This window comes from Dipodomys merriami, unplaced genomic scaffold (assembly GCF_024711535.1).
Source record: "Dipodomys merriami isolate MVZ:Mamm:240054 unplaced genomic scaffold, mDipMer1.0.p SCAF_15, whole genome shotgun sequence".
NCBI lineage: Eukaryota > Metazoa > Chordata > Mammalia > Rodentia > Heteromyidae > Dipodomys > Dipodomys merriami.
Genome location: NW_027202826.1, coordinates 22,877,292 through 23,019,409, shown reverse-complemented (window position 1 = coordinate 23,019,409; position 142,118 = coordinate 22,877,292). Strand labels below are relative to the sequence as shown.

The window sequence follows — 142,118 nt, the reverse complement described above, 5'->3', positions numbered from 1 at the left end:
TCTCAAGAAAATGATGTTGTGGGCTTTGTATATAGACGAAATAAGAAAAGCTTAAGTGCATTGTTCCGTGAAGTGCATTGTTCCTTGTAGTCCCAGTGAATTTGTGGTTTGAATTCATGGTTACTATTGTGCTTCAGGTAAAGTATTGTGAAATAAGTAATTTTATTAAACTGCTTAAATACCTCCAAATAAATAGAATAATGTAATTACAAATGAACTGCATGCTTTTTCATGCTCCTTGCTCAGTTGCCAACATATGAGGAAGCAAAATATTCATCTTAATTTGTATGTTTCAAAAAAAATAGTGATTTCTCACAGAAAGATATGGTTTCATTTTTTTTTTTTTTGGTCGGTCATGGGGCTTGAACTCTGGGCCTGGGCGCTGTCCCTCAGCTCTTCAGCTCAAGGCGAGCGCTCTACCACTTGAGCTACAGTGCCACTTCCGGTTTTCTGGTGTTTTATTGGAGATAGGAGTCTCACGGTCTCATGGTCTCTCCTGCCCGGGCTGGCTCGCGATCCTCAGATCTCAGCCTCCTGAGTAGCTAGGATTACAGGCGTGAGCCACCAGCGTCTGGCTTCATTTTAAGTTTCAACTATACTTTTTTCTCCTTACAGTGTATCAAGCTGGGCTTGATCAAGTTAGCATGCATGAAGCCCTGGGTTCGATTCCTCAGCACCACATGAGCAGAAAAAGCCATAAATGGCACTGTGTCTCAAATGGAAGATTACTAGCCTTGAGCAAAAGAAGCTCAGGGACAGTGCCCATGCACTGAGTTCAAGCCCCAGGACTGACCAAAAAAAAAAAAAAAAAATTAGTGCTGAGTGCTCTAAGGAATAGAAAGGGCTGGTAGGGCTGGTAGGGCTGGGTGCAGTCATTCGCATCTGTAACCCCAGCTCTGAGGCAGGAAGATGGAACATTCAGGAGCAGCCTAGGCTGTATAGTGAGATACCATCTCAAAATAAGGGGCTAAGGCTGGCAGTAAAGGTGTTTCTTGTCATTTTTTTTTCCAAGTCAAGGGTTATAGACATTTTTTTGGATTTGATTAAGATAGGAAAGCATATCTATAGTACTTATCTCCTCTTAAAATAACTCCTGCTCTGAACAAAGCTAAGGTTATTTGTTTGCTGAGCAAATTCTTATTGCATGTCTACTCTGTGCCTGCGGCTGTTTATCTAAGGGCCACCATGTGCATCTTCTAAAAGGTGCTATTTCCTTTTCAAATTTTGCACAGATTTGTTTGTTTGTTTGTTGGTTGGTTGGTTGTGGGGCTTGAACTCTGGGCTTGGGTGCTGTCCCTCAGCTCTTCAGTTCAAGGCTAGCACTTTACCACTTGAGCCACAGCGCCACTTCTGGATTTTTCTGGTTTTTTTTTTTTTTGGTTTTTTTTTTTTGGGTCCGGTTGTGGGGCCTGAACTCTGGGCCTGGGCGCTGTCCCTCAGCTCTTCAGCTCAAGGCTAGCGCTCTCCCACTTGAGCCACAGTGCCACTTCTGGCTTTTTGCTTATGTGGTGCTGAGGAATCGAACCCAGGGCCTCATGCATGCAAGGCAAGCACTCTGCCACTGGGCCACCTTCCCAGCCCCGATTTTTCTGTTTTATGTGGTACTGAGGAATCGAACCCAGGGCCTTATGCATGCAAGGCATGCACTCTACCACTGAGCCATCTTCCTATCCCCGCACGGAGATCTTTATTGCAGTATTATTTATTATTGTCCTGGCGCCCACCATATTGTCTGGCATGTAATCATTAAGTGAGTGAATACATGAGTGAACAAATAAGCAAGACTTAAAGAATGAAAAAGTAGTGAAAAACCTCCATGCCATGAAACACATAAGGAGAAAAAACGTACATAGGTCATGCTTATATGACAGATATTATTGCCTTCCCTCAAATCCACCACCAATTCTATACAGTTATCCCCAAAGGTCTGAAGAATCCCACAGGTACCAGAATCTGTTGATGCTTACGGTCCTTGCATAAAATGGCACTGTATTTGTGTATGACTTACCACATGTCCATCTTCTTTATGTCATCCCTTAAGGGATTACACATAATGCATAATAAATGCTATGAAAATAATTACAAGTTAGAGACTAGTGACAAGAAGTTGGTTCTACATGTTCAATGCAGATGAAATCCTTTATTACAGTATTTTCAATCTGTGGTTGGCTAAATCCATAGAGAACTGAATAATACTGAAGGCTGACCACCTTGTCTCTTGGCAAGGTGTTGCAGGATAAAGCATGAGGTGAAGATTTGTGTTTCAGCACTGTTACCCAGTGAGTGAGCCTGTGTTACTTTGGTAATTAAAAAGGGCAATGAAAGCCATATTAAGACCCAGGGACATCAGGAAACTTACTGTCTATTTGAAAAAATAACAACCAAAACAAGTAGAAGCTATTCACCCTCTCAGTTGATGTTTTGAATATTAATCCCGTTCCAAGTCCATCCAAAGAGCAAACATCTACTATTTTTTTGACTACCTACTCTACAGCAGGAAGTATGCTAATTGCTTTACTATAGTCTCATTCAATTTTTTTCAGCAATCTTCTGAGGCAAGCACTCATAATATCTTCTACTAACTGTGAGGAAATTAATAATAATTGTTTACTCAATATCACATTCAAGTAAGCAGCATCGTCAGGATACAAAACTAGGAACTTGGGGCTCCAAAGTTCATATTTCTAGGTATCATTTTTTAAGCACTATTATAATTCTTCTGATCAATACTATTCTTTTTTTTATTTAAAAACATGTTAAGCTGGGTGCAGTGGCTCGTGCCTGTAATCCTAGCTACTCAGGAAGCTGAGATCTGAGGATTGAGGTTTGAAGCTAGCCTGCGCAAGAAAGTCTTTTATTTCCAATAAGCCATCAAAAAGCCAGAAGTAGAACTGTGGCTCAAGTAGTAGAGTGTTAGCCTTGTGCAAAACACACACACACACTCACACACACACATACACCAGAAAAAATGTTACATTATCAAAAAGATCTATGATAAATCAACCAGAGTACAAAACATATCATCAGCATATAGCCATATATAACTACATATAAATCTTATGTTGATTTTTTAAAACTTGGCACTATATCATATGTTTGTATTCAGAATTCTATTAATGGCTCCACGATAGGTGTGTTTGCATGTGCATGCATCTTGAATCTGGTCTCTCTGAATCCGATAGTTCTTCATTTGGGAAACTTAAGTACATTATTTATTGAAGTGAAGTAAGAAAGGTCGAGGCTCTGCTGAGGGGCCAGGATTAGGCTTTCTTGCTTATCAATAAAGAGTGTCAGTGTGTTACTAGGATAATTCTTTCCTTTTTTTCTTTTTTCTCTTTCTCTGTCTTTTTTTCCTCTCTCTCTCTTTTTCTCCCTCCCTCCCTTCCTTCCTTCCTTTCTGCCTTCCTTCCTTTCTTTTTCTTTCTTTTTGTCGGTCATGGGGCCTGAACTCTGGCCTGGGCGCTGTCCCTCAGCTCTTCAACTCAAGGCTAGTGCTGTACCACTTGAGCCACAGTGCCACTTCTGGCTTTTTCCATTAATGTGGTACTGAGGAATCGAACCCAGGGTTTCATGCTTGCTAGGCAAGTACTCTACCTCTAAGTCACATTCCCAGCTCCCCCCTTTAAAAAAATTTATTGTAGGGGCTGGGAAGGTGGCTCAGTGGTAGAGTGCTTGCCTTGCACGCATGAGGCCCTGGGTTCGATTCCTCAGCACCACATAAGCAGAAAAAGCTGGAAGTGGTGCTGTGGCTCAAGTGGTAGAGCACTAGCCTTGAGCTGAAGAGCTGAGGGACAGTGCCCAGGCCCAGAGTTCAGGCACCATGACTGGCAAAAAAAAAAAATAAATAAAATAAAAAAAAAATTTATTGTAAAGGTGAGTACTGAGGGGTTTCAAATTCATAACTCAAGTATTGAGTACATTTCCTTTTTTTTTTTTTTTTTGCCAGTCCTGTGGCTTGAACTCAGGGCCTGGGTACTGTCCCTGAGCTTCTTTTGCTCAAGGCTAGCATTCTACCAAATGAGCCACAGCACCACTTCCGGCTTTTTCTATTTATGTAGTACTGAGGAATCAAACCCAGGGCTTCATGCATGCTAGGCAAGTGTTTTTACCACTAAGCCACATTGCCAGCCCAGTACATTTCCTTTTGAACAGTGTCACCTGAGGGTTTCTTTCTGGAAAACAAAAAGGAAAGAAAATCGATGGAAGGGTGATGAGAAGGAATCGGCACAGATGGAGATGAGGAGGGAGATAATTGGGAGGATCACTAGCAGTTGAGGTTTATGAGGAGCCAGGAAGAGAGGAGATCGAGAACACAAAGGAAATGGACTGAAAGATGAAAAAGAGTAACAGCAACAGAGCATGCGGGTGATAGAGCTGCTTGCACATGGCCTGTAGGTTGCTGTTAGGGGCTGAATTGTGTCAAATTCATATGTTGAAGCCCTAGGCCCACACCACACACATCAGTATGTGACTGTACAGATGCTCCTGACTTACCATGGGGTTAAATCATGATAAACATGGAAAAGATCATGCTATGACAATATATTTAACACATCCAACCTACCGAACATCCTAGTATAGCAACATGAAATCCTGTAGCGTATTGGTTGTTCACTTTCATGACTGTGTGGCTTCTAGCTGCTCTCCAGCAAATATCCTACTACATACCAGTAACCCAAGGAAAGATCCCAATTCAAAATGGAAAGCATACTTTCCACCGAGTATGGTCTGCATTATTCCTGGAAACGGTAAGCCTACTGATCTTAAGTAGAGGAGCATCTGTAAAAGTACAGGAGCATCTGTATAGGAAGACAGGATCTTGCAAGAGGTGTTTAAGTTAAATGGGGCTGTTAAAATGGACCCAAAGTCCAATCTGCCTTTTTTAAATTTTTAAACAATCTTCCCCTTTCTTGAAGACTTCATATAATGAACTAAAGCAACTTAAAAGATGTAGCTGCATTGAATCAATAACTTGAACAAAATGTCAAGTTATAGATTCCCTCTGCCCACAAGCCAATTGCTTTGCAAAGACTAAATTAGAATTGACCATGACATCTTCCCTCCCACCAAAAGGGCAACTTCATTTTATCAGTGTCCCATAAACATATGGTGAAAATATTAAGCCAACTGCAGCTTTAAAACTACACATATAAGGCTGGGAATGTGGCTTAGTGGTAGAATACTTGACTAGCATTCATGAAGCCCTGGGTTTAATTCCTCAGTACTACATAAACAGCAAAAGCCAGAATTGGTTCTGTAGCTCAAGTGGTAGAGTGCTAGCCTTGAGCAAAAGAATCTCAAGGACAGTGCCCAGGGCCTGAGTTCAAGCCCCAGGGCTGGCAAAACAAACAAACAAACAAAACTACACACATATAGCCAGGTGCTGGTGGCTCACACCTGGAATCCTAGCTACTCAGGAGGCTGGGATCTGAGGATTGTTGTTCAAAGCCAGCCCAGAAAGTCCATGAGACTCTTTTTTTTTTTTTTTTTTTTTGGTTGGTTGTGGGGCTTGAACTCTGGGCTTGGGTGCTGTCCCTGCGCTCTTCAGCTCAAGGCGAGTGCTCTACTGCTTGAGCCATACTGCCACTCTGGTTTTCTAGTGGTTTATTGGAGATAAGAGTCTCACGGACTTTCCTGCCCAGGCTGGCTTTGAATCTCGATCCTCAGATCTCAGCTTCCAGAGTAGCTAGGATTACAGGCCTGAGCTACCAGCGCCTGGTTATCCATGAGACTCTTATCTCCAATTAACCACTAGAAAACTGAAATTGGATCTGTGGTTCAAAGTGGTAGAGCATTAGCCTTGAGCAAAAGAGCTCAGGGACAGTGCCCAGGCCCTGACTTCAAGCCCCACAAAGAAAAAATAATCCTACACATGTATAAATGAGGTTTTATATAAATGAGCAGCATCCTGGGCAGGTAATGTTGTCTCATAGAAAGATCAATGAATTGAAGCTCCATTGTACAACTATTTAAAGATGACACAAAAGTAATTAATAAAAATAGAAATGCTTTAAAAAAGTAGTTGGAAGAAATAATTATATTGTCAAAGCTTATAGAATTTGCAAACTTTGGGGCTGGGAAGGTGGCTCAGTGGTAGAGCGCTTGCCTTGCATGCCTGAGGCCCTGGGTTCAATTCCTCAGCACCACATAAGCAAAAAGAAAAAAATCCGGAAGTGGCGCTGTGGCTCAAGTGGTAGAGCGCTAGCCTTGAGCTGAAGAGCTGAGGGATGGCGCCCAGGCCCAGAGTTCAAGCCCCACGACTGGACCCAAAAAAAAAAAAAAAAATCAAATTCAGAATTCGCAAACTTTATAACCATGATAATGACAATTTTCCTTGTGAAGGTTAAAATGTGTTTGTGACTATAACTATCTGAATGATAAGTCTATCTAATGGACTCAATTCCATTCCTTTCCTACCCATAAAACTAATATCTCATATATTTAAATCTTATTAAATAAGAATTGTCATCTTGAAATTTTATTTAAGCTTTGTGCTTTAAACTGCCCCTTTCTTAAATAATCCTGAATTAAACAGAGAGCAAGATTTGTTTTCCAACTGACTTGAATACCATGCATAGCAAAACATAGTTGTTAAAACCCAGTGTGACTGCCACTCTTACAAGTAGAGAAAACCTGACACAGAGAGATATTGGTGACAGGTGCACACAGAGGAAAACTATGAGCAGATGTAGCAAGCAGAGGGCCTCTGGCAGGTCAAGGAGGGAGGCCCTTCGTGCAACCAGCTGGTTGACCATTGATCTTGAACACTGATCTTGAACGAAAATGAGAAGAAGAATATAAATATGTAAGGAGTATTTTGCCTCCCTTTTTTCTCAGTCTTATTTCTTTGGATGGCCTACAGTAAGGCAAAGCTGTGTGTTAATATACATTTTTATTAACTGAAAAAGTCTGTTTTTCTTCATTCTACCACTGTAAATATGAAATAAATAGTTCAATAATATGTACAAAGAGTGTCTTGTCCATGGTTGGATCCTCAAGAGGAGATGAGGAGATGAGACAGCGGAGAGGACAATTAATTATCAAGCTTCAAAAGATAAGAAGAAGCAACACTAATATGAAAAGGGAAAAGGAAAGCACGAAGGCCGCACAGTTATGTTTGTAGACTGCTTTAGAAAGTTGAAGATTTTTCTTTGGATGATTCCCTTCTTTTCCTTTAGTCAGAGGTATAATCAGCTTTCTACTGCTGCTGTAAACTACTGCTTCCAAATTTACCAGCTTGAACCAACACACATGTCGTATCTCATGGTCCTTCAAGTCCATAGTCCTGTTGACTTTCCTGTTGGTTTCTCACATCTGGGCTTCATGAAGTGGACTCAAAGTGACAGTCATCACCAGGCTCAGATGAGCCTCCAAGCTCATGTTGTGAACAGAATAATTTCTTCCAGTTACAGGACCCAAGACCCAGGTTGCTAGCCATCCTAAGGGCAGCCTGCTGGGGCTGTCAGCTTCTGGCCCATGGTCCAGTACCAGTAGTTACTGTGTGGACTCCATATACTTTCTCATCCTTGGTTTCTTTCTAACTTCAGTCACATCTCTGTCTCAGCTGGAGTGCATTCTCTGCTAGTAAGGGCTCATGGGATCAAATTAGGTCCACCTAGATAATGCAGTATAATGTCACTGGTTGAAGGCTCATATTCCTAATTACATCTTGCTGTGTATGGTTTTCATGGATTCAAGGACTGGGTATGGAAGCCTTTGTGAGCAGGTATTTTGACACCATCAGTGAAATTAAGGAAGTGGAACCAATAGGAAGTTTTAAAAGGAGAAACAGCTCTCCATTCTGGATAGTAACAGCATGAACTGACCTGACTTGGCTTTTTTTTTTTCTCAAGAAACTTAATTGTGAACATGGAAGAAGGTACGAAGGGCCACTTGGAAGTTTTGGATCATAGTGACATCAACGAGAGCTTTTTCCAGCAGCACTTAGCACCTGAGCCCAAGAGTCTTATGAAACGAGCAAGTTCGGGCAATACTTCTTAATATTAATCTCCCTGGGACTCACAGTTGACACAAAGCCTCCTTTTCTTTGCTGCTTCAGAATTTTCCAAGGTATATGTTCCCACTTACCTTCAGCAGATGGTCAGAAGAATATCTGCCATGTTTTCCAGAGCCCCACCACTTAACCATCTGTGAGGGCGATCCAGGAAAAAATGAAGCCATCTTACTGCTAGCCAGTTAAGTGTACATACAGTGCACACGGTAGGCCAGAGGTAGGCCAGAAGCTTAGAGCAGCCCTGACTTCTGGGTCAACTACTGTGTCTTAACCAGACATATTCCATTGATGGATGAATACTTGAATTGGGTCTCTGTAGCCTGATCAACTCACTCTGTAATACTGCTGCTCCACTCACAATTATCTCTGTGGACTTCCTGGCTTTCTTTCTTGATCAGTAGAAGTATGCCTCCTCACCCTGTCCCTATCAACTTCCCCACCCACCTGCTGATTGTGTGTGTGTGTGTGTGTGTGTGTGTGTGTGTGTGTGTGTGTGTGTGTGTGTGTGTGTGTGTTCTGGGGCTCGATCTCAGGGGCTTCTGCTCTTACTTGGCTTTTTTTTTTTTTGCTGAAAGCTGATGCTCTACCCTTGATCCATACCTCCACTTCTAGCTTTTTGGTGACTAATTGGAGATGAAAGGCTGACCAACTTTTCTTCCCAGGCTGGCATGGAACCTCAATCTTCAGATCTCAGCCTACTGAGTAGCTAAGATTACAGGTGTGAGTCACCTGTGCCCAGCTTTCTGAGTACTTTTTCTTTCTTTCTTTCTTTTTCTTTTTTTTTTTTTTTTGTCAGTCATGGGTTTTGAACTCTGGGCCTGGGTGCTGTCCCAGCTCAAGGTGAGTGCTCTACCACATGAGCCACAACACCACTTCCCCTGAGTATGTTTTAACTTCTTTTCTCCTGCCTAATCTTATAATATTTGTCATTCATTATCAGGTATAATAGAGTGCTAGAGTTTAGTGGTCTTTACATCCTAAGGGAGGAAAGAATGAAAGACAAATCTTCATCGCAACTTGGCCTTCAAATGAAAGAGCTAATAGAAGAGGGGGGACACTATTCTCTTTTTGAGGATCTTCTTGACACATCTTTCTGAACTTTATTTATTCTGAGAAGTAATGTGGCTCCAGTCCAGCTTGGCCTTCTATCACACAAGACTCAAAGATTGTCCAGCGTCGGGGAAAGACTGATAACTGTGAAGGAAATCAGGATGGGTTCACCTCCCAAGCCATTTGCATGGTTATCTGACCGCCACAGAAAGTACTTCAATTGTACTCTATGGCTTATTTCCCTTGGCGCTCCTTTCCTTCTACCTATTGTTCATTAATCCTTCTTGTGTAACACCTGAAAGTCCTACTTCTGGCCACACACACTCCTCTATGCTCCTTAAAACAGACACAGAAATGTTAGCGATATCGAGGGATCAGGGGTGATTCTCCTTAGGACACATGGAACAGCCTGCCAGCTTCCAGGTCATGTTCGTTTGTGTCATAGTGGCCTTTCCAGTTGATACTCTGGCTCTGTTCCAATGAGAAGTACACACATCCTCCCTCACATAGTTTATTTAAAGTGAGGTTGATGATTATATCATGGTTTTGTGCCAGCTCACCCTTCTTAGAAGGACTTGAATTGCAAACTCAAACAAAACTAATGCCATCTTGGAAGTAACTTTAAAAAATTAAAAGGTAACTCTAACTCTACTAACTCTGCTAATTCTATGCAGACCTGGCTTTTCAGCTGCTAGTTCAAAACAAAATGCCTAAAGTGCACTGTACAAAGTCTACTGCTTTATCTCAACTTGTTCTGTAATGGAGTGGTAATAATTGCCCTTCCTATATGGAAGTATCCAGTCAATGATCTCAAATATATGATAAATCTTACATCACTTTTTATCTTTACAGCTTCCCAGTACTGTAGTTAAATATGGCTGGGTTTAAAGAGGCACGAAGGATGAGTAATGACTAAAATGTCTGAGTTCTTCATAGCCTCTTCATCTCTCCTAATCTTAGCTATGCTTTTTTTGACAGTGACCATTAACATATATATCATATATACTATCTATAAACTCAAACATGATATAACACCTTGCATTTATACTAATGGTGTTTTTGAAAAGAATCCAGAGCTATTAACTCATTTATTATATCTTTACGACATCCTCTTAAATTAAGCTTCTATGATTCCATAGTCTGCATTTGCTTTTTAATGGTAAATGCTTATAGATTCAGAAGAAAGAAATTGCCTATCACTCTTTTTATTTTTATTTTTGGTGCTGGATTTGAGGCTTGAACTCAGGAGCTGGGTGCTATCCTTTATCTTTTTTGCCCAAGGCCAACAGTCTACCACTTGAGCCACAGCTCTACTTTCAGCTCTTTACTGGAGATAAAAATATCATGGGTTGGTCTGCCTGAGTTGGCTCTTCAGAACTAAGATCCTCAAGTCTCAGCCTCCTGAGTAGCTAGAAATATAGGTGTGAACCACCAGTGCTTAGCCCTATCATTTAAAAACAAAAACCAAAGACAAACAAAAACAAGGCTGGGAATGTGGCTTAGTGGTAGACTAAGAATGAAGCCCTGGATTTGATTCCTCAGTATCACATAAACAAAAAATAAATAAAATTAATAAAGCTAAAAGATAAAAATGTGCATTAAAATTCTGTTTTCTTTTGTGCTTTAAAAATCTAATATCTTTGATTTAACTTCTTGACACTCTACTCCATCCTTTTATCCATATTTTACGTGATGTTCTTCACTCTCTCCTTCTCTTATTCTTTTTCTCATTGGTTCTTTAGGACAATTAATCAGACCCTTCTTTTAACCTTCTTTCTCTGGCCTGGTTTTATTCATTATATTTACTTTACTTCTGATTAAATTTGAAGGAAGGAAACACCCTCAGTTTCATACTGTGTAAGTTTCTTTATTAGCAGCCTATTGCTACTATATATATATATGAATGTATACATTTGACTAATTGTTCTTTTCACCCATTAGTTAATCTAGCTCATAAACATTTGTCAAGTCTCTACCATATGCTGAGTTTTATAAGGAGGAGATTCCTGTTTTCAGTGTTCCCAGTCTAGCTGGAAAAGCAAGATTAAACCCCAAGGATTACATTTATCATAATGTGATTATATTTCATCTGCAAGCAAATGGAAACTTAAAGCACTCATTTCACATTCATTTTCAAAGGTTTTTAACCCAAGTCACAGGCAACATGCCAATCTACTTGGAACTGGTTTACACTCTGCCTGGCAGTGCCACAGGCTAGCTTCTGGCTTCCCACTGTCCCTCCTACATGCTAGGTAATTTAAGTTGTAGATAACTACATAAATAGGAAAAAAAAGTTATGAGAAAAACCTAGAATAATAACAGTAGTCATATTCACTAAAATACATGTACCCATATATCCAGGATCTTGGCATGACTCATACTCATCAAAAGATGCATACTAGAAGAGTTTAACAAAAATGAACTTAATGAAGGGACTATTTATAAAGGTGTGTTGTCAGAGAGGCCGACAGAAAGACACAGTGAGAAATGCTGAAGAACACAGGGACACTGAGAAGTCATTACCAACAATAGGCCTGAAGAGATAAAGGGAGAGGATGATCCAAGGTCAGTGAGGGTTGGAATTGTGGGAGAGATACTGCCAGACTGGAGCTGGAGCTTTAGGTAGAAGAATGTAGGTATGCAAAACTACTGAGAGGGGAGAACTGCAGAATCACAGATATTCTTATCTCTCCTCTGCCCCTCAGATTTCCTGAGGTACATCCCATTGACTGACCCCACACAGAAGCTGAAAGTCAAGGAAATTCCGGAGAAACTGTCTGCCGGGGTAGGGTGGACAGGGGTAGAGCAGGGGCTAAGAAAAGTGGAGAACAGATTTGGAGGAGCAAGTGTTGAATAACCAGCACAATACCTTTAATGTTTTGGATCTATGGCAGGTGAGTTTATGCTAAGGCATCTCTAAAGCTGGGAACAGGGATGACTGGGCAAATGGAAGAGACCATAACACTAGAATTTTGGTAGTGAGTCCTGTCCTGTCCATACTAACAGAGACACACCTTAAGTATATAGTTATATGCCAGCTTATTAACATTTATTGCTTTTTATGTTGGTGAGAAAAATGGTCTTTTGTCAGGAAAAATCTTCTCTTTATAGTAAATACTAATTGGAAGGAAAAAAGAGCTAGTGTACAAGAGGAGCAGTTGTAAGTTTATCCTGGACAATTCCAAGTTTAAATTCCCTCCCAACACACATACATACACATACACACACAATCATCCTAAAACTTATGGTGCACAAAATCCTTGAATGACCTGCTCAGAAACATGCAGCTAATTGAACTGTGCTCAGGATTTTAAATATTTAGAATTAATACATAAAGCCATTCTCAGGGTACTTCTTTTCTTTCTTTTATTGTGGTGTTAAAATTTAAATCCAAGAGCTGGGCTTTGTATACACAGAGCTTTCATGCAAATAGACAGGTTCTTAACCACTGAACTGCATTCCCAAAGTAATTTTGTTGTCGTCAGTACTGGGGTTTCAACTCAGCTTCTTGTGTTCATTGGACAGGTGTTCTTACTGCTGAGTCACATATCCTGCCTGTTTGTGTGTGTGTGTGTGTGTGTGTGTGTGTGTGTGTGTGTGTGTGTCTGTCTGTCTGTCTGTCTGTCTGTCTGTGTGTCTGTGTCTGTGTTTGTGCTGGTACTTTTTGAGATAGGGCCTAGCTTGATCCACCTATGTTAGGCATCCTGGGATACCAAATGTGTATTGTGGCATCTAGGTCTCTTTGACGAGAAGGAAATCTCAAGGACTTTTCTGCTTTCTTGGTAGAGATCTCCCAGTTTGAACTTCCCAGCTCAGAAATGAGTTTGTGAAATGAGTTTGGATTACAGGGGTAAACCACCCAGTGCCCAGACACAAAGTGATTCCTAAGTGTCAAAATTTACCAGTCGCTTAGCTAATTAAGACTCTAGGTTCCTTTGTCCATAGTGATCACCTTGGCAGACAACTTGGCCTGACCAAGGAATCCCAGGCTTTGCCTGGGGACAACTGGGCTTTAAACAAGGAGATAAGGAAAAGAATGTAGTCTACTCTTACCTCTGGCTGCTCCTTGGCTCTAATCTCACTATCTTGACTAAACTGGCGATTTCACCGTCATTCAGCTCTGGTAAAGAGTAGGTTAAGAATAGAGAAGAGGACCCTGAGCTTATCAATAAGACCATTGGTAAGTATAGAGAGCAGTGCAGTAAGACAGTTTCCCACCTTGTATGCTGGGAGCCACAGCCAGTCACATCAAGGCTACAGATAAGCCCCTTCAGTTCCTGACATGCCAAATAAATATGAACATTTTCTGTGGGTGCCATACTATGTGATAAGGTCAAAAAACTTTGCTGTGGAGTGGTAGCACGACAAGTCAAAATGCAGCGAGAGGCTGCAACCATGGAAAATGCTTCTAAGAGACATGTCAGTGAAAGGAGACAGCAGGAATGGACTAACTGTAAGCACATTGAGGAGGCAGATAACTGAGTACATTTATAGAGTGTGGAGAAGAGAGAGAGCAAAACTAAAGGTACAAGAAAGAACGAAGACAGAATATTTACATGAAGAAGAACACTGAAGAACATGGTTAAGCCAGTCATTTTCCTTATTAAATAAGAGATTGAGTTCTCTGCTGACACTTGTGTGATTACACAGCTAAGAAATAATCTAGCTTGGACTAAGTGGCTAGTTTTGTGGGGGTTTTTTGTTTTTTGTTTTTGGTCCGGTTGTGGGGCCTGAACTCTGGACCTGGGCGCTGTCCCTCAGCTCTTCAGCTCAAGGATAGCGCTCTACCACTTGAGCCACAGCGCCACTTCCGGCTTTTTTCTTTTTGCTTATGTGGTGCTGAGGAATTGAACCCAGGGCCTCAGGCATGCAAGGAATGCACTCTACCACTAAGTGGCTAGTTTTATATATCATACTCCCAAATGCTGCACTATTGTCCTTTACAAGAGCAGAAATGCTTAGTATTATGGAAATGTTAAGGAAACCAATGAAACAATTAACAAAACAAAGTGAGGAATGTTCCTAACGCCAGTCCTTCTTCCTGAGACTACCTCCCTGCAGTCTTCCAGCTGTCTCAACCGAAGACTACATACACAGATCTGGCCGAATAAAAACCTGTCTGAGAGAAAGGATTTAAAAAAAAAATATTGGAGCCTCCAAGTTTGCCTAAGTAGTCATCAGTGATATAAAAACATTAAAAAAACATTCAACTAAAGTATTTCTCATTCTTTTGGCACTGAAATATGTACTCAAAAGATGCCTTGGGAAAAGAAATGGGAAAAAAATCCAATGGAATTCAGGTGAAAAGTTGAAGTCAACCAGCTATACTGAAAGGGTACTATTGCTGTTTGAGAAGAAGAAGGAAAAAAAAAATGAAAAGAAAGAAGAATGGAAAAATCCTTACCAGTTCCTAACAAGGCAAAAAAGTTTAATTTGGCCTTGGCAAATACAAATAGAACTTGGGTGGCAGAAAGGAAAAAAAAGCAAAGGAATGCTTTCATAATTGTGTTTTCCCCCCCTCCCTTGAATGGAAAATGTTATTGCCCTGTTTCTTCTGATTGTGTTGTTTTGGTAGTTCCTAACGGCCGCTTCCCCCAAAAAAATTGTTTTAAAAGATCTTCTAAACACTTGTCCCTTTTCATAAAAGTAGAAGAAATTTTACTAATGAATAGGAAAACATTTTACATTAGGGGAGAGGAGGGAGGGCCCCCTCCTATCTAATGCTATGTCCTTGAGTTGTTCTCTCTCTAGTAAAGACTCCAGAAATGGGCACAGATTTAGTCTGGGAACTCATTTGACTTGGCTACTCCGCTATTTTTTAGACATTGTACTATCTTATGATTTTGGCATATCTAGATTACATTATGCAGGTTAAGACTATTTAGTGATCTCAGCCTCTTAGTCAGATATGTTTAGCCTAATGAACTCATTTGTATCCTAATGTTTATTGGTTAAGTGCTATACTGGGAAATGAACTTCTATGTCAAGTAGCCATTTTGGGGGGTGGTTCTAAACCTAGTTTATTTTAGTAAGAGATGAATTTGTTCTGAATGAAATGATAAGCCACTTAAGGATTTTAGAAAATGATTGAGGTAAAATTCATCTAATATAAAATTAGCTGTTTGACAGCGAATAATTTGAGGGTGTGGTGCTATTTCTGTTTTTTTTTTCTTTTTGTTTTTGTGTTCAAGGCAAGCACATGACCACTTGAGCCACAGCTTTTTCTTTTTCTTCTTCTCCTCCTCCTCCTCCTCTTTTCTTTCTCCTTCTCCTTCTTCTCCTTCTTCATTAAATAGAAATAAGAATCTCATGGGATTTCCTGACTGGGTTGGCTTTGTACCACGATCCTCACATCTCAGACTCCTGAGTAGCTAGGATTACAGCTCTGAGCCACCAGCGTCTGGCTTCATTTCACCTTTTATCCCTCCCTTGTCTGCTGTATCCACTGGGCTTCCTTGCTGTTTTAGAACTCTCCAGGCATACTTCCATCTCAGGGCCTTGTAGCATCTCTTCTTGTAGCAATCTCCCCACAGATAGCCTAGATTTCTTTTTCTAACTTTATCTTCTTCAAGCTTTTGAACAAATTTTCTTTCTTTCCCCCACCCAGAGGGCCTAGGATGTAAGTAAGATTCTGGATCTTGCATATGCTAGAACAGTGCTCTACCCAGCCCCAGATTTTAGCATTAAAAAAAAAATGATACAATTGCTAGGCGCTGGTGGTTCATGTCTATAATCCTAGCTACTCAGGAGGCTGAAATCGGCAGTTAGATTGTGGTTTGAAGACAGCCTGGGCAGGAAAGTCTACAAGGCTCTTATCCTCCAATTAACTATCTAAAAACCTGGGAGTGGCTCTACGTGGTAGAGCACTAGCCTTGAGCAAAAGAAGCCTAGATCAGTGGCTAGGCCCTGAATTCAAGTCCCATGGCTAAAAAAATAAAAGGATACAAGGTCTATGTATCCTAGACTAATCTTAAATGCTGACCTTGTGATGTTCTTCCCTCTACTTCCTAAGTGCTGGGATTAGAGACAGGCACCACCATACCAAGCAAATTGCAGCATCTTCATGAACCACAGATGAGAGGCGCTGGATTACTGGTTGTGGAGTCTAAGCTCTGGCAATACAAGAGAAAGTCATGAGAACCAGATCACAGAGGTGCAACAGTTAGCCAACCACCTGCCTAATCCATGTCCCCAACTTGCTAGAACATTCTACTGTTTCCTAACACCTTACTGTTAAGTGTTTTCACACTAATGAATTCTAGTCCCCTTAACATGAATAGACATGAATCACATCATTTCTAGGCCTGTTGTATACAAATTTCCCCCCACAAGTTGCCCTACACTGCTGGAATGCAGATGGTTCCCAGGCAAATGTGACAGCATGTGTTAAAGATGGGAGAGTGCCCCCTGTCAACCTGTTCCCTGAATGACTACATGGAGAGGTGCTTCTGGGAAGCTAGTTGACCTCCCACTGTACACTTACATAATTGCTTTAGTTTGGACTTCTGTAACACTATCCCCTGGGTTCAGGGACATAAACAACATTTATTTCTCACCATTCGGGAGGCTAGGAAGCTCAAGATAAGGGTTCCTGGTGATTTTGGTTCCTGGTCCTCACCCATTTCTTGACTTGAACATATCAGGTCCTGATATTGGGAGGGTTAGGAGAGAGAGAGAGATTGAGAGAGAGACAGACACAGAGACAGAGAGAGATAGAAAGACGGAGAGATGGTTTCCCTTTTTACAAACAAGGCTACTATTTCTATCTGATTAGGATCTTTCCCTTATGACCTCATTTAGCCTTAATTATCTCCTAAGGGAGACTGTGGCTCACAACAGTGAACAAGAAATAAGTTTTAATAGTGCATGCTTTTTCATATTATGATATGTTTATTATTATTATTACTATTAGGAAAGGGTCTCACTGTGTAGTCCATGGTAGCCACAGCCACAGTGATGAGATTACAGACATGTGTTGCCACACTCATCTTGGGATCTATTTATAATAGGAAGCGTGGGTAATTCTTTCAACAACAACACAAAGTATTTTGTCTATGTGGTGCTCATGACTACAATCCTAGCTATTTAGAGGCTGAGATCTGAGAATTGAGGTTCAAAGTCTGCCCAGGCAGACAAAACTATTATACTCAATTTCAATTAACCAGGAAATAGCTGGAAATGGAGGTGTGGCTCCCATGGTAGAATGCCAGCCTTGAGTGAAATAGCCTGTGAAGAGCACAAGGCCCTGAGTTCAAGTATGTAAAGAGGAGCTATGGCAGTTCACATTTTGTGTGTGGGGGGGTGCAGGGGGGTGGTAGTGATAAGGTCTCTCTAGATAGCCCAGACTGGTCTCAAACTCACAATCCTCTTACCTGAGGGCTGAAATGATTGGCAGGCAGCAGTTCAACCAATCAGGAGTTAAACTTGCTTAAAAATCAAAGCAGTAAGAATTCTCAGATGAAGCATTGTGGGTTTCTAACAAAGAGTAAAGTCTCTTTTCTCTGGTCTCTTTCTAACATATAGTTTTCGGCATACTTGTGGTCATGGACATGGTGATGTTCTGCCAATGAGCTGCGGTATCCTGCCTATGAGATGAAGGTGTAGAGAGCTGCTATGCCTGGAGAGGGAAGGAAACATCTCGTCCATGAGCCAGCAGGCAGACCCAGCTCAGTTCTTCCTACCTGCCACCCAAGCCCTCCTGAGTGCGCTGTGCCCAAGTAGAGATCTGGGAACCTGAAGCTGGCAATGTCACCCCTCTGTTCTGCACGGTACAATGGTCTCTGAGAATCCCAGTGTCCCAGCTCCTGGCTGGTGGCTCATGCCTGTAATCCTAGCTACTCAGGAGGATGAGATCTGAGGATCATGATTTAAAGCCTAGCTTGGGCAAGAAAGTCCATGAGACACTTATTTCCAATGCCCTAGCAAAGCCAGAGAAGAGCTATGACTCAAATGGCAGAGAACTAGCCTTAAATGAAAAAGCTAAGGGACACTTTCCAGGTCCTAAGTTCAAGTGCCAGTACCAGCACTAAAAAATAAAAACAAAGAAAGAAGAAACAAAAATGCTGGGCACCAGTGGCTCACAACTGTGACCTAGCTACTCAGGAAGCTAAGATCTAAGGGTCGCAGTTCAAAGCCAGCCTGGGCAGGAAAGTCCATGAGATTCTTACCAGTTCAAAAACCAGAACTGGAGCTATGTCTCAAAGTGGTGCTAGCCTTGAGCAAAAGAGCTCAGGGATAGTATCCAGGCCCTGAGTTCAAGTTCCATAACTGACAACAACATAAAAACAAAAAATCCCAGCATCCTCACAGGGAGGATATCTGTGTGAAGAGAAAGACAGAGCAACTCAACCTGGCAACTGTGAAAGCTCTGAGGGTCAGGTTGCATGGGGGGCTGAACTGGCTCTATTTCTACGTTTCCTGAGAAGCCACGGTGAGAATGGGTCGGGGTCACCTTTTCTGATGACACTTTGGTACAGACCAAGTGTGAAGGGCACAGCGTAACCTCTGTGCACACACTGCTGCTAAGAGTATTATGGGTAGGAATAAACCTTCTTGTATTCAAATACCCATAACATAACTGAACATAGAATGCTTCCTTTCTGAACACCAGTAAAACAATGAGGCCAATACAGAACAAGCAAAAACGACGGTCTGTCAGCCTGCAATTCTCTATTTCAGAAAATGATATGGCAGGCCTGCAGATCATTATCTGGTGATTGTTAAAGATTACATTTTAAAATTACCATCCTGTGCCTCTCTTTTTTTTCCCTTCAGCACATTTAGGAGAATGGCAGATCTGCTTTAAACGTAATATAATCCATCATACAAATTACTGACCGTCAATACTATCTAGGTAAGGAGAATGCAAACAGACGCGCCACTGCTCTTGAGTGGGAATTCATTTTGGAGGCAGGCTGTGGTAACTAACTTGAGAGGAGCCAATCCATTTCCAGAGGGTATTTCATAAATATTCCTGTCGGGACCTGACTCGGTGCGTTTCCATGACACCATTGTCCAGGCTGAACGACCAGCAGCTGAGGCAGGTGCCACAGCTTTCTGTGTGGCATGTGGTTATATCAGCTGGAAGAGGGGGATTTAATGTCCTCAGGGGCCAGATGGGAAAGCAATCCCACTGGGATTCAAAATTAGACATATTAAAATAAGACTATACGTACCCATTCATATACATCTGAATACACACTCACTAAACCAGAGTGTGCTCTACTCCATCCTTGGGGCTTCCAACGTGGGGTCTCCTCCATCCGAATTCTAGGATCAGCATTGATGTCCATGGTCCCCAGAGTTTCTGATCCTATCCTGGAACAGAGTAATTTTGTCCTAAGAGAGTTAATTCCCACTCAGCCTCCATGGTCGGCTCTATAAGATTCTCCGGGCCTTCTGATGGCCAATAGACACATGAAGAAATGCTCAACCTCCCTAGCCATAAAAGAAATGCAAATCAAAACAACACTGAGATACCACCTCACCCCAGTTGGAATAGCTATAATCAAGAACTCTAATAACAACAGATGCTGGAGGGGATGTGGACAGAAGGGAACCTTACTGCATTGTTGGTGGGAGTGTAAACTTGTTCAACCACTTTGGAAAGTAGTATGGAGATTCCTCAAAAGACTCCACATAGAGCTCCCCTATGTCCCAGCAATCCCACTTTTGGGCATTTACCCAAATGATCACAAACAAGACCATACTAAAGCTACCAGCACAGGCTGGGAAGGTGGCTCAGTGGTAGAGTGCTTGCCTTGCATGCATGAGGCCCTGGGTTCGATTCCTCAGCACCACATAAGCAAAAAGAAAAAAGCCAGAAGTGGTGCTGTGGCTCAAGTGGTAGAGCGCTAGCTTTGAGCTGAAGAGCTGAGGGACAGCACCCAGGCCCAGAGTTCAGGCGTCAAGACCGGAACCCCCCAAAAGAATGCTGCAATAAACATATTTGTGCTGGTAGCTTTATTTGTTTTTGTTTTTCTTTTTTTTGGGTCCGGTCATGGGGCCTGAACTCTGGGCCTGGGCGCTGTCCCTCAGCTTCTCAGCTCAAGGCTAGCGCTCTACCACTTGAGCCACAGTGTCACTTCCGGCTTTTTTCTTTTTGCTTATGTGGTGCTGAGGAATCGAACTCAGGGCCTCATGCATGCAAGGCAAGCACTCTACCACTGAGCCACCTTCCCAGCCCTATTGCAGCATTATTTGCCAGAGCTAAGATATGGAACCAACCCAGATGCCCCTCAGTAGATGAATGGATCAAGAAAATGTGGTATATATACACAATGGAATTCTATGCCTCCATCAGAAAGAATGACATTGCCCCATTTGTTAGGAAATGGAAAAACTTGGAAAAATTTATATTAAGTGAAGTAAGCCAGGCCCAAAGAAACATAGGTCCCATGGTTTCCCTTATTTGTAATATCTAGTATATGTATGAGTCAAGCGGAAAAGGTCAGATAATGTGATGTCAGGAAAATGAACCCTTAGATGTGTATTTTAATGTTTTTTTCTTTCATGCATGTGTTTCTAACGCATTTATAAGATTATCTCTTTGTTGCTTTGTATGTCCCTCCCCTACAGTATAACCCCTGCTTTCACTATATTTGATGTCAGTATAACTTGTGGAGGAGATGGGGAAAAACCAGTTGTTTAAGGATACAGGTGGACCTGTTGCAACAATGAGAAGTACAAGTTGTCATGTCCAAAACGAGCTTTACAATGTCGGTGTGGGGGGGGGAAGGGGGGGAAGGAGAAGGATTGGGATTGGGGGGGAGGGGGGAGGCTGGGAAGGGATGTGAAGGGTAAACAAAGGAGGAGGCTGCAATGCTTGGTAGGAAACGTATGCATTATCCTGCCCATGTAATTGTAACTCCTCTGTACAGTATGTTCACAAATTAAATTTAATTAAATTAAAAAAATAAAGGACTTTTGAATAGTTTATGGAAATTATTTTTTTTTAAACTCAAACTTTAGAAACATATCCAAGGGGATGGGAAGGTGGCTCAGTGGTAGAGCGCTTGCCTTGCATGCCTGAGGCCCTGGGTTCAATTCCTCAGCACCACATAAGCAAAAAGAAAAAAGCTGGAAGTGGCGCTGTGGCTCAAGTGGTAGAGTGCTAGCCTTGAGCTGAAGAGCTGAGGGACAGTGCCCAGGCCCAAAGTTCAGGCCCCATACCGGATCCCCCCGCCAACCACCAAAAAAGCAACATATCCAAGCCAAAGAATGTCACTCATCCAAGAGACTATTGTTTTCCAATTGGGTGTTCCTTAAAATACCAGTTTGAGAAATGCTCCCTTCAATGTGCTCAATGGTCACATTTAGTGCTCTGTATTCTGATGGACAGCCCTGAGGCCTATTGGTGATAGATAGGCTTGGAGACAAGGAGGACCAATCAAAGAGAAGACTGTTTCCAGTCAGGATTCTCTTCATATATTTGGCCATGGAATATCTTTTAATGAAACCATTGAACAGTTGGTTCTTTGGCAAATAGCTTGTGGAGTGATGAACCTTGAAGGAAGCAATGGCACAGACTCTGATACAGGCTGCCTACCATTCAGTCCTCAGCATTCCTTGTCCCTTGCGTTGTAACCTCTTTCTGCCAAAACTTTACCTAGAAAGGGCATAAAGGATATTCTTTTTCTTTCCAGCAGAAGTTAAGGCACCAAGTTAAAAACTCCAGACCTGAGAAGCCAAGGTGAGAATGGGCTTCAAAAATCATTTTTTGTTAGATTGTGGAGCTTGAACTCAGGGTGTGGGAGCAGTCCTTGAGCTCTTTCACTCAAAGAGCACTCTACCACAGAGCCATAGCACCACTTCAGGTTTTCTGGTGGTTAACTGGAGGTAAGTGTCTCCAGTGAACTTTCAGGGTTGGCTTCAAACTGTGATCCTAAGACCTCAGCCTCCTGAGTAGCTAGAATTATAAGCATGAGCTACTGGCACCCAATTCAAAAAATCTTTTCCATTGACACCTTTATCCAAATCCTGTGTGGCCATCATCATGAAGATATACAAGATAACTTATGTCCTTATATATCACCCTGCACCAGAATCAACTCCAAATGGATCAAAGACCACGGAGTCAAAGCAGACACTCTGAAAACATTATAGGATGGAATAGGAGAAACCCTAGGTCTCCTTGGCACAGGCCGAAATTTTCTTAATAGAGACCGAGAAACACAACAAATCAAAGAAAGGTTGGACAAATGGGATTGCATGAAATTGCAGAGCTTCTGCATGGCAAAGGACATAGCTAGCAAGATTAATAGAAAGCCCACGGATTGGGAGAAGATCTTCACTAGCCATACAACAGACAAGGAGCCCATATCTAAAATATGCCTGGAACTAAAAAAATTAAATCCCCCAACAACAAATCTTCAAAGAAACAACTGCCCAATAAATAAGTGGGCTAAAGACTTAAAGAGAAACTTCTCTGTTTTTGTTTTTTGTTTGTTTGTTTTTGGGTCCGGTCGTGGGGCCTGAACTCTGGGCCTGAGCGCTGTCCCTCAGCTCTTCAGCTCAAGGCTAGCGCTCTACCACTTGAGCCACAGTGCCACTTCCGGCGTTTTTCTTTTTGCTTATGTGGTGCTGAGGAATTGAACCCAGGGCCTCATGCATGCAAGGCAAGTACTCTACCACTGAGCCACCTTCCCAGCCCCTAAAGAGAAACTTCTCTGAAGAAGAAAGAAGGATGGCCAATAGACACATGAAGAAAGCTCAACCTCCCTAGCCATAAAAGAAATGCAAATCAAAACAACATTGAGATACCACCTCACCCCAGTTAGAATGGCTATAATCAAGAACTCTAATAACAACAGATGCTGGAGAGGATGTGGACAGAAGGGAACCTTACTGCATTGTTGGTGGGAGTGTAAACTTGTTCAACCACTTTGGAAAGTAGTATGGAGATTCCTCAAAAGACTCCACATAGAGCTCCCCTATGTCCCAGCAATCCACTTTTGGGCATTTTCCCAAATGATCACAAACAAGGCCACACTGAAGCTTCCAGCACAACTGTTAATTGCAGCATTATTATTTTTTTTTTTTTTTGGGTCCGGTCGTGGGGCCTGAACTCTGGGCCTGGGCACTGTCCCTCAGCTCTTCAGCTCAAGGCTAGTGCTCTACCACTTGAGCCACAGCGCCACTTCCGGCTTTTTTCTTTTTGCTTATGTGGTGCTGAGGAATCGAACCCAGGGCCTTGAGCATGCAAGGCAAGCGCTCTACTACTGAGCCACCTTCCCAGCCCTGCAGCATTATTTACCATAGCTAAGATATGGAACCAACCCAGATGCCCCTCAGTAGATGAATGGATCAAGAAAATGTGGTATATATACACAATAGAATTCTATGCCTCCATCAGAAAGAATGACATTGCCCCATTTGTTAGGAAATGGAAAGACTTGGAAAAAAATTATATTAAGTGAAGAAGCCAGGCCCAAAGAAACATAGGTCCCATGGTTTCCCTTATTTGCAATAACTAGTATATGTCTGAGTCAAGCAGAAAAGGTCAGATAAGTTGATGTTAGGGAAATGAACCCTAAGATATGTATTCAAATTTTTTTCTTTCATGTGATTGTTTCTAACACATTTATAAGATTATTTCTTTGTTGCTTTGCATGTCCCTCCCCCACGGTATAACCCCGGCTTTCACTGTATTTGATGTTGTTATAATTTGTGGAGGGGAAGGGAAAAAAAACAAATCATTTAAATAGGGATACAGGTGGACCCATTGCAACAATGAGATGTACAAGTCGTTATGTCGAAAATTAACTTTACAACTTTGGGGGAGGGGAGGAGGACTGGGGGGGGGCCGGAAGGAGGATGGGAAGGGGAAACAAAGGAGGAAGCTACAATGCTTAATAAGAAATGTACTCATTATCTTGCCCATGTAATTGTAACCCCTCTGTACAGTATTTTCACAATAAAAAAAAAGATAACTTAAGTTCACACTTCCACTGAAAGAATTGTGGGTATTCAATAAAATGTCTTTAGTTGTATTTAACCAACCTACAGGTGCAAAGCATAGAAAAATCACTCTCAATAAGTCACATCAAGCTGTTTAGACAGTGGTGACATTTTCAGCCTTGCATGGCAAGATACACAGCATAAATACGAGCACCATCTTGTATACAATTCATTGCAGACCCAGCTGGGCTCTTCTCTATTGAGAACTCATTGCTCATTGTACCTGATTTCATTGCCAGTTGGCATCTGGACGTATTGAAGAGTGACTGGTATGTTTTTGCCTTTGTGTTCTGGCTAAGAATCTCTTGATCCTGAAAGTCGTGTGAAAAGACATGGTGAGGAGGAGAGTGGAAGGCACAGACAGGTGGTAGAACAAAGAAGAGTTCCTATCGTGGTGAAGTATATACCTCTGCCTAGATTTGCAGTTATATTAGAAAATCAGGCTGCTTTCCCCATGCCCAGTTTCAGAAGTGATTGAGGTCAGGTGCTGGTGGCTCATGTCTATAATCCTAGTTACTCAGAAAGCTGAGATCTGCAGATTGTGGTTCGAGGATAGCCCAGGCAGAAAAGTCCAAGAAACTATCTCCAATTAACCAGCAAGAAACCAGAAGTGGCTCAAGAGTTAGAGCACCAGATTTGAACACAAAAAGCCAAGAGAGAGCACACAAAGCCCCGAGTTCAGACCCAAGTGCCAACACACACACACACACACACACACACACACACACACACACACACACACACACACACACACACAGCAATTGAGAAATAAAATACAGCTCAGACTTTTGACTTTGTTTACAATAAAAGCTGTTTATTGGAGGAGATGCACCATTTTCTGGCCTCCACGCCTCTGCATTTTGAGGCACGCCATCACAGAGACAGAGGGCAAGCAGGTTTCCTCATATGCAGTAGGCAGTTTACAGTAGGTAGAGCAGGACAGCATTTGTTATGTATATTAGATAGGACTTCAGATAGCAGAAATGTATCATCTCCTAGTTCCATAAAGTAGAGTGCTGGCAGGCCATGCTCCCTCTGGAGCCTGTAGGGAGGTGGACCTTCCTCCCTGAGTCTCCCAGCCTCTGGTAGCTACAAACATGCCTTGGCTTGTGGCAGCATCCCTCTCATCTCTGGCTTCATCATGTGGTTTCTTTGTCTCCCTCTATTTGTGTTTGTACCTATATCCAAATGTTCACATTTTATAAGAACACCAGGTATATAAAATTAAGAACCACATAATCTCATTTTAACTTGATTACTTCTCTACAAAGCCAATATCCAAATAATGTCATATTCTGAAGTATCGGGGGAAAAGAATTAGGCATGTTTAAGAAAGAAAATACAACTCATCACCTCCTGAAAAGAACCCCTTGTAAAACTGAGAGCAAAGAGTCCAAAGCAAACGCCTTCTTCTCCACATCACCAACCAGAGATGTCATTTCTCCTGCCTTGAATAGGCAGAGAGGGGTTGGGAGAGTCCAGAAGTGCTTCTAGTTATTTCTCTCCTCCTAAAGCTGGGATTTGGAAATTTTGCCCACTGCCTAGGGATTATGGGAAGTTAGGGACAGAATGCCCTATTCCCTTACCCAGATTGGGCCAACCATGGATTTGGTGTTGGATCCATCTTTGGAACTGCTTGAGGTCCTGCCTTCTAATGTGTGGGCTGGAGTGCCTCCATCTCTTCTGGGCCCACGGTTCACCTATGTGTACTGAAGAACCCGCTTACCTAGACACTGCAGGGAGAGAAGTGCTCTTTGGTGGTGTACTTGGGGCCACTTCCAATTGGCTATGCCCTTGGGAGCTAGGTCCTTTCAAGCCTCACTTTTATTGTTGTTGTCAGTGTTCTTGTTGGTCTTAGAAATAGCTTTTATCAGCTAATGTGCAACAACCACGTGAATTTAGATTTTTCAATAAAGTCTTGGAGGAGAACTGGCTATTCAATAATGAGAAAATTGGGGCTGGGAAGGTGGTTCAGTGGTAGAGTGCTTGCCTGGCATGCATGAGGCCCTGGGTTCGATTCCTCAGCACCACATAAGCACAAAAAGCCAGAAATGGTGCTATGACTCAAGTGGTAGAGCGCTAGCCTTGAGCTGAAGAGCTGAGGGACAGTGCCCAGACCCAGAGTCCAGGCCCCACGACTGGCACAGAGAGAGAGAGAGAGAGAGAGAGAGAGAGAGAGAGGGAGAGAGAGAGAGGAGAGAGAGAGAGAGAGAGAGAGAGAGAGAGAGAGAGAGAGAGAGAGAGAGAGAGAGAGAGAGAGAGAGAGAGAGAGAGAGAGAGAGAAAGAGAGAGAATTATGATGCTAGGAACGGAGGCAGAGATACTGTTTCACATAGTGATGGATAGAATAAGCCCAGGGTCCTCATTTAGAGAAAGAAAGCAAATAGTTGATGAATGTTTACAATTGCTTCTCTTTGATAAAGAGCTATGGTGAGAGGATCCATATATAATAAAATAGAGAAGAATCTTCCAGAAAGGAACTTAAAGACAGAATAGTTGAAGCCAGATGCCAGTGGCTCACACCAATACTCAGGAGACAAACCTGAGGATCGAAGTTCAAAGCCAGCCCAGGGAGGAAAGTAGTCAGTGAGACTCTTGTCTCCAATTAACCACCAGAAGACCAGAAGTGGCTCAAGTGGTAGAGTGCTTGCCTTGAGCTGAAGAGCTCAGGGACAGCACCCAATCCCAGAGTTCAAGCCCCACTACTGAATAAGAATGCAATGGAAAGCACAGGTTGGTTGGCCTCTGCAAGTTTGGGAGTTTTATTAAGACATACAACTCTAAGCAAGTTGTTTTAGAGGGCTGCCAAGCTCTGCTTAGCAGTCATTTGTGTAAAGCTAATCTTAGGTCTTGGTGACAGTTTCACTGCGAATTTTGTCGTTGGTAGTGGTTGTGGGGCTTGAACTCTGGGCCTGGGCACTGTCCCTGAGCTCTTTGGTACAAGACTAGCACTCTACTACTTTGAGCCATAGCACCACTTCCAGTTAATTGGAGATGGTTGATTAGAGTTAAGAGTCCCATGGACTTTCTTAGGGAGGCTGGTTTTGAACCGTGATCCTAAGTAGCTAGGATTATAGGTGTGAGCCATCAGCATTTGGCTTGGTTGTTGTTTGTTTGTTTGTTTTAAATAAAAAATGGTCTTTAAAATAATGTGAGCCATGAAGATGGGGTTTGGCAAGGGAGTTCCTGGAACAACTGTGACCTGAGTATTTTCCTCTTATAAATTCTTTGTGCTATTTGTGGTGGGTATGACAAGAATGTTTTCATTTGTATGCTTAATTTTCATGTGAGTGTGTGTGTGTTTGTGACACTGTGGTTTGAGCTCCAGGCCTTGTGCTTGTGATGCTGGTTATTCTACCACTTTATACACACTACAGCTTTTTATGCCATAGTTGGTTTTCAAATAAGCTATTCTGATTTCATCAGTGAATAACCTCAGATTATAATCATCCTACCTACGCCTACCACAAAGCTGGAATCACAGAATGGCTACCGTGCCTAGCTTATTAGTTGATGGGATCTTGATAATTTTTTTTGCCGAGGCTAGTCACAAACCGTGATCCTCCTGATGTCTACCTCCAGGGTAGCCAGGATTACAGGAATGTAATACTCTGCCTAGCCTTTACACATGTGTACCTGCAGAATTATATAACCTCTGATCTGTGATGACAGTACATTGCCCTTTCCTCTTTGCCCTGAAAGCAGCTAGGCTAAATTCTCCCCAGTGCTTGACACTTTAAGGTGGGTGTATGGCAATTTGGGATCAATCTCCTGCTTTGGTCCCCTTATTCCTTAGACTGTGAGCTCTTCCAGGATATACACTGGACATAGGCAACTCTATTAACTCAATTTACTGCTACACCTTTGTTGATCAGTTTATACTCAAAATGAGTAATATTCTTACCACAGAACCTTTAAGCTCTTTATAATCTATACATTTATTGCTGTCTTGAAAATAATATGATTCCCAAATGGTAATCACTTCACACTCAGAAATTAAAGCGTCCAGGCTAAGAGTGTACATTCAGTGGGGCGGCACAGAGTGGACCATTCTTCACTAACTGGAACGTTCCCCATAGTTTCTCTGGCTATGACTAAACCCCACTGATTTCTTCCTGGATCTATGCATGGTAATGTGCCTGGGGTGGGGGTGGCTGTCTGAGTGTTTTCTGGGAACCTTCTGAGCAGTCACCTGAATAGATTTCTTCTGGACTAGAAAGATGCGTGACTGCAGTATTGTCAGGAGAGAACCACAGATTAAGTTGACAGCCTATTCACATGGAGTTCACCTGTACAGTAACCTCCAGAAATGACCTTTTGGTTTCATTCTGCTCTTTCTGATGCACTAGATTTCTGGGACCTCTGAAGTATGGGCTTGGCTTCATAAGTTCACGTGAAACACTGTCCTATGTTAGTCAGATATGATGGTATATGCCTGCAATGCCAGCTCTTTGGGAGGCAGAGGTAGGAAGAATGAAGTTAAAGGCTGGCTAAGCAAAGCTAGTGCTAGACTTTATTGGGAAAAACTAGACAAAACAAAACTAGACGATAGGTGCTGATGGCTCACTCCTATAATGCTAATCAGGAGGTCCAGATCTGGAGGCCTGAGGTTTGAAGCCAGCCTGGGCAGAGAGTCCTCATGACTTTTTCTCCAAAAACACCAAAAATCAGCTGGGCTTTCAAGGCAGGAAGAGAGACCCTTCATCATTGTATCATCAACCCCTACACCATGGTGATTAACATTCTGTCAGCATTTAACAGATGTTTATTTATTTATTTTTCTTTTTGCTTATGTGGTGCTGAGGAATCGAACCCAGGGCTTCAGGCATGCAAGGCAAGTGCTCTACCACTGAGCCACCTTCCCAGCCCCAACAGATGGTTTATTGAATTAACTTTATGAAGTTACTGGCTGGCCAGTAATTGATAAAAGTTATTATATGTGAAACTATCAAATATGTTATTAAATAACAAAAAATGACTTGTAGCCAGGTGCTGGTGGCTCATGCCTGTAATCCTAGCTACTCAGGAAGTTTGAAAGATATGTGTCTCCAATTAACCAAAAAAAAAAAATAATATCTGGACATGGAGGTGTGTCTCAAGTGGTAGAGCTCTGCAAGCAAGAGCACAAGGACTTGAGTTCAAGTCCAGTGCTGGTGAGCATACACACACACGCACACATGTGCTTTGCATAGTAAGAATTTAATTAGAATCATGTTAGTTAGAAACACCTACCAAGATAACCTATAGAGTAGGCATTATTTCATAATATTGTAATCTCACTGCACTTCTAGCAAGGCTAGTGTTGCTGTTTTAAATGATTCATTCTTCATTCCAGATTCCAGGATAGCATACTCCTTGTTAGTGTTAGCTAATGTTTCATTCAGTGGTGGCTCTTCCTAGGCAAATAACTGACCAAATAGGATGCTCACTGTGCCAGTTATCTGTGGGAGAAGGGCAGAGTGGCATGGGATGAGGATTGTTTCGAGGACATTTGTAATAGTGGGTATCTTTATATTTGTATTGATTTCTCATAGCACTTTTAAAATAGAAGCCATAAATTATGCATGGCCAAGACCGATTAGGAGCAGCAAGGAAACTACACTTAAAAGAAATGGCCCCAGAACTGTAAAGTCAGCTGGCTAAGAGGGAGAATTTCTAACAATAATTCATATGCACAGCTACTGGCCATGTGCATGGTCTTGCAGGATGCAGTATCTCGGGTAGCACTGCAGCCATGGGTTGAAGCCAGCAGTAGAGAGAGCACACAAGACCTAGTACCCACCTGGAGATGGGGTTGCTAATGCAAGTGTTCCAAGAATGTGCTATTCCTCACAATTGACTGTCCTGTGGAGGTCACAGAGTTCCTGTCATCTCACAGTGACCTCTAATAATAGAGCAATATTCTCATGTCACCAAGTAGAAATTTCAGAAGAGCCCTCGGCAGGACTGTGTTTGTTCAACACCAGAGCCAATGAAGCCTGCTTAATGTATCAGTTGAAATTTGTCCTGGCTATGTAGGATGTCTGGAGGCAAGAGTTCTCCTGCAATGAAGTAGAGGCATGCTTAGTACTACATAACTCTCTTCAATTAGGTCTTGATATGAAAGTTGGAACTTGGGACTTATAGGACATGGTCTCCATGGAATCTGGGCTTAATGTACTTGATTTGAGGCATTGCAAAATGTAACATTTCCCAACCTCATCTAACAACATCTGAAGACATAAAGACAATTATCAGGCATGCTTTATGGCTTTCTAACTGCGTGGAGGATAAGATTCAGGAGGAAAGAGACAAGATATACAATCTATGAGGAGAATAGCTTCAGACTGCCCTGCAAAGGGATTTCATGGTCACTTCTTGCCAGCTCTTTCGTGCTAGGACCAGGCTAGACATGTGCTATTGGTCTTCTGGAGGTTATGTGGTCCAGGACCAGATGATGATCTTTAGGCATGATTTGGCCCTACGACAGTGAAAGACACATTTGCTTCTTAAGAAAATTGGTTATCATGTTAGGTACCTGAGACTCATGCCTGTAGTCCTAGCTACTCAAGAGGTTGAGGTCTGAGGAATAAAGTTCAAAGGCAACCTGGGCTTAAAAGTCTGAGAGACTCCAGGGCTGGGAAGATGGCTCAGTGGTAGAGTGCTTGCCTTGCATGCCTGAGGCCCTGGGTTCAATTCCTCAGCACCACATAAGCAAAATGTAAAAAGCTGGAAGTGGCACTGTGGCTCAAGTGGTAGAGTGCTAGCTTTGAGCTGAAGAGCTGAGGGTCAGCGCCCAGACCCAGAGTTCAGGCCCCACGACCAGACCCCAAAAAAACAAAACAAAAGAAAGTCTGAGAGACTCCAAGACAACTAGCAAAAAGCCAAATTGAACAGATGGGTCAGGGGGTAGAGCACCAGCTAGGAGTAAGAAAGTCAGGGAAAGTATAAGGCCCTGAGTTAAAAGCCTTGGTACCAACACACACACATACATACATGTTATCATAGACCAGAACTTTTGGAAAATGGCTGGCCAACATTCTAAGACCTTTTAACCTGGTGTAAGCAGAATTCAATCATTCAATATTTTTTTTTGGGGGGGTCCGGTCGTGGGGCCTGAACTCTGTGCCTGGGTGCTGTCCCTCAGCTCTTCAGCTCAAAGCTAGTGCTCTACCACTTGAGCCACAGTACCACTGCCGGCTTTTTTCTTTTTGCTTATGTGGTACTGAGGAATCGAACCCAGGGCCTCAGGCATGCAAGGCAAGCGCTCTACCACTGAGACACCTTCCCAGCCCCATTCAATATTTCTTTAGTGAGTATTTGCCACATGCTAGGTATAGGACTATAGAGGTAGGGCTGGGAATGTGGCTTAGTGGTAGAGTGCTTGCCTAGCATGCATGAAGCCCTGGGTTCAATTCATCAGTATCACATAAACAGAAAAGCCAGAAGTAGTGCTGTGGCTTGAGTGGTAAAGTGCTAGTCTTGAGCAAAAGAAGCTCAGGGACAGTGCCCAGGCCCTGAGTTCAAGCCCCCCCAAAGTTATAGAGGTAATCTACAGATCCATATTATCTTAATGGAGTTTAGTATTAGCCTGGTGAGGGAAAATACTTTAAAGTGAATTCATCAAAATGCACCTTTTCAAATATGGTAATATGTGATATAAAAGGGAAATATTAAGCATGTAGAGGCATTGCTGTAGGATACCTTAATTTAGATTTGGAGATTAGGCATGCCATATTTTGAGTAAATCATGAAACAGAGAGCTGACATCTGGGCTAGAGTAGACTTTGTAAGGTATGTATATCTCTGAATATGTGCTTGAGGGGTGGAAGAAGAGTTTGGGGGAGATGGGAATTATGCCAACTGAAGGAACAGCCAAGTTGTTGTGGAGGAAATTTGGTTCTTTTCAGGAGCTGAAATGGAGCTAGAGTGAGCGGCATATGGTATCTGAAGAGGAGCTGGGTTTGAATTGATGAGGTTGACAAGGCATGCCATTTCAGGGCCCAGTAGGTCACGTTGAGCATTTGGGATCTTACCCAAAGCAGACAGGAGAGAAACTTGGTCTCCTGCAGAGGGAATGATGGAGCGGGGCAGTGTGGGACTCAGCAACAGTTCTGTGGAGGGATCCAAGTGTGGCCTTGTGTGCTACACTGGTGATGCGCTTTGTAGCACAGCTGCAGGTTATCCGTGCTGGTGGTGGTGCTTGATTGTGATTGAGAGATGGTCCCATGTGTCAGGGGAATGGGAAGGCAATCATAGACCTCACATGCTGCTCTAATAGCCTCTGGGTGGTGGACACTGTTTCTTCCCACCCACCCTTCAGCTCAGGAAAGAGGGAAGTTAAGTAATCACCCCATGGGTGATTACTTGAAAAGAATTGTCCTGTGTATTTATTTGGAAATAATAACCAAGAAAATACCAAGCTGCAAAGCTTTAACATTCCAAAGAACATTTGTGGGTCTCCCCACATTTTCAAAGTCTGGACTGAGATTTAGTTTTGTATTCACAATCCCAAGGAGCAAAAACTTTATAGGGTGTTTTCTGGGAGCATATAATTCATTGTGTTGTGCATTTCCCCTGTGAAGTGATTTCTTTCTATTTTGATTTCTTATAAGTTTCATATATGGAAAGCATATATATGTAGACTCGTGTTTCAAAACTTACAACCTCCCCTCCATCCCCCCCGCCCCCACCGCTCCCAAGACCAAGCAAACTTTGTGTACTCTCAGAGGAAAAAACTATCATTTCAAGGTATGGTTTTATGAGTTCACTCATCAAATATTTTTTTAAGGGAGTTGTCTATATTATCTATAGACAACCAGATGGGTTATATGATATGTTGATTACAAGTGGATTAGGTCAGATGGGTAATACATTTTCACTTTCCACAATGGTGACAGATCACAACCAATGCCCACTTACAGAATGATGCTGGATGTGCTGGAGAGGCAATAGACTATTGGTTTCTGATCAAATGAGAACAAAATGTGCCACGAATACACGGTGTTTACAAACCCCATATACTGTGTGATGGTCAACACCTTCCAATTCTAAGCCAGTTAAGGCTGAATATTTACTCTAATGTGTGCCTTGCTACCTAGAAAAAATAACTTCTCTTATTTGTTTCATCTTTAAAAAATATGGGAAAAATAATAATAACCTACTTGACAGCTAGAAGTATGGACATGAAGGAAAAATGGTTTGAAAGTTCCTGGCCAATGTAGACCAGGTACGTAGAGATGGATCATGTGAGGATGGAACACAGGATTGTGAATTTGGTCTTCTGACAGCATGCTTCCTTGCTGGTCTCAGACCTTAGGGACTAGTTATAGCCATCTGGACTAGACAGTCAAACCATAGAACGTGAAATAAACAAAACCAGTGTGGATCAGGACTCCAGAAATGCTTTCTCATTACTGATTGCCCCTTGAGGCTCATTTTGAACATCCAAATGTTCTATGCTAGAGTACAAAGGAAGGGAGCTCTTCTGAGCTATAAAAATTGCATAAAGCCAAACGAGTTACATTCTGATTACTAGTTAGGGTCCAAATGACTTCAAATGTTTTGGTGTTTTGTTTTGTCTTCCTTGTTTTGTTTCAAACTTAGTTTGTCCCTTTGCAGTTGCCTTAGGTATAAGAAACTTAAGGGTTCATTTAGACAACAATAATCTTCTCAGAAATGACCCTAAAAAAGGGTTGGTTCACGATTTCTTAAGAGTTGGCAAGTAGTACTAATATAGGGAAATGATGGTTTTACCTCATGAGAAGCACTATTTTATTTAGAATTGCATACAGAGTTCTTATTATTTTATAATCATTTGTGCTGGCACTTTTGTGTGACAGCTATTGTAGATTAGGATGTTATTAAAATGAAAAATGCTGGCTGGAGGCATGGCTTAAGTGGTAGGGTACCTGCCTAGCAAAAGCAAAGCTCTGAGTTCAAACCCTCAAACTGCCTCTCCCCAACAGAAGGAAAATTCTTTTTATTTTTTCTATCTTATTAACATCTTCATACTACATAAAGATTCGTTGTCATCTCCTTGAAAATTGTGAAGTCTTTAACAATAAAAGCAAGTGCACATTAAGAGCAGTAAAGTGAATTACTTTTTCAATAAATGGAGAGGTTCTGATAGTGCAAAAATTCTGTCAGTAGGGCTGGGAAAGTGGTAGAGTGCTTGCTTTGCATGCATAAGGCCCTGGGTTCGATTCCTCAGCACCACATAAGCAAAAAGAAAAAAAAGCCGAAGGGGTGCTGTGGCTCAAGTGGTAGAGCGCTAGCCTTGAGCTGAAGAGCTGAGGGACAGCACCCAAGCCCAGAGTTCAGGCCCCACAACCGGACCCCCCCAAAAAAATTCTGTCAGTAATTTAAAAAACTAAATAGCAACTAAGTGTGAGCTTTTCATATTCTTGTAGTTTGGCTCAAAATGTCCCCCAATGCCCATCAGCCTGCTACATCACTGGAAGTGGTAGAATGTTCAGAGGTGAGGCCTAGTGGAGGAAGGTTAGGTCACTGGGATACATTCATAACTGGAGCACTGGGGCCCTCGCCTCTTCCTGTCTCTCTCTGTTTTCTTGGCTGCCACAAGGCAACTTTGTTGTACCATGAACTCCCCCTCAGAATGCTGTACTGCCTCCTTGTCAGCCCCAAAACAATGAAGCCAACTATAGACTGAATCTTCTGAAATCTTGAGCCTCAGTAAACCTTTTCTCCTTTAAAGTTAATTATTTTAACAAAGTTTCAACTCTATCTCCAAATCTAAAACCAAACCAACAACTCCAAACCCAAAAAGTTTGTCCTTAGGTACTCATCACAGAGGTGGAAAGCTGACAAACATATATATCCTATGTATTTGTTTTACATGTATTAATCAGTTATGCCAGATAAAAATCCAAAATTCTGTCAGAAATTTTTTAAAAAGCCCCCAAAAGATATCTACAAGCAGAATTATTTTGGAATTGCAGCACTTGAAATATTAGTTTTCAGAGAGGTTCTATCTTTATACTTTACTCATTCCTGTTGAATTTATTTGGATCTCCTCATGAGACAAAGTGAAAATTCCAGAAAGGAGAGTCACTTGAAACAGTCTGTTTGAATTGCTTGCTGAAGAATAATTCAGAACCTAAAACCTCATATAGTGTCTCAGTGAGTCTATATAAACCATTTTGGTATGAACTATGATCACTTTCAGTACCTGATACACTTTATTTGGTGAAGGAATTCTTATAACAAATGCTTTTTTTTTGTTGTTGGTTGTGGGGCTTGAATTCTGGGCCTGGGCGCTGTCCCTGCGCTCTTCAGCTCAAGGTGAGCACTCTACTGCTTGAGTCACAGCACCACTCCCATCACAAATGCTTTCTTGTTACTGTGTTTATATCCAGATGCATGGAAACATAAACTTGTTTTTGCTAACTGCAGGGATTAAGCTGAATTAATTAGTTGTTTAAGACTTAAAGGATTAAAAAAATCTTTTAACTTTAAGGAAAACATAATACTGTTATTTCTAGCTTGGTTAATTTGAATACCTCAGTCTATATTTCGTGCAAGGATCTGTGCTCGGACTTCCAGGTTTTTCCACACCCCATGTCTCTCCATCTTCCAATTCTCTTGAAGTAATTTCACAGATTGCTGAAGTAGGAGGAAAGCTAGTACAATATTTTGTGAGCCTAGGAATTCTGGAAATTGAGGAGGCAACAATAGAAAACTCAGTCACATTAAAAAAAATATTATCAGAAGAAGGACCCATACTTCTTCCATGTCCTTTTACTTCTGAATATTCTTTTGCTGGTTGCATTAACAAATATATATATATATATATATATATATATATATATATATATATTTAAATCTAAAGACATTGCTCATGTATTCCGAGCAACTTTTGTCTAAAGCAATGAGTAAGAATACATATTAACTTTATATAGCTTCTTAAGTAGAATTTTCCTCAGCCAGGTGTTAAGGGACAAATTGATGATTGATAGTTTGTGAATGCTCTTGAGTTTGCACACTATTGAATGGTTTGGTTAACTATTAGCCTGTAATTTATGTTTGAGATCCTAAAGACTCTTAATTCCATTGTTTTTCTGGATAAAATCAGCCATTTTAAATACCAGGAAAGGTAGGGATATGACTCACAAGACATGAATGCCAACCATATTTGGACTCTCTTACAACCAACTGTGCCCATGAAATATAAATAGAGATGATATGTGTTAGTTTCAGTGCAGCCCCCCAACCAATGCATGCTTCCCTTCCCTCCTCTTTCCCATCTCTGGGTGGTAATAATGGTCCACCCTGACCATGAAGGATAGAACATCCTAGACAATAGAGAAGAAGAAAATTCTTCAGACTCCCAATTGCTACTGTCTTACCATCTCCTCTCTGCTAAATGTTAGCAGTGTATCAGTGAACTAAGCAGACCAAAGTCCTTACCCTCTTGAGCTCAGGAAGACAGTAATAAATAAGGACAGAGTACAATATGTTAGAAATTAAGTGCTAAAGAGACAATAATGCAGGGAAGAGAGATTTGAAATGGTGACCAGGTACTGGGCCATTGTAGGAAACGAAATGTGAACAAATTAACAAAGACAAAGGAATGGTGGTCCAGGAGAAGCTCATGTACTCTGAATACGTATATGCTGAGCTGAGGGCAGAGTCAAGGATCTTTGCTGAAGAACTGGATATGGGATATAAATAATTAGAAAGAGGCCAGGATGACACCAAGAATTTGCACATGAGGAACTTCAAAAATAGGTGGTTCTTAAGTTAGATTAGGAATTTAGTAGGAAGATGGGGGAGGGGAGTATCTCTGTTTTGGATGTGTCTCGATTGCAATCTAACAACAACGGAACTTACATTTATAAACATCAGAAAATGTGGTGTGTGTTTGTGTACATTTGTAAGTTTTAAACACTTAAAAAAACCCACATAATTTGGAGTTAACTCTTGGTTTAGAAAAGGGCTTGTTTCTGGGTAAATATAATCTAAATATAACTTACAGATACAGATATGGTGCCTCATTTTAGCTTTATTATCCTGAGAACTATTTAGAGGGGAAATTGAGACAGCGAGAGGTGATGTATTTGGAGAACGCTTCTTATGATTCTGCCTTATTTAATTCTCTTGACTTTCAAAGGTCAAGACGAGTTCTAATAGTTCTGCCTGAAGGAAATGAGCAGGGAAAAGTTAACTCATTTTGATAGCCATGAATTTATGATGTAGCTTCCAAATTCTGTTTTGGTGCCCAGATATTTTAAAGTAGGTGCATATTCACAAGCTAGTGACTAAATATTATATGAGGAAACCTCCCTTAAGGATTTCAGACAAAGGCTTTTTTCTGTCATTCACTTCCACCCATATCTTATTATCTTTAACATGAAGATCATAGGGCTGGATTCTGGTGACTCACACTTCTAATCCTAGCTACCCAGGAGGCTGAGAGCTGAGGATCATGATTTGAAGCCAAGAAGAGTCCAAGAGACTCTTATTATCAATAAATTACCAAAAAGCCTGAAGGGGAAAGCTCACACGGTAGAGTGCTAGTCTAAAGAAAAAAAGCTTAGGGACAGCACTCAGGCTGAGTTCAAGCTCCAGGACTGGCACCAAAAACCAAAACCCAAACCAAAACCATAAGGATGTGGTGATTTTCTATCCTCTCCAAATCTTCCCTTTTAAGCAAATAATGTTTGTTATGGTCCTGATGTTCAGAAGGAACTAAGATGCTATTAAGTGTTCTTTCTTAGAGATCCCAGAAAATCCAATAACTGTAAATTAAAACAGACTAAAGCTACAGCTGCAAATCTGACTTTATAAAATTCTTCTCAAACAAGTATGTAATCCTGAATAGGAGCCATAACTTTAGATTTGGCAGAAACAGAAAGGTCTTAACTCCAACATAAAATTACTTTGAAAAAGTAGAGTACAAAATTTCTTAATCCTCTAAGAATGGCAGGGTTTAAATAACATCAAGATCAATGCTCCTGTGCATTTATTTACAAACTCCAGTGTGTCTTCTATAGAAAATAAGTTGCTATATGATAGCTTCTAACTAGAAGCTAAGCTTGATCTAACTTATCTAACTTGAGAAGAAATAAAATTAGGCCATAAGTTCTTTTTAAAACATGTGATCATTAGTGTAACTGCTCCAGGTACATCAAGTACTATGAAATTTAAGGGAAAAAGCAAGAATATGGTGGTACAAACCTATAATCCCAGCACCCAGTAGACTGAGGTAAAAGGGTAAGTTTGAGATCAATTTGAGCTACAAAGCAAGACTCTGTCTTTTTCAAAACAGAGACAGGACACTGAATCTTGAAGTTGGAATCCAGTTGCAAATATGGGAAAAGCAGAAGATAAATTGCTATCAGCTCAGATTTTATTTTTTAGTTTATTATTATTAATACAATACTTATTAAGTAGTTGTACAAAAGTATTATAATTCCAAAAGTCAGATTATGACTAGAAATGCTTGTTGGTCAATATCACTCCTCAGAGTTAATTGTTAGAGCTGAGGAAGAGGAATGGACTATACTGGGAAAATGACAATTCTTTCCACTAGAGATTTTTGGCAGACCAACCTAGAAAACACCTACCATGGCTTGGCATGAGTATGTGTTCAATGGATACAAGCTTACTAACTATGAGGGATGTTGTTGAATACTGGGTGGTTTGATCTTCAGATCTCTACAATTTCTATTATTTTCCTATTAAATGAAGTTTTGAATTTGTGATGTAGTGGACTTAGTTATACAGAAGTTCCCCTTTGCCCTGTCCAAATGGCTTGATTTAGAAACACAATGGCCATAAGATTTTAGTGATGAAGACAAATTGATTTCATACCCTTGCAATCCAATTTGTATCTGGTTAGTGTATTAAACTAAAAAAAGGAATTCTTTATATCTTTGTTAAAAATGTTGGCATGGCCAGGCGCCGGTGACTCACACCTGTAATCCTAGCTACTCAGGAGGCTGAGATCTGAGGATCATGATTTAAAGCCAGCCTGGGCAAGAAAGTCCGAGAAACTCTTATCTCCAATAAACCACTCGAAAATGGGAAGTGGCGCTGAGGCTCAAGTGGTAGAGTGCTAGCCTTAGGCTGAAGAGCTGAGGGACAGCGCCCAGGTCCAGAGTTCAAGCCCCACAACCGACAAAAAAAAAAAAATGTTGGCATGATCTTGGTAGCAGGTACTGTTCACTGAACAACAAGGGCAAAGCTCTGAATTCAAAGCCTTAGTACCACCCTAAATACTTTTTTTTTTTTTTTTTTTTTTTTAGTCAGTCGTGGGTCTTGAACTCTGGGCCTGGGCACTGTCCCTCAGCTCTTCAGCTCAAGGCAAGTGCTCTACTACTTTGAGCCACAGTGCCACTTCTGGTTTTCTGAGTGATTTATTGGAGATTAGAGTCTCTCAGACTTTTCTGCTCTGACTGGCTTTGAACCTCGATCCTCAGAGCTCAGCCTTCTGAGTAGCTAGGATTACAGGCGTGAGCCACCAACGTCTGGCTCACCAAATACTTTGGTATCAGTCCAAGATGTATGTATTTTTAAGGGCAAGCCCTGAATTTTTGTGAAAGTGCCCCCTTGTGGTGGAAATCTCCAAATAGCTGCAAGGGAGAATATCAAGTTTTTAATTGGCTTACTCTACAGACAATTTTCACTTGCCTCAAGGGTATATTTTGCAAAGTTGAATACAGACTGTTAAGATTCTTAAATTATTTTTTTAATTTTTTTTTTGGTCCGGTTGTGGGGCCTGAACTCTGGGCCTGGGCTCTGTCTCTCAGCTCTTCAGCTCAAGGCTAGCACTCTACCACTTGAGCCACAGCGCTGCTTCCGGCTTTTTTCTTTTTGCTTATGTGGTGCTGAGGAATCGAACCCAGGGCCTCATGCATGCAAGGCAAGTGCTCTACCACTGAGCCACCTTCCCAGCCCGAGACTGTTAAGATTCTTTAGCAATCACATACAAGATAAATAAAACCACACTGAATTTCTGGTTAAGGAGGCTGTAAAGTCTTTCAGCTGTAAAACTTTTCATTTGTTCAAAATCATAGCATTCCTCTGTACCTTTGAGCAGCATCTCCTGTTACAAAGTACCAACTTAAACTTCTTCCTTAGCATTTTCCTCTTTTTTTTTTCCAGTGTTTGTGACTTCCATCTCTTTCATATTATAGGATGTCTTTTCATGTATTCACAGTTAAGTAATGGATATTGTTAGTCCCAAGATTTTTCATTCCAAAACTAGCTATGAATCAATTTGAAAAGGATTTTAATCCTCTGTCTTGAACTCACTGTTTTTGTGTTGCCCTGGATAATACAGCCATCACTCATTTCTTATTATTTTAGTTTTTATTGCCATTTATGTCTGCTTTTCATAATCAAGCTTGTTTTTTCCCCTCTGCTTGTTTCTAATGAGTTGCTTCATCAGAAATGTATGTTGCTGTATATTCCTTTCATAGTAGAAATCAAGGAAGGCTTATAAATGATCTGCAGATAATTTCACTTAGCTTCAAATATATTGTTTTCACAGTTAAATATGGGCTGTGGTGATGCACACCTGTAATGCCAGCCCACGGGAGGCTAAGCAGGAGGTTCATGGCCTGCTTAGGCAACATAGGGAGTTCTGTACCAGAAGGGCTACATAGTGAGACCGTATCTTTACAAAGTTGAGAGGGGAGGGCTGGGAAGGTGGCTCAGTGGTAGCGCGCTTGCCTTGCATGCCTGAGGCCCTGGGTTTGATTCCTCAGCACCACATAAGCAAAAAGAAAAAAGTCGGAAGTGGCGCTGTGGCTCAAGTGGTAGAGTGCTAGCCTTGAGCTGAAGAGCTGAGGGACAGCGCCCAGGCCCAGAGTTCAGGCCCCAGGACCGGACTCCCCCCCCGCCAAAAAAAAAAAGTTGAGAGGGGGCATTTAAAAATGTTGGTTATTGAGAAATTTAATTTGCAGGTACATTATGAAGCACCAGTTCTCAGATATGTTTATATCTTTAGAGCGTAGCCCCTCACATGGCCCTGTAGAAAGGTCTTTAGTAAAGGTTGCTGTTGCTAAGGCAACCAATTCCTTTGGTTACAAAGCTGCTTAGATATTTCTGGAGCAAGATATAGAGCCATGAGTATTGGCCTTGGCTGTCGATTAAAGTAATTTTTCTGATTAAAAAAAAAAAAGCCAGTGCTCATGTCCTACCTCAGGACAATTCAACCAGGACATCCAGGGAATACCCAGATATTTTTGGTTACTTTTAAGGCTTTCTAGGTGATTCTAGTATGTGCCAAGGCTGAGAATCAATCATACAAGAAAAATGTTTTAGAAATTTAACACGGATTATACTTTCTCATTTTGTGATCACTACTGTCATCCAATAACCTGGGCTCATTGTACAAATTAATGCAGGCATTTGCCCAATTTTTCAAAGCCAAGAATGAAAGAGCACCTCCATTCATCTTTCTCCTCCAATTTAAGCACATGTCAGAATTCAGCTGGAGAAAGACAGAGATTGGGGAACTGGTAGGCCTTTGCCCTTCCCACTGGGTTTATTATGATCTTTCCCTTTGGCCACTAGTCCAGCAATTAGCTCTGGAAGTGGGAGTTGGTAAGTACATGTGCACCGTTTGTGAGGGGCCTAGCTTACAAACGCTATTCGTGATCAAATAAATAGTGACTCTGGGACCTGAAAATGTCAATGAGAGAGTAGAGTTAAAATTTAAAAGCTATTTAAAGTTCAAGGAGTTTTTTGCCCTTCAAAGGCAAAGCAAAGTCAAATTAAGGGCTTTAAAATCATAGCTCTCAGCATGATGTTTTCAGAAAGCCTTATTTTTGTAGTGAGTTAGTAGGAGAGTTTTGCCTAAGATTAAAAACACTGCCTTCTAATCTTTTTTCTTCTATACTTCAGGTCTGCTTTTATAAGTGAAGGGTAAAAAGAACCAGAATTAAAGGGCTTTCTGTTGTCTTTTTGTACTAAAACACTAGTTTTCTTTCCAGAGTAAATGAAAGAGCCACAAAAATTTGATTCCTCTTATAAAGTAAATAAGGTGAATAATTAGAATAGTTTTAGAAAGAGCTCTCTCCCATAGAATATAAAAAGGAAACACGTATCCAGTGAATACAGATACTTTACAGAATTTAGAGGAAACGTTTATTTTGTAGGAATGAGCATTAATGAGAAATCATGGTACGAAAGTCACTTCAAATTTTCAACAAGTAGTAAGTTTATAGGTTCAAAGTAAGGATAAAATTAGTTTTATTGAGAGAAAAATCCATTCATTCAAACTGAATTTTGTTAAAATAGTAATTTTGAATTTATTTATTATTAATACTAATTTTGAAATTATTTTATAGTTAACTACAGCATTGTAATTCTTATTTATTAGTAGATATGACTATAATTTTAGTGGATATGATTATAATTTGATTACTTAATTGTATAATCAATTCCAAAATTTATTTTATGCCTTAAGTGAAATAAGTTATTTCTTTTTTTTGGGGGGGGGGGTCTGGTCGTGGGGCCTGAACTCTGGGCCTGGGTGCTGTCCCTCAGCTCTTCAGCTCAAGGCTAGCACTCTACCACTTGAGCCACAGAACGACTTCCGGCTTTTTTCTTTTTGCTTATGGGGTGCTGAGGAATCGAACCCAGGGCCTCAGGCATGGAAGGCAAGCATTCTACCACTGAGCCACCTTCCCAGCCCATAAGTTATTTGTTGTTAAGATTATAAAACTTTTTTTTGCTGTACTGAGGATTCAAACTGATGACCTTATGTTTGTCAGGCTGGCCCTCTACCGTTTGATCCCCTACAACTCGAAGATTCCAAAACTTTCATAACAAATTTGACTACTCTCTTATTAGTCACTAGCTACATATGGAAAATCCTTTTTCATCACAAGTCTTGAATAACCTGTTCTGTTTCTGCTCACACTTTTTTTGTTCTTTTACTTTATTGTTATTGTAGAGGTGCTGTACAGAGGTATTATAATTACATGAGTATGTTTCCTTTTTTTTTTTTTTTTTTTTTTGGGTCCGGTTGTGGGGCCTGAACTCTGGGCCTGGGCGCTGTCCCTCAGCTCTTCAGCTCAAGGCTAGTGTTCTACCACCTGAGCCACAGCGCCACTTCGGGCTTTTTTTCTTTTTGCTTATGTGGTGCTGAGGAATCGAACCCAGGGCCTCAGGCATGCAAGGCAAGCACTCTACCACTGAGCCACCTTCCCAGTCCCGTATGTTTCCTTTTGTACAGTGTCTTCTGTTCCCTCACTCTCTCCCAGTCCCCCCCTCCTATCCCTGCCCATGAGTTGAATAGTTCACTTTTATCAGTGTCCAATGAGCTTCCTGATGCCCCTTTTCACCCCACTTCCCTCAAGTTGTGCCCTCTCCTCTACTCCCTGTGTCCCCCTGAACCTTCATACTTTCCAGTGTTGGTGTGTGAACAAAAGGAAGCTAATGCCTTCATGAAACGTGGGAAGTTCACCACAAAGCATGTCTGTGATGTATTCCAAGTATTGAGATTGTATATATGTGTCAAACGCATAACACATTTAGTAAAAGAACACTGAAGTTTCCTATGACGTCAAATGTATAGTTCTGTTCCTGCTCAGGAACTCATAGGAGGCACTGGCTTTCTATTCCTGAGTATACATTTTCTGTCACTCTTTTATCTTTTTTCTTTCCTATCATCTCTCCTACATTTTCTTTCCTCTTCCCTTTGCCCTTTCCTCTTTCTCATTTCCTCCCTCCATTTGCCCTTCCCTTTCCCTTTCCTTCCTTCTTCTATAGCATACACAGCGTGTGCTTGCTGCCTGTGCAGACGTAAGATCTCTTTTTAATGTTATATACTAAATTGGAAAACTCACAAGGGAAATTTGGAAAGTACATGAAGAGTCACAATAGCTTGAAATTAAAGGTTAGAAAGTACATTGTCATTGTTGTACTATTAAGCATGCTACTATTGGTAACAATATTTTAGCAAATGTATTCTATGGGCCAAACAGGATTGCAACATTCTATTCATTTATTTATTTATTGTGCTGGTACTGGGGCTTGAAGTCAGGGCCTTGTGCTCAATCCCTCAGCACTCAAAGCTGGTACTCTACTGGAGCCACACCTCTACTTCCCTAACACTTGATTTGTATTATGTAACTTATACTCACAGCAACCCTATGGAACTAAGAGTATTAATTTCTAATAGTTGAAAAGTATTTGTTTCATAGGCAAAATGAATAATTCAACAGATATGCAGTCATCTGAAGAAGTTGGAGAACTTGGCTAGAAGAGCAGAGCTGAAAAGTGTGGAAGTAGAATGTGACAGTTGGGCCCCAGAACTTACTCAACTACTAAACTACACACTGCAGAAATTCTTCAATGGCAGAGTTTGGTTGCCAGGTGCCGGTGGCTCACGCCTGTAATCCTAGCTACTCAGGAGGCTGAGATCTGAGGATTGTGGTTCAAAGCCAGCCTGGGCAGGAAAGTCCGTGAGACTCTTATCTCCAATAAACCACTAGAAAACTGGAAGTGGTGTTGTAGCTCAAGTGGTAGAGCGCTAGCCTTGAGCTGAAGAGCTGAGGGACAGCGCCCAAGCCCAGAGTTCAAGCTCCACGACCGACAAAAAAAGAGAGAAAGAAAGACAGCTTGGTTGGCTTATGTTGTCCATAAAAATATTTTCTGTGCCTTTTATGTAAATAGAGCTGTGATATCTTTTAATTATGGAGCCATTGTCAGTTGTTTACGTATGATAAGGCTGAGTTCTTTTTTTTTTTTTTTTTTTTGATGTGGTATCTAGTTCTGCTTGCTTGTTTCAAATTTTGCCTACAGGACAGTAGGGTATCTTGGCTGTAAACTAGATTGATCAAGTAAACCTTCTAAATGAATAGCTTTCAAATGGGTTTGGCAAAGGGTACGTGTATAGTGAAGACAGATTTCATGTCTAAGCATGAGTGTCCCTTAGGAGAAGATGGCTAATATTGCACAACTAGCATTTCCATGGCAACTTTGAGATAAATGAAGGGTTCTTTTCGTTTGCGAATTGATGTGTAATCTATAGTTAAAGACTTATCTCAAAGCTCATATTTCAGATTCTAAAGGGAGGAGCTTCTAAAGGTGTGTGTGTGTGTGTGTGTGTGTGTGTGTGTGTGTGTGTGTGTCTGTGTGTGTGTTTGCACGTGTGTTCCTGTGCACATGCTCACCACATCTTAACTTCGCTTGCAACAATAATAATAATTATATAAGATTACCACCTATTTAGTAGTAGGAGCCAGGACATCTGCTAGGCAAAGCTACAGAATGAAAATGAGATTTAAGAGATGGGCGCTGGTGGCTCATGCCTATAATCCCAGCTACTCAGAAGGATGAGATCTAAGCATCAAAGTTTGAAGCCAGCCCAGGCAGGAAAAGTCTGTGAGACTCTTATCTCCAATTAACCACCAGAAAACTGGAAATACAGCCATGGTTCCAATTGGTAGAGTGCTAGCCTAGCGTGAAAAAGTTCAGGGACAGTGTCCAGGCCCTGAGTTCAAGCTCCATGACCGACAAAAAAAAAAAAAAAAAGACGAAGAAGAAAATGAGATTTAATAAAAGACTACAAAGTGGTCAATAACATTCCATGACTTGAGGGTGCGTGGCAAGTGAAATGGGAGACTATAGAATAGCTAATGCCACTTACTGCCACCATGAAGGGATCTGTTGCCAAAATAGCTGCCGGGGTTCCCTCAGATGGAATTTCCCATTCACAATAGCCATCTGGCTTGCAGGAGCCCTGAGTGCATGAGGTCCAGATGGACTTCTCACTTTGGAGGGATCTCCTCCAGTTGACACAGCTTGAATGAGAGGAGACTTGAATGACAGGAGGCCAGTATTGGAGGTCTGTCAAGGGTTGCACTGTAAATGACTATGCGAGAGGAGTAAATACTGGGATGACTGCTGCGATCCCTTAGTGCCCATGTGTGACCTGTGTTCACCTTGTAGAAGAGAACTAGAACACAGTGTGCTTGGGGAAGGAGGCAGATTTTTACAAGGCCAAAGAACTTGGGACGGAAGCCATTTGAAAGACTTAATTTGAGGTCTTTATATCTGCATATATATCTATGTGTATACTTAGCATATATATAGTATGTACACACACACAAACATATAGGGCTATGTTATATATGTGTGTATATGTGCATATATACACGTATGACAAAGTTTATAAGTTAGGCACAGTAGGAGTCTAGTGACAATAACAATATAATTGAGCAACTATAACAATATGCTGTAAGAAGAGTTATGTAAAATGTATGAAGTTGTTTATTTCTGTAATTTTTCTATGAATGTTTTCAAACCACAGTTGGGCTCAGGTACCTGGAACTGCAGGGAATAGGAGTGTGGATGGAGAGGCTACTGCACTGGTTAGTAAATTAGCCTGCCACAGCCCTGTGAAGGCTGAAAGAAAACATGAGCCTCCTCACGGTCAGAGTCGGCCAGAGTCAAAGAACGACGCCATTACTCACCGTGAATGCACTTACGAGTGTGTCAGCACCCTTATACCTCTAGGATAGGTATCCCAGGCCCCAAATGTCCTGGGAGGATGCAGGAGGCCCCATGGAGCCTGTGCAACAGTGGGGTATGCCATGGAAGAAGACCTCGAAGCTTGGGGGTACATTGTTCTATATGCAGCAGGAAGCTAGCCCATGTGTGGAGGAATTCAGTTACCACACAAGCTTAATTTCCCCATTGACAGCTAGATAATTGATCCTCCTCACAGAGGGAAAAGGGTCCAGTATTTGCAATTTGGGCACTTAGCAAGGGGTGCGAGAATACAAGGATGCCCATGGTAGACTTAACTCTCAAGAACTGAAAAAAGCAAACTCCACAGACAGTAGCACATCTGGCTTCCAAGCAGCAGCCTTCTCTGTGCTAAAGAAGAACATGTATTGAAAATGTATGATGTTGAAAAAGGTAGGAAGATTGCTATTCTGAAGTGTCACACTGAAAAGTGGAGGTAAGTACAGACTCAGTAAGAACTCCACGGTCAGTGTGGGTGGACAATAGGTCACATGGCTGGATACGCTTACACACATGTCCACCAACAAGAAACAAAACCATCATCTGGGAAAAGGGGACACTGAGGGAAAATTTGGAAAATCCCCAGAAAGTACATCCTGGAACAATAATGATGTATGTTGGCATTCAGAATAAGAAGGAAAGGGCAGATTTAATAGCCTGTCTTTAAAATTCTACTAAGCAGGAAAAGCCACTGCTCTATTACAAATGCATATGTCATGGCTTTTGATTGGTACCCTAATTTAATTGAGCTCATACACCAGAATTCAATTCATGGAGAGCCATCAGAATATTTTGGTTGGAACAAATTGGGTGTGGTGGTGCACCCCTGTAATTCCAGATACTTGGGAAACATAATAGGAGTATCACAGTCTGAGGACACACACAAAAAGCATTGACACCTTATCTGAAAAATAACTAAAGCAAAAGGGCTGGAGGTGTGTCTGAGGTGGTAGAGCGCGAGGCCCTGAATTCAAACTATTATTGCCTAAAATAAAAACAACAAAAACAAAAAAAGGGGAAATATTGTTGTTTGATAGTCCTAATTTGAGTAAAATTGACTTTCAGTTAAGTGAATATGACCTTTTTGACTTGAGAGTTACTTCCAGTTTAGTAAATCCCAGTTCACATGTCCCTCTCTACAGTTTCGATTGCACTTTATTGGCGATGTTCAATTTTTTCACGAAGATCCAGAATGCCATCCTAACACTGTGGAGATTGTTGTTATATTTAGAACTGATTTTGTGAATATGTTTTAATACTGGAAAAATCCTGTCTCAGAACCAAATAGGACTCACCTAGATTTGAGTTTGTATTCATTGTAAAATGGAATATTTTACCCATTAAAAGTCTTTAGTGTGGCTTATGTCTAACATCAAGTAATATTTAATAGTTCTCATAAATCTTCAGTTTCAATGTTTCAACTTGTCTCACACTTACTGCCTGCCACATGGCTACTGTATCACTGACAAAACCAATACTCAACTCAGAATAGCTTGTAAGTGTGGATCTTTCATATGCCTATGATTGTCTATGAAATATCTTCTTGGAGAAGAGTTGTGTGGGTATTTTACTCATTGTTTAAATTGGGTTGTTTTCTTATTGTTGAGTTTTAGGAGTTCTTTTTGGATTCTGGATAACATTCCAGACAATATGGACCTTTTGCAAGTATTTTTACTCAGTCAATAGCTTCTCTTTTCACTTGTAACAGTGTCTTTTACCAAAACAGCAGAAAAGTTTAATCTTAATGAAGTCCAAACGATGAATTCTTCCTTTTATGGATTGTGCCTCTGCAGTTGTATTTGAGAAGCTACTAACAACCCATAAGCCATCTCGTTGTTTCTCCTCTGTTGTCTTCTAGGAGTTTTACAGTTTTACCTTTATGTCAATGATCCATTTTGAGTTAATTGTTTTGACAGGCATAAAGGTGTATTTCTATGGGCATCCAGTTGTTCCAGCACCCCTTGTTAAAGACTATTTTACCTGGGCACAGTGGCCCATACCTGCAATCTAGGTACTCAAGAGGGTAGAGATCATGGTTTGAGGTCAACCTGGGCAAAAAGTTCAAGAGACCATATCTCAACTAATAAGACCCCTATTTGCTATATAAGCACTCTACTACTTGAGCAATGGCTCTAATCCTTTCATTCATTTATTTTTTGGCTTTAACTAATTTTTTTTTTTTTTGGCCGGTCATGGGACCTGAACTCTGGGTCTGGGCGCTGTCCCTCAGCTCTTCAGCTCAAGGCTAGCGCTCTACCTAATTTTTATCTTGCAATTTTTGTTTGGGTCAGCCTTAGACCCTAATGTATTTTCAACTGTGAATCACCAAGCCCAACTTTTGTTTTTGAGATAAGAGTCTCACTTTTTGCAGGAGGTGTCCATGATCTTTGATGCTCCCCATGTCTGCCTCCCAAGCGGCTGGGACTATAGTCAAGAGAAGCACATCCAACCATTTATTTTGGTGGTACTGAGATTTGACTTCAAGGCCTTAAGCACTCTATCACTTAAGCCATACTCTAGCTGCTTCAAATTTTTATTTTAACAGAGCTCACATTATCCTTGTACCGTTTCTGCTGTGGGTTGCTCCACCCCAGTAAGTTACTCTCTGTATCCATCTATCAGTACCTCTAGTTTCATGGGTAGTGGATTGTCTTGTGATCATCTCTGATGGATATAAGAAGAGATGCTGCTGAGCATGGTGGTGCACCTGTGTAATCTCAGGAGGCTGATGCAGGAGAAACTTGAGCTCCAGTCTATCCTGAAGTATATAGTAAGATCCTGTCTCAGAAAAATAAAACACAGAAAAAGGGGATTATTTTGTTTTTTTTTTTTGTATATTCAGTTTTAAAAATTTTACTTTAGGAGAAAATAGCAGCTACCTAAGTTCCCTAAGTGCTGGATAAAAATCTAGGTCTCCTCTCATTACTTTTAGTACTTCTTTCTCATATTTCACAGGATAGGCTTTTAGTTGTACACATTTTTAAATCAATGCATTTCTGTCACTATTAGAACTGTGTGTTCTGACATATTGCTGCCATTACTTATTAAATTCAATTCTAGTGTTTCTCTTCAGTTAGAATAATTTTTGTATAGATATTTTTGTTGGCGAGACACACTCATATTCAAATGTAAGTACAAAAATCACATTATAAGGCTAAACATTATTTTGAGCCATTTGTTTTCTTGCCCTACTTCTGTGAACATGCAATTCAATATAAAATGCTTTACCAATAAGGTCAGATAAAACTATTATTACAGTGGCTTGAAACAAAGCTTCTCTGTGTAGTTTTTTCCCCCTCTTATTTCCAGGATAAAACACAGCACAATTTAGATATATCTAGATTATTTGCTAACAAGCAGATTTGGATTATGTTAACAGGAGAGGAGAAATAGCTGCTCAGAAGTTTCAATGTAACATTAAAAGTAAGGTAGGGGCCAGATGCTGGTGGTTCATTCCTGTAATCTTAGCTACTCGGGAGGCTGAGATCTGAGGATCACAGTTCAAACCCAGCCTGGTCAAGAAAGTTCATGAGATTCTTATCTCCAATTAACCACCAGAAAACTGAAAGCAGTGCTGTGGCTGAAAGCTTGAACTCTGGGCCTGGGTGCTGTCCCTCAGCTCTTTAGCTCAAGGAGAGTGTTCTATTACTTGAGCCACAGTGCCACTTCTAGTTTTCTGCTCGTTTACTGGGGACAAGAGGCTCACAGACTTTCCTGCCTGGGCTGGCTTTGAACCTCAGTCCTCAGATCTCAACCTCCTGACTAGCTAGGATTACAGGCATGAGCCACCAGCACCCAGCAGCCACAGGTTTGGTTTCTTGTGCATCTTTCCAGAGATATGCTATGAATATTCTATTTTTTTGGTTGTTGTTGTTGTCATTGTTGATCATGGGGCTTGAACTCAAGGCCTGGGCACTGTCCCTGAGCTCTTATGCTCAAAGCTAGTGCTCCACCACTTTGAGCCACAGCAACACTTCTGGCTTTTGTGTGGTTAATTGGAAATAAGCGTCTCATAGGGACTTTTCTACCTGGGTTGTCTTTGAACCATCATCTTCAGATCTCAGCCTTCTGAGTAGCTAGAATTATAGGCATGAGCCACTAGTGTCTGGTTAATATTCTATTTTTATAAAGGGTGGTAATGATTACAAATTATGACATGTATACAATGAAACCCACTTATACAATTAACAAATGCTAATAACAATGAGAGAAGGAAAAGAAAAAGAATAGTCTACTAATAAACTACACATGTACATGTTGTTTGGACTAGGTGTTTTAAGGAGACCTTCCTTCTTTAGGAGAGAATGCCATAGTAGTGAAGAATGTCTAATGACAGAAGCATGATTCAATGATTATGCTACTATAGAAATTAATTATTATGGGGGCATTAAAACATAGATTGTGTATAAAGAGTAAAAATTTAAATACAAATGAGGTTTTACAACATGAAATGCTCTTGGCATATCATTAGAGTTAGAAGTTAAAGCTGTGGATGTAAAATGTTGGGTAACAATGAGAAATGAGAGAATACATGAAAAAACAAAAAAGCTTATATGATAAAAACAAACCAAAACAAAACTTGTAGCCGGGTGCAGGTGGTTCACGCCTGTAATCCTAGTTACTCAGGAGGCTGGTATATGATGATCTTGGTCCAAAGCCAGCCCAGGCAGTCTGTTAGACTCTGATCTCCAATTAAAACCAGAAAACTGGAAGTGGCGCTGTGGCTCAAGTGGTAGAGCACTCCTCTTGAGCTGAAGAGCTGAGGGGCGCTCAGGCCCAGAGTTCAAGCCCCATGACTGACAAAAACAAAAACAAAAACTAACAACTCCCACCCCCGCCCCCCAAACCCCAAAACCTTGTATAAGTAGAGGTACTGCTTTCTTGTCTCAATTTTGTGGTATTATAATACTGTTCATGGAATAAGTACAGTAAAATGATAGTCTTTAAGTGATTAACAGAAACAATCAATATAAAAGTAAATTCTTATCAGATGGACTGGCTAATCTCAATCTCTAACCTTGAGTTAATATTTATCTTTTCCAACTCACAGGCAGATTGTTTATATACCTGTTGTTGGGACTCAGTGTTTTAAAGAGACAGGCTTCTATTTCAAGGGGATGCCATAATGCTGAGAAATCCCTGGGAAATTGTTGGTGTGATAGATTCAGTATAGTCCCTGGAGTTTTCCAAATATTTATTTGTTTAAAATTTTCTTTTGCCTGAGAAAGTCTTTCATTCAACTTGTTTCTCTTCTCTAAATAGTAATTTCAAGTTTTAATGGTTAAAAAAAAGCAAAGTTTCAAAGATAATATTTTTGAAATTGTGGGAAGAAATGCTTTGGAACATGGGCTCAGGTATTCATTCAGCTAAGTGCCTGACCTAAAGCATAGGAATGCAGGGTTCTGAGAGATCCATGTAAGTTGAGCAAAAGGTGCTTGACAGTCAAAAGGAAAATGAGGTTACATAAGCAGACTGAGAACTGGAGGAGCGAAGACCAGGCAGTAAAAGCAGCCTGAAAAGAATGTGGAGGGGATGCAATCAATTGAATGGACAGAAATCAAGAGACATTGTGTAATCTTCAGACCAGAAATGAGAAACACCTAGGTATTCTCTTTACAGACAGATGGAGGCATGTACTTATCTAACTCTAGGGTAGGGGAAAGGAGTTATTGCAGCTTGAACACAGAATCACATTTTGCCTCATTGCTATAAATTACTTTTAGTCATAAAATTTGCTTTATTCCAATCTCCAAATAGTATTAAACAAATATATGGGATTTTGTTTCTTGGTTTGTAAAATTAAATTATAGGTTAAAAATGGCTGGCCCGCACAGAATATAAACCTATATATTTCTGCTTTTTCTTTATTAAAATAATAGGACATAATAAAGTTACAATGTTTAAAAATCATGTGCTTCTCACTGTCCCTCTGTAATAAACAACTTATGGAGAGATAGTTTGAGTCTATATGTTATCATTAGGTTCATTAGTCTTGACATCTAGTTGGCTGTTACCTCATTTCTTTGAGTTTTGTCATAGTGTGGATCTGGAATGTTCTTTAAAGGCTCATGTATTGAAGTCTTGGTCCCCAGTTGATGAAGCAACTATGTAGTGATGGAAGCTTAGGAGCCAGGTACCTAGTTCAAAGCAGCTATACTCCCACCTAGTTAATGCTCTCTGCTTCCTGGCCGCCATCGGATGAGCAGCTTTGATCCCCCTCCCACTGCCCACAATGATGCTCTGCATCATGACATCTGCATCAATGAGGCCAAGCCGCCATGAGCAAAAAAATCTTCCTTTCTAGATTTTTTTCTTTAAATCTCAGGTATTTTGTCACAACAACACAAAGCTAACACAAGTACTACGGATATTTTGGTTTTCCATGGGAAAAATCAGCTCATTAAAGATATTTTGATTAGAATTACACTGGTTTTCCAACCACCTTGTGGAAGAATTAACTTGTTTTGAAAAATTAGCCCTTCCTTTCCATAAACACAGCAAGTCTATATTTACTTAGGTCCATTGTATATCTTACATATTTTTTACAGGATTTTTTTTTTTCTTGCTAGTCCTAAGGCCTGAACTCAGGGCCTGGGTGCTGTTCCTGGGATTTTTAGTTCAGGGCTGGCACTCTGCCACTTGAGCCACAGCTCCACTTCCAGCTTTTTGGTAGTCAATTAGAGATAAGAGTTTTTCTTACCTGGTTGGCTTTGAATTGTAATTCCTACCTAGATCTCAGTCACCTGAGTAGGGTAGTATTACAGACATGAGCCACCAGCACCCAGCTTCAAGATTTTTTTGTGTAGGTAATTTTTTTTCTAGATTCATTTTAGAGATTTTATTTTTGAGCTACTTAAATGGAATCTCTTTTTGAATTATGTTTTTTGTGTGTGTGTGTATGTATGTGTGTGAGAGATTATTGTATTATAGAAATGCAACTGTAAGATTTGTAGATAGCCTATTATCTAATTTGTGAGATAATAAAGTTTCCTGCCTTTCCTTCCAAACTTTTGTCTTTATTTTTCTTGTCTTTCAGAATGAGATGAATAAACTAAGGGGGAAGTCCTCACTCCTGGGGAATGTGGCTTCACTAATCCCTATCTATCCAGATTTGAGCGCCATCTGGTGGCCACTAGTCTCTCAGCTTAATGTTGGTGGGAACATTCAGCCTCCAGCTGAGAAAACTACAGGAAATCATCTGGAACTAGAGGAAATTCTTGGCTAGCTAGACCAATATTATGGGTCCCATTTGGGAATACTGCATGGGAGCTTGCTGAGCAAGCATTGATTTTCTACCTTTCCTCTTGGTTTTAGGCTAGTTTTATGTCTGCTGCCCCTTTTATTCTTTGTACTATTTCACCTCCCAGTCTCACAAAAACTTTCATCCTATATGTACACAATTTAGGTTTATTTTGAGAAAATTGTAATTAGAAAAATAATCAAATATAAAAACTTCAGATCATAGAAGATATAAAAGGGAATATCTTACTTTTTAGACTGAAAACCAATAGCGTTCCTTCATGTGGTGGCCCAGAAGTTTATTTGCTTTAACACTTCAAGAAAACTTTTAACATCCAAAAAAATCAAATGTTTTTATTCCAGATGAGTAGCCAAAACAAAACACAAACACCTCCATGGAAACCTAAAAACACAAATAAATCCAAGTAAATAAAAAGACATTGCCTCCCATTTCAGACCCAAAGCACTGATCCTGAGCAGGCCACTTAGAAAAATAGCACAATCTAGTGCCATCTAGTGTTCATCTTTAAAATTAGCCTCATAAAACTAGTGTAGTCCAGACATTATTTAAAAAAGTAGAATCTTCACTGAATCAGGGATTAAGACCCTTCTTTGCTTCCTTCCCTCCCTCCCTCCCTCCCTTCTTTCTTCCTTCTTCTTTTCTTTCTTCCTCTTTTCCTCTGCCTCTTGATACCTGTCTTTCCTGCTTTATCATTTTTTTTTTTTGTAACATCAGTCTTCTTTCACCCACCCACTCCTTGTGAAGATTCCGTGTCCTTTATCTTTTTGACAGGATCTTGCTGTGTAGTCTAGGCTGGTCTCAAATTCAAGATCCTCCTGCCTTAGCTTCCTGAGTGCTGAGATTACAAACATGTAGGATTATTTCCAGCTAAGGGAGAATTTCTGGAGATAACCAAACAATGCTTTAAAAAGTAAGGAAAGATGTATATTATGAACTTAGTAATTAATGAGGACAGATAATGGAAAAAGAAAATGACAAGTGTCCAGAATCCTGTAGGGTAAATAAAGTATGTAAGGCTGAGGGAGAAAGTGAGTTATAAATCTTTGAAGGGAATTAGTACAATTGGTCACTGAAATGTATTGAATGAGAAATTAGGATCAAATATACTGGTATTCACAAAGTTTTGAAGGAAGTTAAGTTTTACACAGTAATAGCTACCATTTATCAAATGTTTAGTAAATGACAGATATTCTATCAAGTATAAATAACTAGATATCCTAGCCCCTAGAATGAAATATTTGCAAGAAAGAAACAAGTTAAGCAGGTTAATACAAAAAAGTTCCTTGTCAAGTACTCATTCTCCTTACAGTGCTTAAAGAAACCCCAACTTCCTTTATTCATTCATCCTCACCTTGATTGGTATGCGGATAACATCTCCTACTCTGCTATCCCTGCCCACTTTCTGGAAGACTGAGTACAGAAGGCTCAGTCTGGCCAGTTGGACATTCCACATCCTACCTCAGTCCCTTGATTGGTTCTAGCATAGGCAGATATGTCCACCACTGACAAATGGGACAAATGGACACTTTCCAATAATGCACTCTTTTCTCTTTTTGTTCCAGTTGTTAGGCTAGGGCCTCAGCTTGTCACCATTGCTGACCACACTGACTATCCTAGTAAGTACAGTAAAGATGACAGACAGGGAGAAATGAGACATACAGATATGGTTCTAGTATTCCTTGAGCATCTGTAGCCACCTCTTTAGCCAGTTCTTTAGGCCAATATTGTAGCTTTCTGGTTTTTCTTTGGTATTTATTAACTAAGTAAAGTCACTTTCATCTCAAATCCATTTGAGCTGTGTCAGGCACTTGCAACCAAAAGTCCTAACTAATTTGATTAGTGCTATGGTCCATTGTTCAGTAAGACTTTTCCTCCAATAATTCTGCTTTAATAGACATTTATAGTACAAATGTCCAAATGAAAAATAATTTTGTCCTTATACATACAAGTGTATATATACTGCACACACACACACACACACACATACACACACACTCAGAAAAACAAAAATGGGAAGTCAAGATTTTATTCTTCTTGACTAAATGACCTTTTTAGGTTTTGATGAGATAAAAATATTTACTTAAGGACTGGGAATGTGGCTTAGTGGTAGAGTGCTGGCCTATCATGCATGAAACAATGAGTTTGATTCCTTAGTACCACATAGACAGAAAAAGCTGGAAGTAGTGCTGTGGTGGTAGAGCGCTCAAGGTCAGTGCCCAGACCCTTAGTTCAGGCCCCAGAACTAGCAAAAAACAAAACAAAACAAAAAAACTTACATTAGTTTTTCTATCTGGTTTATTCTTTGTGGTGGTTAATTTTATATGTCCATTTGATGGGGATAAAGGAAGCCCACAGAGCTTGACAAACTATTTCTGTGGGGGGTGTTTCTTAAAAAGATTCACATTTAAATCATAGATGCAATACAGAAGTCCCACTCTCACTGATGCAGGCAGGTATCAGCCAATTCTGTTACTGGTAAAATAAAAGGGAAGGAGAATTCTCTCTCTTCTTGAGCCATGAGAATCAGATCTCCTAGTTCTTAGCCCTTCAGATTTCAAGACTTACCTCAGTGACTCCTCTGATTCTCAGGCTTTCAGACTTGATTAGGAGATGTACCGATATCCCTGGTTCTCAAGTCTTTGGACAATCAAACTGGTTCTCCAGAATGTGGACAGCAGATCAAATGCCTACATCATATCCAATAAACCACAAAGTTAACGTTGTATAAGGAAAAAAAAATCCAGAAGACAAGCATGTGGAACACTAAAGAAAAACTTCTTGCTTTTCAATGTGTCCTGGTACTTATATCTATAGTTTTTCCAGGTATTCTTGTCAGTTTGTGATTTATGCAGAAACACATCTAGAGAACCAGATTTTTTTTACACAGGGTCCTGCTATGTAGTCCAAGCTGGCCTTGAAGTCATCTCTTCCTTTGGACCCCACAGTGCTGTGATTACAGCCATGCACTACCATGTTCAGGCCCAGATTCCTGACAGACTCAATTACAACGTGCTTACTTTCTCTGGAAAAAAGGCAGTATTTTCTCCTAAGAAAAATATAAATTTAGTGAGAATGATCTGTTTTCTTTGATAAAATAGTAAGATTAGCACAATAGTGTTACTGGAGAGCAGCATAGCTATCTACTTTGGTCCTCGCATGTAAGGGAGAAAAGAATGAAGAAACAGACACTTCAGGCAAGACGCAAAATGTAGTGAAGTCATAGGAGAGTCTGTTAGGAGTATGTCAAATCTGTCCCCATATGCCAAAAAAAAAAAAAAAGAGACATGATGAAGGACAGAGAGCAGATTTATTACATGGCATGGGCAGGTCACAGGAAGATGGTACTTCAGTTTTTCTTTTTGAAGTACAGATGTGAGTCTTAGGTTTAAATAGAAGAATTAGGGGCAGGGGCAAAAAAGTATAGGTGTGGCTTGGGTGGTCATTATCTCAGGTCTAGTTCTCTGGATTTCTGAATAGTTGTTATTGCTGTCTTCACTTGAGGGGAGCAAACTGGTTCCTGAGAGATGATTTCTCCTGTTGCAGGGTGCAACCTCTTCATTACAGGTCATTGTCCTCATTTGGGGTGGTCTATCCTGGAAGGTGCTGCTGTTCCTGAGAAGTGGTTCTATCCCTTGTTGTGAAGATATTATTGACCAATCATCCTGTTTTTCCTGGAATCCAAAATGACTGCAAAGTGCCCATAGACAGAATGGCTCAAAGACAAATGGTTGTGGGGTGGGCAGGCCCTTTTCCTGCTTTTTGTTAATTCATGGGTCTGAGTAAGGGGTCAGTGCTTTGCTGAGCCTTGTGGTAATTTTTTATATAATTATAAGTAAGCAAAAATATATATTACTTTGGAAAAGTTACTATGTAATCAATAATATTACATGTTACTATGTATTTTTACTAAATTATATTGATGTGTCTGTTTCAGAAATGACTTATCTAAGGAAACATAATATCACTTATAAACACTTGAGTAATTTCACTTACTTTTGAGTATAACCTCTTTATCAGTAACAATCAATAATCATACAAAGAAAGCTATGGAATTTTTAATCACAGAGAAAACAATCCAATTGCTTATACTTCTTCCAAAATTAAATGCTTTCATACCATAAGTAACTAAGAAAACAAATGAACTGAAGATGACCAGTTGTTTGTAAGAGGCAAATTTGTTTATCTAAAACAAATCTCAATAGCAATTAGGAAATTATAATTTCCTAACATAAAAATAAGCCCATAACCTCAGTCAGAGAACATTATCCTGTTTTCTTTGAATTTAGCGATAATTAATTACCCTCATAGAAGTAAACCAGAAAAACCCTCTTTTCCTTTTCCCCTTTGTTCCACCACTCATAATCTCTCATCCTATTGTCTCTGGATGTTGGAATACCTGAATGAGTCAAGACAGCCTGAATTTTGTGATGTAGGCTACTGGAAACCAACATATTCAGTTCAAACAAGCCACTCAGAAGCACAAATACAGCATTACTATGGTGTAAGTTCACATCTTCCCCATGCTAGAACTCAGCCCTGTATACAAGGGGCAAAAGAGCAACATAATCCGGGCGCTGGTGGCTCACGCCTGTAATCCTAGCTACTCAGGAGGCTGAGATCTGAGGATCGCGGTTCAAAGCCAGCCCGGGCAGGAGAGACTGTGAAACTCCTATCTCCAATAAACCACCAGAAAACCGGAAGTGGTGTTGTAGCTCAAGTGGTAGAGCGCTAGCCTTGAGCTGAAGAGCTGAGGGACAGCGCCCAGGCCCAGAGTTCAAGCCCCACTACCGACAAAAAAAAAAAAAAAAAAAAAAAAGAGCAACATAAAATGTGTAGGATCTTGAACTGCAGGTCTCCACTTCTTAAAGATGCATTCACCTAGAGTAACTTTATTGGACATAACTTCCTGGTATTCACACAATTTACCCCCCCATAGGTAATTTAATAAGTGAAAATGGTTGACAGCATTGTAGAATTTTGGAATGACAGAAACACATTTCAAGATAATATGAAAAGACATACTAAATAACATTACATCCCATCCAATAAAGCAGCATAGGGTTGACTAACGTTTCTTGATAAATTCTTGTTGTCTTCATATTCTTTGGTCTGACCATTTGATCTCTCTTGCCTCTGACAATTCCTGAACAAATTCTAGGGCATAAATATTTATTTAATCATTAAATACTTGTGACTTTCTAGCTCCTGTAAGAAGTTTGAAGAAGCTCTCAAGCTTCTGTCTGGAGGTGAAACATATTTGCTGCTAAGTAAGTCAGAGGACAGACCTGATTTAGTGTTGGCAAGGACTACAGAAAGGAGTGGGTATCAGGAAGTGTGGTCCATAGTGGGAGTCGAGCTATTATAATCCACACGTCTCTTGGCAGTGTCATTTCTTGGATCCTCAATTGTGTACTTAAGTGCTTCTTAAGATGTATACTTTGTTTAATTTAAGGCTTCAGAAGTGTTTTACAAGTACCAGTAAAGTAAACTAGGGAGGCAATATAAATGATAGCTCTTTTCATGGGCTTCTTAACACACTCAAAATAGTAAGGATTCTGCAGCATATAAATCCACTTACTTGCTGGGTGCCAGTGGCTCATGCCTATAATCTAAGCTACTCAGGAGGCTGAGATCTGAGGATTGTGGTTCAAAGCCAGCCTGGGCAGAAATATCTGTGAGACTCTTATCTCCAATCAACCACCAGAAAATGGGAAGTGGCACTGTGGCTCAAGTGGTAGAGTGCTTGCTTGAGCTGAAGAGCTAAGAGACAGAGCCCAGGCCCAGAGCTGAAGACTCATGAACGACAAAAAAACCTACTTACTTTACTTTTTTTTTTGGGGGGGGGGTCCAGTCGTGGGGCCTGAACTCTGGGCCTGGGCGCTGTCCCTCAGCTCTTCAGCTCAAGGCTAGCGCTCTACCACTGAGCCACAGCGCCACTTCTGGCTTTTTTCTTTTTTCTTATGTGGTGCTGAGGAATCAAACCCAGGGCCTCATGTATGCAAGGCAAGTGCTCTACCACTGAGCCACCTTCCCAGCCCCGCTACTTACTTTACTCAACCAAAAATTTCTTCAACACTTAATCATGTAGAAGTTAAGCCTAGAAGTTAGTCATCATTCATAAATGAGGAAACCACATTGCCTTCCTAACAAAATGGTCTTTCCACCAAAGGAACTTGGAGAAATACCCGTTCATTCTCTGTCAACATAAAGAAATAAAAATAGAGTTTTCTCCAAAGAGGAGTTTAATTGGAAACAGCTCCTGGAGTGGACCACAGTCATTCAGGGAAGCAGAGCGGGACAAGTGTCTCAAGGTGAAGTGTAGAATTCAGGTAAATTGCCTTACAACCAAAAGAACATTGGTTCCAGGCATTCATCACAAAAGCTGACATCAATTCTTAGTGAACACAGTATGTTAGCTGGTCGTTCTTGTGACAAATAGCAAGTACAGTCTGGTAAGATGTTGGACAATGCTCTTATGACAGACATAGGTGCATAACATCCCTTCAGGGAAAAATTGGGTCTGTCAAGATAGTCAATCACTAAGTGAAAAATTACAGTAATAATTAATTTTTAAAACTTCACATTGCATCATCTTACTTCATCCTACCAAGACATGAATCATCCAGTTGTCTAGTGAACCACACTTTATACACTTCCATCTATTAGTCACTTGTAACCAGCTTGGTTATGATGGCAACTGTCAAGACATCAAATGCTACCTTCAAGTAATCCTATTTTATTTCATAAATAGGATCCTGTGTAAAAATAAACAGAAAATTGTGGTAAAAGCAATAAATACTGAAAGGTTTTGTGTGTGTGTGTGTGTGTGTGTGTGTGTGTGTGTGTGTGTGTGTGTGTGTGTGTGCGCGCATGCACTGGTATGAGGATTTGAACTCAGGGCCTTGGATGTATTGCTCCTTTACTTTTTTGCTCAAGATTGGTGCTCTACTACTTGAGCCACAACTCTACTTCTAGCTTTTCAGTGATGAACTGGAGACAAGAGTCTCATGGACATTCCTTCCCTGGCTAGCTTCCAACTACAATCCTCAAATCTCAGCCTCCTGAGTAGTTAGGATTATTTGAGCTGCCAGTGTCCAGTTTGTTCAAAATGGGGTTGAGAGTCCATTAGAAAGCAAGTCTCTAACTTCTGTTTGAAATGTGAGCCTTGCTTGGTCACTTCACTTTGACTGTAGGTATCTAGGATGACCAGCATAACTCACAGTTACATTATGCCTAAGGCCTCAAGATAGCTATCAAGAAGTTATTGTATACTCTTTTTTTGGGGGGGGGGGTTCGGTCGTGGGGCCTGAACTCTGGGCCTGGGCGCTGTCCCTCAGCTCTTCAGCTCAAGGCTAGCGCTCTATATTGTATACTTTTATATAATGAACATTTTCATTCTGTTTATACACTCTCTTTTCTGTCTTTTGTCATTACACAGCTGTTCCTTTTCAACATTCAATAGATCATATGAGATCTCACTTCCCTTATATTCTTTGGAACACAGACCCAGAGCTATCTGAACCTATTCCCCTGAGCTGAAATTCCTATGACTTCAAATAAAGTCCTTTTTACTTCTCTAGTTTCTGAGTTTTGATTGATTGCAGATAATGTTGAGAAGGGGGTGCTGGGAAGGTGGCTCAGTGGTAGAGTGCTTGCCTTGCATGCATATGGCCCTAGGTTCGATTCCTCAGCACCACATAGGCAGAAAAAGCTGGAAGTGGTGCTGTGGCTCAAGTGGTAGGGTGCTAGCCTTGAGCTGAAGAGCTGAGGGACAGTGTGCAGGCCCAGAGTTCAGGCCCCATAACCAGTTTTAAAAAAAAGTTGAGAAGGGGTGAAATGTTTAATTCTTCTCTTTTATTGGTTTTCAAAATGGGGTAGTTCAACACAACTTACAAGAATTTGTTCTTCTTAAATCATCACCTCTATAAACACATAGCCTTAAACAAAGATTTAACACATCTCAATAATTTGCAATTATTCCATTAGTGTTCTAATTGTGTCATTTGTTTGTTTTGGCCCAAGATGGCCTCATACTTGTAATTTTCCTGCCTCAGTGCTACAATTACAGGCATGTGCCACCATGCCTGACTTTAATTGTGTCATGTTTGACCAAACTTCTTTAAGTTGATTCCTTAGTTCTTTTGACATTCTCCCAATGTGTTCGCTAATTTTCCTATTTCTGATCTGACAAGCTTTTTCAAAGTAATTTTCATGACCCATGAATTTGACTTCACAGTATCAACACAATTGTCTATTTTTCACCAACTTCAAATAAATTTGGGGATTTCTCTTTTCTTCTTCTTCCTCCTTCCCCTCCTCCTCCTCCTCCTCCTCCTCCTCTTCCTCCTCCTCCTCCTCTTCTTCCTCCTCTCCCTCCCCTCCACCCTCCTCTTCCTCCTCCGATTTCTTCTTCTTCTGCCTCTTTTTTTTTTTTTTTTTTTTTGCCAGTTCTGGGACTTGAACTCAGGGTCTGAGCACTGTCCCTGAGCTTCTTTGGCTCAAGGCTAGCACTCTACCACTAGAGTCACAGTGCCACTTCTGGCTTTGTCTGTGGTACTGAGGAATTGAACTAGGGCATCATGCATGCTAGGCAAGCACTCTACCACTAAGCCACATTCCCAGCCCCTTTAAAAAAGCAAAAAGAAAGAAAGAAGGACCAACTGAAAAGCAGTGAAGTACACCTACAGCCTTGATTGTATTTAAGAACCATTTCCCTCTAACAAGGAAGCACAATGCTTAGAGAACTCGGTGAAGCTTGGGATTATCTTTTAAGAACATTCCTTTTCAAGGCAGAATTCAGAATTATATGGAAATGCAGCTGTCTATGGTACACAGCCTTCGGATTAAGAATGCTCTGGGCAAAGCTAAGGGGCCTCCCTGGCATTTTAAAGTGGTGGAGTATCAAGTTCAGATTTGTATCTGAGAAGTATCATCATCTCGACAGTTAGAATGTTGCAGGTGGCGGGAGAAGGGGCTGAGTGATGATTCAGGCAGGATAAGGGGGTCATGTCATAGGAGACAATGCCAGGTAAGCCAAGGGGGCTGATTTGCCAGCAGAGAGACAATGGCCTTAGGTCTTGGTGTTTGGGGTGTGTGTGTGTGTGTGTGTGTGTGTGATTGGGGTGTGTGTGTATGTGTGTGTATTTGTGTGTGATTGGGGTGTGTGTGTGTGATTGGGGGTGTGTGTATGTGTGTGTGTGATTGGGGTGTGTGTGTATTTGTGTGTGTGAATGATTGGGGTGTGTATGTGTGTGTGAATTGGGGTATGTGTGTGTGATTGGGGTGTGTGTATATGTGTGTGATTGGGGTGTGTGTGTATGTGATTGGGGTGTGTGTGATTGGGGTGTGTGTGTGATTGGGGTGTGTGTGTATGTGTGTGATTGGGGTGTGTGTGTATGTATGTGTATTTGTGTGTGTGACTGGGATGTGTGTGTGATTGGTGTGTGTGTGTGTGATTGGGTGTGTGTATGTGTGTGTGATTGGGGTGTGTGTGTGATTGGGGTGTGTGTGTGATTGGGGTGTGTGTATTTGTGTGTGTGATTGGTGTGTGTGTGTGTGATTGGGGTGTATGTGTGTGATTGGGGTGTGTGTGTGATTGGGGTGTGTGTGATTGGGTTGTGTGTGTGATTGGGGTGTGTGATTGGGGTGTGTGTGTGATTGGGGTGTGTGTGTGTGATTGGGGTGTGTGTGTGATTGGGTGTGTATGTGTGATTGGGGTGTGTGTGATTGAGGTGTGTGTGATTGCGGTGTGTGTATGTGTGTGATTGGGGTGTGTGAGTGATTGGGGTGTGTGATTGGTGTGTGTGTGTAATTGGGGTGTGTGTGTGTGATTGGGGTGTGTGTGTGATTGGAGTGTGTGATTGGGGAGTGTGAGTGATTGGGTGTGTGTGATTGGGGTGTGTGTGTGATTGGGGTGTGTGTGTGTGATTGGGGTGTGTGATTGGGGTGTGTGTGTGTTATTGGGGTGTGTGATTGAGGTGTGTGTGATTGCGGTGTGTGTATGTGTGTGATTGCGGTGTGTGTATGTGTGTGATTGGGGTGTGTGTGTGATTGGGGTGTGTGTGTGATTGGGGTGTGTGTGATTGAGGTGTGTGTATGTGTGTGATTGGGTGTGTGTGTGATTGGGGTGTGTGTGTGTGATTGGGGTGTGTGTGATTGGGGTGTGTGTGATTGAGGTGTGTGTATGTGTGTGATTGGGGTGTGTGTGATTGAGGTGTGTGTGATTGCGGTGTGTGTATGTGTGTGATTGGGGTGTGTGTGTGATTGGGGTGTGTGTGTGTGATTGGGGTGTGTGTGTGTGATTGGGGTGTGTGTGTGATTGGGGTGTGTGTGATTGCGGTGTGTGATTGGGGTGTGTGATTGGGGTGTGTGATTGGGGTGTGTGAGTGATTGGGGTGTGTGTGTGATTGGGGTGTGTGTGTGATTGGGGTGTGTGTGTGATTGGGGTGTGTGTATTTGTGTGTGTGTGATTGGGTTGTGTGTGTGTGATTGGGGTGTGTATGTGATTGGGGTGTGTGTGATTGGGGTGTGTGTGATTGGGGTGTGTGTGTGTGATTGGGGTGTGTGTGTGATTGGGGTGTGTGTGTGATTGGGGTGTGTGATTGGGGTGTGTGTGTGATTGGGGTGTGTGTGTTATTGGGGTGTGTGTGATTGAGGTGTGTGTGATTGCGGTGTGTGTATGTGTGTGATTGGGGTGTGTGTGTGATTGGGGTGTGTGTGTGTGATTGGGGTGTGTGTGTGATTGGGGTGTGTGATTGGGGTGTGTGTGTGTGATTGGGGTGTGTGTGTGATTGGGGTGTGTGATTGGGGTGTGTGTGTGATTGGGGTGTGTGTGTGATTGGGGTGTGTGTGTGTGATTGGGGTGTGTGTGATTGACGTGTGTGTGATTGCGGTGTGTGTATGTGTTTGATTGGGGTGTGTGTGATTGGGGTGTGTGTGTGATTGGGGTGTGTGTGATTGGGGTGTGTGTGATTGCGGTGTGTGTGATTGCGGTGTGTGTATGTGTGTGATTGGGGTGTGTGTGTGATTGGGGTGTGTGTGTGATTGGGGTGTGTGTGTGATTGGGGTGTGTGTGTGACTGGGGTGTGTGTGTGTTATTGGGGTGTGTGTGATTGAGGTGTGTGTGATTGCGGTGTGTGTATGTGTGTGATTGGGTGTGTGTGTGTGATTGGGGTGTGTGTGTGTGTGATTGGGGTGTGTGTGATTGGGTGTGTGTGTGATTGGGGTGTGTGTGATTGCGGTGTGTGTATGTGTGTGATTGGGGTGTGTGTGTGATTGGGGTGTGTGTGTGATTGGGGTGTGTGTGATTGGGGTGTGTGTGATTGCGGTGTGTGTATGTGTGTGATTGGGGTGTGTGTGATTGGGGTGTGTGTGTGATTGGGGTGTGTGTGATTGAGGTGTGTGTGATTGCGGTGTGTGTATGTGTGTGATTGGGTGTGTGTGTGTGATTGGGGTGTGTGTGTGTGTGATTGGGGTGTGTGTGATTGGGTGTGTGTGTGATTGGGGTGTGTGTGATTGCGGTGTGTGTATGTGTGTGATTGGGGTGTGTGTGTGATTGGGGTGTGTGTGTGATTGGGGTGTGTGTGTGATTGGGGTGTGTGTGATTGCGGTGTGTGTATGTGTGTGATTGGGGTGTGTGTGTGATTGGGGTGTGTGTGTGTGATTGGGGTGTGTGTGTGATTGGGGTGTGTGTGATTGGGGTGTGTGTGTGATTGGGGTGTGTGTGATTGGGGTGTGTGTGTGATTGGGGTGTGTGTGATTGGGGTGTGTGTGATTGCGGTGTGTGTATGTGTGTGATTGGGGTGTGTGTGTGATTGGGGTGTGTGTGTGATTGGGGTGTGTGTGTGTGTGATTGGGGTGTGTGTGATTGGGTGTGTGTGTGATTGGGGTGTGTGTGATTGCGGTGTGTGTATGTGTGTGATTGGGGTGTGTGTGTGATTGGGGTGTGTGTGTGATTGGGGTGTGTGTGTGATTGGGGTGTGTGTGATTGGGGTGTGTGTGATTGCGGTGTGTGTATGTGTGTGATTGGGGTGTGTGTGTGATTGGGGTGTGTGTGTGATTGGGGTGTGTGTGTGTGATTGGGGTGTGTGTGATTGGGGTGTGTGTGATTGCGGTGTGTGTATGTGTGTGATTGGGGTGTGTGTGTGATTGGGGTGTGTATGCGCGTGTGGAATTGGGTTATGGGAGAGGCAGAACTGCCAACAAGATGCTCTGGGACAAGAGGGCTTAGAGTATGGGGCTGGGTGGGAGGGGGAGACAACCAGGGGGAAGGCCCGCCCCACCCTCCTCCTACGAACTGGCCGTGGAATGTGGATGAATTAGAAATGTCCTTCCTAGGGCTGAGGCATTAACTATTGAGGTTAAAGATCCCAGTGGTGACTTGTGAGGGGAAATGCATGGAGGAGAGTTTGAAAGTGAAGGACATAACACCCACATGAATTCTTACCTCAGCGAGGCTGGAAAGTGTTTAAAACCTGGCCAGGCTGACGTGAGCACACAGCTAGGGCCTATAGGAAGCCGCTTTCTGGGTTGGTCCAGAAGAATCTAGCCGAGCAACAGCCCACGTCAGCATCTTCCTTCCCTCAGCTGAGCAACCCCGCGGGCGCGTGCAGCTTCCCCCGCAGCCGAGCCCGGGAACTCGCTCCCGCCCTCTGCGCATGCTCAACGCCCGAGACGGCGTGCGCGCTCCCTAGGGTGTGGGCGTTGAAGCCCCGCCCCCAGATCCTGGCTCAGGTCGCCTCCACCCACCTGTCTTCTAGGTCTCTGAGGCCCGCGCGCGCGTGCGCGCGCCTCCAGCTCGGCCCCGCTCCTCCGGCCCGCTCTCCTCCACTGAGGGGCGCGCAGAAGCTGCATTCACGCGGGTGGGGCCGCGAGCCCGAGGGCGTGCGCGCGCGCGCCGCCGCGAGCTTGGCCCCGCCCTGCAGCCCCGCCCCCGCCTCTCCGACCTGCCTCCCGCTACCCCGAGGGCGCGCAGAGCCCCGGCGTCCGCGCGCGCGCGCGCGCTCTGCGGTTATGGAGATTCCCGGGAGCCTGTGCAAGAAAGTCAAGCTGAGCAACTTGACTCAGAACGCGCAGAACTGGGTGAGCGAGGGCGGCAGGAGAGTTGGGGGGCGGAGGGCAAGGTGGTCCGGGGAAGCCCCTTGCTTTCCGCCCGCATCCTCGGCAGGCATCCTCCTGGGGGTGGGCACCGGGACCGCGTCGTCTCCTGGCGGGGACGGTGGGTGGGTGGCGGGGCGCAGAGGCGTGACGGCAGCGGCCGTGGGGTGTGTGTGTGTGTGTGTGTGTGTGTGGTGGGGGTCTCGATCGGGGCCCTGCAGCGCCGCCCCTTCCTGGTCCGTGGGCAGAACTCCCTCCCCCCCCCCAGCGCCTCGGTTCCCACGGAGTCCCGGCCCCCCGCGGCCCCGGCGGGGGTGGGGGCGGGGTGGAGGGGTCGCGGTGTTTGCAGCAGAGGCCGAGGCCGGGCCCTTCCCTCTGCACGACCCTGCTTCTCCTGGCTCTGCCGGTGGGGCTGGCCCAGGTTGGGTTCGATCTCCATCCAGGGCTTTCCATGGCTGAGTTTCAGTGGGCCCGGGGGAGAGGACTCCACAATGTGGCCATTCATGAGCGGAGACGGGCCCTCCACTGAGGCCCTTTGTGTCTCTGCTTGAAACTGCAATGTCTGACCAAGAAAGAAAAAAAAAACCCAAAAGCTTAGTTTTAAAGGCTCGATCGGTGGTGACAGTTAGGTGTGGCAAGACGAATGGTTTATTACGTTTGGCAGCGACTCACCTCTTAGGGTTGTGGGCCAAGGCTTGTGTCTTCAGAAGGAATTCCTCCTTCCTGAGAAAGCTAAGATGATAAACTCCTGAATGGGAGAAGGCCCAGCTTTGGACTTTGGAAAGACCCTTGTTTTAGCTTTGGATGGAAATGTTTATTTCCCAGTCTGACAGAACCTTGAAGAATGCAGTATTAGCAAATCAGCACTTGTCCACAGTGAGCCAAAGAATTAAAAAAAAAAAAAAAGCAGTTTCAGGCACATGTCCTTTGGGAATTATTTTCTTGACCGATTGTGTTGCTATGATCAAGAGTTTTCACTACTTTTCTTTCCCCTTGAGAGAAGAGGTGGACTCCTGCCAGGGTTCAGCTGCCAGCCGTGCCAGTCACCTGAGAGTCAGGGTAGAGAGAACAAGTAAGTCATTCTGCTTTGAATCTCACCTGATCAAGGGTGCACTTTAGTGTGTCCTTCACAGGATTTTTTTTCTATTTAATGAGCAGTGATGATCATAAATTTGAGTGTGGTGAAGCCAACTGCCTTGAAACCCAAACTCAGTATTGCTCCTGTTACTTTGAGGAAATACGGCTGACTAAACTGGGGTATTTGCAGGTTATTTTTTATCTACATTATCTACAACTCATTAACTATCATGCCACCTGCTAAATTAAAATGTATGTGGAGGACTATTGTAGACACGGAGATAAATATGTAGGATGTAGTATGTGTCTTCTTGTTGCCCATGGCTTATTGTTGTATTGTAAATGGCAAGTGGCATTTGCTCTCTAATAAATACCTTTTTTCCTCCCTCAGGGAGATTGAATTGAGAGCCTTTCCAGGCAAGCAGGCTATCACTTCAGTCACATACTTTTGCTTTTAGTTTATTTTTCAAAAAGGGTCTCTCACTTTTGCCCAGCTGGCATCAAAACTCCCTCCTGCTACCTCCATTACCTGAATAGCTGAGATTAAAGGCAAGTATTATCATACCCTGGGGCCCCCTATGTTTTGAACAAGTTATCTCTCTATAGCCCAGGCTGTTCTGGTACTCTCAATCCTGCTTCCCTAGTGCTGGGATTAACAGGTGTGCATCATCACTTTGGGCTGCTGGCTCTTTATGGACCTCACTGAATGGCGTGGGCAGTTTTATTTCATTGAGAAGAGTTCAGCTATTTTGAGGCCCTTGGGAACTTGTGTAAGAATTATTTACTTGAGAAAAGAGACTTGTTTGACTACTATGGAGAGTTTGTGTTAGGGAGTGGAGATAAGGTGGAGTAGGTAGGGTGGAGCTGGGTTATGTGGATATTTCACTGTAGAGTTAAGACAGGATTCTATGGGAGATGTGATGGGGACAGAATTCTTTATTTTCTGAGCCTCCTTAATAGAGCACCTGCCTTTTACATACTTAAATCACTCCATGGGTCCAAGTGTGAAAAAGCCATATACTTTTATTGTTCCCATCACAGGATAAAATTGGTCATCCAGGAAGACCAGTTTACCAAAGAAATGCAGACACCATTAGAGCCACAGAAGTCCTGGAGACTGGAAAAGGTTATAGGAAGGGAAGGGTTAAATAGATTGGAAGTATATCTGGCACATGAGCACTATTTAAAGTGTTTCATTTATTTACTTATTGTCTTTAAGCAGTTGTACAAAGGAGTTGCCTTAAAATAGTTTATGAATATAATACCTCTTGATCAATGTCACTATGAAGTGTTCTTGTTGATAGATGCAGTGTGAGCTGGTGAAAGGCTGGCTAAGGAGGAAGCAGGAGGAGGAGAGCAGATAAATTGAAACTCTTCAAGAAGATGTGACTAGAGGTTCAGGGCATGGGAGGGAGAGCAGAAAAGTGATGTTGAAGTTTTGATCTGAGGAAATGGGAAATGTGTGGCTTTCTGAGGGATGTATCCTAAGAGACCGGTTTAAAGCATGAGTCCTGCCTGGGTTTTATGATGTATACCTGTAATTGGAAGACTGAGGCAGAAGGATTGTGGGTTTTAGGACAGCCTAGGTTCCTTAGTGTGACTTTCTCAAAAACAAAAGCAGAAATAAGAGGACCGTGGAGCTTACTGCCTGGACTCTAATCTGTGCTCCATTGTTTTAATATGATTGTCACTTGAATTCTCTCTGTATTTTATAAGCCTGCTATTTATAAAATGGGAATATACCATCACAAGGATAGTGGAAAATGAAAAGAGTTACTGATACTATTATCTCCATCTATTTCAATTGGTAAAAAAACCAAAGAAGCCTGGTGCCTTTGAGGGACAGTCTTAGTGGAGATAGTAGATATAGAGAGATGGTGTCTAGTACAAATATCAGCCACGGGGCTGGGAAGGTAGCTAAATGGTAGAATGCCTGCCTAGCATGCATGAGGTCCTGGGTTCGATTCCTCAGCAGTACATAAGCAGAAAAAGCCAGAAGTGGTGCTGTGGCTTAAGTGGTACAGTGCTAACCTTGAGCTGAAGAGCTGAGGGACAGTGCCCAGGCCCAGAGTTCAGGCTCCAGGACTGACAAAGAAAAAAAAAATCAGCCACATAGGCAACTCAAAATTTTCTAGAACCCACATTAAAAAATAACAAGAAGGTGGTAAAATAACACATTTTATTTGGCCAAAATACTGTCATTTGAATATAAGCATTTCTTTAAAAAATTGTTATTATAAAGGTAATGTACAGAGGGGTTATGGTTACGTAAGCCAGGTAAAGAATACATTTCTTTTTGGACATTGTCACCCCTTCCCTTGCTCTTTCCCAGAATATCAACATTTTAAAAAATACAAATATAAGACCAATATTACTTTTAATGCTTTAAGATTATTATCAAGCTATTTCCTTTTTTTTGTACTTAAAATCAGGAGAATTTTCACCACACATCTTAGCTAAGATTAGCTAAATTTCAACTATTTAGTAAATACAGAAGACACCACAGTGGAGAGATTAGAGTCAGGTTGAAGCTGGAAGTAAAGACTTGGTGGTGAAATTTGAATTAGAGACTATAAAGTGAATTAATGCAGGACCAAATTCTAAGCTTTGGATGCTATCTGTTGTTAAGGAGCAGATCAGGGAATTATGGGAAACAATGGCCAGAGGTAGGAGAATGTAGTGCTGCTATGGCACTGGGAAAAGCTTCCTGTTCAGATGGACAGATGTAAAACTCGTATCTCCATATACATAAGGCTTTAATAGTCATACATATATATGCATATATGTGTACATACACACAAACACACATATATGGATAGTAAGGCAAAATCAAGAGTCATTAGAACATTAGAACATCCTTGGATCCAGTCTGACAACGGATATCATTCTATTGAATTGAATTGAATTATTCTCCAGTGGGACCAGGTTTCAACTGTTTGGTGCTGGTGGTGCTGTTTGCTGGGCTGGGGAAATTTTGAGCGAATCAGTGGTAACTCAGGTGTCCTTCATCCATTCTGCAGAATCATGTTGAGCTGAAGGCCTTCTGCAGAATCATGTTTGAGCAGAAGGTCTACCTTTGTGGGGGAACTAGGTCCAAATGTTCCACCAAAGAGGCTTCAAACTGGCATGGCATTCTGAAGCATACGGTGTTTCACTATCCAGGGTCTGCCTTACCTCTCTGAACATTCAGCCCAGCTGCCCTTCCCGGGTTTTAGAGAGGCCTATAACTATTTATGAGGAGCCAAAATCTTCAGAGCCTTGAGCTATTTTACCTCAACTTTGTGAAACACGTGGCTGTCTTAGTCACACATTCGCACATTCATGTCACACATTCATGGGTTGAATTGCTTGTCCACTGCTGCATTATGTTGCCCACTCTGCTATTATCATGTATGTGTAATCGTATTTCACTCTAGATGTTTTATGTCTATGCTGAGCTAGGACAGAATGGTGATGGAGGACAGACTGTTGCATAGGTTGGGTGCTTTGGATATTAAAAATCCTCAGATAACTTAATATCTTAGAACTTAGCTTCAGTAAGGGGATAAACTGTATATGTGGTAGGATTCAGATTGTAGTTTTCCACTTACCCATTTAGGTCACCTTGGGCATATTCCCTGAAGTCCTTTGTGCTTCCATATTCTTATTTGCAATAATGAGGATTCATAAGAGGGATTATGAAACATAGTGAAGCTAACTAATGCATACCTCATAGAGTCACAGGGGGTTTAATAAGTCAGTATATTGAAAGCATCATGGTTCTAGCACACAATTCCTGTAATTATTACTAATTAGCCACCTATTTAAAAGCTGCTTTGTATGTGTCTTTTTCCACTTGCTGTGGGTGTAATGAAAGACAAAAAGGTCCTGCTCTGATGGATTCTGCATTCTACTTGGAGAGTTAATAAGCAAATACATGATGGAGAAAACTTCCTATTACCAGTCTTCCTTCCTTTTCCCGACCGATTTGTTCTTTTACATGTTTAGATCTCTTTCATAGAAGGCCACTAGCCCATTCTGGAGTGTGGGCAAGACTGAGATGACACAAAATGCAATGGAGTGCAGAGGTAGAACACAGAGCATTGGCTGGGCTGTGATCAGGGGCAGGTACTGATCTTCTTACCCTAGAAGCTAGGAGATGATCTTTAAACACACACACACACACACACACACACACACACACACACACACACACACACACACGATGATCTTTAAACACACACACACACACACACACACACACACACACACACACACACACACACACACACACACTTTCCAAAGAAAGGGAAAGCTCAGTTCTACAGAAGAATATGCCTGGTGTGTTGACTCATGCTGTGGTTTGTACTGTTGTCCCCAAAGGCACATGTACTAGATTCTTGATCCCCAGCCTGTGGCCCCATTGAGAAGTGGTAGAATCTTTAAGAGATGGATCCCATCAGTGGGGGTAGGTCCTTCAAGGGATTATTCAAATGCTGGACCCTTCCAAACTCTAATTTCTAGCTGCCATGTAGTGATTGATTAGCTTGCTCTCCTAAACACTCCTTGCTAGGTCTGTCTTGCCACAGGCCCAAACCTGTGCAAAGCAATCATGGACGGAGACTTCCAAAACATTAACAACCCAAACCCAAACCACTCCAAATCAAACAAAACCTTTCCTCCTCCTCTTTAGTTGGTTATCTCAGGTATTTTGTTATAGTCATGGAAAGCTGACTAATATCTTAGAAGAAGATGGGAGCAATGTTTTTCCAATACGGTAGCCACTATTCACATGTGGCAACTAAAATTTAGAAAAAAATTCAGCTTTCTAGTTGTACTAACGACATCTCAAGCTCTACCAGTGTGGTTAATGAGACCCCCAGGAATTGGGCAGGGCAGTGTAGAGCATACCATCCTTTCAGTTCTGTTGGACATTGTAGATTAAAGGTTACTTTGGGGTGGCTACCATTTTTTTTTTGTTGTTGTTGCCAGTCGTGGGGCCTGAACTCTGGGCCTGGGCGCTGCCCCTCAGCTCTTCAGCTCAAGGCTAGCGCTCTACCACTTGAGCTACAGCACCAGTTCTGGCTTTTTCTGCTTATGTGGTACTGAGGAATCAAACCCAGGGGCTAATGTATGCTAGGCAAGCACTCTACCACTGAACCACCTTCCCAGCCCCCAAAGGCTGCCATTTTTAAAAATACTTTATCTATGCATTTGTACATTCTTGCATTTTTGCTTTCTTTCCAGGATGAGAAAATTCCAGAGAAAGATGGAGGACTGTGTGTGTGTGTGTGTGTGAGACACAGAGAGAGAGAGAGAGAGAGAAGAGAGAGAGAGAGACAGACAGACAGAGACAGAGAGAGACAGAGACAGAGACAGAGAGAGAACTTTGGATTCTCAGTTTGGGGCTGTTTTGTCAATTTTAACTTTGGCAAGGACTCCTAGCAGTGTGAGCCTCCCTTTCACATGGTCATTGAAGTGTCAGTGATCTTCCCAACCTGACTGCATCTTACACTGTATTTTGATAAATGATTCTATGCTTAGTGGTTCTCAACTAGGTGAGGTTTCTGCCACCCTTAGAAATGGTTGATGATTGTACAGGCAGTTTTGGTTGTTACATTTGGCATCTATCAGGTAAAGGCCAACGTAGGCTAAACATCCTATAATGCAGAAGACAACTCTTAAAACCAAGAATTGTTTGGTCCCAGAAGCCTTTAATGCTGATGTTGAGAAACCTTGTTCTAACCTCTGCTTTGAGTCAGAAGGAGGAAGACAAAAATCACTGAAGTTGGGGCTGAGAAGGTGGCTCAGTGGTAGAGCTCTTGCCTTGCATGCCTGAGGCCCTGGGTTCGATTCCTCAGCACCACATAAGCAGAAAAAGCTGGAAGTGGCACTATGGCTCAAGTGGTAGAGCGCTAGCCTTGAGCTGAAGAGCTGAGGGACAGCGCCCAGGCCCAGAGTTCAGGCCCCCACAACCAGCCAAAAAAAACAAAACAAAAACAAAACAAAAAAAAATCACTGAAGTCCAAACTATAAAAATAGTAGTTGAAAATAAAATCTAATTGATTTAGCATTTTCTCTTTAAAGCCAGCTTCATTTCTTAATTTGACATGAATCATTATCCCTACGGTATCAATACCAAAATGGAAAAGGCTTCTTCCTGAATTGTTTTGAAATTATATTATGGTTGTTGTAGAGTCCATGGGAATTGATTCTAGGACCTTTCTGGATACCAAAGTCTTCACATGCTCTTGTCCCTTAAATAAAATATACATAATCTTTGTGGGCAAAGACTTTTTCTGTAGATCGTGGAAGGGTGCTCTTTGGATATAGCGCTTTGGCTTTTTTTTTTTTTTTTTTTTTTTTTGTTATGGGGCTTCAACTCAGGGCTTGGGCGCTGTCCCTGAGCTCTTCAGTTCAAGGCTAGCATTCTACCACTTGAGCCACAGTGCCAATTCTGTTTTTCTGGTGGCTTATTGGAGGTAAGGGTCTTATGGACTTTCCTTCCCGGGCTGGCTTTGAACTGTGATCCTCAGATCTCAGCCTCCTGATTAGCTAGGATTACAGGTGTGAACCACCGGCACCTGGCTTGGCTTTGGTTTTGTGTGGGCACAGGTCTAATTTCTGTATCAGTGCTTCAGCTACAGCCCATCTCATTGGTGTCAATGAACGTTGAGATGGTTCACACCACAGGTGTTTGTGGAGATAGTAGTGGAGTAGATTTTCAGTGGCTCAAAATGGCCAGGAATTCATGGCTTGAAAATGTAGGGAGGGAAATGCAGAATGCTGATTTCAGCTGGGCCTTTGGCACTGGTATGGGGGCAGAGCTGGACGGGTATATCATCACGCCTTTCAGGGTTGCATACTCCTGTCTGCAGTGATAGTTGTGGTATCAGGAATGTTGATGACGGAAGGCATGCGTCCTCCAGGCCTGCAGTGGTGTGCGCTAGTAGCAGCAGTGTGAGGCTGGGGCCATGGGCAGAGATGATGGGCCTTAGACCTCAGGGTATGGAATCCTTGATTCTTCATGTATCAAGGGTAGCACTCCCTGCTGCAGTGGACCCTTTGTCCCATGTTGTACAGGACACTTCATGGGGATGTGTCAGACCACCGTTGCACCGCTGAGCCAAGTTGTGTTAGTGAGATTGCAGCCATTTGTGTGAGAGTAGTGAAAGTGCTGGTGTTACATAGTGATCTCTGTTCCCTAGAGCAGAATGGACTCGACTGGTGGCTCCATTTTCAAGATGGTGTCAGGCTCTAGCAGCTGTGGAGAAAGGGGAGGTGGCAGACAATATTAGTTCATTTTCTAAAACAGAGGTATTGTGGGGACGCCAGATGGGGTTTCAAGACTGAGATGCAGTGGAGCGCTCCTGTGGCTAGGATTGTTGACACGTGTGGTGATGGCATCTGCTGGACTCTTCCAAATACTTTTTCCCTTGCAACATGGAGATGCGCTAGCCTAAGGAGCCAGGTTTGTCTGGTCTCTGCTTTGCACCTCTCATAGTATCCTCTCATCCCAGGGCTCCTTGTATAAGGGTCCCTCCCTCTACCCCTCACTCACTTCCTTGCTTTGCTGAGGTCTGGTGCTTTCCTTCAACCACGTGCCTTGAAATGCAGCTGTTTATTTGGTTCATTTGCTTTTATTATTTAAAAAATCTTGTATTACTATACAGGTGATGTACAGAGGGGTTACAGTTACGTATGTCAGATAAAGAATATAGTTCTTCTTGGACAGTGTCATCACTCATTTGCTTTGAACTGTGAAAAAAAGATACAAATAAACAAAAATTCTTCTTGTTTTCTGTTGCAGTCTTTTTCAGTGTAGTAGGCAAGAACAACTAAGGTGCATTCTTTCTAGTGATTGAATTACTTATCTTGTGTTTTTCTCTTATCCATATATCTCAGCAATTTATAGCTCATCAGATAATTTTATCTCTCCTAGTTTAATTTAATAAAAAAAGGAGCGGAAAATAATTTATAGGGCCCAAACAAATTAAGATGTATTAGATACAGGTTTCCTCTTGCCCAAGAGCAGAAGAATCTGGATGCATTCCAAAACAGAATGAGCAAGTGAAACAGGTTCTGCCAGTTTAGACAGCAAAACTAGTGTGGCAGCTTCCTTACCTTCCAGCAGAGACCTAGCTCCTTTGCCTCAGCCTACAAGGTTAAAAGTTAAAGCTAGAGAGAAAATTCTGTGTCGCAAGAATGTGTCTGGAACCTGAGGTTTGCTTAAGTTCTTGCAAATGCACAGCTGATTTGATTCATTTACTTCGTCAGTTTATTGAAGAGAAATGGGTCTAGTTTCTCGTTATAATTTTTCACAAGTAATGATTATTTTTGTTATTATTAATTTCATGTGTGTGTGTGTGTGTGGGTGGGTGGGTGTATGTGTGTGTGTGTGTGTGTGTATATGTGTGTGTGCTGGTCCTGTGGCTTGAACTCAGGGTGAAGATGCTTTTTTTTTTTATGCACTCTTTCAGTCTCAGCCTCCTGAGTAGCTAGGATTACGGATATGAGTTACCAGAAAGTTCCCAGCCTTTCACAAATAACTATTAACTCTAGAGAAAAGGCTTGGCTTGTGTGGTGTGCCTATTAGAAACACTGCCAGATTTGTTCCTTTGGGCCTAGATGATTTTTCTACCCCAGGGCATGAATGATAGAAAAACTGAGATGGACAGGAAAGCAGTGTGGAAGAGAGCCTTAACTTCAGGTACTATCACAGGTAGACCACTTTTAGAAAAGAGTAGATATAGAAGTTGAAGATATAGGGGCTGGGAAGGTGGCTCAGTGGTAGAGTGCTTGCCTTGCATGCTTGAGGCCCTGGGTTCGATTCCTCAGCACCACATAAGCAAAAAAAAAAAAAAAAAGAAAAAGAAAAAAAAAGCCGGAAGTGGCACTGTGGCTCAAGTGGTAGAACGCTAGCCTTGAGTGGAAGAGCTGAGGGACAGTGCCCAGGCCCAGAGTTCAGGCCCCATGACCAGACCCCAAAGAAGTTGAAGATACAGATGGAAATGAAAAACTTAAAAAAAAAAATCTACTGACTCTTGGTGGACATCGGCAAACTTTTACAGTAGGAGTTTTCTAGTGCTTTTCCTCTTGTGGAAGTATGAACTGAACAGCGATCACACAGAAATATTTTCACAAGAGTTGGGAAACCAGGTGAGATATTGCAGCACCTGGATATGGCACAGAAATAAGGAAGATGCATTTAAGAAGGTGGAAGACAAGATATGGTTTTTCTATTACTTACACCTTCTCTCCCCTTCCTCTAATCCCAAGCCAGCCTGAGAGAAGGGCTGGGTGGGAGGGAGAGACAGAGAGGGAGAGAGGGAGAGGGGAAGAGAGAGGGAGAGAGAAATTAAAGAGGTTTATTCTACGTGCTTGAGACAGAGGGGAGGGGGAAGTGAACACTAAACTTTGCCTCAGATCCTAACACTGAGCCTATAGGCCAGTGAGACCCAGCACTAGGCAGGCCTGCCAGCAAGCCCTGTCCCAACATCAACCCAGGACCTTGTGTCTCTAGACTCCAGGCTTACCACACTGCCAAACTGACCACAATGGCTTTGGGCACTGACTAGCCTAAGTGGGCCCAAGTACTCAGCCCATCTTAGCACCTGGTTAGCCCTTTCAAGCTGAAGCTCCAGGCCTGTTCTGTTACCAGGACAACTTGTGTAGGTAGGCCAGACATGTTACCATGGTTCCAGACTCTAGGCTTAACCCAAGTTCCAAACCAGCCTATTCAAGGATTCTAGCAGCAGGTCTATCCACAGACAGTGCCAAGTGGCTTGCCAGACCCAAATTGCTTGACTGGTGAAGTGGTTTCCCAGACAAAATCATTCTGAGAAATTCAGTCAGACTTATTTCAGTAAGTCCCTGCTTTTCAGTGTGTAGACACCAACATTAAACAAGAGAAAATTTGAAAAAAACTAAAGAGACATAACACTAGTTGACAATTCAATTATTTCTACTTCTTGATGTTTGTGAATGGGTACATGTAAATAAGTTTATGTGGTAATATGTTTTTCTGGCCTTTTCTTTTTTCTTCACTGGGGTTTGAGCTCAGGGCTTTGTACTTGGTAGCTGGCATTCTACCACTTGAGCCATGCCTCCAGCCCTGCTGTTTTGCTAGATGTTTATAAAATACACTCTTGCTTCCTGCTCAGGTTTGTGCCTAAACCAAGGTCTGCCTAGGAAGTTTGTTGTGGCTTGGATTGTAGATGTGTACTACCATATCCAGTTTTCCTCTGTTATGATGGAGTCTTGTAGACTTTCTTGCCTGGGCTGACCTGGAATCAAATCTTCTGATCTTAGCATCCCACATAACTTGAGGTAGCCAAGGCTACTATGTTCAACAATTGACTGGGAAGGGATCTTTTTTTTTTTAATTTAATTTAATTTTATTTTATTTGTGAACATACTGTACAGAGGAGTTACAATTACATGGGCAGGATAATGCGTACATTTCTTACCAAGCATTGCAGCCTCCTCCTTTGTTTACCCTTCACATCCCTTCCCAGCCTCCCCCCTCCCCCCCAATCCCAATCCCAATCCTTCTCCTTCCCCCCCTTCCCCCCCCCCCCCCCCCGCACCAACGTTGTAAAGCTCGTTTTGGACATGACAACTTGTACTTCTCATTGTTGCAACTGGTCCACCTGTATCCTTAAACAACTGGTTTTTCCCCATCTCCTCCACAAGTTATACTGACTTGCTTACCATGTTTCTCTAGTTCTCAGACTCCCAAGTAGCTAGGACTACAGGTGTGAACTACCAGTATCAAGATAATGATTTTATATTTTGTGAATACATATCACTAAGTGGGATAGTCATTTGGCCATCTAGTAGTTCTGTGATTAACATTTTAAGGAACTGCTGTTTTCCCAAGTGGTGGTACTAATTTATTTTCCCACAAGCATTTGAGGATTCTAGTTTCCCCTCCATGTACTGAAGAGATTCCAATTCCTCCAATGTGAAGAAATTCCATTTTGTATTTTTTTCTTTTTTTCTTCTTCTTTTCTTTTCTTTTATTTCTTTCATTTTTTTTTTTTTTTGTTGGTCATGGGGTTTGAACTCTGGGTCTGGGCGCTGTCCCTCAGCTCTTCAGCTCAAGGCTACCACTTGAGCCACAGAGCCACTTTCAGTTTTCTGGTTTATTGGAGATAAGAGTCTCATGGACTTTACTGCCTGGGCTGGCTTTGAACTATGATCCTCATATTTCAGCCTCCTGAGTAGCTAGGATTATGGGCGTGAGCCACTGGCACCCGGCCATTTTGTAGTTTTGTACAATAGAAACTATATTGTACTTATTACTGGTCTTGTTTACTATTAGAACTATACTGCTGGTGGGAAGTGGTACTTCATTGTGGCTTTGATGCTTTGATCTACACTTCCCTGATGGATAATGATACTGAATATCATTTAATGTCATTAGTGGCCATTTGTATATTTTCTTTGGAGGAAAGTCTTATGTAACAGTGTTATACTTTTTTTAATAGGAGAAGCTATTGAGGAGAACATCAAGCTATAAGCAGTGCGTTTCACTTTCTTTTTCATTGCAGAAGGAGTTATTTTATGTATTTCATGTGTATATCCCTCCCTCAGCCCACTCAGAGGGCTCCTCATCTACCACCTTCTCAGAACTCTTTCTTTTTCTTTTTTTTTGTGTGCTGGTTCTGGAGCTTGAACTCAGGGCTTGGGTGTTCTTGATCTTTTTTTATTTTTTTTTCTCAAGGCTAGTGGATTACCACTTGAGCCACAGCTGTACTTCTAGCTTTTTTTTTTTTTTTGGGTCCAGTAGTGGGGCCTGAACTCTGGGCCTGGGCGCTGTCCCTCAGCTCTTCAGCTCAAGGCTAGTGCTCTACCACTTGAGCCACAGCGTCACTTCCGGCTTTTTTCTTTTTGCTTATGTGGTGCTGAGGAATCGAACCCAGGGCCTCATGCATGCAAGGCAAGCGCTCTACCACTGAGCCACCTTCCCAGCCCTACTTCTAGCTTTTTGGTGGTCAAGTCTCAAAGACTCTCTTGTCCATGCTGGCTTTGAACTGTGATCTCATATCTTAGCCTCTTGAGTAGCTAGGATTTCATCCACCAGCACCCAGCCACAGGTGTCTTTCTTTTTTTAGGGGGGGTTCAGTCGTGGGGCCTGAACTCTGGGCCTGGGCGCTGTCCCTCAGCTCTTCAGCTCAAGGCTAGCGTTCTACCACTTGAGCCACAGCGTCACTTCCGGCTTTTTTCTTTTTGCTTATGTGGTGCTGAGGAATTGAACCCAGGGCCTCATGCATGCAAGGCAAGTGCTCTACCACTGAGCCACCTTCCCAGCCCAACAGGTATCTTTTTTATTTATTTATTTATTTTTTATTGTGAAAACACTGTACAGAGGGGTTACAATTACATGGGCAAGATGAGTACATTTCTTATCAACATTGTAGCCTCCTCCTTTGTTTCCCCTTCCCATCCTTCCTCTCCCCGCTCCCCCACCCAAACCCCCCCCCCACCCCCCCCCCCCCCGCACCAAAGTTGTAAAGTTCGACATAACGACTTGTACATCTCATTGTGGCAATGAGTCCACCTGTATCCCTATTTAAAACGATTTGTTTTTCCCCTTCCCCTCCACAAATTATACCGACGTGAAATACAGTGAAAGCAGGGGTTATACTGTGGGGGAGGGACATACAAAGCAACAAAGAGATAATCTTATAAATGTGTTAGAAACAATCGCATGAAAGAAAAAAAAACATTTGAATACATATCTTATGGTCCATTTCCCTAACATCACCTTATCTGGCCTTTTCTGCTTGCCAACAGGTGTCTTTCTTGATACCCTATTTAAAGAAGCATTCATCTTCTATCTCTCCTCTCTTAACCCTGTTTTATTTTTTACACAATGTACATCCTTTCTCTTTGTCTTCTTTTCCCCCTCCTTTCTCCTTTTCCCCCTACTCCCTTTCTCTATCTTTTCTTTCTCTTCCTTTCCCCTTTTTTTCCTTCCTTTTCCTTCTCTTTTGTTTTGTAGCAGCTTTGGGGTTTTGAACCCAGGACCTTATACTTGCTAGGCAGATGTTCTGCTACTTGAGCCACATCTACAGCCCTCACACAGCGTACTTACTACTGTTGGATATTATATATGAGTTTTATTGATTTGCATTTTCTTCTGATAGATGGTAAGCTCACTTGAGAGTGAAGATCTTTGTTCACTTAGCATACTAGTTGGGCCTCTCAGTTTGTACTGCTTGAAAGAGTGAATGAATGAATGAATGTATGAAAGGAATAGGCACTGGAGTCCACCACTCACTAGTTATATAGTCTTGGGCAATTAACTTTTCTCAGGTTTGACCTCTTCATTTGTAAAACATAATGGTAAGAGTACCTGTGAGGATTAAATTATGTGGTGCATGTAAACTACTAAACATGGCTGTACTCTAAAGAAGACAGAGATCATCTGTTTTATCTCTCACCCTGCTTTTAAGTATGTTTAACTATATGTTGGTAAGGAGTTTGTATTTGCCTTTTGAAGGACTCAAGTGAACCACAATTTTCCTCTTTTTCTTTCCTTCCTTTCCTTTTTCTTTTTCCCAGGGGATGCAGAGAGCAACTAATGTCACCTATCAAGCCCACCATGTCAGCAGGAACAAAAGAGGTCAGGTGGTGGGGACCAGAGGTGGCTTTCGTGGTTGCACAGTTTGGCTAACAGGTAAGGTCAAGAGAGGAAAAAAACAACGAAAATTACCCCTGAAGGCCCCCAAACAAAACAAACAAAAAACCAAAAAAAACCCCAATATTTGTAAGCACATTTAAATATGAACTTTCTTCTTGCAAGGACAACACATAATTAATATACTGTAATTACAGTACAGTGAGATGTAATTCTTGTTATTCTTATAGGAATAATATTAAATGAAGTAGAAGGGAAAGGCCAGACTTCATTTTAAAGCTACCAGTTACTAGATACTGCATTAAATTCTCTAAACTTTTGAGTGCAAATGACCCAGACTTTTGGGCTGGGAAGATGGTTCAGTGGTAGAGCACTTGCCTTGCATGCATGAGGCCCTGGGTTCGATTCCCCAGCACTACATAAGCAAAAAGAAAAGAAAAGAAAAGAAAAAAGCCGGAAGTGGCGCTGTAGCTCAAGTGGTAGAGCGCTAGCCTTGAGCTGAATAGCTGAGGGACAGCGCCCAGGCCCAGAGTTCAGGCTCCACGACTGGACCCCCCCCCCCAAAAAAAAAAAAAAAAGACCCAGACTCTGTTTCAAGATGCTAACAGTGTAAACTATATGAAGAGAAAGAACGAGGGATAGGAGGTTCATAGAATCAGTGTGTATATTTCAGCTTTTGCTTTAGTAGCTCTGATTTTTTTCCTGTGTTGGTTTTTCTAAACATCTCCCTTTGGGCTTAGCTGTGGCAGGATGATAAGAAGATAAATTGATTCCAGTTTTTGAAGTAGCTTTAAAAATGATGAATCCTCTCACATGTAAGAATTGTATTTAAAACTGTAGTAGATCTTGATACACTTCCTACTAAAATTGTATCCAGTTTACCACACAGTGTGGAGAGAGTCCCCTTTCCAGTGTCTATGTCAGCTCTGGATTTATTAGTCCTGGAAACTTTGTTTGATCGTCAGAAATTTTTTTCTTAAGTTGCATGTTTCAGTTCCATAGCAGTCTCACATTCTCCTTACCTTTCCTTCTTAAGTCTTACCTAAATTGTTAAATTGTTGCTTTTTTTATTGTTCAGGTTTGTAATGTTTATATGTATTCTCTTCTAACAAATCTCTCTCTACCTTTTAGTTATATAACTAACTTGATTCAATATTCAGTGATCAATTCTTTTATTAGGGCTTGGTAACTAAGGATCCCTTAATTAGAATAAAGATATAAGAGCTTGCATTTCCTTGGTAAATAGTCTTTTCAAGATGATCCTCTGTTAGGATCTGAATTCTCTCAATTTTTATATTTTATAACCTCTGGTTATCTTTTGCACAGCTTGACTGGGTGACATACTTTCTCTGTCTTGGAATTTTTAGTACAGTATTTCATCTTCTTCTTGGATTTAATGTGGTTTTGAAGTAGTATGAGGCTAGTTAGATTTTTCTATTCTCTTTAGACACTTTGTTTTTTCCATTTGATGCCTGAGTATTCTTTTTTTTCCCTCTGCTTTAGAAGTTTTGCCTTTCTCATTCATGGCATCATCTGTAGTTGATTTTTGTCTGTGATATGGAGTTATCTGTTATCTACCTGCTGCCATCTAGATGGATCAGTTCTCTCAAATGTATGTATTGATTAGCGTATCCTTTCTTTGATATATAGTGTCAGCTGTTGTGTATCAGGTCTCCACATGTATGTGGGTTTGTTGTGGGGGTCCTATCTGTTCAGTTATGGATTTGCCTTAACTGATACTTCTTTCTATAAGTCTTGAGATGGCTGACACCATCAGCTGAAACACACACTTGTCATCTCGCTGGCATTGTGGCCTCAGAGAATTTAGTAGCTGTCCTCTCCCAAATAAAAGGACTACAGGGAAGCCCCATAGCTTTCCAGTCCTGCAAGTTACACATCATTATTTCATTACTTTTTGGGGGGCTATCGCTTTCATTCAGTTAGCCCAGATTCAAGAGTGGGGTTTTAGATTGTGTTTTTTTCTTCTCTCTCTCTCTCTCTCTCCTTCCTTCCTTCATTCCTTCCTTCCTTCTCTCTCTCTCTCTCTCTCTCTCTCTCTCTCTCTCTCTCTCTCTCTTTCTTTTCTTTCTTGTGAAGATTGAACCCAGGGCCTTATACTTACTAGGCAAGTGATCTAATACTTGGGCTATGTCACCAGAAAATGAGTCACATTGTTGAAGAGTTCATAGAAGTAGATATTTGGCTCTAAGCATCTTTGGGAAGTACAATCCATGGTACTCATTAAATAAATATGTACTGTCCTGCTACTCTACTCTCAATGTACCCATCTTCTATATTTCGTCTTCAGTTAGCCTTCTTTACTACCTTGACTTCTTTAAGAGCATTGATATAGGAAGCTTTAGTATTTTGTCTCTTGCCTTGTAACTTCTGTGGCTATAAATTCTCCTAAGAACTCAATAAGCTGCCGGGTGCTGGTGTCTCACGCCTGTAATCCTAGCTACTCAGGAGGCTGAGATCTGAGGATCTCGGTTCAAAGCCAGCCCGGGCAGGAGAGACCGTGAGACTCCTATCTCCAATAAACCATCAGAAAACCGGAAGTGGCTCAAGTGGTAGAGCGCTTGCCTTGAGCTGAAGAGTTGAGGGACAGTGCTCAGGCCCAGAGTTCAAGGCCCACGGCCGACCAAAAAAAAAAAAAAAGAACTCAATAAGCTGGCAAACCATTAGTGCACCCATCAGCTCTTTCCTATTTGTTGTTGTTTAATGAATAATCACCACTGGTATAGGAGTGTGGAAATGAGGATGTTCTTTTAAAAGGTTATAGCATTATAAATGGGTACTTTTATCATGGTGGTCTGTGAGGGGGTGACTATCTTGGAATAAGGAGGTAACTCCATAATTTCATTTACTTTTATCCCTTGCTTCTTTCCCTTCATTAAATATAATTTGGGTATTAATAAAAATTGGTATGTAGCTTTAGAATAATGTTAATAAGACAAACAAGTGAATGTCTGATAGTAAGACCCCTTTTGAAGTTTACTAGTGAGTGCTAGGATACCTTTGGGCATGAATATCAATAAGTTATTATATATAAACTTTAGATAGTTTTCATATATAATAATATGAATATAATGAGTATGATGGAGCTTGTTATATTAAGTCTTCATTACTAAATAGCTGTCTTTCTAACTTTCCACATGGACACTGTCTGGCTGTTTAATGTAGGCTTGTCTGGGGCGGGGAAGACTACCGTGAGCATGGCCCTGGAAGAGTACTTGGTTTGCCATGGCATTCCATGCTACACTTTGGATGGTGACAATATTCGTCAAGGTCTCAATAAAAATCTTGGCTTTAGTCCTGAAGACAGAGAAGAGAATGTTCGGCGCATTGCAGAAGTTGCTAAGCTCTTTGCAGATGCTGGCTTAGTGTGTATCACAAGTTTTATATCACCTTATACTCAGGTATGTGTTTGGGACAATCTGTTCTGATTTCATTGATCAAAAATACAGTAGTAAGCAAAGCACATAATATAACATGAATGTGTGGCTAAATCCTTTTCCCCCACATATATCCAAATAACCTGAAACTTATGTGTTGTTATTTGTGTGTGTGTGTGTGTGTGTGTGTGTGTGTGTGTGCCAGTATTGGCTAATGTTATACCAGTTGAGCCATCCCTCTAATTCCAGCTTTTTACTGTTTAATTGGAGATAAGAGTCTCATAGATTTGTCTACTTGGGCTGGTTCTGAACTTTAATCCTCAGATCTCAGCCTCCTGAGTAGCTAGGATTATAAACATGCACCAGAGGTGCCTGGTTATGCTGTAATTTTTAAAGTAAATCCAGTTTTGCTAAAACCTGCTGTAAAGGAACTCAAAAGATAGCCAAGTTGTTGAATTCAAGTCAATGCCAGCCTGACTTTTCAGTTCAGTAAACCTAGTGGGAATATTTGGCAGGTGTCAGACACCAGGGAAAGTCCAAATGTCTTTCAGGACTTCTTCCCTCATAGTTTTTTTTTTTTTTTTCCAGTCCTAAGGCTTGAACTCAGGGCCTGAGCACTGTCCCTGAGGTTGTTTTTGCTCAAGGCTAGCACTTTACCACTTGAGCCACAGTGCCATTTCTAGCTTTTTGTGTTTATGTGGCAGTGAGGAATTGAACCCAGGCCGTTGTGCATGCTAGGCAAGAACTCTACCACTAAGCCGTATTCCCAGCCCCTCATAGTTCTTTGATCAGCTCTTATCAATGCTTTCTCTTATTTTAAAGACCACAGCAATATCAGATCACTTTTTGTATTCCTCTGAAGAAAGTCATGTGGATTTTTAACACAGGATTTGTTTCTCCTCTGCTAAGAAGGCACCCTGCTTCCTTCTGCCCTTCCCTTCTCAGCATCCCTTTACTTCTGTTTATGTTTTTGTATGTACTCTGTTGAGGTTACGGATTTCTCCTCTTGAATAGTTCCCCTCATCCCTCAGGCTGTTGTCCTTCTCTTTTTGTACCTTGATACACCATTTTATAAGACCCCCAACTTGTTGGTGCTTCTCATACTAGCAGTAATGCCTAACAATGTAATTAATATCTATCATTTAGCCGTTATGTACTGGTAAGTGTGGTGAAGAGCTCTTCACGTTAATTGACGCCTGATTCTCATCCTGCAGTATGAAAGGTAGATGGGAGGAGAGTAAGACGTTCATTGTTCAGTCACAAATCCTTACATGAGTGACTTGTTCCCACGTATATGTGGTTGACTCATATGAGAACTTGTACTCAGGCACTGTCTTTATGACCACACTCTATCCATTGTGCTGTGCTGCTTTCAGATCTCAGTTTTTTCTGTATTATCATTCTGTCTTATTTATCTTTGTAATGTAGATATCACTCCAGTTCCTGGCAGTGGTTGGTGTCTGTTAAACAACTGATTATTTTGTGAGGAAGCTCGTATATCAAACACACAATGGTTCAAGTAGAGGTTTTGGAGCTGGACACAAATAGGCTAAGTTGTCAGCTCTGGCTTAGCTTTCTCAGCTCGGTGATTTCTACCTTACAGGGCTGCTCTGAGGAGTTGAGTTATCTTTGCAAAGCCAAGCACAGGATCTATTTTGTGATAAGTATTTAATATTACAATAAATAATAGCACATTTCTAGCACAGTAGCAGACACATTTTGATGGTTATAGAGATGTCATTTTTAAAATAAAAATTGAACTGGGCACTTCTGGCTCATGCCTGTAATCCTAGCTACTCCGGAGTCTGAGATCTGAAGATTATGGCTCAAAGCCAGCCCAGGTAGGAAAGTCTATGAGACTTATCTCCAGGTAACCACCAAAAAGCTAGAAGTAGAGCTGTGACTCTAATTGATAGAATGCTAGCCTTAAGCACAAAAGCTCAAGTATAGCCCTCAGGCCCTGAATTCAAGCCCCAAGACTGGCACAGAAACAAACTATAATAACAACAACAATAATAATTGACCTGGAGCTAAAAATAACTTATACAAGTTCATTTAATTGAACCAAAGCAGTAGTCCTACAAAGTTTCCTGGAGACTACTTTTTGTTTTCTTGAAACCTTGGGATCAGTGTCAATATATTATCAGTTTAAAGTGTAACAAAGGAAATAAGTAAGCAGAATGAGAGTTGTTTAGGTTCCTGAATCCCTGGATGTGAATGTGTTGCAAGGTAACATAACAGTGATGTTCTTGTACCTTCTGGGCATTGATGTGGTGCTCAGAAAGTGGTAGTCACTAAGGCCTTATTTGGATATATGTCAGATGGGTCTTGGGTATCTAAAAGTACACAATGATCTGCCGTTTGGCATTCCTTGTTTTCATAGTGTGGAACTGCATCTGTAAAAGGCCTAAGCATGAGGTTTGGACTGTAATTAGGGCGTGCTGAAATCCTTGATAAAGTCTGCATTGAACCAGTTAATACAGGGCATGCAGAAGTGCACCTAAGGTGAGCAGAGAGCTCTGACAAAGCTGAAGTGACACCAGTATTATGAGCTGGGTCAAGTAGGGGGAGCAGGAATGATGTGAAGTCACATTAGAGGAGTCTGTGGGGATAATGCTGTGAAACACAGCAGGAATTCTAGACTTTTAAGCACTGAAAGATACCTATGGTAAAGGGAAGCTTAAAAAAATATCATTAGGGGTGTGTGTGTGTGTGTGTGTGTGTGTGTGTGTGTGTGTGTGTGTGTGTGTGTGTGTGTGTGTGTGTGTGTGTGTGTTTGAGTGTGTTTGAGATAGGTACTTGCTATGTAGTCCAGGCTACCCTTTCTGCTTCTGCTCTCTGAGTTCTGGGATTACTGGTATACACCACATTCTTAGTTGAATTCATTTGTTTGGAGTGGAGGAGCATGACTTGATATTTTCAGGAGCAAGAGCCAGTGGAAAGGGATAAGGCTGAACATTTCAGATGAAGTGGAGAGAAGGGGTTGAATGAGGTCCTGTAGGAATCCTAGAGAGGGCTTGTGATTTAGATGTTGTGAAAGATCGAGTGGCACGGAGAGTGAGATTCTTCGTCTGCAGATAGAAGTTGCATGGAGTTGACTGAGAGCTTTCATGCCTGGGGATTTTTCTCTTTTGAAATAGGAAGAATGGTGAGTAGGCATGGTTTGTCAGGGCGTCTATGAGGAAGGTGGCCGAAGCTAACCTGAACTCCATTGGAAACAAGAATAGGGGACGTAGGCACAGACCGGCTTTGAAAAATACTGGCTGTGCTTTGGTGTAGAGAGTATGGAGGAACAGCTTGCATTTGAGAACAGCAAGGTGAGTGATATCCTCTGGGCTGAACTAGTAGAGACCAGAAGAGGGGGTTGACTTTCAAAGGAGAGTGGGTCTCAGGGGATGGGGGTGGAGGAATTTTAGACCAAGTGATGAAGAGTTAGATTTAAGAGTTGTGCAGGAAAATTAAGTTTGGGTTGTGCTAGATAGGAGACATGGCTATGGGGGCTTGTATGTGTCAAGGAGATAAACTAGGATTGTGTGTGTGTGTGTGTGTGTGTGTGTGTGTGTGTGTGTGTGGTTGTGTGAAGTTGCTTTTTTTCTTTTATTTTTCTCTTTGTTTTTTATTGTAAAAATACTGTACAGAGGGGTCACAGTTATAAGGTAATGAGTACATTTCCTATTGAGCATTGTTACCTCCTCCTTTGTTTTTCCCCTACCATCCCTTTCCTCTCCACTTCCTCAGTAAAGTTGCTTTTATGCCAGCTAAGTCTGAACATCATATTGAAGCGAGGCCAGATGTCATTTGCATTCTAGCTGAACTTTGGCTCGGGTTTCCCATAGAATTTAGGTGAAAATGCTGGATATGGCCGCACATACCTGTAATCCTAGTCACTCTGGAAGTGGAAATAACCAGGATTGTGGTTGTAGACCATTTGGGGCAAAAAAACAAGACCCCATTACAGCAGCTGGACCATGTATGGTAGACAGGTCTGTAATCTCAACAAGGCGGGAGGCATAGGTAGAACAATCATAGTCTGAAGCTGAGCACAAAGCCACAAGGCCCTGTTGGAAAATTACTAAAGCAAAAAGGGCTGAGGACATGGCTCAAGTGCTAGAGCACCTGCAAGTCGGAGGCTCTGTGTTCGTACCCTAGTACTGTCCAGAAAAGGAAAAAAGATAGGGCTGGGAAGGTGGCTCAGTGGTAGAGCGCTTGCCTTGCATGCCTGAGGCCCTGGGTTCGAGTCCTCAGCACCACATAAGCAAAAGAAAAAAGAAGGAAAGAATTTAGCTGATAGTTTTCATGGCACAGCCACTGTTTCATGTTGACTTTATTCAGCATTATGTCTGTTAAACTTATTATGAAGAGTGATTATTATTAACATCTTGGATTTCTTTATTCATTTCAATTTATTTTTAAAACATAAATTAACTTTTAGCTTGGTATGTTTTTCTCTATCAGTGGTCCAGTCTTCTTTTCTTAGATATGAATGTGACGGTTCCAATTTGTGCGATCACATTTTTACTGTTTTTCTTTTTTTTTGTTTCTATTCAAATCTCCTCTTTTTCAGGATCGCAACAATGCAAGGCAAATCCACGAAGGTGCAAGTCTACCTTTCTTTGAAGTGTTTGTTGATGCTCCTCTGCATGTTTGTGAACAGAGGGATGTCAAAGGACTCTACAAAAAGGCCCGAGCAGGAGAAATTAAAGGCAAGCAATAATTTCTTCCCAGTTTCTCTGTGTTTTAGTAAGACATTTGAGATTTTTGCTCAGGTTTGTACTCTATGACTTCAGTCACAGCTGACTTTTTGGTCAGCTTAAGGGTCTCACAGACTTTTCTTCCCCAACTGGCTTCAAAGTGGGATCCTCAGATCTCAGCCTTCTGAGTAGTTAGAATTATAGTTGTGAGCCACCTGCACCCTGGTGATGTTTGGTCTTTCTGTGTATAGGGCAGACTTATCTTTTCTAGAGATTGGAAGTGTTTACATGACACTTGAGAGACAATGGATGTTATTACAGTGTTCTCTTAGGCTCAGTGTTATTAGTTATGCTTATAAATCAGAGTGGGGCCCGTAAGAGATAGTGAAATCCTTCCTGGTATTAGGTAGTTTCTAGCATTGGATTAACAGCTATTAGCGCCTTTACAGTCTTTATTGTCATGAAAGTATAGGAAGTCCCATAATGATTAGGAAAAATACCTAAACTATAAGCTGACAAGGATAAGGTTCTTTCCTTATTTATATCATAGCATTTGGGATGGGCTTCTAATCCTTCTGTGTGGGACTGTGAATCAACTTATTACAGATTCCCTTCTCCTTCGGTTTTAATGGTGTACTTGCGGAGTATCAACCGTGATGAATACAAGACATCGAAGGAGAAATTTAGCTCTGTTACTTATTTACTGGAAGCAGAGAGCATGCTGACATTTAAAGATTCAAGACAGATCACTCAGTGAACACTGTTTAGGGATGATTGATTCATGCAGATCACTTTTCTTAAACTTCCCACCAGGGGGTAAGATGGCCTGTGACCATCTGAGAAGGCCCTGGGTACTCTGTGCATTCCATTTCTAGCCCTGAAAATGCTTGTTACTCTGGGTTCTTCTGTGTTTAGATCTGGGAGCACTTTAGCAGTTGAGGCGTGTTCTTTCTGTGTTGACATGTAGGTCTGTGGGCATGCCGCCTTGAGGTTCAGCTCTTGTAGTTCCTTTCCCCCAACAGGCTGGCACGTTCTTGACTTGGAAAGAACAGACTCTCCAACTGGAACAGTTTAAGACAGAGGGAGAGAGAGATGGATTATGGTCAACATGATGGTGACTTTCCATTGCAGGGTTTTTTTTTTTTTTGTAAACAACTGGTACAGAGAAGCCATATGGTATGTTCAGGGTCCTCACATTAAGACTTTTCGCTTACTGTAGAGTTATGATCCTTTTTGTAAGTGTGTATTGGTGAGGGAGGGTAGATTTATCTTGCTAGCTGGAATAAGCTAACTTGAGCGCATGGACACAATATTGAACATTTTTGTATCTTGAAAATTTAGTCACTTGGGGCTGGGAACGTGGCTCAGTGGTAGAGCACTTGCCATGCATGCCTGAGGCCCTGGGTTTGATTCCTCAGCACCACATAAGCAAAAAGAAAATAACCGGAAGTGGCGCTGTGGCTCAAGTGGTAGAGCGCTAGCCTTGAGCTGAAGAGCTGAAGGACAGCGCCCAGGCCCAGAGTTCAGGGCCCATGACCGGACCCAAAAAAAAGAAAATTTAGTCACTGAAGAAGGTGCTAATGGCTCACACCTGTAATCTTAAGTACCTAGGAGGTGGGTTGGGAAGGTGGCTCAGTGGTAGAATGCTTGCCTTGCATGCATGAGGCCCTGGGTTTGATTCCTCAGCACCACATAAGCAAAAAGAAAAAAAAAAACAGAAGTGACGCTTTGGCTCAAGTGGTAGAGCGCTAGCCTTGAGCTGAAGAGCTGAGGGACAGTGCCCAGGCCCAGAGTTCAGGCCCCATGACTGGACCAAAAAAAAACCCCAAACAAACAAAGTACCTAGGAGGCTGAGATCTGAGGATGGTGGTGTGAAGCTAGACCTGGAAGGAAAGCACATGAGACTCTTCATAAATTACCCTCCCCAAAGCCAGAAGTGGACTTCTGACTCAAGTGGTAGAACACTAGTTTTGAACAAAAAGAAGCACAGGGACAGCACGTAGGCCCTGAGTTCAAGCCCTAGGACAGGCTCTAAAACAAAACAAAGCTACTTAGCCACAGTATGGCCCAAAGCATACCTATCACTGACATAGTAAATGCTCATTGGATAGATGAAGAGGGAGGCAGGAGAAAGGATGTTAAGCACATATAGCAGGTTTTTTTTTTATATTAGCAAGGTATTATTTGGGGATAAGAGGCAGAGATGGATAAGACCAAATCCAAAAGATCTCTGAGTCACTCTGGTTTGTACCCTGTTGCTGGGAGCAGGTTTATGTTTGTCTACTCTCCTTTTACTTTTCCAAGTGTTGAGTATATTCCTCAGAATACACATTGATACCTTGCTATTAAGGTATGTGTGTTGTGGGTGTGTGTGTGCATGTGTGTGCTTATTCTCACGTATTGGTTTACTTGGAAAATTAATAAATGAAACCAATACATGAGAAAAGACTATAGAGTTATTTGTTTTGTTATTTATTCGTGAATTGTTGAGATAGGTTTTATCAAGTAGTCCAGGCTAGCTTCAAACTCAGGATCATCTTGTCATTGCCTTCTGAGAACTAGAATTACAAGTATGTGTTGCCTATTAGAGTTGTTTACTTCAAAAAATCATTTATACCTGGGTGCTGGTGATTCATGACTGTAATACTAGTTAGTATTCAGGAAGCTGACATCTGAGGATTGCAGTTTGAAGCCAACCTGGGTAGGAAAGTCCACAAGATTCTTATCTCCAATTAACTTCTGAAAAGACAGAAATGGAGCTATGGCTCAAGTGGCAGAATGCTAGCCTTGAGCAAAAAAGTTCAGCACCCAGGCCCTGAGCTCAAGTCTCAGGACCAGTACGTGCGCGCGCACACACACACACACACACACGCACACACACACACTAATTTACTTGTCAGAATGGTGTTTAACAAGTCTTCATAAAATGCTGTGGTGGCAGCCACTTAAGAATAGAAAGGAGGGCTGGGAATGTGGCTTAGTGGTAAAGTGCTTGTCTAGTATGCATGAAGCCCTGGGTTCAATTCCTCAGTACCACATAAACAGAAAAAGCTCAAAGTGGTGCTGTGGCTCAAGTGGTAGAGTGCTAGCCTTGAGCAAAAGAAGCTCAGGGACAGTGCTCAGGCTCTGAGTTCAAGCTCCAGGACCGGCCAAAAAAAAAGGACAGGATTACATAGATTATTGGACCTGTAGGTTTTATAGACCTGCATATACCATTTACTGGACAGTGTAAACGTATGCTATTCTAATATCATGATTACTACTCAAGTAGTTATAATTATATACTTGAATATAAGTGTTTTTTTTTCTCACAGCATGCATTTGTCATAATCACCTGTGGGATTACTTGGCTAGGAGGAGAAGTTGTGGATTTCTGTAATGTTAAAGCCAGCTCTTCTAATCAAGGGCTTCTCTGGCTCTGAGATATATTGATGTTGCCTTGGGAACTTGTGTAATTCAGTGACCAAGCTCTGTCTGAGACTGGTGGAATTGTGAGAGTGGGACCTGGCCATTGCATTGTATAGCTAGGGCTAGGAAGGTGGCTCAGTGGTAGAGCACTTGCCTTGCATTGTATAGCTACACAGCTGCACGGCTGGTGTTCTAATTTGACATTTCTTCCCAGTTATTGTTTTCTGTATATTTGTGAGCACAACCAGGAATCTTGGTAATGCAGTTTTTTTTTAAAGTTTGCTTTCAGAACTTCAATGGTGCTTAGAAATCTGAAATAGAAAAAAAAAATGAAATAAGTATCTGTTTTTGAACTCTTGTTATTGGTGCCTAACAACAGTGGTTTTGAATTTTTGTTGAGCGTTCTTACCTAAGAGTGACCGAGGCTCTTTAAGGCAGACAGGCATTGAATAACTAATGCTAGTGTGTTGTTGGTGAGGGGAGACAGACAGGAATAACCTATCCTGGCTCAGTGAGCCCATTTTGAGTTTGTTCCTTTCTCACTGATTACATGGTAATACATATGTAGTTGGGAAATTCTAAAGAGAGGCTAATACTTAAATTGGTCACATCCAATTGTGGAATCTATTTGGTGATGTAGTAGCCTCTTATTTATGATTTAAGTAATAGTACTGTTAAATTGTCTTGCTTCAGCATGTCTTACATGATCACAGAAACCTGCAGAGCTTTGGTTTGGCCATGGATATAGCCCTTGTGAGTATAATGGACAGATTGACTTAAGCTTTTATAGACCTGCACTGAACCTTGTCAGGTTTGATTGTATGCACAGGGCTTAGGTGTAGGCCTGTATTCCTGTGGAATTTATTCCACTAGTATTCATTCCTTATGTCACTAACTATTTAGGCATTGAATTGGTTGGTTGACCAACATGTTGTGGCCAGAGTCTGGCAGGAATCTAACCTTGTGACTTGCTGAAGAGCAATGATTCAGTGTTCACTGATTTAGTTTTGTGGCAACTTTATTGGCTGTCCCTACAGTGAGTAGTGAGAACTGTCTGTGTGTGTTCTTAAAGAAGAAATACAAGTTTAATTGAAATCATCTCCCAAGAAAGAAGTGTCACTTTCATAACCCTGTAGCTGAGAAGGGAGCACAGATGGTAATTTCAACATGGATTTGCACTGAAGAAATGTTAATCTCCCTCCCCTCTTTCCAATATCATCTGGTACTTTCTAAAGGTTTCACTGGGATTGATTCTGAATATGAAAAGCCTGAAGCCCCTGAGTTGGTGCTGAAGACAGATTCCTGTGATGTAAATGATTGTGTCCAGCAAGTTGTGGAGCTTCTACAGGAACGGGTAAGGGAATGCAAAAGAAACTAATCAGAGAAGAATTATAAACATCTTATTACCACCCCTCCAAAAAGAATATAGTATTACTATTGAGTAATACAAGTACTTTAAATTCTTTATCATAACAAGAGTTTCCTGTAGGTGTCACTGTGTTATGGGCTATGTTGAACATAACCTGTGAAATATCAGTGAACATTAAGTTCAGTAAGTTGGCGGGCAAGGGGGTGAGGGGTGTGGTCAAACAGTCTTTTATTTCATGAGTAATTTTGCCACAAAAATGCCTAATAGAAGTCCAGCCATGATTATACTAGCGTATTATTACCATTTTATTATGAATTTAAAAAGTTTTTATGTTGGTGGTACTGAGGTTTGAACTCAGGGCCTGTGCTAGCTAGGCAAGTGCTCTATCATTTGAGCCACACCCCTAGCCATCTGTGTTTTTGAGGTTATTTTCCCAGATAGGGTCTCACTTTTTGCCTACGCTAGTCTGGAACTACAATCCTCCTACCTATACCTCTGGCATAACAGTGATTATAGGCTTGAGCCATTGCACCCAGCACATATCATGGCTTTCTATTGTATGGAAGAGGGTAATATGGCCTGGAACTTCTCAGAGAATGATAGTGCTATATCCATGGATATAATTGTGGCAAGTAGAGTTTTCTTTCTCAGATACTCAGTGTTACTTTGAAGAGATTCTTCTGAAATGGATTCTACCTGGAGTTCTTTATTTAATGTTGTTTAGTAAGAAAGATAAAGTATTCCTCTGTCCATGAAAAACATGTTTTCAGCATGCTGTACAATAGGTGTTTCAGGGCAATGAGTTCTTTGGTTACCAAGGGAACTTTGTTTTACTGTCATATCTTGATGGTCTTGAGGAGCTTCATTCTCTCTCCCTCCTTCGCTCTCTTTCTTTATATGTGTGATGTGTGTGTGTGTGTGTGTGTGTGTGTGTGTGTGTGTGTGTGTGTGTGTGTGTGTGTGTGTGTGTGTGTACACAGAGAGAGAGATAGTATTGGGGTTTCACACTTAGTAGACAGGCACTCTGCCACTTAATCCCTATACTCAGCCATTCATTTTTTTCCACACATTTCAGTTGGCATGCATTTATTCAAGAATCTAGAAGACACTGGTGGCTGGTAGCTCACACCTGCAATCTAACTATTCAGGAGGCTGAGATTTGTGGATTGCAGTTTGAAACCAGCCTGGGCAAGAAAGTCCTTAAGCACCAATCCCCCCACAAAACAACAACAACAACAACAAAACCTGGAAGTGAAGCTGGGTGTCAGTGTCTCATGCCTGTAATCCTAGCTACTTGGAGACTGAGATCTAAGGATTGCAGTTCAAAGCCAGCCCAGGAAAGAAAGTCTAGGAGACTTTTATCTCCAGTTAACCACCAGAAAACTTGAAGTGGCACTATGGCTTAAGGTAGTAGAGCGCTAGCCTTGAGCAAAAGAGATCAGGGTCAGTGCTCACGCCCCAAGTTCAAGCCCCACAACTGACAAAAACAAACCAAAAAACCCAAACTGGATATGAATTTGTGGCTCAAGTGATAGAATGCTAGCCTTGAGCAAGGATGCTCAAGAGACAGTATTCAGTCCCTGAGTTCAAGCCTCATAACCAACAAAAACAAAAAACAAAAAACAAAATAAAACAAAAAAAAAAGAATGTAGAAGACACAAATAGCCAGTATATTTGGTGTAAAAATTTCCCCTAACCCTTGATTGGTCACTAGATGGCCTTCTAGGATTGCATTTTAACTCCGTTTGTTATGACGTAAGGAAGTAGGCTTCTTGCTGGTTTTAATCTAAAGTGATATTTTAAATATTGATTTTTAATCTTACCAGGAATCTAGATTTACTAGTGCTATAAATTATTTAAAAGTTTGTCTTTTTTTTTTAAAAAACAACAACAACAAAATGGTGGTTTAGTGCTCTAAATGGATTTTATACTACACATAAAAACCAGACTTTGTAGCTCAGTTTTAAAGTGTTGCCAGAATGTCATTTGTGTTCATGCGCTGGATGCATGTAGTTTAGATAATAGAAATTCAACAGTTGCATGAAAATATGAACGAGCCCTAGCATTCAAACCTGCTGAGCAGATTTGGCTGTAGAGAAAAGGTACAGGGAATAACTTACAGGAAAACTTACAACTTTGGAGTCACTGTGGTTTTGCCCCCATGTTAGGTTGGAGTTCTTAGGAAGAGTTCAGTATGACAAGAGTTTTTGTTTTCTTGTAGTGAATGTTGCTTGTGCTGGCTGCGTTTCCAGGTGAAAGCAATTACCTGAGCTAAGGCTATAGGTTCGGACTAGGTTAGATCTTAGATGATGTACAATCATTAAAAAAAGTACACATGTTACATTTTAAAGCTAATATTTAAAACTCATAATATTTAAATAGTCTGGACTTAACACATTTAGAATTTACCCCTCACCGATGGTGGGAGTTAAGTTGTTTATGGATCCCTGCTCAGGACTGCTTAAGAGCATCCCTTAAGCCCCTGATACCCTTCCATGCTAGGACTATAGCCTTTGAGATGGTCGGAGTATTAATATAGATTTTTTTTCTGGCCTGTTTTTTTTTTGGTTTGCAATTTGCTGAAATAAAGGGTTTTATATGGAAAAGATGAAGAAAAACACATTGTTGTTTCTAATAGCCAAGTGGAATGAATAGCTCATGTGTCAGGGCTTGGCATTCTGTTTGTCCAGATACTATGTCTCACTTTGAGGTGTTTTTGCTCCTTGTGGATGTTTAGTGCTTGTTTTGGAAAACTGAGATTTGTTGTAGAATGTACTGGAAACTTGCTGCATTTGCATTTTTAAGATTCCTTTGGCATTCCTGCTTGAGTTATTTCTTTTGTCTATATGCATAGAATCTGTGTAGAACTCACTTCCACTGAGCAGAAACTGTGTGCCCCTTGATTTGTCGTTATGTTTGCATTCACCCCAGAAATAACTTTGTCATTCTAGAAGAGCAAAACTTGATCTTTCTAGGAGAGCAAAACAGTAGCAGACTCCTGAGTTTTTGTTTTAATGTTGGTTAGGTACTGGGAAAATTTTGTGTCTATGATATCAGGCTAAAATTTACTTAATATATTGCTAGACAGGAATCTAAAAAGGGGAGGATGTGAGCTGTTTCTAAGGGAAAAAAAAACATACTTTAATTCAAAAACAAAATACAAAAAAGGTTTCTTCTCTATCTTGAAAAGAAAGTAATTACTTTCTGGAGCATGATACTTGTGCATAAACCACCTAAAATAATTTGGTTAGGTTTGTAGTATAACCATTACCCTTTTTGTTTTCAAATGTGTTATTTTGGACACACTTAGATTTGTTCATAAATTATTTGTGTATGTGTGTTATAACAGTGCGGTTGGAAGGCAACTGTAGGCATCATCTAGAGAAACGTTTGTTACTTTGCTGTTTTTGTTTGGATGTCTGCAAGGGCAGTGGAGTCAGGGACCTGTGAGCCCATTGCTTTTTCGTGGCCAACTCCTGGCAGAGCTCATCACAGCCCCAGCTTTGTGCCTTGTGCATCACAGTGGTCTGGGCAGAAGTTAAGCTTCAATTCAAACCTTGATGGTGGAAGTAAAATGGAGATAGGCTGGAATATTGTATGTGTAACAATGTGACTTTAGTGTCATAGTGTCATAGTGATAAAGGAACATACAAAAACTGGAAACAATTAGGTTTCCTGAAGTTTTGATTTTGAGTTAGTTTTGTTATATTTTATTTGAGGTCACTTCTTTTTTTATGAATATAGTCTATCTTTTTTTGTACATTTTTATTGTAAAAATGCTGTACAGAGGGGTTACAGTTACACGAGCAAGGTAACTTCTTTTCCGTTTTTAATATGAAATGGTCTTCTTTGTCTCTTCTTACTAATTTTGATTAGAGATCTACTTTATTAGATATGAGAATAGCTACTTCTGCCTGCTATTTGCTTGGAAGATTTTGTTCTACTTTTTCTTCTCAAGCCAATATTTGTTTTTGTTGGTAAGATACTTTTTTTTTCAGGCAACAATGATCAGCTCTTACTTTTTTTTTTTTTTTTTGGCCAGTCCTGGGGCTTGAACTCAGGGCTAGGCACTGTCCCCAAGCTTCTTTTGTTCAAGGCTAACATGCTACCACTTGAGTCACAGCGCCACTTGTGGCTTTTTCTGTGCATGTGGTACTGAGGAATCGAACCCAGGGCTTCATGCATGCTAGGCAAGCACTCTACCAGCCCTCAGCTCTTACTTTTTAATTGAACTCCCAATTCGATGTATTTTGGGGGAATTGTGACCATTATTATTCAGTGATATTATTGAAAAGTGTGGGCTGGAAGGTGGCTCAGTGGTAGAGCGCTTGCCTTGCATGTATGAGGCCCTGGGTTCGCGATTCCTCAGCACCACATAAGCAGAAAAAAAAAGCCGGAAGTGGCACTGTGGCTCAAGTGGTAGAGTGGTAGAGTGCTAGCCTTGAGCTGAAAAGCGGAGGGACAGCTCAGGGACAGCCCATGTCCAGAGTTCATGCCCCACGACTGGACCACCCCCCCCCAAAAAAAAAAAAAAAAAAGAAAAGTGTGTGATGTCTACTTGGCTAGAGACAAGTCCTAGTGTCTGAGGGTCTCTATAGAAATATTACCAAACTTGGGATTGGCAGAGTGCCCAGATTTAGCTATCTAGTGGCTTTGGGGACTTGTAACCAGGCAGAGCCGAAAGCTCCCAGCATGGCACTCAGTGAGCCCCCAGTATTTTCAGCCTCAGCCTTCCTAGGGTGGACTGACCAACATTAGGATAATTAATTGGGGGTAGCACTGTGTAGTAGACATTGCCATTGCTCTGGAGGGAGGATTCCCTCCCCCGCTCCAGCCCCATAGGACTCAGTCTATGGTGGTGGGGCAGAGCTACTCAATTCATGACATCTAGGAAGCAGAGTGAAGCAGTACCAGGCAATGACACTCCCCAGAGACCAACTTCCTCCAACTAGGCCTACCCCCTTCCAGAGTTTACCATGTCCAAATAATCTGTGCAGAATTTGAATTATCAGTACAGTAAGCCATTCAAAGGTCAGAGATCAAATTGATTTAATTGTCTCTTACATATCCTCTCAGATACACCCAGAGGTGTACTTAGTTAATTTGGCATTTCTCAATCTAATGACAATCAAGATTAGCCATTACTGGCAGGAAAACCTTCGTTTGTGTGTGTGTGTGTGTGTGTGTGTGTGTGTGTGTGTGTGTGTGTGTGTGTGTGTGTGTGTGTGTGTGTATGAATATAATATATATATGTATATATACTATATGTATACACATATTACATATATACATACATATGCATCCAGTGATGTGCTGATTTTTTTTCACTAAAGAACTTTTTAACCTTTAATTGCATTTCTGTTATGTAGGATATTGTACCTGTGGATGCCTCTTATGAAGTAAAAGAACTGTATGTACCAGAAAATAAACTTCACTTGGCAAAAACAGATGCAGAAACATTACCAGCATTGAAAATTAATAAAGTAAGCTCTACATTGCTTTTCAAACTAAATGTTACTTCTAAACAGTCATTAGTTTGGTAAATGTGACTTGTATCTGTGTTTGAGGCCAGGGCAGCAATAATGGGGGTGATGGTATTATGATGTGTATCATAATTTCCAGGGAAGGGAAATGTTTTAATTTGTGAAAAAATGATTCCCACATAATGATGGCTTTGATTTACTTGTAGCAGTAATACTTATTTTGAAATATCAAAGAACAAAGATTGTGTGAGATTTTTAGGCTTAAGAGAGAGAATGGGCTCTAAAAACATGAAGAAATACTAATCTATATTAATTAAAATGAACATTGCCTCCTTTAAATATGTTTCCTAATCTCCTGCCCAAAATTTGTCTCTCCCTTTCATATATTAAGAATAATTCATGTATTCAGACTAGTTCTGTTGAATATCTTAGCTCTAATGATATCATTAGGTGCCTTTCACAATAAAAGATTACTGAGTTCAATGAAGCATGAAGAGAAAGGAGCACGTAATTTATTTTAAAATCTTAGAGAATTAAGTTGTACCATTTATGAATGTTTTAGAAATAGATTAAGAAGTAAGGACAGGAAGGATTGGAAGTTGGATTTCTTAGTCTTTCTAGTAAGACAACAGAAAGCCAAGAGACAAAGGGAAATACCCTATCTGAAAGTAGAGAAGAAGGAAAACACAACTTCCTGCACTTGAAGAAACACTCTTGTGGCTGCTCAGATTGCTGATAGGTGATGTACTTTGTGTGACTGGGTTGTTGACCAGAGCCCAGGACATGGTAGGAGAGGTGTAGAGCAGAGTACTTCCAGAAGCTGACTGTGATGAAGGAACTTTTTTGTCACTGACAGAGTTCCCATGGAATGGACAGATACACAGACAGAGACAGACACACATACACATTCACACAATGAGAATGAGACTGATTGAAGGAATCAGGCCCACCAGACTAAAACCTGGAAAGACAGTGGCCTTTTCCTCAAGTAAGTTTATTGGCTATGCACAAAGATATCCTGCCATTCTTGCCCTTTCTCACAAGACATTTCCAAACACCTCACCAGAGGCAAAGGCTGCCTTTTACCTAGGATTTTTTTCAGGAACAAAGATGGTTTGCTGCTGTTAGATATCCTGAAGCACTGGATTCCAAGAGGTACCCCGTCATAGTCACCACGCAAGGTTTAGACAAGAAGTACAGAGGAAAACTTGAAGTGCAACCAAATTCTCCATGAATGCCAGTTCTCCTGGGAGTTGAATCGGGGAAATTCTTTTCAATTATTTGATACTTTCAGTGGAATACATTGGTCAAAGTGCTTTGGGAATAAATAGGAGACTCATTTCATTACACACTGTTTGGTCAAGTTGTCATCTTTTTCTCATTAGAGATCCACTGTTATCTGTCTGATTTAAAAAGAACATTCATCTTATATTAGGGACATGCACAGTTCATCTGTTCTTAATGTTCTGATATGTTAGAAAATCTGAAAGTTCAAGAATTATTGACCTTTGTAAAATGAACAGCACTCTGTTATGATTGCTTTTTTTTTTTTTTTTTTTTTTTTTTTTTGCTATTCCTGGGGCTTGAACTCAGGGCTTGGGCACTGTCCCTGAGCTTCTTTTGCTCAAGGCTAGCACTCTACCACTTGAGCCACAGCACCACTTTGGCTTTTTCTGTTTATTTGGTACTGAACAATCGAACCCAAGGCTTCATGCATGCTAGGCAAGAACCAGTAAACTACATTCCAAGCTTATCTATTTTTTAAAAAAATTATTTAAAGTTTTTTTTTCTTTTTCGTTTAGGACAGTGATTATTGAAGTATAGTTTGCAGTCCTTCATTAGCATTTTCTTGGAATGAGATAGAACTATAAAATCTTGGACCCTACTGAATTAAAAACTGAGAGTGAAGCAATCTTTTATTTTAACAATACTTGCAAAGGCGTGTGATATGCAGTAAAATTAGAGAGCTACTGCCTTAGACGAGATTGTCCTTATGAGAAACACGTAAAGTATTCCTTACCTGACCCGTGGCCTTGTAATTCCTCTGTACATCACCTTTATAATAACAATAAATAATAATTTAAGAGAGTAGAAACACGTTATTTTAGTGTAGCATGTGAGTTTTCCTATTTGTATTTTCTACTGCTTTCATTCTTTGTTAGAATTGTGTAATCTCTAACCTTTTTTAAAATGGGTGTTGCCATTACTTTCCAAACTAAATCGTAAAAGACTTTTATTATGTGGGTTTGTAAATGTATGTAATAGGGATTTTTCTTCGCTGTGTAATTTTCCAGGTGGACATGCAGTGGGTGCAGGTCTTGGCAGAAGGTTGGGCAACGCCCCTGAATGGCTTCATGCGAGAGAGGGAGTACTTGCAGTGCCTTCATTTTGATTGTCTTCTGGATGGTAAGATAGTTTCCATTCCAAGGTACCTTTCGTATGGGAGTGGAATTATATAGTTTCAGGGGTTTGTCACTGTTTGCAAATGCTAGTGGACACATGTTAATAAAGGTAGCTTTCAGAGCTGGGAAGGTGGTTCAGTGGTAGAGTGCTTGCCTTGCATGCATGAGGCCCTGGGTTTCTTTCCGCAGCACCACATAAACAGAAAAAGGTGGAAGTGGTGCTGTGGCTCAAGTGGTAGAGTACTAGCCTTGAGCTGAAGAGCCGAAGGACAGTGCCCAGGCCCAGAGTTCAAGCTCCACAACCAACCAAAAACAAAAAACAAACAAAAGAGGTAGCTTTCAAAGGGTAAGTTATTATCAGCACTGAACATTTTGCATGACTGTGAAATCCTATTTCTGTTTTCCTGATTGTGTTTCTTGTAGAGGAAGAGGGAAAACCTGGTGATTAGGGCTAAAAATGGGCCCTAAAAGCACATATAATTCCCCAGTCCTCACGGAAAGGTTCCCCTCCCAGGAACATTCACACCAAAGCATGCCACCCTGAAGCCACGGTCCAGCCTTCTAAAGGGGAGTCAAGAAATCCTGAAATAAAAGACTAAATGCAAGGCTCCTCCTATGCAGGGGCTGTGCTGCCAAGTCAGGCAGAGGCTTCATCTCGTCACCTTCTTTTTTTAACCACCACAGTAGATATAATTTCACCTTTACAATTTTTCAAGTTCTCTCCTTCCCTAAGGATTTCTTGTTGCTTCTTAGATACTCATTTCAGGATAATTTTCCTTTTTGTAGAGGTCTGTCCTTTTAAATTCTTTCTATAGCTGTCCTTTGGTGATAAATGTGGCAAGTAGAAATGAACATTCTTATTTCTCCTTTTTGTTTTTCTTTTCCTTTATCCTCTTTCCCTCCCTCCCTCTCTCCCTTTCTCCCTTTCTTTCTCTCTCTCCCTCCCTCCCTCCCTCCCTTCCTCCCTCACTCCCTCCCTCCCTCCCTTCCTTCCTTCCTTCCTTCCTTCCATCCTCCCTCCCTTCCTTCCTTCCTTCTTTCCGAGTTGCGGCCTTATTATGTTGTCACAACCATCTATAGACTCACTATACTCCCTAGTTTGGGCTCAAATTTACAATCTTCCAACCTTAGCCTTCAGGTACCTAGGATGGTGGGTGTGTGCCACTATGTCTAGCTCCTATTATTTTATTTTATTTATTTATTTTTTATTGGTTGTGGGGCCTGAACTCTGGGCCTGGGCGCAGTCCCTCAGCTCTTCAGCTCAAGGCTAGCATTCTACCCCTTGAGCCATAGCGCTACTTCCGGCTTTTTCTGCTTATGTAGTGCTGAGGAATCGAACCCAAGACCTCATGCATACAAGGCAAGCACTCTACCACTGAGTCACCTTCCCAGCCAGAGCTCCTATTATTTTAAAACATTTTTAAAAAGTTGCCAATGTAAGCCAGGTACCAGAGGCTCATGCCTGTAATCCTAGCTGCTCAGAGGGCTGAGCACTGAGGATCAGGATTCAATGACAGCCTGGACAGGAAAGTCCACGACACTCCTTATCTCCAGAAAACTACCAGCAAACTGGGAGTGGCAATGTGGCTCAAAGTGGCAGAGCACTAACCGAGTGAAGAAAGCTCAGGGACAGTGACTAGGTCCTGAATTTAAGGAAAAAAAGTTGCCAAAGTAAATAATGTCTTGGATATTAGAATTACAACTCAGCTATTTTTATGTTTTATATGGTTGGTAACTGAACCTGAGTGAGTGTACACTGATGAAAATAATTTGAATGTCACAAATCCGTGCTAAATTGCTAGCAAGTTTCTCTATTTGTATAACTACGTTAAACTGTAATACAGTAATGTGTGCAAAGGTAATTACTGGCCCTTCTTTGTGTTAGCTTTTGGTTGCTATGACAAGATATTGGAGATAAAAACTTAAGGAATGAAAGGTATATTTTGGCTTGTAGTTCAGAGAGTTCAGTCTGTGGTTGGCTGGCTCCATTTCTTTTGTTGTTAGGAAACTTAGTTGTGGGGAAACAGAGAAGTCACCAATTAAGAGGCCAAATTATAAGTCATTCTTGGAGAGCTGGAAGACTGCTGGTAGACTCTTGTCTCAAAGACATTTATCTAGGAGAAGCATAGACCCAGTCTCCTTCCTTCACTTTCAGGCCTGTGTAGCGAGGTAGAAACATAATAGCAGAAAGACAGAGAGGAAAGCTGAGCCACACCCAGAGAGTCAGAGAAATGGAAGGATCCAAAGGAGAAATAAACCTTTCCAAGTCTCTTCCCTGAATGATTTGTTTTCTTCAACTAGGCCCCATCTTCTAATAGCTATGAATTCTTGAATAAATTAATTTGTAGGAGATTAATGTCCTCATGATCCAGTCACATCTCAGTATTTCTTGAGCAACTTTATCATAAGAATATAAGGATTAAATAGACTTTAATTTTCTAGTTTAGGATTAATGATGGACTGACAGCTTAGTAATGACTCAGAGATCTTCCTGTTCATTTTCTATCTTGAACTGTACTTAGCTAGTGGTGGTACTTTCAAATGTGGCCATGTTGGCATCGATGATAAGAAGGGTTGTTGTGTCTGCCACAAGTGCAATTTCCTCAGTATAAAAACTCAAGTAGGGGGGCTGGGAAGGTGGCTCAGTGGTAGAGTGCTTGCCTTGCATGCTTGAGGCCCTGGGTTCGATTCCTCAGCACCACATAAGCAAAAAGAAAAAAGCCAGAAGTGGCGCTGTGGCTCAAGTGGTAGAGCGCTAGCCTTGAGCTGAAGAGCTGAGGGACAGCGCCCAGGCCCCAGAGTTCAGGCCCCACGACCGGACCCAAAAACAAAAAAAACCCCACAAAAATCTCAAGTAGGAATTTAAGAGTACATTTAACTTTACTTTGTGGTGGTGTTACTGCTACTCTGATCTCTTTGAACTCAGAGTCTCGCCCTTACTAGGCAAACTCTACCACTTGACCCATCCCTCCAGTCCCTTTTCACTAATTTTTCAGATTATTTTCAATTGTTTTTCTGTTACTGGGATTATAGGCGTATACCACCATGCACAGCTTCTATTTTACTTTTCTAATCGTTCATGCTAAGTTGATGGGAATAAAATGTTTTGCAGCTAAAGCTTGGGCACTGAGACCATGCCTTTGGTCTTACTGACCACACATTTTCTTCTAAGTGAAGCAGCTCACCAGTGCTTCATTTCTTGAGTAGTGAGGTATTGGTTTGCAGTGACTGTATTTAAAAAACAGCCAGCTGGGTGCCATTGGCTCATACCTGTAATCCTAGCTACTCAGGAAGCTGAGATCTAAGGATTATGGTTCGAAGCCAGCCCTGGTAGAAAAGTCTGTAAGACTTTTTTTTTTTTTTTTTTGTCGGTTGTGGGACTTGAACTCTGGGCTTGGGCGCTGTCCCTATGCTCTTCAGCTCAAGGTGAGAGCTCTACCGCTTAAGCCAATGGACCACTTCTGCTTTTCTAGTGGTTTTTATTGGAGATAAGAGTCTCACAGACTTTACTGCCCAGTCTGGCTTTGAACCTGGATCCTCAGAACTCAGCCTCCTGAGTAGTTAGGATTACAGGTATGAGCCACAGGCACCCGGCTCCAGAGACTCTTATCTCCAATAAACTACTCAGATAAAGCTGGAAGTAGCTCTGTGGCTCAAGTGGTTTCTGGCCAGCCTTGAGCACAAAGAGGCTCAGGGGGAGCACCCAGGCCCTGAGTTCAAGCCTCAGGACCAGCAAAATAAATAAGTAAATAAATAAACTTAAAAAAACAACAAAAATTTAGAGTATTTTTCTTCCTGTTTCGAAGACTTCTATGGATACTCACATATATTTATTTAACTTGCCTCTTCAGGTATAGTTATTTATGTCCTGTTTTCACAAGAATTCAAGTTTTCTGCAGTGTAGCTCTGTGTCTCTCATATGAGATACACAGTGTGCTTTTGGTAATTAGTTGTAACCCTCCTTAGGCAAGCAGCACCTTGTACTTTTGTAATTCTGTAAAAAGTTGTCTTCAAGGAGAACTTGATACATTGCCATGCAAGGATCACTATACAGTGTTGGGTCTTTTTATTTGTTTGTTTGTTTTGTTTGTAACTGGGATTATTGATGTTTTCTCTGAACAAGTTTGTTCCTGCTTCTGATTTTCTGTGTCTAGTTCTAAGTGACGCTGTCATTGGGTGCATAAGCCTTTTAAAATTAGAAATGTGTCCACAGAAGAGGAAGATGAGTGGAAGGGAGGCCATTGCTAAGCAATCTAAGCTGTATGTGTTTGTTCCTCCATGCCTGCAGGGGGTGTCATTAACTTGTCAGTGCCTATAGTGCTGACTGCCACTCAAGAGGACAAGGAGAGACTGGATGGCTGCACAGCATTCGCTCTGATGTACGAGGGCCGCCGAGTGGCTATTCTTCGCAACCCAGAGTTTTTTGAGCACAGGAAAGAGGAGCGTTGTGCCAGACAGTGGGGAACAACATGTAAAAACCACCCCTATATTAAGGTCCTACATACATCTTGCTTGTGTTTTTATCTTGACTTGCTGTGACATCTGTGCTGTAATGTGGGCATTGTTTTGTTCGTTAGCCGTTCCATTGGCTTATTAATACTTTGCAGAACTTTGACTGGATTTTAGATTAGTGTAATAAGCTGACTTGTAATTTTGGCTCAATTAAATATTCAACAATTTTTTTTAAGTTCTTTTGTAGTTGGGTGGTGGGGCTTAAACCTGGGGTTTTACTGGGCTGGGGATGTGGCTTAGTGGTAGAGTGCTTGCCTAGCAGGCATGAAGCCCTGGATTCAAGTCCTCAGTACCACATAAACAGAAAAAGTCGGAAGTGGTGCTGTGGCTCACATGGTAAAGTACTAGCCCAGGTCCTGAGTTCAAGCCCCAGGACTGACCAAAAAAACCCAACAACAGAAACAAAAAATACTCTCTAGGGCATATGTTGAGTCTGCTCTGCCATTTAGCTACACTCCCCACCCCTTGCTTAGAACACATTTCAAAAAATATCTGCTATGTGCCCAGCACTAAAGTGGGTGCTGGAACTTGGAAACTAGGGCTGGGGTATACCGTTTATGCACTTAAAGTTTAGTGGTGGGGCATAAATGGATCGTGAACTTAGAAGGAGGATGTGGGACCAGGCTGCAATGAAAGCCCACACCAGCGTGGCTTAATCATTTCTGATGGTTTTATGTTGTTGTTTTTTTCCCCCATGGTAGGAAAGTAGAGAAATACAATTAGTCTCCCAAAAGTGTTTTGTTTGCTTTAAGTATTGTGTGGCATGTTAGCTTTGAAGTCAAAGTTCTGGGATTTGTTTGGTATTTTAAAGTAGACTTGGAGCATTAAAAGAATCGAGGTGCATTGTGGGTAGGGGAAGAGGATGACCTGGTCTTGTAGGGTCCCAACTCCTCCTTTCAGATTCAGAGAAAGAAGGTAAGGAAAGCTGGATACAATTTGATGAATTTGATGAATTTGTCAATGAATTTGAAAAGTTCGTATCAATTTGAATTTGTCAGTGATCGTTAATGCTTTAGCAGTTTAGGAACACAGAGGTATGAATAATCCAGGGCTACAAACTTCTGCTAATCAACTTTGAACAAGGAGATGGCTTTGACTTTCTTATGTAAATTTTAAAAAAAGAAATGACAAAGTGCCTTCTAATAGTATAGCATCTCTAATCCTAATGTAGTTGATAATCACAACGCATTTACTCTTGCCTTTAAGATGGAGAGTAGTCCACAGCTGTATTTAGTTTATGAGAGGATTCTCATCACTGTTTAAATGTTGATTTCTATTTAAATAGATGATTTTCTATTTCTTCCTATTAGATGGTTATGGAGCAGGGAGACTGGCTGATTGGAGGAGATCTTCAAGTCCTGGACCGAATTTACTGGCATGATGGTCTTGATCAGTATCGCCTCACTCCTTCTGAGCTCAAGCAGAAATTTAAAGATATGAACGCTGGTAAGATGTAATGCCAGTAAGACCTAATGAGACTGTTAGGAAAGGAAGTTTCAGAAGTGTTTTTCTAATGTGTAATGTGGAAATAAGTAAAGGTACATGTCATAATGGAATATGTGAGGAAAAGTAGGGAGTCAAAACCAACCAGTGTAGTTTTGCTGTATCTGTCTAACTTTATCTAACATCATGCAAATAGCAAATGGACCATTTATTTATTGTAAAACCCCTGTGTTAAAGCTGAATGGATTATAGAACAGCATTTATTTGGATAGTTCAACAGAACTTTTATTACATTTACTCCATTTAAACAGTGTTTGCTATGTGTCTCTGTATGCCAGCATGCCAGGTGCTGAAGCTCCATAAACCAATATAAGAGGAGCCTAGGATATACAAGAGAGAGACATTAAATAGTAACAGAAAAAAGTTGTAGTCGTTACTTTTGCCTCATTTCTAGGTTTGGATGAAATGGAGCAGTATGACAAGAAGGGACATTTTAGATGCTGTTGTCTTCTACATTTTGATATGTTCCAAGGAGGACTTTTTTCTTTTTCTTTTTCTTTCTTTCTTTCTTTCTTTTTTTTTTGACAGTCTCACTATGTAGAAGAATGGCATAAACTCTCTAGTTTATGCCCAATACAGCCTTCCAAGTGGTAGGAGGGTAGGTGTGTACTACCATGCTTGGCTTCAGTACAGGACTTTTAGCTCAGAATTCTGCCATCAGTTTGTGTGTGTGTGTGTGTGTGTGTGTGTGTGTGTGTGTGTGTGTGTGTGTGTGTGTGTGTGTGTGTGTGTGTGTGTGTGTGTGTGTGTGTGTGTGTGTGTGTGTGTGTGTGTGTCTGTATGTGTGTGTGTGTTTGTGCTGGTTTTGGGGCTTGAACTCAGGGCCTCAGATGAGTCACTCACAGTGGTACTCTATAGTTCCCGCCCAGTCTGCTTTATTTATTCACATTCCTGCTTGCTTACGTGAGATTGGAGGGCAGGACCCCTCGGACTTGATTCTTCTTTTTCTCTGAAGTTGAAGCAAATATTGACTTAATATCCAGGAACTTCTCTGAGTGCTACACTTGATGGTTACCTATAGATAGATTATTCTCTTCTTTCTGGCCTTCATAATTTGGGCTGAGTTGATAAATGAATAATAATTGATATGTCAGTAATGGCACCAGTTCTCATTAGTATATAACTTAGGGTTCGTATAGAAGTCACTTGTGGACATTGAGGAGTGAGGGAAAGGGCTGCTAACAAAAAATTTCCATCCTGAAAAGACACTGGCTAATAGTGAAAATGACAACATTAATTCAAACCTATCTTTTCCCATCTCATCTCTTTCTCATTAGAATGCTGTCATGTGAGGATAGAACTTTGAGAGTTCCTCTAGCTGGTGTGTGTGTGTGTGTGTGTGTGTGTGTGTGTGTCCTGGGTATGTGTACTGGTTGTGTGTGTGTGTGTGTGTGTGTGTGTGTGTGTGTCCTGGGTATGTGTACTGGTTCTGAACCCAGGGCCTGGGCACTGTCCCTGAACTTCTTTTGCTCCACCACTTGAGCCACAGCTCCATTTCCAGCTTTTTTGGTGGTTAATTGGAGTTAATTTCATGGGCTTTCCTGAGCTGATCCTTAGATTTCAGCCTCCTGAGTATCTGGGATTGCAGTGTGAGCCACTGGCACCTGGCCCTGTAGCTGTTTTCTGTCTATGAGAATATCAACTATGTGCACTCTTGTCCTTAACACTGTTTTAAGCTTTTGAACTGAAACCTGTCATCTATCTCCAGATTTCTTATTCAAAGAGATAATACATTGAATTGTAACAGGTTTCTAGTGGATCTTCTATTATTTGTAGTCGACAAGAAGGTTTATTACAATTAACTATACTTTTTTTCTGGTAAACACAGGCACATGTAATGGAGGATTAGCTGAGACTACCTTAGTTTATTTATTTATTGCCAAAATTTGAATTCATATCTGGAGCTGATTGATAGTTAACAAATTAATGATGGGCACTGTAAAGAGTTCTTATCATGGAATTATTATTGGTAATTAGACATTTTTTAATATTACATCTATTTTTGCACACTTCTTTGGGAGTCAGGCAGTTTGAATTATTTGGAGACTTTTGCACAATGAGTGATTGCATCTTTGGTTTAAGTAGCTGAAGGCCAGTTATAAGTCTGACATCAAACATCAAAGATTTGTAGTGCTGTTTTGTTTACTTTTCCACTTTAGACTAAGGCAAATAAGCAACAGACCAAGGAGCTTACTTTGTAGTTCTTGTTCATTCTTTTAGGAATCTAGTAACTCGTGCTACTGGGCTCTAGGGAAAAAAACGAGACTACTTTTTAAAGTTTATTTTTCCTAGCTTCATTTCTTACCTTTTCCTCCCTCTTCTCTCATCCTAGAAATATTTTGATTTATGCTCTGTGGCTTTTGTCTTTTGTACAACGTTCATGTAGTCAGTTTGGCTGTTTCTAGGCCATTCCATCGCTGGCAGGATGGGGAGGTCTGTAGTAAATATTCCCACCATTGATTGCAAGGCGATATACTTCCAGATGGCCCATTCTTTGAATCCTGATGATTGACTGATATCCTGGGGAGGAAGGATGAATTTTACTTAAGCCAAGTAAGGGCCTGTTAGCATTTATTATACACAGAGTGTTAGTGTCCCGTTGATTACAAAAGGAAGAGCTTACATAATTTCTTTCAGACTAGCACACGGCGTGCAGGGTTGAACAATTTCGACAAAGCTTTGTGGAGTTGCTGAATTGCAAGCTGTATTTTAAGTGAATGATTGGAGATGTTGGAAGGATATTTAAGGGTGTTTTCTAAAAGTCTGTGGGCTTTCTTGACTGTAAAGACCAGTGAGCTACAGAGGCTAGTCCTGAAATTGATGGTAAGAGGCTTATGTGGTGGCACATCATAGCAGCTATATGTGTAAACATATTTCCATTATTTTTTTTGTCTCTGTACTTTACCAACTTACTTTCTGCTCTTTCCCATGTCAATTCTGTACAGTCCTGTTAGGCTAATTTCTATAAGCCACTAATGATCATTTCACTTTTCACTTACAAAACTTATGTGATAACCAGTCCTTCCTAACTGGGTGTTCAGAATTCATCATGATAATCTTGAGCCTGGCTTTACATTTGGCTCCCTGCCCTGTATCTCTGACAAACAGGGTGCTTCTCAGACATATCCCTGCTTTCCTACCTCCACATTTTATCTATATCTGTCTAAAAAGCATTGCACTACTATTACATCACCTGTATCTCAAGGCAGAATAAATTTAAATGTTTGTATACTTAATACTAAGACTTTGCTGTGCTTGGTACATAATGTCATAACAGCATTTCCTAGGTGAAAAAGAAGTTCTGCTTGTAACTAATGTTGCTTAAGGAACCAGGCACCGGTGCCTCACATGAGGATCTTGTAGTTCAAAGCTAGCCCGGCCAGGAAAGTCAATGAGGTTCTTATCTCCATTTAAACACCAGAAGACTGGAAGTAGCCCTGTGGCCACTTGAGTGAAAAAGCTCAGGGATAGTGCCCAGGCTTGGAGTTGAAGCCCTACAACTGACAGAAAACAAAACCAAAAAAATGTAGTGTAAGGACTTCCAATAATAAAAAGAATACAGTAAACATTAGGTAATATAGGATTGGCAAAAAAAAAGTTGAAAGCTGTACTATAGTGTTTGTTCAGCCAGTGCTTTTGGAGAGGGTTGGCATTGAAACCAACTGAAGACGATATCTCCTTTGTGGCTATTAGGGGAGGAAAGATGTTCTTCTCAGACTCAAGCTTGGGTTAGCATGGTGGGATGGTGTGCCAGATGTTTGAAGGACAGTAAATACAAAACTTCTCTAAATGTATGGTCTCTGTTTTCTGAAATTACTCTGTACCCTGAAGAACCATGGCTTCTACCAAAAGTCTCCTGACAGCAAGCATCATGGAGGAATGAAGCCAGTGATACAAGCAGGAAATAGTTAATCACCTTAATTAATCTTTCAGTTTTTCTTGTTTGATTGATAGCAATGGTGTGCATAAGGGATATAAGTACCATTGCTAAGCAGTAATCTAAATTGAGGTATCACAAAACAAAATAAAGTTCAAGCTAACCAAAGCCAATTAAGTAGCTCAGCATAATGAGCCTACTTGGATAGTTATCAAAATTTTGTAACTACAATTATCTCTATTGTTTTGTCTCCTTTCAATAAAGCAGTATCAACTTGGGTCTTGTGGAGGAGTGGATCTGGTGGATCTTTGAATCACAAGCCAAGAATTTATATGTGTTGTAAGCAGTTGAGCTAAGAGTTGAGTACAAGAAAGATAGTGTGGCCCTTATTCTCATTTCCCGTGGATGCACAGAATGACTGTTATAAATGTTTGGTTATTACATTGCATATCTGTAGGCATCTTTATGTACAGTAGAATATATACCATGATGTCCTAGAATAATTGGAACAGTGTACAGTTCCACACATTTCTGATTCAGAGCACATGCATATATTTGCTTAATCCTAAGCATCAAACTTTAAGAAGGCTTGTTTATCCTGTAGAAGATAGTGTCAGAAATCCTTAACTCTGGAAATTTTCTTTACAGATGCTGTCTTCGCATTTCAGTTACGCAACCCAGTACACAATGGACATGCTCTGTTAATGCAGGATACCCACAAGCAACTTTTAGAGAGAGGCTACCGTCGCCCTGTCCTCCTCCTTCATCCTCTGGGTGGCTGGACAAAGGATGATGATGTTCCTTTGATGTGGCGCATGAAGCAGCATGCTGCTGTGTTGGAGGAAGGGATCCTGAATCCTGAAACTACAGTGGTGGCCATCTTCCCATCCCCCATGATGTATGCTGGACCAACGGAGGTAGATTGCTTTTTACAATTGTCACTAAAGCAGTGCTGACATTATTCCTGTTAACATATTAGTATCATCAGCTCATCTATTGATTTTTCTCTGATGGTCAGATCTATTCCAAATATGGGGCATATCTGAGTATTCTCTTGTTGTCAGGAATGTTCTCTAGCTGTAACCCCCAATCCTTCTTGGCAGGGGAAGGTAGAGAGAGTTTTCTGTCACTTTTTAATGTGGTTCTTGGTCTTACCTGTAAGGGTGGTAGATAGTTACCTTAGTCAGAGGCTAAGTGAGGCTAAGAAGGTATAATACAGGCCTTCTAATATCCACTACCCATATTACAACATAGCTGCAACAAAACTGATCCTATTCCTATAACAAAGTCCTAGATCCTGGTGCAGATCTGGGCTGATTTTGCTTTTCCTGAATTTTGCAAGAGCTAAAGGGATATCAGCGAAAAGGGAAGCATGGTATCTAGGTCAGTCAGCTCTCTGTCACTATGACAAATACCTGAGATGATCCACAAGGAAGGTTTGTTTGGCTCATTGGTTTGGACACAATTCATTATCAGTTGGCCTCATTGCTTTGAGCCTGTGGTCAGACAGCACATCATGGAAGAAGTGTGAAGTGGAATAGGACCATTCATGTTATAGCTGGGAAGGGAGAGAGGTCCTGAGAGGGACCAAGGTCCTATTATCCATCTTCAAAGATATGACACCAATGACCAGATAACTCCCATTAGGCTCCACCTCCTAAAGGTTTTACCACCTCCCAATAATGTCAAATTGGAGACCAAGCTTCTAACACATGAACCTTTGTGTGAACTTTCCATATCCAAACTATAGAATTCTTCCATTGGTCCATAGAAGCTTGTGTCCATCTTCCAATGCAAAATGCATTCAGTGTCTCAGAAAAGTTTTCAGAAAATGTTCTTCATCTGTTCTTTGATGAACATAAATGAGTCAGGAAGTAAATTGCTTCTTGGATGGGAGTGGGGTGGTAGGAAAAGTTTGGGAATTCTATTCTTAGTCCAAATCCAAAGAATGTTTAGAATATTTAAAAATCTGCATATATATATATATATATATATATATATATATATATATATATGAAGAAAGTTTAAGTTTTTAGCTTCAAGGCAGGGTAGCTTTTTTTTTTATTTTGGTAAATATTTGTTGAATGATTGAATGACCTCAAATGAGTGAGTGACCTCAAAAATAATGGGTGGGAAATTCACAGCCAGCTTCTTGTTGGGTTTTCAAGAATGGAATGTACATTATTATTGAATTCCTTTTCATCTCTGCTTTAAAGGGAGATGAACTCACTTAGATTTATCTGACAGGCAAGCCTGGTTTTAAAGGATCCAAGAAATTTAGTGGTGCAAACAGTATGGTATCTTCCTCTAAAAAAACAAATAAAACCAAAAGAGAATCCAAGGGAATTTAATTTGGACTCAAGCCTAAAAATTTTTTTTTTACTGCTGCTTAGTTATTGAATTGTGTACTCTGTTACCTCTTTATCCAAGTAAAACAGACAAAACCAACAGTAGTGACAAGCTAAAAGATTAAAATCTATTCAACTCTTTTTGTCTGTTCAATCTAAATAATACATTGAAATTGCCATGTCAGATAAAATGCATGTTCTTCCCTTTTTGTGAGTGTTATGTATTCCTCTAGAACCCTATATGTTGACTGGAGACCAGCCTGGTTTCTAGTTCTTGTATCTTAAGGAAGAACTCATTGTTTTGGAAGCAAAGTAACAGTTTTGTTCCATTAGCTTTTCTACTAGTGCTGATGACAACATTGCATCATCATCTTAAGGGTGGTGTGAAGTTCTTTTGAGTGAATGGATGAATGTTTTTTAATGTAAGAATGACCTAAGTAAATGTAGAGTCAGATACAAGTATTCATGTTTATTTTAGTTTAGGTGTATATTTATTTTTGACAGGGACGAAGTTTGAACTTAAGGCCATACTACTTTAGACAGACCTGTAGCTTCTTTTTTGCTTTAGTTATTTTTCAGTAGGTTCCCATGATTTTTGCCTGTATAAAAAAAGGTGGTTCACGGAAGTGGCGCTGTGGCCCAAGTGGTAGAGCACTTGCCTTGAGCTGAAGAGCTGAGGGACAGCACCCAGGCCCAGAGTTCAAGCCCCACGACTGACAAAAAAAAAAAAAAAAAAAAGGTGGCTTAGCTACTAGCTACTCAAGAGACTGAGATATGAGGATTGTGGTTCAAAGCTAGCCTGGGCAGGAAAGTTGTTTCTTTTTTTTCTTTCTTTTTTTTTTTTTTTTTTTGTGAGACTCCTATCTACAGTTAACTACCAGAAAACTGGAAGTGGTGCTGTGGCTCAAAGTGTAGAGTGTTAGCCTTGAGCAAAAGAGCCTCAGTTCAAGTTCCACAATCTACAAAAAAGGGGAAAAAAAGTGAGAATGGGGGATAGAAATATAATACAATAGTCAGTGATGGAAAAAAGATATTCTCTCTCCCTCTCTTTTTTTTTTTGTGCTGGTACTGGGTCTTGAACTCAGTACCTGCATGCTGTCCATTAGGTTTTTTCTTTTTTTTTATTTTTTACTCAAGGCTAGCATAGTACTACTTGAGTCACAGCTCCATTTCCAGCTATTTCCTGGTTAATTGGAGATAAGACTCTCATGAACTTTCTCCTGAATACCTAGGATTATAAGCATGATCCACTGGTGCCTGAAAAAGATACTCTCTTACGAGAATATTCCAGATGGTCAGATAGGCTTCTTTGTCTAAATGGAGAAGATTTTTATGTTTTCTGACATCAGAATCAGGTGTGTTTGTAAAGGAAAACTTAAAGAGACCTGAGAAAAATATTAAGCTGGGCTCACACCTGTAATCCTCACTACTCAAGAGGCTGAGATCTGAGGATTGCAGTTTGAAGTCAGTTGGGGCAGGAAAGTCCATGAGACACTTATCTCCGGTTACCCACTTAAAAAAAAAACAAAAGCTGGAAGTGAAGTAATGGTTCAACGGGTAGATCATTAGCCTCGAGTAAAAAAGAAGTTTAGGGACAGCGCCCAGGCCCTTAGTTCAAGCCCCACAACCAACAAGAACAACAACAAAAACCCTTTTCTTTCTACTCTCTCTGACTTATATCTGCTTTCTCACATCCAGTGCCACAGACCCAGTTCACTTGTGTTGAAGATTGTGTACCTTTGGGAAATAGACTGAGAACAAGGATCGAATTCAGGATTTCTTAGGGAAAGCTCTTGAGATCAACTGGCCTTTGGATTGCCCAGTGTTTTGCTATGGACACTAGTACTGGCATGAAGATTTCAGCCTATGTCTTTTTGTGTGAACACAATTTTTTTAACCTGTGTTGGCCTTGATCCTGCTGATGTCTGCGTCCTGAGTAGCTAGGATTATACCTTGCCACCTGTGTCTGGCAAAGTTAAGGAGTTCAGCAAATAGATTTCCCTAGATTGTCGCTGAAGAGGGGCAGTTAGAGCTAACATAGATGGACACCCAAGGCCAAGGTTAAAAAGCTCAAAGCAGCCTGACTAGAATTAGGTCCAGGACATAGTCTTTGTTCATTTAAAGCCATCAAAACACCAAGCTGGGACTGAAATGAGTCTATGCAACTCCATTGCTGAGCAGCGACCACCTTATTGCACAGTTTGTCTTCCTGCAGGGAGGTAAGCATATTCTTTCTACCAGGGCTCATCATGGCCCAGCATCTTGAAATAGCCTTGTCCTTGGCAGTTAGAGAGAGGACAGAGAAGTTGGCACTCTGGGTACCTACTCAGAGTTTGCAGATTTTCTAGGGAGAGTGTACAAGCACCTCCAAGTTTCATCTTCCTGTAATCTCTGCCAGGAGTGTAAATTATGAGCTAAGAGGTTTGACTCTTGTCAAGAAGTCCTAGGTTTGGTACCTAAGCAAAAGGCAGTTTTAACTTTCTGAACTTGTAAGGAATAAACTTTAGAAATTCTAGTAAACATCTAATGTTTTGAACTATGAAATGGATCATCAGTGTTTATAACCTGGCAGGACGAAGCTGTTAGATTGAATGCCTTAAGAGAAAACTGTCCATTTCTTTTTCTCTAGTGCCTCTCTTATGTGTTTAACTTGTTTGCTGCTTTTAAAGAGAAGAATTTTCTTGTGATTAAAAAAAAAACACCCTCATTTTTTTTGTAGCTTTTCCAGTGACATCAGGAAAAAGTCTGCCAGTAATACTTATTTGCCAACTCGTAATAATAAAATAAAAACAATGACTCTTCCTTTAATCGTTATTTCTGTAGGTCATTTAGAAGACATTGGTACCAGATTTGTTTCTTTAGCACAAATGCTTTTCAGAACAATGAACGTCTGTTAAGACTATTTGGTTATCAACAGGATGTTCCTCGTTTTCCAGTCTATAAAGATTTAATTGCTTGATCCCCAAATTCCATTTTAGGAATGGGGTAGTGGGATCATATGGCAGAGAGATTACGTTTCTAATGCTTAAAATGGTTCTATGAATGTACATTTTTAAAATCTGCGAGTAATTAATTACAATATAGGAAAGTCAGTGTGTTTCATATCATTAAATACCAAATCTATTTTTTAAGGAATAAATAAGGCTTTTACAGACGTATAGTAGAAAAGTACTAAAAGTAAGATATATCTGAGGATGTACACTAATAGCTATGTCTTGGGTTTATAAAATGCTAATGAGGATTATTAGTTAACTTTAATGGGAACTTGCTGGAAGTTGATACTTTTCTGTCATGAAAATGATGCAGGGTTAAGTAACTCCTTGGTAGAAACTGACTCTGTAAGTGAGCAGGTACCTAAGAACAGGGACAAGAGAAAAATACTGCCAAATGAATGTCAGTATATTTGTTAATTAGGTCGGGTTTTATACCAGTATATGGAACAGTTAAGTAGAGTATCCGGTACAATATAAACCTGCCCTTCCTATAAGCACTTGGCATGAGCTCCCAGTAACCTACAGAAATATTAGTTCTTGAGATCTGAGCCTAATTATTCAAGTCATCTGCTCCCAAGTTGTAGTGGTAGCTTTGCATTCTTGGAGGTCTTTGGATGATTTTGCTTTCTACTTATTTATTTTAGTTACATGTTTCTTGTGTGGAACACCCATGAACACAAAATCTCATATGAGGGCTGGGAAGGTGGCTTAGTGGTAGAGCGCTTGCCTTGCATGCATGAGGCCCTGGGTTCGATTCCTCAGCACCACATAGCAGAAAAAGCCAGAAGTGGCATTGTGGCTCAAGGGGTAGAGCACTAGCTTTGAGCTGAAGAGCTGAGGGACAGCACCCAGGCCCAGAGTTCAGGCCCACGACTGGACCCCCCCCCCAAAAAAAAATCTTATATGAAATCTTTGTTATAATATGTGAAACTTGATTATGTTTGCTACCATTTATTTTGGAAACAAACAAACATGGCTGGAGAATAAATGAATACTGCTTTCTGAAAAGATCTTGCATGGTCTTTAGATACATAGAATTAGCTTATTTATGTATTTGATTCATGATGCTCTACTATCATTTGTCCATGAATTGATTGTTTTTCTAAATTTGGACTGTGCATCCATCTGTATTTAATAACAACTATGAATTGCATTGACCTGAAAAATGTTAATTCTTCACATCTACCAGGTCCCTGTAACAATTCCATTTTTCCGCTGCAACTCTTTTCTCTCATCTGTCCTCAAAATTAGAGCTGACCATTGCCCGTTGCTCGGTAACCCCCAGTAAGGTAACCAAGTGTTCTGGGCTCCAGTTCTTTCTCGTGGTAAAAAAGTAAAAGGGGTCGGGTTAAATGATCTGAGTTTCCTGACATACTAGAGTTAAGTCAGTAATTTCTAGTTTACCAACCTTTTGGTGTTGGAATGGTAGATGAAAATATTTAATAAGCAAGTTAACTTCACTTAAGTTCAGAGAACTTAGACTGCTTTTAATTTAACTCAGTACAGTGGCTTCTGATTTCCATGGGGTAGAGAAGATTTTTCCATTGGAAGGGAGATGCAAAGTGATTGATGAATATTCTGACTAACCGCTTGATAAGAGTTGAGTATGAAATAGCAGAGGTCTTTAGTATGTATTTTCTTTGTAGGGGTAGAGAGTGACCAAAGTTTTTATGGACAGTTGGATCTGAGGGTAGATGGAAGCAGAGGTAGCATAGAGCACTATGTAGGGAAGCAGCAACTGTTGGCATCTTGTATTGTCTGCTTTCTTATAGAACCTGCCATAGCTCAATGAAGTACTATTAGAGCTATAGTAGAACAAAAACCAATCTAGTTACAGGACTGTGAGGGTTTTTCACTATTCAGCTGGTCAATGGTGGAAAAGAAGCAGAGCAGTGCTAGGGAGGCTTTTTAGGGCCACATCTGGAAGTGTTGCATATATCACTTTGGCTGTATTCCTTGGCTAGCTAGACTTGGACCACATGGTTGCATTTCAAGACAGGATGGAAAGGGAAATACACACCATTGTGTGCTTACAAGGAAGGATTAACAGACCAAGGTATATAGAAACAAGTATGTGGAAAACTAAGCAAAAAAAAAAGCCAAATGCAAACAAAACATCAAGGCAATTATTAACTCTAAAGAAGCAGTTGTTCAGGAAGGGAAACATAATAAAGCTAACATTTATTGTAATAAATGTTACTTTCAAGTTAGTACATTCTATTTTTTTTTCCTTAAAATTCTGTGAGAGAAATACTGTAACTCCTATCTTGTAGGTGATTTTACCAAAGATACTGGTAGTACTATGTTGAGTAAATGAAATGAGAAGCAAGAGCCAAATATCACCTTTTATACCACCAAATCTAAATGCTATGAGAATAATGTCTATATTATAAATTACTTAATCTTACCAGTTGAGACAGAGCAGTGTAAGCATGCCATTTGAAAGTGTGGAGTGAATACTGGTAGAAACAACGTAAAGGAACTTAAGAAAGAACTTAAAAAGGTGAAACCCAATTTGATCAGGTTTGGACCAAGTCACATAGGGAATATGACATTATCCTTGTACTGCTTCACTTTTTAAACTGAGTTCATTAAACTGCCAGTGCCTGAGATAAGAGAAATTATCAAGAGAGATAAAATGAGGGGCTGGGAAGTTGGCTCAGTGGTAGAGCGCTTGCCTTGCATGCCTGAGGCCCTGGGTTCGATTCCTCAGCACCACATAAGCAAAAAGAAAAAAGCCGGAAGTGGCGCTGTGGCTCAAGTGGTAGAGCACTAGCCTTGAGCTGACGAGCTGAGGGACAGTGCTCAGGCCCAGAGTTCAGGCCCCACAACCGGACCAAAAAAAAAAAAAAAAAAAAAGAGATAAAATGAAAACAAGTCAATAACAATGTTCTGGTTATGCATTTTTAGTAATCATGGTTTATTCTTTATTTTCATATAGTACAGGTAAGGGTCATTTGAACCCCTAAACTTTCGACCTTATGCTAAAAGGGGAGCTAAGGCCAAATTTGTATGGGTTTATCCTAAAGTTTCTTGACCACATTGCTTAGCCTTTGAGGGTTTTGCTCTTTTCAGATGAACTGCAAATAATTCTGAAGTTTCAAATTTCCCACTGTGCTGTGTTAGATGATTTTTGTTTTTAAGTGATGGGTTTAAATGTGAAAGCATAGGTTCCAAAGTTAGCTTGGGATGGCTGTTTACCCACAGTCATACTCTTGAACAGTAGGGACTTAATTACATGATTTTCTCAGTAGTAGCTTATGTAAGGAAGCATATAGCTTAGGTCATTTTCTTCTAGTAGTTTTTTAACCTGTTAAAAGTATGCCGAGAAAAGCTCTAAATGCACATATGGCTCAATGAAAATTTCATTCAGCATACTTTGAGTACCAGCACCTGGATCTCAAATCTAACATTTCCTGGAACATTTCCATCATCTCCAAAGCACCTCATAGTTGCTTCCTCCAAGGTATAAACACTGCTCTCACTTCTAACTTCATAGAATGGATGTTGAATGTTACAAATGATGTCTCATAGTTGTCTAAAATCATGCACAGACACATAAATATATTCACATTTATGTATTTTTGTTGTTGTTGTTGTTGTTTTTTGTCAGTCGTGGGGCCTGAACTCGGGGCCTGGGCGCTATCCCTCAGCTCTTCAGCTCAAGGCTAGTGTTCTACCACTTGAGCCACAGCACCACTTCCAGCTTTTTTCTTTTTGCTTATGTGGTGCTGAGGAATCAAACCCAGGGCCTCATGCATGCAAGGCAAGCACTCTACCACTGAGCCACCTCCCCAGCCCACATTTATGTATTTTATTTCTTGGGATAATTTTGTTTCTGGTTTCTTCAGAGGATACATTTAAGTTTATTAAGCTTTCCTGTTGTTTGACAATGATTATGTGAGAAGCCCACGAACGTATCCATTTACTGCTTCACATTCTTACAGATTAAAAACAAAGTCATGTGGTAGAGCGCTTACCTTGAGCTGAAGAGCTTAGGGACAGCACCCAGGCCCAGAGTATAAGCTCCATGACTGACAAAAATAAAAATAAAAACAAAAACAAAGTCACAGGGTATTGGTGGCTCATGCCTATCTATAATCCTTAGTTATTCAGGAGGCTGAGCTCTGAGGATCACAGATCAAAGCCAGCCCAGGCAGGAAAGTCCATGAGATAGTAATCTCCAATTAACAACCTGCAAACCAGAATTGGAGCTGTGTGTGGCTCAAGTGGTAGAGTGTCAACCTTGAGTGGAAAAGCTAAGGGACAATGCTGAAGTCCTGGTTCAAGCCCCAATACTCAGTACAAAAATGAAAAAGCATAGTTATCTAATATGCAAGCTGCCATTCCAGGTTCAGTGGCATTGCAGAGCACGGATGGTGGCAGGAGCCAACTTTTACATCGTCGGAAGAGACCCTGCCGGCATGCCTCATCCAGAAACAGGAAAGGATCTCTATGAACCAACTCACGGTGCCAAAGTGCTGACCATGGCTCCTGGCCTAATCACTCTGGAAATAGTTCCCTTTCGAGTTGCAGCTTACAACAAGAAAAAGAAGCGAATGGACTACTATGACTCTGACCAGTAAGTTCTACATTCTCTGCACAATCTCTGAGACACTTTGGGGTCTAGTATGTCCCCCAGGGCTTAGAGTATTGTCTCCTTTTTACAGCTGTTCTGATGACAGGCTTTTGGTACTCAATTCAGAGAAAAGCCGATGAAGGAACTAATTTCTCATTATTCTAGAAATTAGAAGTAGAAATGAAAATTGAATCTAGTTTCATGCTTGCTTGTTTCAGGACTTTTGTGGTTCTTAAGGGCAGTATTGATATGTCTGTGCTCACTATGTCTGATGCACAAATTAAGTACAAATGATTGGTGGCAATAGTATATATTTATCTCCTTTTCACTGACAGAACTGTACTTGATTCTGTCGAAGATAGTATCTGTAAGTAGTACCCTCTGTAAGTATAAAAAAAATGAATTGTGATGCTGTCGAATCAGAAGTAACTGGCTCTACTCGTGTACTTGCTGTGTGAGGCGATGTGTGTTTACCATCTTGTTTCTTTATCTCTGGAAGGATGGCAGTGGACCAGGCAATTTCCTTCTGGCTCAGCATCTGTAGGGTTTTGTCATTTGTTATGATTGGGCTTTTGTTGTGTTGTCCAAGCTGGGCTTAGCCTTATCATTCCCTCAGCCTGAGCCTCCTGAGGAGCAGGAGTTCATGCCACGATGTCAGGCTGTACTTCCTGCAACCTTTAGTACATCATTTATGAGTATGAGTTTACACATAGGAGTATAAATAAATAAAACATGCTTTAATTTCCACCTTATGAGTGTTAACTCTACTGAGGTCCTAACTGAAAACTGGCTGTGGCCTAGGACCCTTTAATCTGTGAGCTCTTGATCTTTCTGCTTGCATTTGAATTGGCAATTGTTCCATATAAGGAATAATGCTCACTGTGACCCAGCCTACTTAATTGGTATGGTCTATTTTGTCACAATGAAGACAGGAAAGTGAATGAAATCTTTTGAAGACTAAAACAGTATTCTTTTTCCTAAAAGGGACACTGATTTTTTTCCATTTAATTTATTAGAGATAGATATGTTATCTGGATAAAAAAAACTATTATTGCTATTGGAGCTTGGAGGGTTTGTTTTCTTATATAAGGCCATAACAATTTTGGAGACAAGTATGCTTTTAGCTAGTAGTAGGCTTCTTTGAGTGATGTACTGTAGCTAAAATACAAGAAAGTCTGAGGAAAGCGAAGGAACAGAAAAGAAAGTCATAAGTGGGTCAGGCAGTGTAAAAGGACTTCGATGTTCCCTAGTCTAGGTGTTGAATTTAAGATCGGAGCTATTTTAGTCTGCTTGCTGAAGATCTCACATGTAACCCAGATCCAGGATACATGTGAGCCACACCAGGATAAAAATCAACAACTAACCAGAACCTTTTTATCTATGTATAAAATCAGGTATGCTAGCACCTATGAATAGTTCTAAATCATATTAGGCTTATTTAGCTTTTAAAAAATATATGGGTATATGTGTCTGTGTATGTGTGTGTGTATGTATGTATATATATATACATATATATATGTATATATATGTATATATACATGTATATACATATGTATATATATATATATATACACATATATATATAATAGGCAGGCATTTCTGTGTATATACACTAGAATTTCACCATCTGAAAAAAATACAGCTAAACAAGTAATATACTAAGGTACATTAATTGACTTTTTCCACCAAGCTTGTGAAACAAGAATTTTAAGAAAAATATTAGCAATTTTAGTAAACTTTTAACTATATTACCACAAAAACTGATTGAAAGAAATATACATTATGCCGGGAAGTGACAATATTTGGGGTACAGTTTGTCCTTTTGTGATTAAATTTATACAGGCCACCAGGGAAGAGTCTAATTTTCTTAGTGTGTAGAGAGTCCTACCCAGTGGTTAACTCTTGAAAGCACTCAGCTAGAGCCCCTGAGCGAGGGTAACAGTGCCTTCCCATGGATCTATAGAACACATGGTGTCAAGGAATACTGGCATGGAAGACCTTTTGCTTCTCATCCAGCATGCCACTTATGTGTCTAGTATGCATTTAAGAAGCTCTGAACATTATCTTATTCTGAGAATTATCATGACCCACATTAGGTCAGTTAGATAGCAGCAAGAAGGAGCAAGGAGAGAGAAGTAGAATCATCCTGCCAGAGGCTGAATGCACTTAAGCAAGTTTCCATTTTGTTGTATTATGAAAGCAAAGCCAAATGAGAAAAGAGCTGAGCATTTCTCTTGCCCTTCTTTGATTGGTACATTTTGTTACTGTGGTCCCTTTTCATGGTCAGCTGGCTTAATCACACACAGGACCCCAGAAACCCATCTGCATATAGTTGACTGATGTGCTGGTAAGCCCTTGATAACTTTGATGTTTGGTTAAATCTGTATAGTATTGCTTTAAGTCTCTCTTTTAATCATTCAAAACTAAATAATTACATCAGTTCTCATAAGATTTTCCAAAGATGAATTCTATATTAGTTGCATGAGTGGCTCATTTCCTTGGAATTTTTTTGGGTTACCAAATCTTAATAAGTTATAACTTGGGAAGCTTTAAAACTGCCACAGTTTTCTAGCTTTTTGTATTTGTGTTCAAATATAATTAAGTTGATGGGAATATGTTGGAAAGTGATTAAAATTTTGTGGAAAGGCGATAGTCTTTGATGTAGTGAGAAAACACAGTTATTAATTATGCACATATGAGGTTGTCTATGTTTGATTAATGGATGTTACTCAATTCCAACTTTTATGTAATTAATGATTTTGTAGCTTTTGATTTTATTAAATACCAGTGTAAGACAAGGCTTAGGGGGGGAAATTTCATGAAGATTTCAGGCAAGATATTATTGATAGGAACTATGATAAAATCATCTGTTTACATTTAGGAAGTTAAAGAGATTCATATTAACTATATTAAGTACTCAAAGAAATACAGTTTTAGGACTACACAAGCACATTCTTGAAGATATTACAAACTTTGAGACTCTGATTCTTTTTTCTTTCTTTTTCTTTTTTTTTTTTTTTGGTTGGTCGTGGGGCTTGAACTCTTGGCCTGGGCACTGTTCCTCGGCTCTTTAGCTCAAGACTAGTGCTCTACTGCTTTTTTTGTTTATGTGGTGCTGAGGAATCAAACCCAGGGCTTCATGCATACAAGGCAATCACCGTACCACTGAGCCACCTTCCCAGCCCTCTTTTTTTTTTTTTTTTAATGTGTGTATCCTTCAAAACTTTTTCTCCTTCTTTTGTATGCTTTTCATGGGAAAGTCTACTTATTCACAGTTTCTGTGCTTGGAATTCTTCAACTTACAAGTCAATGTTTCCCAGTTGCTAACTTCATGTGACAAATCTGTATAAATACACCATTTTAAAACAACATGGATTTTGTTTTTCTTTAGGTCAAAAGACTTGAGTGAGCTTGCCTGTGTTCTCTGGCCAGGCTGGATTCTTCTATGAGGGCCTATTTCTATGAAGATCCTTGTTATTTGCAGAATTTGGGAGATTCCATGTTTTAGAGTTGTACAACTGAGGTCCCAACAGTCTTAGAGACTACTGGCAGAGCTTGCTCCCTGTTCTAGGGTGGGGCAGGAATCACTGTAGGCTCTTCCCCGTAGTACCTGGCATCTCAGTAGTAGAACCTCCTTTGTGTGGTATTGCTCTCATGCTTCAAATTTCTCTGACTTCTCTTTTGTTTCTAGCTAAGAAAATGTTTTGCTCTTAAAGGGCTTAATTATTATGTTAGGCCTACTTAGGTAATTGTTACGATTTTTAAAAGTTCAAGTGACTAATTGCATCCGCAAAATCCATTTTGCTTTCCAGCAATATACCATGGTGATATTGATAGATAAAGGGCAGCGGGGCCATTTTTGAGTTCTGCTTACCATACCAGTGGGTATTTTCTGCTTGGATTTTTTTTTTTTTTGTCGGTCTTGGGGCTTGAACTCTGGGCCAGGGCGCTGTCCCTGAGGTCTTCAGCTCAAGGCTAGCGTTCTACCACTTGAGCCACAGCACCACTTCCGGTTTTCTGGTGGTTTATTAGAGATAAGGGTCTCATGGACTTTCTTGCCTGTGCTGGCTTTGAACCATGATCCTCAGATCTCAGCCTCTTAAGTAGCTAGCATTACAGTCATGAGCCACTGACACTGGCTGCATTATTCGTTTATTTATTATTTATTGAATCTTTGCCACTGTTATAAGTGGAACCTGTAGGGGCTGGGAAGGTGGCTCAGTGGTAGAGCACTTGCCTTGTATGCAAAGGCCCTGGGTTCGATTCCTCAGCACCATATAAGCAAAAAAAAAGCCTGAAGTAGCACTTTGGCTCAAGTGGTAGGGTGCTATCCTTGAGCTGAAGAGCTAAGGGACAGCGCCCAGGCCCAGAGTTCAAGCCTCACGACCAACATTTAATAAAAAACAAAAAACCAGAAGTGGAATCTGTAGTTAGAAACCATGAGAGGTTGTCATTGTCCTCCAAATTCTAGAGTGATGAGTACTTAACAGAAGACTAGCTAACTCTACTGGACAAATCTAGTGTATCAGGGATGGGTTCCTGGACAAGTGAAAAAGAGAATAATGACATTATAGAGAAGAGGGTTAGTGCATAACTAAGTCCTCAAAGGGACTAGAAAGAACAACAGAATAAACAGTGGAGATGAGATAGTCCAGGACCAGATAAGGCAATCATTTGAAAGGTCAGAATTGGAATAGATCAACATTTTTAAAAGATGGGCTTGTCACAGTGCAAGTTGGATATAGGCAAATTCAAATTTCTGGTAAAGAAGTTAAATTTAAAGATTCACTCATCTAGCAATTAACTAAAAAGGTTGACTAGATTCAAATAGTTTCATAAAAAAAAGAGTTCTGAACTTGACAAGGGGCTGATGATAAAGAGCCATTATTCCCAACCCTTAAGAGCTGAACATTGAAGCAACTTTACACTGCTGGGCCTACTCATAGTATTACATGGGACAGGAAAAAAACAAAAAACACACACAAGCCTGGGCTTCATTAATATGCAGATCCAGTGGGACTCTGGGTGTGTCTGTGGTGGTGTTTCCAGAGAGGATTAGATCAGGAAAGCTCTGATGTAATGGCTCTTTTAATCTCTTGATAGAGTCATAATAAGATGGCATTATAGGAAGGTGATGAAAGGTAGGGTGAGGGGCCTGGTTGGAGGAAGTACTCACTGGAGCCTTGACACTGTCTCCGTGTTGCCTGTCCAAAGCAATGCAAGCTCATCCCCTGTACCCTTTTTTCCATGTACTACGGAAGATTCTGCAGCTGTGAGCCAAAGTAACTATCTTGTTAGTTGTTCTTTCCGATATCTTGGTCACCGTGATGAAAAAAGTTAACTAATTCACAACTGCCACTATTTTTGTGTGGTTTGCTCTTATTTCTTTTTAAAAACTCATCTATTTAACCCAGTGGAGCACAGTTGAGTTTATAAGAGAATTTGTGTCCTACTTTATAATTTACGCCTTTAATTTTCATGAGCACGTTTTCCGTGGGATGTGAAGTTCTTTGTGAGGGGTCCAATGGCTCCAGAGCAGGGTCTGGTATGACACTGCTGGAGATCGTTGCTGTCACATGCAGGACAGGGTTGAATGATGAACCTTGCGAAGGCTTCACCCACGCTACAAAAATGGCTTCCTAATGGTACACTCAGGTCCTCAGGCATCACTGAAGGTGGGTAGTATTTGCTTAGTTATTCTCCCTTTCCCCTGAAAGCATGGAGTGGAGTTCCCTTTGTCCATGTCAGCAGATGCTGCTCTGTTGAGATCTGACTGTGATCTCCCTCAAGTGTGAAGTATAGTGTGCCCCATCATTGACCTTCCTGCTTACTGTAAAGAGTTCTTGCTGTGAGTTCTGTGTCTCACACCTTCATGCCTTTTCTTTTTCCTGTGACTTTGGGATTTTCTGTATCTTTTTCAGGCAAGAGTGGGATTCATATAAAAATACAAACCAACTTTTTTTTTTAGCATGCCATTTAGCAGCATTTGTCAACCATGCATTATTGGCATTTGGATGAAAATAATTCTCTGCACTGGGGAGGCTGTGCTGTACATGATAGGCTGTTTCCCTGGGGGTGGGGGCATAGGATGGTAAAGTCATCCTTGTTAAGAATTTTTGGATGGGGCTGGGAAGGTGGCTCAGTGGTAGAGTGCTTGCCTTGCATGCTTGAGGCCCTGGGTTCGATTCCCCAGCATCACATGAGCAAAAAGAAAAAAAGCCGGAAGGGAAGTGGTGCTGTGGCTCAAGTGGTAGAGCGCTAGCCTTGAGCTGAAGAGCTGAGGGACAGCACCCAGGCCCAGAGTTCAGGCCCCACGACTGGACCCCCCCCCCCCCAATTTTTTTTTGGATTGGCCTACTTCAAGACTTAGGGTCTTCTTGGTTAGTTTGTCATTCTGTAGGGTAAATAGATTCTCTTTTAATCTCCATGGATTCTTTTGCAATTATAGTTATAACTATATGGGCATTTTGAGCATGCTAGAGGTGCTGGATTTTGAATAAACAGTGATAGTCTAAACAATATAATAAACATGTCTAAATAACAGAAAGCAAATGATGAACACAGAAATCCTGGAAACAAATGTAAAGGAAATTAATGAATACAATTAAAGCCATGTCCTTGTTCACTAGAATTCAGTACATGAGTTCTGGTCTAACTCTTGATAATTAAAATCTTTGGACTATCATCTTCTAAAACTCTAGGAATGTATTAGTCAGTTTTCATTACTGTAACAAAATTCCTGAGATAATCATCTTCAAAAGATGAAAAGTTTAGGGCTGGGAAGGTGGCTCAGTGGTAGAGCGCTTGCCTTGCATGCCTGAGGCCCTGGGTTCGATTCCTCAGCACCACATAAGCAAAAAAAGAAAAAAGCCAGAAGTGGCACTGTGGCTCAAGTGGTAGAGCGCTTGCCTTGAGCTGAAGAGCTGAGGGACAGTGCCCAAGCCCAGAGTTCAGGCCCCATGAACGGACCCCCCCCCAAAAAAAAAAAGATGAAAAGTTTATTTTGGCTCAGGTGTTAGAGGTTTCAGCCCATGGCTTGTTGGCTGTGATACCTTTAAAACTTCCTAGTAGGTCCTACCTGCCAGAGGTTTCCACCACTTTCCACTGATGCCAAGCAGAGAACCATGCCTCCATGGGCCTTTGAGAAGCACTTTAGACCCAGATCATAGCATACATATTCTGCCTTTAATTAAAAGCAGTACACAGGAAGTAACACCGAGAGCAATACTGTACTTCTCCCAATAGACCACAGAGTCTGATGAGAGGAGAATGTAACACAACCAAACTTAGCCATTTATCTCATAGCAAGGACTAAGAATTAGATGATTGGACATCGGAAAGCTTTTGAGATTAGCTTTCTAAAAGAAAAGGTTCATTCTTGAATAATCAAAGGCTTTGTTCTAGAAGATATATAATGATATAGGCTTTAAAAATTTTTTGTTGGGCATAGGGCCTAGGTGCCATCCCTGAGCTCCTTTATGCTCAGGGCTGGTGCTCTACCACTTGAGCCACAGTGCCACTTCTGACTTTCTGTTATTTAATTGGAGATAAGAGTCTCATGGACTGTCCTGCCTTGGCTGGCTTTGAACAGTGATCCTCAGATCTTAGCTTCCTGAGTAGCTAGGATTATAGGTGTGAGCCACCAGTGCCCAGCATGGTGCCCAGTGTCTGAAAGCACAGACGCTCTAAATTTTATACATAGAATATTTATGGACCTCTTAGATCTGCCCATTGCCATTCAGTTTAAAACCCCTGTGTTACTCTATGATAGGTTGTAGATTTCATGACAATTTGTGGTGAAGGATGTTGAGTCAGTTTGGGATGTCACTTTAGGGAGACCGTGGGACTTCGTTATTGACTAACTATCTAATAGAAGCTGTTCAGTAGCCTTTATAAAACAGAGGTGCTGATAGGCATGACAAGTCATAGAATTTGGTAAAGTAGATTCTACATCATTACATTTTTCATATACTTTCAATTGGTTTAAGTTAAAAAATAATAATTGTCAAAATTGCCATATATGAATCCAATCAGTGCTTATTATTATTTTTTAAATCTCTGAAAGAAAGCTGTAAATAACTTCATCTGGTTTCAAGAGATAATTTTAAATCTCAGACTTAAGAAGGGCTGGGATATAGTGAGTGACTAGTGTGCACGAGGCTTTGTGTTTTCTCCCCAGCACAAACAACGGAATTAATGTTTTAATACATTATAAATAACTTTACTTCACATTAAGTGAACAGTTAATTAGAATCCCAAATGATTAATTTGATTCATCTATCAGTTATCTCCATTGGTTTTAGTTTCTGTCACAGGAGAAGTTCCTTAGACTTCCTTGAATTACTTGTCATCTAGTTAAGATCTTTAAGAAGCTGGGCTAATTGAATATGAACCTTCAAAAGCTACAACTGCAGGGCCATCTGCTGACCCTGCTTTTGTCCGTGTGAACAGCTTGAGCTTGTGGCTCTGATGGTCACATATGTGGATGGAGGGACAGCAGATGGTTGTAAAGATTTAAAATCGTCAGCAAGTGGCCAAGAGTCATTGCAGTGTGGAGTTCATCAAGATGCTGGCCACATGTGGTTAGTGTGTTTATTAAGGGTTCCACGTAGGCTGCTAGCTGTCATGTTCTATTTTTCCCTCTCTGCTGTTCTAACCCTTTCCCCTTTGTTTTTTAAGAGCTTGCATTGTGTCTGCTGTAGATTATAAGAAGCTGTAACCAAGTGGTTTTGAAAAAGAAAAAAACCCAAACATGCCCGTGTTTCTTTTTCCAGGTGCCTGGCAGGATTGGTTAACCAGAGCAATGAAATGATCCTAATTAGAATTGCTTTGTAGAGAAAGCCTAAAGTCCTTTATTTAGTAGCCCTTTCAGCTTCTGGCAAATTCCTGATTACTCATAGGTAATGTTTTAGGGCTAATTTGAAATCATACCAGAGATTTCTTAGTTTTTATTTGGTTGAATTATTTCTGCAAAATGATGACCATGTAAAGACGTACTGTTACGTGTGAAAATTAGAGAATGCTAATTATAGAGCATACTGGTGCTTGTATCAAGACATGGAACCTGGCTTCTGATCCAATGTCCTTACGCAACAGAGATGGAAGGACACACAAGAGAGAGGCAGAGGGAAATGTGTTTTGTGTAGCAGGGTGGAGTGAAACCAGTACCATGTGGAAACAAACTCTCATGTCATTTGGTGAAGAAATGCTGTGGCATGCGGGGCAGATGGAGTGTGAAATAGCTTCAGGAAAAGAGGTACCCAGGGACCTTGGTTTAGAAAAGCAATTTCAGGAGGAATGCAGGCAACCTTCTGGATTTCAGATAGTTTGGCATTCTGAGGAAAAGAAAGGACTTAAATTGGTTTGGCTTCATTCCTTTAATCAAAAAGTTCAGGCAGAGTTGTCCAGCAAGCTGCTTGCCTGCTTGCCTGCTTCCTTCTTTCCTTTTTTTTTTTTTTCTTTTGTCAGTCATGGGGCTTGAACTCTGGGCCTGGACACTGAGCTCTGGACACATAAAGCTCTTCAGCTCAAGGCTAGTGCTCTGCCACTTGAGCCACAGCACCACTTCTGGCCTTCTGGTCTCATGGATGTCCCTGCCCGGGCTGGCTTTGAACCACCATCCTCAGATCTCAGCTTCATGAGTAGTTAGGATTATAGGCGTGAGCCATCGGTACCTGGCTAGCCTGCTTCTTTCTTATTACCATGAAGAGCAAGCACTTGATGTGTGTCACATGGCTTTTCTATTTCTGAAACTAAAAGTTTAGAATTTATCTCTCCAGGAAGCTTCCAGGTCCTAAGCCTTTCCTTACCCAGCCCAGCCCTGAGGTTTAGCATCTCTGGCCTAAAGATGTGACCGATGGATTCCCACGCAGGTTCTTGTTGTGTTATTCTTGCAAGGCAGCCTGATCTCTGTGCTGAGAAGATTGAGCCCATCCAGCCTTAACCACCAGTGGAGATCCTCACTCCTCCTCTTCCTTCTCCTCCCCGTGTTCTTCCCAGTTCTGCTTCTTGGCTTTTTTTTCCCCTTTTCATTTCCTTTTCTATGACTTCCCTCCTTTCTCTCATCCTTGACATTTATTTTCTTTGGCCAATGTAGTTTAGACTCCCTTCCTTCTTTAACATTGGTCATATTTTTATTTCACTTTGTAGCTTCCAATTTTATAAGAATCTGCGAACTCAATAAAAAAATTTTCCACAGGAATTTTTTCCTAGTTCTAAGATGATAATATTCAATAATGTGATATTTTGCTTAATGACAAATTTGACATCAGATGGATATATTTTATCATTGAACTAGTATAATAATCCAATAAGCACAGAGAGAAAAAGTACTTTTGTTGTTGTTGTTTTTGACAGTCCTGGGGCTTGAACTCAGGGCCTGGTCTCTATCCCTGAGCCACTTGTGCTCAAGGCTAGCACTCTACCACTAGAGCCGCTTCTGGCCTTTTCTGTTTATGTGGCATTGAGGAATGGAACCCAGGGCTTCAAGCATGCTAGGCAAGCACTCTACCACTAAGCCACATTTCCCAGCTCTAGAACAAATGCTTTTTAAAAAATCCTACAGTAAACTTCCTCAAGCTGTGAAATAATTTTTATTTTATTTTCTCTTTTCAGCCATGAAGATTTTGAATTCATCTCAGGAACACGAATGCGCAAACTTGCTCGGGAAGGCCAGAAACCTCCAGAAGGCTTCATGGCTCCCAAGGCTTGGACTGTGTTGACGGAGTACTATAAGTCCTTAGAGAAGGCTTAGACTGCTAGCCTGTCACCCACCTATGACACTTCACTGAGTACCACAGGAACCATAGAGTCACTGGTGGCATTTCTTTGTAGTTATGTGTGTCTGGATGTGTTTCTAAAACAGACTTATCTTCTTCCTTAACTTGCTATTATGTTGTTTATGCCTTACAAGCTCTGTTTTGAACTATGTAATCCACTGCTTGTTTTAATGTATCTTTTCCACTTATTCTACTTAATATTCTTATAATACGATTTTTAAACCTTGTCTTTTTATATTATATTTATGCTTCTGTCTCATGACTTTTTTTTCAAGCTATTCTATTAGTTCTAACCAGTAATATATAGAATGTCACTTTCTTCCCGTAAGAAACAGAAGGGAAAAAAAGTCACTAAACAGTAAACTTGGCTAGAACTTGTTTCTGGGAATTTTACAAGACATCTGTAACAATTAAATTTTTTTTTCTATATTGAAAATGTAAACTGCTTCTTTTCTGCCTTCCAGTTAATCATCTTTCAGCTCTTATCATCTGAAGTGTTCTTATGATCTGTGTAAGCTGTGGACAAATTCCTTTATTCAATAAAATTAATTTTTTGGCTTCTTATTTATACGATACCTTCTATAATCTTTCCTCCTTGTGAAAAAGTTCTCAGTAGAGGAGGGAAACTATAGGTATCTTTCAGGGGTACAGTATTCAGCCCTTCACACTGTGATACACAGTGAAATTCAAACAGCATGAGTCTGTATTGAATACTTTTTAGTGAGGAAATAATAAAGCATTCTTAGTCCATTTAAATACTGAACCGTCTTCTCTAACTATGTCTCTAATGTTCATTTTTCTTAGAAGTATGACTGACTGACTTTACTGTCAGTTAAAATAGCTGAAAAACATAAAGGAAAGATACTTTAAATTTTTTTTAATTGTAAAGATACTGTACAGAGGGGTTACAGTTACACAAGTAAGGTAATAAGTACATTTCCTATCAAGGATTGTTACTTCTTCCTTTGTATTTCCCCTCCCATCCCTTCCCTCCCCATCTCCCCAACCCCCCCCCCCCCCCATAGCTGTAACCTTCCTTTTCAACATAGTGCCTTGTACATCTCACTGTTACAATGAGTCAACTTGTATCCTTGTTAGGAAAGATACTTTTTAACATTGTCTCTCAGAAAGTCACATTCCTGGATTTACATTTGTAATCCAAGCTCCCCCAGGCATGTTCCTATCCCCTTTATAGCCTCCAACTCCATTTTCATAGTGTTTGACCTGAGTGAGTTATTCCATTTTGATTCTGAGTTTACATAGCATATTTTCAATACTACACTGTACTTGTAAAACTAAGAAAGTCTGAAGAAAAGAATGATTGACAATGCTGTGGTAAATGTGGTCAAAAACTAATCATGGATTTCACCAAGTAGTTGTCCTTTCTGACTCTAGTCCACACTGTGACCCCCAAACTCTAGTCCCCCCAGTGAGGGACATAGTGACCACATGATCCCAGACCTCCATAACTACGGGATTAGCCACCCACTTGTGTATTCTCAAAAGAGAGCTAAGTAAAGGCAACCAGTAACTTTCACTAGTTCACAGGTTAGTATGTGTTCCTTTAATCTCCAAATCTCATATAGGTGGAAATTTTACTTCCCCTCTTCCTAGTTCATAAAAATGAGTTCAAATCAATCTTTAATACATTCAGCCCTTACAATAAACCTCTCCTGCCAAGTGGTCTTGGAAATCTAAATGGCATTTTTTATCTATCCATCAGCTGGAAAAGTGAATGGAAAAATACTTTATTTTTCTTTAAAGGAGGAAGGAAAAGAAAGTGCAGTCATCTTGGCAGAAATAGGGTGTCTTAATTTGTCAGTTTCCTACTCCACCATGATAATCAAGACCACATATTGGAGTTTTTATTTCCATCCATGAGGGCAACAATCTTGGAAGTCAGCATTCAGATATTTTATCAGGAAAAGCTCGGAAGTTATGCTTCCCACATCTGGTATGTCTTTATTAGCACATGTGTATCCAGGAGTAGGGTTGGCTCCCAGTGCCAGGAGTATTTTGCCCACTGGGCCTCTTTTATAAAGTGTAGTGTATATTTCTCAGAGGGCTTGCAAGGTTCCTTGGTTTTATTTCCATTTGGATTCCATTCCTTTATTCCACACAGTCTTGTTCTGAATATATAAGTTGTTCCAAAAATCATTTTGTCCACCTAACTCCCAGTCAGTATTTTTTTCTGGATTGAGATAAAAAGAAAAATCTAGCCTCTCAAGAGCTATCTAGGGAGATAACTAGGGGGCTGATAAAGGATTTCTCCTTTGTTAATGATGCTCAAAACAAGTGTTTCCTCAAAGAATTGTCAGGGGTTCTTGAAATCCTAAAGGATTTCATATAATTATTTAGAAGAACAGAGTAAAGTCACCACGAACAAAGCAAGAGAAGAACATTTTTTTTTCTGCTAATTTCAGTCTTTAGTTTTCTTTTCAGGGATTTGTTGTTTATCTGGACTTCTTCCAGGAACTCCTTAAAATCTCCTCTGTTGTAAGACTTATAATCAGTTAAGTGGGACTATAAAGAGGAAAAGTTAGCAAGCATTGTGAGGTACCTCTGCACATCTTCAGATTACTCCAAAGTTGAGCCAGCTGAAAAATCTTGCAACACTAGAGAAAAAGCCAGTAGAGTCTCACATAGTGCTTCTAGCCAATCAAGTGCTCTACCTCTTGAACCATTTCCCCAGCCATTTTTAGTTTAGTTATTTTGTGATTAGGGTCTTAGATTTATGCCTGGATTTCTCTGGACATGGATTCTCCTGTTTACACTTCCTGGGTAGCTGGAATGACAAGCAAGCATCCATTTGCCCAGCTTTGTCTGTTGAGATGGGCTTTTGAGAGCTGTTACCTGAGGTTGACTCAAACCACCATCTTCCTGATCTCAACTTCCCTAATAGCAAGGATTACAGGCATGACCCCCTCACTTAGTGGTATAGGATTTTTATTGTCCTTTTAGTTTCAAGGGTTATGGGGACTTTACTCTTTGAGGCCAAGTAGCCATCCCATCCCTGAGCATTTCCATCTCTTTCTCCATGGCTTTGCTACTACGAGGGTAAGTTATAAATATGAGAAGAAGGAACATTTTTTTCTCAAACTCTAAGCTTGGGCGTTGTCCTTAAGCTCCCTTTTGCTCAAGGCTGGTACTCTACCACCTGAGTCACAGCGCCACTTCCAGTTTTTTCTGTGAGTAATTGGAGAGAAGAATCTCACAGACTTTCCTGCCCAAGCTGGCTTCAAACCTCAATCCTCAGATCCCAGCCTCCCTGAGTAGCTAGGATTATAAGCGTGAGCCACAGGCGCCCAGCAGAAAGAACATGTTATTCCTAGAAAAATATCATATTGCAAGCCTCTCGCTGTTGACATTTCCCCCCATAACTTGTTTCATAGAACACAAGGCAACCCTGCTAGCTCCCCTGGGTGCGGCGCCTCTGCTACAGTCTGGAATCTGAATGTCCCCCGAAGGTCGGCGTGGTAAACTCCAGACGGTTAGCTTGGCACTATTGGGAAGTGGTGGAGAACTGGGGCCTGATGGGCGCCTTCTGCTCATTAGCATCCTGACTCGTTCCTCTTCGGCTTTGGCAGCCAATGAGGTGAGCAGCTCCACTCCACCCTATGTTCTAACCACGATGTGCTGTGTTGCTGTCACAGGAACCATAGCAACAGGCACCATATCCTTTGCTCCGCTGCGCAGATTCCAAAAATGGAGTAACTAGCTCAAGGTCACACACTGGTTAAGAGGGAGTCTTGGGGGTGGGGACCCATGGTGTAGCTCATTACAGATTCTGTCTGCATCTAACCCAACTTACCAAGGAAGGATATGGAGATGTCCAGAAATCCAAGTTAGCCCTTTGAGAGAAGTAGATTCTTAAGAAGACAATACCATCATAAAATGAATAATACATACTTGAACATTTACTGTACATCAGGTTCTCTTTGCTAAGTATGCACAGCTTATCTCAAGTAGACTTTACAGGTAGGAAAACAGAAGCTTTGAGAAAATAAGGTAGTTGTCCAAGATCCCAAACCTAACAAAAGCCAAAGGCAGAGCTCGGTTCATACTTGAGATCCACAAAGTTGGCACACATTTTAAGCTGCTTGGAGCAAAGCTGTGTTTTCCTCACATGTGTTTTCTTTCTCTTTTCTTTTTGTGCTGGTCCTGGGACTTGAACTCAGGGCCTGAGTGCTTTCCCTGAGTTTCCTTTGCTCAAGGCTAGCGCTCTACCACTTGAGCCACAATACCACTTCTAGCTTTTTCTGAGCAGTTTGTTGGAGCTAAGAGTTGCATGTCCTTTGCTGCCTGGGCTAGCTTTGAACCATGATGCTCAAATCTCAGCCTCCTGAGCAGCTAGGATTAGAAGTGTGAGCCACCAGCACCAGTGTCACATAATGTGCCTGGAGTTGAGACTCCAAGTGTTTCCTGCAGGTCATCAGATGACCTTTTAGATCAGAATCACCCTAATGCTGGACAAAGATATGGATCCCCAATAAATCCAGAGCTCTGGAGGAAACAGGGATCTGTATTTCTCAGGATCCCCTTCTTGGTGTACTATGAAAAGAGAATGCAAAAGCATGCATGGTCTACTGACCCCCAGCTTGAAACATACCCTGTGGTACTGCTGTCAAAAAAACTGTGTGGCTCAAGGGGAGGGGCATTGAGCTCCATCTTTTGATGAGTGGAACTGTGTGCCATGGGACTGTGATGACTCAGAGAAGTATGTGAGATGGGAGAGATTTTTGTGGTCATTTTTTCCAGTTTATTACAAATGGGAGCCCTTCCTAGCCGGGGGCTTGACAATGACCCCCTCACTTGCTCGCTTATTATCATCCTGACCTGCAGGATTGCCCCTTTCCAGGGAACAGAGGAGACTGATGCACAGAACCTACAATGTAGGTCTTGCAACGAGGCGAAAAGAGACTGAAATTCTTTTGTCGCATAAAACATCCTCTGCATTGCTCATAGCAAAGTGCTACAGAATTGTTGGACATTGAGATGTATTTTTCATCTTTGTTTTAAACAAAAACACAAATGTTCTGAATTTGCTTCCTTTTCTGTGATGACAGGTTGCTGTCAGTACGTGCTTCTACCCACTAAATGTTTTCTAAACGTATGCACATACTTTCTCCATTCCCCACATCCGCAGTGATGCTTTCACAATGAATGAGAATGTAATTGCTTTGCAAAATCCAGTCCTGCACTGAACAAAGCACTGGAAATCCAGTGCTTAAAAACGTTTTCCTTGCTATGTGATTTGATTTTCAACAATGCAAATATGGCACGTACACATTTTCTCATATCTGAGCGGTTATATGTTGGAGCCTGAAACTTCTATTTTAAAATGGCCAAACTACTTGATAATAATAAGAAAATATGATACTTTCTGATTTATTTTAAAAAGAAATATGCTTATAATAGAGATGGAAATTTACTTGGGGTATTTTAGAAGAAAATTATTGAAAACTAGTGGATCAACTGAAAAATAAGCTCCAGGATTTGCAATCAATCATGTAGTTTTTATATAGGATCTATGTGTTGCATTTTTTTAAAAAGATGACAGCCATTAAAACAGTCAGGTCCTGGTGGCTCAAACTTGCCATCCTAGCTTCTCAAGAGGCTGAGATCTGAGGAGATAGAGGATCATACTTTGAAGCCAACCCTGGGAAGGGAAATCCATGAGACCCTTATCTCCAATGTACCACCTAAAAGCTGGCAGTGGATTTGTGGCTCAAATGTTAGAGCAACAGCCTTGAGCAAAAAAGTTAAGGGATAGCACCTAGGCCCTGAGTTAAACTCCAGTACTGGTATAACAATATCAGCAACAACAAGACTTCAGTAACATTACAAATTACTGAACTGTGGTTTTTATTGAAGTGTAGTTTAAAATATAGTGAAGTATGCCTGTGTATATATCTGTGAAAATCAGGAATATTGATGTTAAAGTTTAGTATAAATATAATGCTCTGAGAAACAGTGTAGAAGTCAGAATTCATTTAAAATAGAAAGTACTTGGACTGAGAGTATGGCTTAAATGGTGGAGTGCTTGTTTATAAGCACAAGATCCTGTTCACACCTCAGTGCCACCAAAAAAAAAACCCCAGTTAAAACAAGTTAAATATAGATTTAGTATAGGATTCAGCTTTCAATTCCTAGAGGTGTTCTGAAATAATCCATAATAAGAGCAACCAAAAATATACACCAATGCTCATAGAGGCTCTTTCTACTATAGACCCATGGTAGAAACAGGAAACACCTAAATACCATCAGCTGATAAATGGGTAAATAGACTATGGTATAAATGTACAATGAAATATTATTCAGCTTTAAAAAGGAGTATACTTCAGACCTATATCACAGCATAGATGAACGTTGTAAACATTGTTCTGGGCTAGTGGTTTTGTGTTTGCCTAGCATGTTTGAGACTTTGAGTTCAAACCCCAGTGTACTCTCTCTCAAAGAAAAATTATGCTAATTGGATTAAACAAGTCACAGAAGGACATATTATATATTATATATATTGTATAATTTTAATTATAGGAAGCATCTACAATAGGCAAATGCAGAAAGCAGAACAGTAATTTCTAGGGACTAGGGGGAGGAGAATATAGGGGTTTAAGGCTTAAGGGTTATAGAGTTTCTCTTTGGAACAATGAAAAAGGTATAAACATGGATAGTGGTAGTGAATATACTTAGATACTGTATTGCAATAAAAATAGCCTATAGATATTTAAAATGGGTAAATTTGTTATGTATGGTTTATCAGTAAAACTGTGAAACACATTTATGAGGATGTGTTCAAAATAGCAGCAAGAAAGGCAAGTATGGGATGGAAAGATGGAAGGATCATCAAGGGCAGGGAATTGGTGAGATCCACTTGAGAAATAGAAAATAGGCAAGTCTTTGGAAGCTATGTGGTGGTCAGGGAGTGAGAGAGTAACAGACATGAACCCAAACTAGAAAAACCTTATCCAGGTTTCTTTTTATTTCTTTGAGGTTGCTTTAGTCATCCCTGGCTAATTTTTAATAATGACTGAGGAAAACTATCATCTTGACAGAAGGACATCAGGTTGTTTTCAGATGACCAGAAACTGAGGATGTTGTACAGTTCTCTTCAACTCCTTCTCCTCCTCCTTCTCCTCCTCCTCCTCCTCCTTCTCCTCCCTCCTCCTCCTCCTCCTCCTCCTCCTCCTCCTCCTCGTCCTCCTCCTCCTCTTCCTCTTCCTCCTCTTTTTCCTCCCTCTTCTCCTTCTCCTTTTGTCATATTGGGGTTTCAACTCAGGGTCTTGTCTTGCTGGGAGACACTCAATTCCCGAGCCACATTCCCTCCCTGTTGAATTTTATTTATTCCTCAGATAAGGACTTGTCTGTTTGCCCTAGCCAGCTTGGACTGTGATCCTCCTACTTACACCACCTCCCATGTAACCTGGGAAACAGGCATAAACAATAATGCCCTGTCTTTGGTTAATAGTTAGGGGAAGTAGAGACTGTGTTAGCAGTTTTAAGGCCTGCTATTAAAAAAGGTGCACAAAGTTGGTGACTTTTGAAAGGAACAGAAGCTTATTCTGCAGTTTGAAATCAAGATGTTGGCAGAGCAGCACTCCTCTTGGGTTCCAGGGATGGTCCTTCCTTGCCCCTGTCAGCCACTGGTGGCTTCAGGTGCTGCTGGCTTCTCACCACATCACTTTGATATTTAGTTTCTTTGATGGCCTGCATCTGCTTTCTCCTTTTCTGTCTCTTTTTATTGGACTTAAGAGCCCCCTTGGGCAGTCCAAGATGGTCTTATCTCATGATCTTTAATTTTGTTCCATCTGTAAAGACCATTTCCCCCATAAAGGTCACAGTCACAGGTTAGGTGTATTTGGTCATAAACGTATGCTTACCCCCCTTCCATTTCTTTTCTTTTTTGAGAAGGTGAGTTCCCACTCAACAAGCTTCAAGATATTAAAAGAGGATTGGCATCTTTACAAAAGAAAAGAAAGACAACTACATGGAACCAGGGATGACTAGAAAAGAGTCATACTGGGAATTCTGCCTGAACCAGAAACATAGTATAATCCTTTGATAGAGTTTCAAAAATGTTATTTGTCTGTTGCTTGCTTCTCCTCAAAAAGCAGAGCAAATGACTTTTTAAAACTCATAGTCAGGATAAATAATGCAAATTGCACATCATGCAAGGTGGCTCAAGTCTGTAATCCTAAGATTACAGGTGTGAACCACCAGCACCCAACAATCTTTTTTGAATATCTTAAAAAAAATTTGTCTCTAATAATAGCTTCTGAAATGAATATAACTTGAAGTCTAACAGTAAGAAAATGAATGAAATAGGTAATGTTTATAAACTAGCAGTTCTTATTAGAAATACACTGCCACATTAAAAAAATTCTATTGATGAAAATAAGACTTGAAAGACACACACAAAACATTAAAGGTGAATTCGGGTAGTGGAATTATAATAGATTGCTCCCTATGGTCTTACCTAATTTCTCCATTTTTCATTAATTAACATGTGTTAAATTAAAATTTTAATGCACAACTGTACACATTGGGAAGATCTTTTATATGATTGTGACTTTCATATAATTGTTTATATTTCAGCATGCAGTATATTGGTATTTCAAAAGCCCTACTCCTTCAAAGCTTCCTGTGAACTGTATAAAGAAGAATGATTCCTTGATCAAAGGAAAAGTTAAAGGCACATAGTGTTTAGGTAACTTGGTTTAAGTCACACAGTCAGCAAGTAGAAGGGCCACATTTTAAAGCCATTCTTGCCCATTTTAAATTCCACAATTAACTTCCATTAAAAGATACCATATGTCTATATGGGATTACCACAACAAGATTGGCTACAAATAAGCGTAGCAGTAACTAACTTTCTCTGAAAGAATGGAAGTTAGCAATATCCAGTGGTGAAATCAGGTACTGCCAAGCTAATGCCACTCTAGCCAGTGATGCTCAACACTTTGGGGAGGACAATACAGATGCCACTGAGAATCTGCTGAAGGCAACAAAAGAATGTGTGGGCACACACACAAAGAAGACATTATATAGGTATATATAATATATATATATATATATATACACACACACATATGTATATATAATTTGAAGGGTTCATGAAACCTATCTAACTTTACCACATAGTCCAAGCTTCTGCCTGCAAGACTAGCCAATAAGACCAAAGAACATTTTTTTCTTTTCTTTTCTTTCTTT

At 41.0% G+C, this 142,118-nt stretch overlaps 1 protein-coding gene and 1 long non-coding RNA gene across 3 annotated transcripts; one reads left to right on the top strand and one right to left on the bottom strand.

The window, feature by feature from the left end:
• Positions 1-49,042: 49,042 nt before the first annotated feature.
• LOC138826792 (uncharacterized) lies at positions 49,043-66,344 on the bottom strand. Its single transcript, XR_011371853.1, has 4 exons — positions 66,217-66,344; positions 56,337-56,458; positions 54,000-54,152; positions 49,043-49,288 (listed from the first exon to the last, which is right to left on the bottom strand). It is a non-coding gene; the product is annotated as an uncharacterized lncRNA (long non-coding RNA).
• A 403-nt stretch (positions 66,345-66,747) lies between these two features.
• Positions 66,748-133,472, top strand: Papss1 (3'-phosphoadenosine 5'-phosphosulfate synthase 1). Of its 2 annotated transcripts, none has more exons than XM_070022406.1 (12): positions 66,748-66,851; positions 81,495-81,609; positions 84,754-84,989; positions 89,530-89,668; positions 94,300-94,418; positions 99,803-99,916; positions 102,211-102,322; positions 106,607-106,812; positions 108,141-108,276; positions 112,859-113,127; positions 121,904-122,133; positions 132,745-133,472. In XM_070022406.1, exons 1-12 carry the CDS (start codon positions 66,783-66,785, stop codon positions 132,881-132,883), a joined length of 1,884 nt encoding a protein of 627 aa, XP_069878507.1. In that variant the 5' UTR covers positions 66,748-66,782; the 3' UTR covers positions 132,884-133,472. The 2 variants fall into 2 exon arrangements, with proteins under 2 accessions (XP_069878507.1, XP_069878508.1); XM_070022407.1 differs by lacking the exon at positions 66,748-66,851 and adding an exon at positions 67,870-67,938.
• The last annotated feature ends 8,646 nt before the right edge of the window (positions 133,473-142,118 follow it).

What these genes read in the sequence shown, in the direction of transcription:
- Papss1 (XM_070022406.1), top strand. Translation starts at nt 66,783, where the DNA reads ATGGAGATTCCCGGGAGCCTGTGCAAGAAAGTCAAGCTGAGCAACTTG. An exon ending in CTCAGAACGCGCAGAACTGG is followed by an intron (nt 66,852 to 81,494) that starts GTGAGCGAGGGC and finishes TCTTTTTCCCAG; the next exon opens with GGGATGCAGAGAGCAACTAA. An exon ending in ATTTAAAGATATGAACGCTG is followed by an intron (nt 108,277 to 112,858) that starts GTAAGATGTAAT and finishes TTTTCTTTACAG; the next exon opens with ATGCTGTCTTCGCATTTCAG.